Below are 144179 nucleotides of genomic sequence, written 5' to 3'. Positions count from 1 at the left end.
CATACATACATCAATTGTGTAAAGCACATTTGTACATTCATTGACCTCACCGTTCTCAAAACATTTCCTCTCCACTTAAGCCCCTGGCATCAGCTCCTCATTTTCCCCTCCCTCCCTGCTCCCCCCTCCCTCATAAACCCTTGATAATTTATAAATGATCATTTTGTCATATCTTGCACTGTCTGATGTCTCCCTTCACCCACTTTTCTGTAGTCCGTCCTACAGTGAGGAGGTAATCAAATTTGTAATCGGTCTGAGTTTCTTTTTACCTGTTGGTCACCCAGGCCCCATATTATGGGTTACCTGGACTTTATAGATCTTGTCTTCTCAAGGCTTGCAACAAAGGCTACCTCAGAAGGCTCTCAGTTGGAAAACTCACTTAGTGACCCGAATTTTATGTTAAACACACCTGCTGCAGATTAAGGGAACTGATAGACTCCTTTGGACTTACGCCATAATGCCCTAGTGGGTGGAGACGAGGAGGACTGCTACCCAATGCCATGGATTTGGAAGTCGTTGGATTCTGCTCAAACCTCTTGCTTTTGAGGTTGCCCAGTCATAGGCAAATTAAGACTATCATGCATTTGCCATTTTTGTATTTTCTTATTTTTAAGACATCTCTTAGTTCTGCAGACTTAGTTCTGCAACAGTAAATGACTGTTATTGGATTTTCCTGCCCTTTGTCAAACTCTCATTGTTTTCTTAAACAAGGTTCAGTCACTTTAGTTATTAAATATGTATATCATATATATTAATATCTCATGTATTTTAGCCTAAAAAGTTTTCCCATAGATCTCAGTTGTATTTTAAATTCTGTAACATTGACTAATTTAACAATACTATTATTAGAATTGAGGAAACTCTGGTGGTGTACTGGTTGTATGTTGGGCTGTGATCCACATAGATGGGAGCTTGAAACCAACAGCCATTCTGAGAAAGACAGGGCTTTCTACTTGGGCCAACAGTTAGTCTCAGAAACCCACAGGGGGTCGCTGAGCCAGTATTCACTTGATGGAAGTGAGTTTGGTTTTTGGTGTTATTAAAATTGCCAAAGGCCCGTTGAGGTTATATTATCTCTCAAAAAGTTGATAATGTCGCCACTAAAGTAGAAGAGGGATATGCATGTAAACCTTAGACATTAGAATTAAATTTGAGTTGTGTTTAACTGTAAGCTTGAACCTAAAAACAATCAGTGCTGATGATGTGACCTACTCGAGACTTACCCTCACGAAGGGAGAGCAGGGATACGTGTACTACCGGAAAGGGTGTGAGGAAATCAGATGATGCTCTGCTCAGCTCAGAATGAATAGTGTCTGCGGTCTTAAAGGGTTTACTTAAAACAAGAAGCCATCTAAGCCAGGCGTCAGCTAAATCCACACGCAAGCAGCAGAGCAGCCTAGTTATATAACGACTGCAAACCATAAAGATCAGAGGAGAGAGCTGCATTTGAGCTTGAATTCTGAGCACCTGATTTGCAGAGCTTACGGATGACAATTATAGCCCCAAATTTGCAGTTTTTCCACAGGTATTAAATCTCCATCGAATTCCCTCAGCTTTGTGGAAAGCACTGCCCTCAGACAAAGTGAATAAGACAGTGAATTGATGCAGATATCTTGAGGTTCACTTTTAGCATCTTATCATTTGTTTTCTCGTGTGGCCCATTTTAAATTAGCCCTAGTTTTATTTCCTCCTACTTTTTGTTTTGAGGATTTCTTGTGTTTTATTTTATTATATAGTTGGAGGGTTTTTGTTTTGTTATTTTTTTGAAGAAAATGTTCTAAAATGTATTGGGGATGATGATTGCATATTTTTCTCAACACCATTTTATTGGGAGTTAATACAGAGATCATATCATCCCATAGTTTAATCACATCAAACAGTATTGTACAATTGCTATCATAATCAGTTACAAAACATTCTTTTCCTTCCTGAACTCCTTGACATCAGCTCCCGTTTACATCCACCTCCACCACCACTACTGTATCCTCCCCAGAAACTCTTATTCTACTTGCTGTCCCTATAGGTTCACAATCCTGGGTTTCATATACTGAGAAACAGAAACATGTATAACAAAAATTCAAGAGGGTGACCCTCAATGACACAACACATCTGAGATAGACCCACAATATGAACAAACAACAACTGCAGATAATGTTAAAAACCAGATCAGGGTCTGTCTGAATAGGACAGGCTAGATGAACTATCTGGAGGAAAAACAACAGGACCGACAGTTCCAGGGGGACTTGAGGTGGGGGAGGGGGAGGGGGTAAGGAAGTGATGTTAACAAACACAGGGACAAGGGAACAACATGGGACCCAAAATGGTAGTGAGGGGGGAGTGGCCGGCCTGGTAGGGGATGATCAAGGGTAAGGTTGCATAGAGAAGAGGTATAGCTGTAGCCCAGGTGGGAACGGAGCATGGTAGTGGGGCAGGAGGAAAGTCAAGGGAGATGGAGGAAGGAGCTGGGAGTCAAGGGGCATTTATGGAGGTCTAGACAAAGACATGTACATGCAAATATATATGAGGATGGGGAAATTGATCTATGTGTCTAGATTTATAGGTTTAGTATTAAGGTGGCAGAAGGACCTTGGGCCTCTACTCAAGCACTCCCTCAATGCATGAATACTTTCTTTTATTAAATTTGTACTCTATGATGCTCACTCTCCCGACAGAGCTGCTGAAGCCAAAGCGGGTGAACAAGTAAATGTAGTGAAGAAAGCTGATGGTGCCCAGCTATCAAACGAGATAGTGACTGGGGTCTTAAAGGTTTGAAGATAAACAAACGGCCATCTAGCTCAGAAGCAACAAAGCCCACATGGAAGAACACACCAACCTGTGTGATCGAGTGGTCCCAAAGGGATCAGTTATCAGGCATCAAAGAACAAAAAGTCATACCATTGGCTGCACACCTCCATGATACAATTGCCGAAGACAAATGGGTGCATAAGCAAATGTGACGAAGAAAGCTGATGGTGCCTGGCTATCAAAAGAGATAGTGTCTGGGGTCTTAAAGGCTTGAAGGTGAACAGCGGTCATCTAGCTCAGAAACAATAAAGCCCACATGGAGGAAGTACACCAGCCTGTGTGATCACGAGGTGCCAAAGGGACCAGGTATAAGGCATCATGAAAAAAAAAAGAATATATATATGTGTGTGTGTATATGTATGTGCATATATATATATATATATACCATGTATATATATATCATAGTGAATGAAGTGCAGAGTGGAGACCCAAGGCCCAAGTGTCGACCACTGGAGATCCCCTCACAGAGGTGTTTAGGAGAGGAGACGGGTCAGTCAGGGTGCGATGTAGTACCGATGAAGAACACAGCTTTCCCCCAGATCCTGGATGCTTCCTCCCCCCAACTACCATGATCTGAATTCTACCTTGCAGGGCTGCATAGGGCAAAGGTTGTACACTGGTGCATATGGGAGCTGGAGGCACAGGGAATCCAGGGTGGACGATACCTTCAGGACCAGGGGTGTGAGGGGCGATGCTGGGACAGTGAAGGGTGAGTGAGTTGGAAAGGGGGAACTGATTACAAGGATCCACATGTGACCTCCTCCCTGGGAGATGGACGGCAGAGAAGGGCGGGGGGGAAGGGAGACTCCGGATAGGGCAAGATATGACAAAATAACAATTTGTGGATTATCAAGAGCTCATGAGGGAGGGGGGAGTGGGGAGGGAGGGGGAAAAAAAAGAGGACCTGATGCAGAGGGCTTAAGTGGATAGCAAATGCTTTGAGAATGACTAGGGCAAAGAATGTACGGATGTGCTTTATACAATTGATGTATGTATATGTATGGATTGTGATAAGAGTTGTATGAGCCCTTAATAAAATGTAAAAAAAGAAAAAAAAAACAAAAAACCCAGATCAGATCTAACGTACATCATTGAGATCAGGGTTCTGTCTATGAAATCCAGGATAGGTCAATCTATAGCAACCGTAACTGAATTAGCAGTTCAATCAAGCTGTGGCACGGAAGATTGGGGGAAAGTGAGGAACTAATAAGTCCAAGAATGAAGACAATGCTCTAAAGTTGATTGTGGTGATTATTGTACAACTGTTTTTAATATGCTTAAACAATTGTATGATGTGACATGCGTCAACAAAATTGTTAAAATTTTTAAAACGTTAATACATTCCAGAAACAATAATTAATTAATTAATTTTAAAGTGAAGGAAATGTTTTAAAATTGATTGGGGTGATGATGGCAAACTCTTTTTAAAAAATATATTAAAACCATTGAGTTGCAAAAACATATAAGCTTGGCCAAAAAAGATCAACTTTTAAAATTTGTTTTAAATGAAAGTAAAAATTCTCCTTGTCAGCATATAAAGTAATTGGTAAACTATTAAAAATATGATTTTAAAACCCTAATTTCACTGCACAGAGCAGAACCACTATTAATATTTTAGATTACATACTTCCAGGTGTTTCTCAACATATCACAAGACCAAACCCACTGTCACCAGATGGATTCTAATTAGCAGACAGCCCATAGGACAGAGTACAACTGCCCTGCAGATTGCCTTGGACTGTAAATCTTTAAGAGAGTCCAAGTCTCATCTTTCTCCCTCAGGTGAGATGGTTTCAAACTAGTGACCTTGCAGTTAACGTCCCAACATACAGCGCACTAGGACACCAAGGTTCCTTTCAAAATGTAGGCTTGTAGAATTAGAATATTCCTGTGGCTGTTGTACCATCAGCTATGATTTTGCAATCTACAGTGTGTTCTGTACACCTTTCCATGTCAAATATGGATCCTAGTAGCTATCTGTTTGGATGGTGACATAATATTCTATTACATGGCTAGCCTATGATTTATTGTAGAAATCCTTTTTTGATGAACCATTAAGTTGTTCTAATTTTTTTTGTTTCCTAGGCATCAAAGTTCATGTATCTGTAAAAATATTGCTGAGAAACAGTTTTACTGTGTTCTTGGGCTATATTATCAGTCATGTAATTATCAAAGAGCCCTGATGTCACAATGGCTAAGTACTCAGTCACTAGCTAAGAGACTGGTGGCTTGGAAACATCCGGCAGCTCCTTTGGAGAAAGAGTGACCTGCATCCTTAAAGATTATAGTCGATGGGGCAATTCTACAAGGTCACACCGGGTCACTGTGAGTCAAATCTATTTGACGACACGTAACAGCAGCAATAGCAACAAATATAATTATGTTAAAGCATTGGACTATTTTTTTTTTGGTTTGCACTATTTAAGAGGTTGCCAAACTTTGCTAAATCATCTGCCAAGAAATTTCCATCAACTGATACCTCTCTAAGCATTACAAAACATGTGCCTTTTCTTACTGTGGAGCAAAATATTACTTTTCCTCAAGTAATTTGGCATTTGCCTTTAGAGTCTGGGCTATAATCTAAACTTTTGGAACTTCCCGAGTATTTAAAATGCTTTTGTTAATGGGTGCCTACCCAAACGTGGTGTAGAAGGCTAATGGCGCCTGGCTATTAAAGATATAGCAACCGGGGTCTTAAAGGCTTGTAGTTAAACAAATGGCCATCTAGCAGGGAAGCAACAAAGTCCACGTGGAAGAAGCACGCCAGACTGTGTGATCATGAGGCGCTGACAGGAAGAGGTATCAGAAGTTCAAAAACAAGCAACCAAATCAATATGAAGGACCGTGGATGTTGTGGAGACCCCAAACCCACCTGTAAGAGAATTGAACTGTCCCTCTCAGAAGGGCCACAGGGAAGGGATGATAAAGCTAGGGTGCCGTGTAGCACTGATGAATCACGTAACTATCCTCTAGTTCTTTAATATTTCCTCCACTTACTCTTATGGTTTTATCTGTTTTACCTCATTAATCATGTTAGATTTGCCTATGTACATTTGTATATTTAAGATTGTTTGGTGCATGAAAGCCAAGATCGATAACCTTTCAGAAATAGTAGCAGGAGTAATGGGTCCCCGAGGGCATGGGAAGAGAGGGTGAGCACGGGGGGAACAGGGAGCAGATAACATTGATGACTGTATAACCCCACTCGATGGGGATAGAACAACAGAATCATATGTGAATGGATCTATTGGATTCTGTAATATATGGAAAACAAACACAATAACACCCCAGCTATTATAGGGGAAAAATAATAAGGGCTACTGGGTGGTAGGGTGGGGGAGGGAGGGAATAGAAGGGAGTTTATATCAAGGAGTTTAAGAAGAAAGAAATGTTCTGAAACTGATTATAGTAGCAAATGTACATTACTTCTTGATGTAACTGAGCTAAGGAATGTTATGATATCTGTAAGAGCTCCCAATAAAATGACTAATTAATAAAAAAAGGTGCACTGAACAAAATGCTTTTGTTATCTCATTTCTATTCCACACCTGAGTGTTTGTGCTAATAGCCTGATATCAGCTGACCACAGGGGAGAAAGAAGGGCTTGTCCAATCACTTGTGGCTGTGTAACAAAGTCCACGCGAGCTCTGGGCTTCCTGCTTGGGGAAGCCATTGATTGATATGAGGGTTGAAAGGCCTTTGAGACTGGGAAGCTTTGAGTTGGGAGTCTTCCCAGACTTCATACTGTGTGTCGCTCTGTGCCTTTAAAGCTGCAACCTAAGCATCGCACTTCTGATTATGAGTTCCAATAAATGATGGAGACACAAAGAGGAGGAGGAGTCAGCAGGTCAAGTGAGAAAACAAGAGCTTCTCAAGCTTGTGGCTGACATCCTGACAAGAGAGAGGGAAATCCTGGGTTTGCAGCCAGCAAGTCATAACTGACAGTCATGTGACTCCCAAACTTGTGGCTGCTATCTGCCTACTGGGCAGTTTGAAGGGTAGTGCTTTCAAACTGGTGAGTGGCTAAGAATGCTGTATGTGCGGGTGTGGGTTTTTATTTGTTTTATTTGAGATATCCATACAGTGCCCTTGTCAACTCACTAACATGGGCATTTGATGTTGTTATTGTTAGGTACCATCAAACAAGTTCCAACTCATAGCCACCTTGTGCACAGCAGAATGGAGCCTTGCCCCATCGTCTCAATTTTCCTATGCTTGAGCCCTTGTTGTAGCCACTGTGTCTGCATGGGTCTTCCCATGCATGTCCTGCAGGGTCTTCCTCTTTCCTTCTCCTTCTCCTTCTCCTCTTCCTCCTCCTCCTCCTCCTCCTTCTCCTCCTTCTCCCCTCCCTTCTTCATTTTATTTTGCTGCTTCTCTATTTTAGCACACATGTCCTTCTCCAGGGAGGGACTGATCTCTCCTGACAACTTGTCCACCACATGCAAGATGAAATCTAGCCATCCTTGCCTTATGTTTTAGTGATTATGCAAAGAAATTCAATTGTGTGGATCATAAAACACTATAGGTAATCTTGAAAAGAATTGAACTTCCAGAACACTTCATTGTGTTGCGGTGGAACTTGTACATGAATCAAATGAACAAGGGAACACGGAAAGGTTCAATATCAGGAAAGACAGCTTTGCGCAGTGGCAATATCATAGCCGAGGTGCAATATTGGTCATTGAAAAATCAGGAAAGGTACACACAAAGGTCAGAGGTATAGCCTCTCAGCACACTGAGTCCGTCTGTATGCCGAGCAGATCACCAGAGAAGCTGACTTACATGAAGAGAAATGTGGCATCAGTACTAGAGAAAGGCTCATGAACAGGGCATTTCACGGGATTAAAAACATACTGATGGGTAGAAAATGATGTTTCAATCTATCTACTTCTACTTACATTTCTTTAAATATTTCTAAAGTAATCATCTTTTCATTTGCCTGTTGGCCATTTGTAATGATTTTTCCCTGTGTTCGTGTTTCTCTCAGATAATATTGACTTAGTTGACCAGAAGATCCCATGACACTATGCAAAAGGAGTGTATGGAGCTTCTAGAGGTACTACGTTTATTTCACCCTTGTTCGGGAAGGCCAACAATTTCAGTCTTCTCCCAGGATGTGCAATAAAATCACTAAAATTCTAGCCTTTTAAAAATGCATATCACTAGGAAATATGATTCACCAGATTTTGTTCGCTGTTCTGTAAAGTAAGGTCAGATGACAAATACAGTAAAGATTTATTGGAACATAATTTCTAACATAATTTCAAATTCAGTTGTTTACTGGAACTGAAAATCAAGGTAAACCTAAGAACACAATAGTAATTTATATCTGCATAGACACTCTAAAGTCATGAGAACATGCCTACCCCCATATCACTTACAGAAACAAAACCAACATACTTTCTGAGTAAATTAATACAAGGGTGCTCTCTTTGTGAAAGTCATGTAGCCGCCTGGGTCCCTGGCTCTACTTTAATTAGGTAATCCCAATCATATTAAGGAAATTGTGCTATGCTAAATTAATGCTTTTCCATCGACTCGTGAGAAACATGGTAAATTTAGACATCTACTCAGCTACAGCTCCAGGTTTTCATTATTCTAGGGTCTGAATGGGAAGTACTGACAGAAGACGATCATCTTCATTCTCTCAGATTCCCCAAAGTAGGTAAGTCCCCCCTGCCAGGTTTGCAGAGGAGAGTCAAATAGATCAGAAGCAAAACATATGTCGGTTTATTGTCATTGTATCAATCTAGCTGTTGTTTTGCTTACATGGAGGAATCCCTGGTGGCACAGCCACGAAGTCAACAGTCTGAACCCCCAAGCACTCCAGGAAAACGAGAGAGAAATACAAACGCAAGTGCGCAACACAACTGATTCACAATGAAAAGACAGTGTCTTGGAAAAGATATTACAAGTTCTATTAAGAAGTCGGCAAGACAGGATTTATGTGAAACCAATTAAAACCATGTTTAGTGCTTTTGATAGCATGCAATCAATCACTGCCACTCCAAACAGGCCATTCTAGATTTTGCATAAAGGAACAATTGTTAAGCACTTGGCATCTAAACAGAAGGTCAGAGGTTAGAACCCACCAGTTGCTCCAAAAGTAAAGATTTGCCTGTCGGCCCCCATAGAAATTACAGCCTAGAAAATCCAGCTCTGTCTCATAATGCTCTGTCATTGAGTTGCTTCCAACTCATGGCAACCCTATAAGACAGAGCAAAACTGGCCCTGTGGGTTTTCACGGCTATAAATGCTCCCTGGAGTAGAAGCTCCGCATCTGTCTCTGCAGAGCAGGTAGTGGTTTTGAGCTGCTGACCCTGTGGTGACCAGCCCAACTAATAACCACTACACCATCAGAGTTCTCCTCTGTCCTCAATACCCCAAGCCAAGAACACATACTATTTGTACTGTGTGTTTGTGTGTGTATGCATGTGCGCACTCACTGTCATGATTAAAGATCCGCTTTAGCCCCAGTTGTGATAAATATTAAAGCGGAATAAAAACAGCATTATTTAACGGTTTTATTTACTCTCCGTAAAAGACTGTCATTGGACTCAATGCTATAGCCTCCCTGGAGCATCAGGGCTGTCACTCTCTTTATAACGACATCCTTGTACATTCAAAGGTACCAAGAGCTTATGTTCTTGAAGTAGAGGCACACACGTGCACACACAGTGATACATTTGGTCCTAACAAAACCAAACCAACCAACCCACTGCCATTGAATTGATTCCAACTTATATGCTTCTAGGACCTAGGTGACATTAAAGTGGTCAAAGGCATCTTGTGGCGTGCATTCTTAAAGAAGAGTTTCCTTTGGATGTTTATATAAATAACTAATAATTTGAAGTTTTCATAATGATTTGCATTGTCATTTTATATGGGCCTTTGATAATGAGTACAGACATGAAATGCTTTGTTAAATTGATGAGTCTTGGATTTTAAAAACCATTTTTCATACTTCCTTATTAGATTTCTAATTGAACATTAGCAGTAAGACTCATGTACCTCACATGAGAAAATAGGCTTTTGTTTGTGTTAAGAATTCTGGCTTCGCAAAATGTTTTACCTGCTATTGAAAGCTATTCATTGAAGGAATTTATGCATCTTTTATTCAAGATGATTTAAAAGTTGATGGTTTTAAAAAAACTCTTATAACCTGGGAAGGGAATGTTCATGGCATATTAAATGAAGAAACCAAATTGAAATAGTAGTATTTCTAGAATGGCACTAACATTTGAAAAAATGCTACAAACATACATAATTGACTCATGTAATAATGATTATACTATATTGTTATCAGTGATTCTTTAGCTAGAGGGATTATAAGGGTTAAGTTTTTTGTTTTTATTTTTCTACATGTTCTTAATTTCATACATCAAACTTGTATTTCATTTAAAGTTGGAGGGGGGGAAATATTTACAATAGAGTTCATATATAAAATAAGTTCCATTCAAATGCCTCTCAGGTGAAATCCATCCATTTGCCCACTGCATGTCAGGGCTTTCCTAAGAAAGAGACAGCACTGTTCCAGCTCCCCTTCCACTATGCCTTTCAGAAGATGATGGCCTTCAATGAGAGTCAGGGTCAAATACAAACCCAACCAGCTGACGGATTTTCTTAGCACTAGAAAATATAATTCACAGCCATTTAAATGCATCCATTATTTTGTGTTTTTCCTTATTTATTGTCCAATTTTCACATCTGTGGTAGTTATATAATCCATTGTAAATTTGAGAGGATTAGAAGTGAATGGGGGTGGAGTTTAGCCTGTCAGTCAAGTTGCAGCTTGATTACCTCATTTGGAGGCATAAGGAGATAAATAGCTCGCTGGAGGCAGGACGCAGGCTCACTCCCTTAGAGCTTCTCTTCTGACAAGACACAAGGATCCATGCTGATGGCAGCGAGAGCCCTGGACCTGGAGGAGCCACGTGGAGACTCACGCCAGTGCTGAAATGTTTCTACCATCACTGGGTCCACAAGACTTCCCACCCACTAACCTGTGATCTTCCTGCATTCTGTGTCATTACATGTGTTCCGTGGGTCTGAAGAGGACTTTATAGATTGGTGTCGGACATATGGGGTAATATCAGACTTATCGACTTGATCTGTACTGGGCTGGGATATTTTCTCATGCATATTAATGAATTTGTTTATGTCGTCTACCGGGACTAACACAACATCCTTCGCACTAGGTTAGTTAAAATACAATTTTCCTTGAAGGAGTTTAAAAATAGTGGATGTCATCACAGGACTTGTGAAGCCTAAATATCAAATATGAAAGAGGCTAATACCAGAAGAAAATATTAAATAGCCAGAAATATTATTTCTTCATAACCATGTATTTTGTTTCCTCACATTATAACGTGCTTTCTATGGGCATGACTCTCAAGATTTATTAAGCACATAATTTTGGAAGGATCCCATGTGGCATCTAAAAATAACTCATTTTCATTGGGACAGGGAACAAGTCTCATAGGGTGGAAACAAGGTGAGATAACTTGATAACTTGGTTATAGTGTAGTGGTTTGTGTTCCTGTGGTGCTGGGAGGTGTGGTATGGGTATTTCAAATATTAGCAGGGTCATCTATGGTGGACACGTTTCCAGACTAAGGTAGACTAGCAGGAATAAAGGGGCAGCCCACTACTGAGAGATCAGCTACTGAAAACCTTATGAACAGAAGCCGAACATTATCATGTATAATGCCAGGAGATGAGCCACTCATGTTAGAAGACACTCGACATACAAGCTCATCAAAGTAGAGTCAACCTCAATGGTTTAGATGTAGTAAAGCTTTTGGGCTCTTTGTTTGCGGATGTGTACAACTTAAAATCTGAATAAACAAATATTGTTAATGAAAAGAAGGTGCAATATGCAAAACATGACTCTAGGAAAATTGGAAGTTGTTAAAAATGAAAAGGAAAGCATCTCTCGGGCATTAGTGAACTGACATAGACTAGCATAGGGTATTAGAAAATCTTTTTTTTTTCAATTTTGTTTTGTTTTGTTTTCATGAGAAAATCTTACGGTTTTCTATGCCCAGAATGAAAATTGAAGAGGAATGATATCACATTCATCGTCAAAAAAGAATGTTTCCAGCTCTATCTTGAAGCATAAAGGTGTCAGTGATGGGATAATACCAATGTACTTTCACAGAGAACCAGTTAAGATAGTTATTATTTAAATGTATGCACCAACCACTAAAGTCAATGATGAAGAAATCGACCAATTTTACCAACTTCTTCCCTCTGAAATTGATCAAACATGCAATCAAGATGCATTGATAATTACTGGTGATTGAGTTGCTTAAGTTGGAAACAAAGAGAAAAGATAACTCACTTTCATCAAGTCAATCTAGACACATAGCAACCCTGTACGATAGAATAGACCTGTCCCTATAAATTTCTGAGACTCTTAATCTTTACAGGGGTAGAAAGCCTCATCGTTCTTCCATGAAACAGCTAGTTGTTTTGAACTGCTGACCTTGAGGTTAACAGCTCAACATACAACCCACGATGTCATCAGGGCTCCTGGGAGAGAAAGGTTAGGTTAGAGGAAAGTAAGACCTTTGTGCTAGAAACAAAGCTGAAGAACACATAATGGCATTTTGCAAGAGTACGTATTTCTTCATTGGAAATACTTTTTTAAACATGATGTATGACCATTATACTTCTGAATACACATGAATCAAACAAAGCATATGTGAAAGAGATATTAGAGAAGTTCAATGCCATCAGCCCAAACAACATCAGGAGTCACCCAGGGAACCATTAATTCCTCGTATGCAAATTCAGGCTGAAGTTGAAGAAAATTAAAAAAAAATCCACAAGAACCAAAATATGACCTGGAGTATACTCCACCAGAATTTAAAGACCATTTCAAGATCAGATTTAACACAGTGAACACTGATGGCAAGCGAACAGCTGAATTGTGGGATGACATGAAGAACATAGGAGAACAAAGCAAAAGACCTTTAAAAAGGTAGAAAAGAAAGAACGGGCCCTACAGACTCTAAAACTGGAGTGTGAGTATAGAGTATGGAATATGGAGTAGTTAAAGCCAGTGGGAGAAATAATGAAGTAAAAGCCGAACAGAAACTTTCAAAGATCAGATAGTGAATGTGCCGACCGGAAACGAGAAAGTCAAAGGGAAGAATGCATTCAGCATTTTTAAGCTGAAAGAACTAAAGAAAAATGCAAGCCTTGAGGTGCGATATTGAAGGATACAATGGGCAAAATATTGAATGATGCAGGAAGCATAAAAGAAGCTGAAAGGAATATACAGAATCACTGTATCAAAAAGAATTGTTCAATATTCAACCATTTCAGGAGATTAAGAACCAATGATATTGAAGGAAGAAGTACAAACATTGCTAAAAAACAAAACAAGACAAAACAACCCCAAGGCTCTAGGACTGGACAGAATACCAGCTGAATGTTTCAGGAAACTGAGGCAGCACTGGGAGAACTAACTAGCCAATGCCAAAAATTGGGGAGATAGCTACCTGGCTGATGAACTGAAAGAGATCTATATTTGTACCCATTCCAAAAAAAGATTATCCAACCAAATGCAAAATTATTGGATAATATCTTTAATATTACATGCAAGTAAAAATTGCTGAAGATAATTTAAAGATTATTGAGGGAGTACACTGATGAGGAGCTACTAGAAATTCAAGCAAGATTCAAAAGAGGACATGGAATGAAAGCTATCATTGCTGCTAGCAGATGGGTCTTGGCAGAAAGCAGAGATGTTCACTTGTGTTTTATTGGATATGCAAAGGAATTTAACTATGTGGATTATAACAAGTTGTGGATAACACTGAGAAGGATGATATTCTAGAAAAATTAATATTCTCGGGGGGAACCTGGACATAGACCAAGAGGCAGTTGTTTGAACAGAAACAAGGAGTACTACTGGTTTCAAAAAAGGAAAGGTGTTTATCAGGATATTTTCTTTCATCTAAAGGTGTTGGGAGGGGGGCACACCCAACCTCTACATCCCTGACTGCGGAAGAGCAATGTGGATTAGCAGGAGGTGCGCCTCTCGGTCACGGATGATGAGGAACAAAAGGGTCTAAGTGTTGTTATGTAAGTAGGTCATGATATATGGAATGCTAAAAGAAAAGGGGATTAGACTGATGGATTAAAACAGGTCCTGCTCACTATTTAACAGAGAGATACTCATCTACTCTGGGTCAGGATAACTGTTAGGCTTGGAATTATTTGTATGGTCTTTCTTTCTTTTTTATATTTTGGTGTCTGTCTTATAAGATAGGCAGGATAAGCAGTCCTAAGGGACCAAAGTTTCTTAGGGGACCTGGAAATGGGAGGGGAGGAGGGAGGGAAAGGGGAGGGAGGTAAGCAGAGAGCCAATAATGACAGGGACAGGGGAATAGCAAGGGATCTAAAATTGACGGTGAGGAGGGTGTAGCGTTCCTGGTCGTGTTTGATCAATTGAAATGTATCTGAGAGGAATTACTGAGAGGTGAGTGAATGATCGTAAACATGATAGTGGGGCAGGAGGCAATAAAAAAAGAAGGAAGACAAAAAAAGTAAAAATGACATATATGTTGGTATAAATATAGATATGTATATGTGTAAATATATAAAGATAGGTGCATTTGTCTATGTATGTATATATATGAAATACAACAAGGAAACAGATGGATTTTGGGTCTCTGCTTAAATCTTACCTCAGTACAAGAACACTGTGTTCTAATAAAGTGGCACTGTATGATATTCACCTTTCTGACATGATCGCTGAAGACAAAATGGGTGCATAAGCAAATGTGGTGAAGAAAGCTGATGATGCCAGGCTATTAAAGGACATAGTGTCAAGAGTCTTCAAGGCTTGTAGCTAAACAAGAGGCCATCTAGCAGAGAAGCAACAAAGCCCACATGAAAGAAGCACACTGGCCTGTGTGATCATGAGATGTTCACAGAAACAGGTATCAGAAGTTAAAAAACAAAAACAACAAAAAGAGAAGTTTAAAACAAGCCATCAAAGTGATGTGAAGGAGCATGGACAAAGTGGAGACCCAAAACCCACCTGTAAGATAACTGGACACTCCTTTCCAGAAGGGTCACACAGAAGGGATGATAAATCTAGTATTGATTAAACACATAACTATCCTCAAGTTCTTTAATATTTCTTCCCCTTAGTATAATGGCCTTAGTTTTACCTCTTTAATCTTGTTAGACCTGCACATGTTCATTTGTATAATTATGAGCATTTGATGCATAAAAGTCAAGATAGATAACCCTTGAGAAATAGTAATGGGAGTAATGATTCCCTGACAGTATGGGAAGAGGGTTGGTGGGGTGAGGGGAAAGAGGGAGCTGATAGCAATGATGACTATATAACCCACCAATGGGAAGAAATAATAAAACTGCAGGTGAATGGATAGATTGGATAGTGTAAGATCTGGCAAATAATAATTACATATAATATAATAATATGGGTTCCTGGGAGAAGGAGAGGATAAAAGGAGCTGATATCAAAGAATTCAAGAAGAAAGAAAATGTTTTGAAACTGTGGTAACAATTGTAAAATTATGCTTGGTCTACATAACTGAATTATTGATTATTATAATATCTGTAAGAGCTTCAAATAAAATGACTAATAAAAAAAGATATATGCTCTCATTGTTCTCTTCAATCTATCTGCTGAGAAGACAGTCCAAAGAGCTAGACTGTGAAGAACGAAGAATGCATTGGAGGAAGGCTCATTAACAACTTGTGAGCTGCAGACGATACCACCTTGGGCGCTGAATGGGAAGAGAACTTAAAGCATGTACTGACAAAGATAAAAAACAAACAAACCTGCTGCCTTCATGATGGATTGTAACTCAATATAAAGAAAACAAAATTCTCCCAACTTGGCCAATAGACAGCATCATGACAAATTGAGGAAAGATGGAAGTAATCGAAGTTTTTGTTTCACTTTGATGCACAGTCAACACTCATGGAAGCAGCAGTTCAGAAGCCAAGTCATACTGCATTTGCCTAAAACCCTGCACATGACCTCGTTAGATTATCAATGAGCACAGACGTCACTTTGAGACCTACGGCACACAAGACCCATGCCATGGCATTTTCAACTGCCCACGTGCACGTGAAAGCTAGGTAATGGTTGAGGAAGACTAGAGAAGATTTGACGCATTGGAAGTATGGTGCTGACAGAGAATATTCAACATACCACGGGCTTCCAGAAAGACTGGGAAAGTCTCTCTTGGGAGAAGGAAAGCTGGATATTCTTAGCAGCAATGATGGTAAGATATCAAGTATTTTGGATATATTAACTGTCAGGGACCAATTCCTGAAAAAGGACATCATGTTTGGTAAAATAGATGGTGGAAAAGAATATGATCACTAAAAAAAAAGGACAACCTGGTTGTTAACTGATCTCTGACAAAATGATTGTGAGGAGGGCACAGGGCTGGGCAGTGTTAAGTTCTGTGTTAAGTGTTAAGTTGATAGAACTGCCCAGATGACACCTAACAACATCAACAAGATGCTTCTATTATTTCTTCCCATTGTTAACCATTTTCCTATAGAGCGGCTGTTGAATTAAACCATAGATTTTGAAGTTACCAGTCTAAAACTTAACCCACCACGCCGCCAGGACTTCTTAATACCTTTGTCGACTCATTAACATTGAATTCATGGCCAACGGTGCTCTCATTCATGCTTGAAATTAACTTATCTTATGCATATGAGGGGGCTTCAAAAATGTGTGGAAATTTTTCATTATCTTTGAATTCTATTTTCCCTAAGCTTCTGAAAATCTGCTCGAATGCTGCAGAACCGGGTAGTGCTTCATTCTGGTGTGTGAATACACTGGAGGGCACTAGTAATAGCAAAGCCACCTATTTCCTCTGGAAAGTATATCACAAACTAGACAACACTTCAGCACTACATTTGGTGCCTAACTTAAACAACCAAGTCACGAACAAAGTGCAAAATAATGCAAAACAGGGAGGGGAAAAAGAGGAGGTGATACCAAGGGCTCAAGTAGAAAGTAAATGATTAAAAAATAATGATGGCAACATATGTACAAATATGTTTGATACAATTTATGGATGGAATGTTATAAGAGCTGCAAGACCCTCCGATGAAATGATCTTTAAAAAAATGCAGGAATGCCAATATCCATGGCAATCCCAAAGCTCTTCTCTTGATTTTGTTCATTTCTTCTTTCAGTATAAATTTACAGAAGAATCTCTCTTTGGATTTGAGTCTGTGGTCATGAAAGATTGAAATTGTCTCAAGAAAAAAAATCACATAAGTAGTGAGTTAAAATTCTAAACTGGATAATATCAAAATATTTTATATTTGTGTAACATAGGCCAGATCAAGTGTTTTCTGTTTCTAGTATTTTACATAAAAGAAGGCAGGCGGGTTTTTGCTTTGTCTAAACTAAAGATCAAAATGTTCTAAAAGTGATCATAGTGATGATGATACAAAATTTTAAAATATGACTGATAAATGAAGTATATGATTTGTGAATTTTATCTCAATAAAGTTATTTAAAATGCTGGGTAAAAATCCAAAACATGTGTCACTAACTCGACTGTGAAAATGACATCTGTTTAGACTATGAAAGCTGAAACACAGAGGCAGAGTGTCCCCTTGTTTGACGTCAGCTGAGAACATGGGCACTTCATGTCCATGAACGACCATGAAACTATTGTGAGGATTGATGTAGTGGTCATGAATTTCATTTAGTAGATAATTCATAACTACAGAATCAGTGACTAATACACAGCAACTACAGTTTGCTAGGCAAGGCTGGCAAGACTTGGTCTCACGTATTTTGGACCTGTTGTCAGGAAAGACCAGTCCCTGGAGAAGGACATCCTGCTTGGTGAAGTGGGGGGGCAGCGAAAGAGAGGAAGGGCCTCAATGAGATGTTTTGACATAGTGGCTTCAACAGCTGGCTCCAGCACAGGAATAATTGTTGGGAGGGGCCAGGACTGGCCAATGTTTCCTTCTGTTGTGAATAAGCTTGTTATGGGCTGCAGCCCACTCTCTGGCACCTAGTAACAGCATAGTTTGCTACATCCTATTGAATATATAATTCAACATCCCAGGCAACCACCAGTGAAAACCATACTAGATTCTGCTAAACTAAACATTGTCATTGATACTTATCCTCCATTCCCCCTTTCTCCCTTCCTGACTGGACCCTAACTTTCTTTCCCACTTTCCCACCTGATGTGTTTCAAGGCATGTTGGCTTCATCGCCAGTGTTGTGATGAGTCTTGGAAGGTACAGGGATGAAGGGACTCTCACCTCCTTGCAACAGTGACTGGTTTAGGAATTGGGCTGTGTCATTTATTAGCCACCAGCTTAGTTCAGGAAGGGATTAAGAGAGCAGGTCTGAGCTAACGAGCCTCCAGGGAACATTTGCAGGGGGCTGCTGGGAAAGAAATTTCCTTGCTGTTAAGCAAAATCCACCAGAGGAGACAGACATGCTTTCTTTTTCTGGAAATCAGTCTACAGCCTCTTCCCCGGGGAAGGGGGCTGGGCTGAGAAAGAAACAGCTCAGGAGGAGGGCATTACTCAGGGACAGCAGGTTCACCCTGCACTCTGAAACCCTTCCTACTTCCAAAGCTCTGCATGCATGTATTTCCTTGTGAAGCCAGTTAGGGGAAAATACATTTCTTGCATCTGAAAGTATTAATATTGGTAAGTATATACAATATTGAAGGATTCCTTACCATGTAGGTTTATCATCTTACTTACCACACCATGATTTCTGAACTGAGTTTTACTGCATAGATTGGAATGAACCTGAAAAAAAAATTACTTTTATCTCTAACTATTGATTTAAGTTGATCACCTTAAATATTAATTCTAAAAGTTTCCATTAAATACAGCACCATAATATGGTTGGGTTGTAAGCGAGGAGAGCTTTTAGCAATCACCTTTAAAATGCCAATGATCTCAGAACAAATCTCTATAATGGGATTTGTGCTTAAACTATGTTTTACCCACAATGTCCTTGAGATCTGATCTTAAAATATCAATGCTGATAAGAACTAATTAAAATACACTTCTTTGTGAATAATTTATATATTATATCATCAAGGTAAATAATTGCAGTGAAGAGAAATTTCAGTAACTATAATATAAATGGAAAAATAATCCTTATTCATGGCTTTTCAGATAATGTATCAATGCCTCTAAATGTGTTGACATATTTAAAAGATAGCAACATTACAACCATTAAAAATAAAGGCAGATGACTTTTTTACAAGTTGACTTCACTATTTTCCTCTTTGACGACATGATTTCATTCTCTACAGCTTGTGTGTCAAATCAGTAACTTTAGGTTATGAGGAGAAAGCAAGAGGATGAAAGTCATAAAAGGTATTTAAATTAGTTTGGGGGAGAAAAATGTAACTGCATTTAAAATATATGCTTTTGAAAATTCCTTAGATGCCAAAATAATTGTGTAAAATCTGTACTACATCTTGGTGGACAGTTTTCTGCTTTTCAAAAATGCTTATTTGGGGATATATGTTTTTTTCTCCATTAACTCAGCAGTACTTGAAGACTACAGATCCATAGGTACTTTATCATCCATCTTACATTACTTATATTTAATTTGCTAGATTCATGCATTCCTATATATTATAATAGCATGGGGCCCCAGAGGAAATAAAGCATTCAGGCTAGCTGAATATTGATTATTCAGGTTTAAATTGATTTTTATTTTGCTGACATGCAAAAGTAGGAAAAAGCAATAGCTGCACTAAAAGAGCACGCTCTTAAATTATGGGGCATGTATTAAATTAGCTGGAAGGCCTCTAACAAGCTTCTTCTTTGTTGGTGGAGGTTCATGAGGGAGATTTTAGAATGTAAGGTTACAGCTGATAAGGTTTAAAGAACTCTTCGGAGTTGATTTGTAGGTTCTGTTTCTAAAAACTTAAAAACATTTTAATTCTATATGCCTTTGTTTTAGGAACTCTAACAAATAAAATATGTATACGAATGAAATTTAAATTGAAATAAAGTACCAGGACATATTGTCTTTGAACATAACCATGGTTGATTGATCTGACAGGGTGGTGACTGAATGATTTACTCTCTTTACTGGGTATTAAATTAAAGTATGTTGTTTGATTTTAGTGGATTTGAAGTTAATGAATACAAGGAATTACTACAGAGGCCCACCTTTTCATATCACGATGGTAGCAGGAGGCACCTATACTCATGAGAACCAGGCTGGGCAGAGAGAACGTTACGTGATCTTGGCAGAAACACTGTAGGAGAAAGGATGTGAAGAAAAGAAACTGGCCAAGTGTGTAAGGGGAGAGCTCCCTACGCGCCCTTAGAGGTGTAAGTTGATTAACGATGGGACGATAATTGGGTCCTTTGTGGTGGATTTATTATACCACTTAATCCTTTTTAACCAAAGCTCTGAAATGTCTCCTTAGTTTTACTTTAATTTTAAAAAATCACTAAGAACTTGATTGAAAATAGATATACGATAAATTTATTCAAGCCCCTCTGGATAAATTCAGAGGTAAAATGTTCAAGATAGGCAGTGATACAGAGCAGGGTATTTGAAATTGGAAAAAACTCCTGGGAATCTTATGGTGCCTGATGGTTCTATTTTGGTCTAGTGAGGAAACAGGAGAAAGTCCTTGAAAACCTTGATTAGATTTTTTTTCCCAGAAAAAAACAATGAAGTCTAAAAGTTTGACAAAAGGAGCTACTTGTTAAATATAACAAAATAATATGATAACATCTCATTTTGAAATATTCAATATGATTAGAGAATTTGTAATATTTTGGTAAATTTGTTTTACAGTAGGGGTGTTTTTCAAATACTCTGACTTAGGTTTGGAGTTCATCTACGAGCTAAAATCCATTATAATTTGGCCCATTCACTCAACAAATATCTGTAGAATGTTTATTGTGTGCCAAACACTGTTCGAGTCCCTAGGGATAGAGAACTCAACAAACAAGGAACCTGTCTCATGGAAATTAATTGCTAAATTGCACTTAATTGGTACTTGTGCATAAGCATAATGATTTGTAATTTAAACAAAGATTTGTGATGTTTTGGATCAAAGAAATGATAACAAACAAGTACTAACATGTCTTTTAAATTTCACCCTTTCGAATAGACAGAATTTTAGTGTACTTGTATTCCTTGCTAGGGATCACGGCCTCGCCCAGCAGAATGTGTAAATTTCTGTGACTCGGGATCACATAAAATCAGCACTTGGCTTGGTTTAGCTGGTGAGATTGAGTTTCTCTCTTCCCACAGATGTAGTCGATTTGATTTTTGTATATCCATCAGGAGAAGTCCAAGTGTATATTGTTGGAAAAATAATTTTGCTATAAGAAGTCAGTGGTCCGAGCAAAACACTAAGGGTGTGCAACAGAACAGCAAGGGAAACAGAGCAACGAAGTCCCCAGGGAATACAAAAAATAGACTTTGGGGCCAGGGCTTGGTGCCCCAACAGACTCGACCAGAAAACACTCCTAAAGGCCAACAAACAGTCCTTGAACTAACTACAAGCTTTTCTTTCTTGTTGTATCTTGTTTTGTTCTTTGTCATTGGCTTGTTGGTGTTGTTTTATTTTGGTGCTTGGTTTTGCTCTGTCTTGTTTTTGTGCATGTTATTATCTTCACAGGTCTGTCTAAATAAGAGGCTGGATGAACAATCTTGAGGAAAAAACAAAGGGACCAACAGTTCCAGGGGGACGTGGGGAAGGGGAGGTGGGGGGAAAGGTAGTGGTGTTAACAAACAAGGGAATAAAAAGTGATCCAAATCGGTGGTGAAGGTGTAGGAGGCCTGGTAGGATGTGATCAAGGGTAATGTAACCCAGAGGAAGTACTGAAACCCAAATGAAGACTGAGCAAGAGAGGGGGACAAGAGGAAAGTAAAAGGAAGTAGAGGAAAGAGCTAGGAGGCAAAGGGCATTTATAGAGGTCTAAATAAAGGCATGTGCATATGTAAATATATTTATATATGAGGATGGAGAAATAGATCTATGTGCATATATTTATAGGTTTAGTATTAAGGTAGCAGATGGACATTAGGCCTCCACTCAAGTACACCTTCAATGCAAGAATACTTTATTGGATTAAACTGGCATTCCTTGATGCTCACCTTCCCAACATGATCACTGAAGACAAAGTGGTGCTTAAGCAAATGTTGTGAAGAAACCTGATGATGCCCAGCTATCAAAAGACATAGCATCTGGATTCTTAAAAGCTTGAAGGTAAACAAATCATCTAGCTGAGAAGCAACAAAGCCCACATGGAAGAATCACACCAGCCTTGTGTGATCACAAGGTGTCGAAGGGATCAGGTATCAGGCATCAAAGGACAAAAAAAAATCAAATCATTGTGAATGAGGGGGAGTGCAGATTGGGGACCCAACACCCATTTGTAGGCAACTGAACATCCCCTTGCAGAAGGGTTGCGGGGAGGAGATGAGCCAGTCAGGGTGCAGTGTAGCAACGATGAAACATACAACTTTCCTTTAGTTCCTAAATGCCTCCTCGCCCCCCACCCCACTCCATTATCATGATCCCAATTCTACCTTAAAAATCTGGCTAGACCACTGGTACAGATGGGAACTGGAGAAATAGGGAATCCGGGACAGATGATCCCTTCAGGACCAGTGCTGAGAGTGGCAATCCCGGGAGGGTGGAGGTATGGTAGGTTAGAAAGGGGGAACTGATCACAGAGATCTACATATAACCTCCTCCTTGGGGGGTGAACAGCAGAAGGGTGGGTGAAGGGAGACGTTTGACAGTGTAAGGCATGACAAAATAAAAATTTATAAATTATCAAGGGTTCATGAGGGAGGATGGAGTGGGGAGGAAGGGGGAGAAAATGAGGAGCTGATGCCAAGGGCTTAAGTGGAGAGCAAATGTTTTTAGAATGATGAGGGCAATTAATGTACAAATGTGCTTTACATAATTGAAGTATGTATGGATTGTGATAAGAGTTGTGTGAGCCCCTAATAAAATTATTTTTTAAAACCCACAACATTATCAAAGAATGTTGATATAATGTGAAAAATGTAGCCAATGTCATTGAACAATATGTATGGAAATTGTTTACTGTGATCCTAATTTTCTTTATGAACTCTCACCAAAAGATAATACTATATATATTTTTACAAAAATGAAATATCCTTTTTGATGAGAAATGCAATTCCTCCGGATTATTTCATTCCTGTCATAGAAAACCATATGCCTCTCTGATTCAACATGGTCGATACAAGTCCACTTATATACCGTATGACAAAGAGCACGTTTCAGAGTCTCTCCTGACATCCACTTCGAACTTTTCATTATGTATTTTAATGAAATTTTGTTTTCTTCAGGTATGATGTCTTTGATGTCACTTGACCAACACCCAGAATATCAATCTTTGTGCATTCCATTTTATTTTTAACAACTTCCAATTTTCCTAGTTTATCATTTTCCTAGACTCAGACGCTGTACCTTCCAAGGTCCAATCGATGTTTTCAGCTGTTTCTTCCCATTTTAAGCTGTGCCCATCAGCCAATGAAAGTCCCAAAGGTGTGGCTCCATCCATGTAATTTTTGCCAACTCCACTTTGAGGAGGCAGCTCTTCCACAGTCGTATTCTGAGGGTCTTCCAACTTGAGGGGCTCATCTTCTGGCATTCTCTCTGACAATGTTCTGCTTCTATTTATTAGGTTTTCCATAGTTGACACTATCTCAATGCTATTTATAGGATTTTCAGTGACCAATTCCTCCAAAGTGGACAGCCTATTTCTTCTATGCAGTCTTCATTACATTGAGATGACAACAAATATAATCTTTTCTAGTCCTAGAATTATATTTTCATAAGCACTGTATGCTGATATTTGTTGTTGTCACGGCCATCCAGTCATCTGTGCCCCACAGCGACCCTGTGCACAGCCGAATGAAACACTGTACGGTCCTGCACCATCCTCACACTTGTTCCTATGCCTGAGTCCATTGAGGTAGCCACTGTGTCAATGTATCTCATCAAGGACCTCTGCTTTTATGCCACCCCTTCACGTTACCAAGCATGATGTGCTTCTCCAGGAATTGGTCTCTCCTGACAATATGTCCAAAGTATGTGAGATCAAGTCTTGCTATTCTTGCCTATCAGGAGCACTCTGACCTTATTTCTTCCAATACGGATTGGTCTGTCCTTTTAACAGCCCAAGGACTTTCAGTATTCGTCTCCAGCGCCACAATCCAAGTGCCTCTTGTCTTCCTAATTCAATTGAATAGCTTTGAAGCACGCTAATATTTTACATATGCTGAAAAATTAGCATAGAGTGTTTACAAAACTAATTTGGAGGGTTGGCACAATTTGCACAGAATATATGGGTGTGTTGTTTAAGAAAACACATGGTACTTTCTTTAGACATTATATTTCTTCCATTGTTATTCCAAGAAACCTACAAGGTAATATGGTTCAAAAATATAAGTAGTGGGCTTCTCAACAGATCCACTACGTGTCCCCTTAACTGCAGAAGAAGATTACATGGATAGAGAGCTGAAGATGTTACCCCAAACAAAACTCTTCCAAGTATGCTTTTATACCTTTAAAAATCATGCAAAAATTGTATTACTTCCAGAGTAGTATCATGTTTGTTTTAATATGAAAATAATGCTTTAATTTCTTACCATTGACTCTCATTTTTGCTCCAGATTCTTATGTGCCAAATTTCTACTCCAGTTTCCTGGCACAGCTCCATGTTCCAGGGTGTCTGTGTAACCCCGGATGAAAATGCCTGGGTAGTAACACAAGCCATTAAGAGACCTGAGCTCTGGCTGCTATCAGTTTGTAGAAGAGATCCCAACTCAGATTTATTGTGTGTTAAAAGGTGGTCAACCTTCTGCTTTACCCACCATGGTATTGCTGCAAAGATCAGAAGAGTCAGTCTACACTGATTTATTCAACAACTTGAATTTAGGTCAAGGTGCAAATATGGAACTGTTCTAATGTCTCTGATTATTTATTTACATGGCGCTCCATTTCGTTCTTATTTCCCACCCTTGCAGTGATTGATACGTAAGTTTAGTCCAAATTAATCCAATTTAAAACTCCACCACTTATCTCTCTGCAATCTCTTCTCCTCCCGTCACCCAAGTTCCAGCAGTTTCCATCTTTTTTTTTTTATTTTGGAGGAGGTAGGATCAACTTTTCCAATCCTCATTTCCTTTGTGACCCCTTTCTTTTTCAGATTAATGTTTGAAAGACTCAAAGAGTGGAACACCCCTAATTTAACAGAGGCATGTGTCGCCCTATTATCTGTTGCTGTTTTCTGGCCATAATTAGTCTGTGTTTGGCTCCATCACTTCTGGGTGGCAGCCAGCTAAATATTGAGTTTCTCCTGGGACACATGCATGAGTTATTTCTAGGAGCAAAGTTGGCGGGAAGCTTCCCAGTGCAATATATTCTGCCCCAGGAGCCCTGTCTAACTCAGTTACACCTGATTCCTGCTCAGTTGCTTTTAAATCATCCCCAGGTGGGCTTCAGATTCTATAGTGCATTGCATCTTGGTGCTGTAGTCACCTCACCTGGAGCCATACCGACTCCTCTTGGAAGAGTGCTACCAAGATGGATGTCAATCGAAGTGACCTGTCATGACTGTGTACTCTTTAACCACATAATTTCTGACCAAAAAAGTGTACATTCAAGTTACAAATCAAAATTTCCCTCTCCCTTTCTCTTTTTTTCCCCACTCAGGTATCCACGAGGGGCTGAACATCCAGACCTCAATCCCTGTGAGAGATTCTCTTGGACCCACTCCCTTGCTTGGCTTTGGGTAGACAAGGAAAAGACCTCACTACCACCCTCCCTCACAGAGAGGATCTTGGGCCTTTCACTCACCAGTCATTGCCCGAATGTTTTAATACAGTGTGAAGAGGGCACTAACCCACCCAAGGGGAGTGTATTGTTTATATCTCCACAGGGAAAGAGGGACCAGATTTCAGCCCAGTGCTCCAAGATGTGAATTCAACATGCCGACATGAAGCAGGGAACCAGTGGAGAGGTCTGCGGGGCCGGCCCCAATCCCAACTATGTGGACAGATGCCCCTCCCCCCAGAAGTATTTATTTCAGAGGAGAGTACTGAATCTGCATCTCCGGGAGAGGAACATATCTGATCAGAACACATGGGAGCAAATGAAGGGGGAGGAAGAGAAAGTGGAGCACATTTTGGCCCACCAAGCCTTGAGAACGAATCCCCACTCAGAGCAGCCAATGCACACAGACAGCCATATGACCTGCCCCACTGAGACACTACATCCCTCACTGACCCATAGCCCTACAGGGGACAACACTGGAGACACAGTGTGGGAATTGTGCCCGATCTGATCCCACCATACCAAGGCAAAACACTAAGGGGTGCAACAGAACAGCAAGGAGAGCAGAGCAAGGAAGTCCCCAAGGATTACTAAAAATTGACTTTGGGGGCAGGGGATGGCATCCCATCAGACTTGACTAGAAAACACTCCTGAAGGTCATCAAACAGGCCTTGAACTATTTACAGGATTTTCTTTTCTTTTTTTTGTCATTGGTTTTTGTTGTTGTTTTGCTCTGTCTTGTTTTTGTGCATGTTATTATCTCTGCAGGTCTGTCTAAATAAGACAGGCTGGATAAACAATCTGGAGGAGAAAACAATGGGACCAATAGTTCCCGGGGGACATAGCAAAGAGGATATGGGGTGGAAAGGAAGTGGTGCTAATAAACCCAAGGACAAGGAAACAACAAGTGATCCAAATCGGTGGTGAAGGTGTAGGAGGCCTGGTAGGATGTGATCAAGGGTAATGTAACCAAGAGGAAGTACTGAAACCCAAATAAAGACTGAGCAAGATAGGGGGACAAGAGGAAAGTAAAAGGAAGTAGAGGAAAGAGCTAGGAGGCAAAGGGCATTTATAGAGGTCTAAATAAAGGCATGTGCATATGTAAATATATTTTTATATATGGATGGAGAAATAGATCTATGTGCATATATTTATAGGTTTAGTATTAAGGTAGCAGATGGACATTAGGCCTCCACTCAAGTACACCTTCAATGCAAGAATACTTTATTGGATTAAACTGGCATTCCTTGATGCTCACCTTCCCAACATGATCACTGAAGACAAAGTGGTGCTTAAGCAAATGTTGTGAAGAAACCTGATGATGCCCAGCTATCAAAAGACATAGCATCTGGATTCTTAAAAGCTTGAAGGTAAACAAATCATCTAGCTGAGAAGCAACAAAGCCCATATGGAAGAATCACACCAGCCTTGTGTGATCACAAGGTGTCGAAGGGATCAGGTACCAGGCATTAAATAACAAAAAATCATATCATTGTGAATGAGGGGGAGTGTGGGTGGGGACCCAAAGTCCAGCTGTAGGCAACTGGACATCCACTTACAGAAGGGTTGCAGGTAGGAGATGAGCCAGTCAGGGTGCAGTGTAGCAACAATGAAAATACAACTTTCCTCTAGTTCTTTAATCTTTCCTCCCCCATTCACTATGATGATCCCAATTCTACCTTACAAATCTAGCTAGACTAGCGGATGTACAGTGGTGCAGATAGGAACTGGAAATACAGGGAATCCAGGACAGAGAAACCATTCAGGACCAGTGGTGAGAGTGATGATACCAGGAGGGTGGAGGGAAGGTGGGGTAGAAAGGGGGAACTGATTACTAGGATCTACATATGGCCCTTTCCCTGGGGGATGGACAACAGAAAAGTGGGTGAAGGGAGACATTGGACAGTGTAAGACATGACATAATAATAATAGTAATTTATAAATTATCAAGGGTTCATGAGGGAAGGGGATCAGGGAGCGAGGGTAAAAAAATGAGCTGATACCAAGGGCTCAAGTTGAAAGCAAGTTTTGAGAATGATGAGGGCAACAAATGTACACATGTGCTTGACACAATGGATTATGGATTTTGATAAGAGTTGTATGACCCCCAATAAAATGATTAAAAAATAAACAGAATGAAGTGGGTAGTGAGTGGCAAAGCCTGTGTGGTCATCGCTTGCACACGTCTGGGAGAGGTGTCTTGGGCTTAGTTACCTTGGGTGCCCTGCAGTGGAAGAGGGGGCATAATGCCCCTCCGTTATCCTTCTGGCCAGGGTTCAAAATTCACTAACAGGAAAAACCCCCATTCAATGCCCTGCTCCATTTGCTAGAATTTACATGAGGTGTATACGTTTATGCAAACATAAGGTACTGTTTGGTAGTATAACCCCCTCAGGTAATTGGAGAAGGATAATACTGTGGTTTATGCATCCACTAAGGGATCCCAGCTTTGTTATTCCACCTGACAAACAGTCCAACAACGTTTGTTAGCTGGGCTCTGGGTGAGCTTCGTGTACTTAGGGATGTGAATAAGAAATCGAGAAACTTTTTTGATTTCTTAGAGCAGGCCATATGGTAAGAATCTGAATTCAAAGGAAGATACTGTATTACCTGTCATATTTTATTTCTATTGCTGTTACAACATAGAGGGATAATTTTATGCCGTTCAGGTGTAATTGTAATAGTCGCTTTAAAATAGAAGCCTCGTGCCAGAGGCCTGAGAGCACTGTGGAGTCTGTACTGTCATTTAGAGGGATCAGATGTCTGTGGGCCAAAACCCACTCCCAGGTGCCTGGGCAGTTTCTCCACCAGACTGCTGAGCAGGCGGGCACCAGCTCTTTCTCCATTATTGGCTTCAGTTTGTCCAAAGGAAGCGCTTTAGAGGATATGGACACACATCACCTATTGTGCACTTGGTGAATCCAAGTACCATGTACCATTCTGGGTTCCCCAATGTCCAGCTGTACCCGAGCACCCACCGGCTATTGGAGCTCTGTTTTTCTTCGCACTGCCATCGTGTCGATGCTGACTCCCAGGACAGGGTAGAACAGCCCCCCTGAGTTTCTGAGACTGTAACTCTTAAAAACAACCAACCAACCAAAGACGGTTTTATTTTATTTAATTTTTGTTTACATTTTATTAGGGGCTCATACAACTCTTATCACAATCCATACATATACATACATCAATTATATAAAGCACATCCGTACATTCTTTGCCCTAATCATTTTCAAAGCATTTGCTCTCCACTTAAGCCCTTTGCATCAGGTCCTCTTTTTTTCCCCCTCCCTCCTCGCTCCCCCCTCCCTCATGAGCCCTTGATAATTTATAGATTGTTATTTTGTCATATCTTACCTATCCAGAGTCTCCCTTCCCCGCCTTCTCTGCTGTCCGTCTCCCAGGGAGGAGGTCACATGTGGATCCTTGTAATCAGTTCCCTCTTTCCAACCCATTCACCCTCTACCCTCCCAGTATCGCCACTCACACCCCTGGTCCTGAAGGCATCATCCACTCCGGATTCCCCGTGTCTCCAGCTCTCACATGCACCAGTGCACAACCTCTGCCCCATGCAGTCCCGCAAGGTAGAATTCAGATCATAGTAGTTGGGGGGAGGAAGCATCCAGGATCTGGGGGAAAGCTGTGTTCTTCATCGGTACTACATCGCACCCTGACTGACCCATCTCCTCTCCTAAATCCCTCTATGAGGGGATCTCCAGTGGTTGACAAATGGGCTTTGAGTCTTCACTCTGCACTTCCCCCTTCATTCACTATTGTGTGTGTGTGTGTGTGTATACATACATATATATATATATATATATATATATATATATATATGTGTGTGTGTGTTTTGCATGATGCCTTATACCTGGTCCCCAAAGACGGTTTTATTGGCACTTCTTCCACATATACAATCCCATAGTTCAATCAGATCAAGAAGAGTTGTACAATTATTGCCAGTCAATTTTAGAACATTTTCGTTTTCTTTGTACTCTTTGTAACTTCTTTGTTATTAGTGTATTTTTTAAATATTGGCAAAAATATACACAACAACACATTCTGCAATCCAGTGACTTCTACACCTATAATTCAGTGCCATTGGTTATATTTTTTGTATTGTGCAACCATTATTTTCCAGATTTTTCCACCACCAGTAATGCAGAATCTCTTCCTCCTTCACCTGCGGTAACCATTGATCAATTTGGGTTTCTTTATTTAAAAGTTATTTTCTTGATATAATATTCAAATATCATAAACTTCCATAATTAAGACGCTTTAACATAGAGTTGGATATACGTCATCACTATCAGTTCTAGTGCTCCCTCCCCCTCCCGCATTCATTGGCTCCCTAATTACCCTCACCATCCCCATCCCCATCCCCTGATAAACCATTGCGTCCGTTCTTGTGAGAAAGCCTCTTCTTTTTTCCACTCGGTGGCTGGTGGTGGTTTCCAATCGCTGACATTGCAGTTAGCATCCCAATGTGCAACCACTGCGCCATCGGTTCTCATTCTGTCTCTATAGTGTGTTTCCTTCCCCCAAATTTCTATCCATCTGGAACCTGAGAATGGGACCTTGTCTGGAAACAGAGTCTTTGCAGATGTAATTAGTTAGGGGTCCGAAGATTAAATCCTCCAGTCAGTGGTGTCTGTATAAGAAAACTAGAGGACATAATGACTAAGAAGATGGAATGGAGATGGCGGAGATTAGAATAATGTGTGCTTACAGCCAAAGAACATAAAAGATTTCTGGGACCCCCAGAAGCGAGCGAGAGGCCTGGAATTATTACTCACTCAGACCCTCCGGAAGGAACAAACCCAGATGAGACTTTGATGTCAGACTTCGGGCTTCCTGAACTGTAGGAGGCTACATTGAAGTTGTTTCAGTTTGTGATCATCTGTCATCGAAGTCCTAAGAGATGGATACATTTCTCTGTCCCTAAAATGAAGCTCAAAAGTCTGCTGTCTCTGGTATGAGTTTACTTCACCAGCGACAGCCTTTCCCTAGACAGCCTGAGTGTAAAGCTCTTCCCAGGCTAAAGTAAGTTTGCAAAGAGGGTTGCCAGAATCGTTGCATTTCTTTATACCCTTAAATTCATGTCCAGCTTTCGTTGTATCAGGCAGCTGGAAATTCTGTGTCTGTCCATATTGGGTCCCCCTGCCTCCACTTGCGAAGTGTTGTACAGAGGTGCTGGGTTCTTACAAAATTGAAAATATTGGGGAAACTTGCCAGTGGGGACCTCTCTCTAGTCTGTATGGAAAGAGCCCTAATGGCACAGTGATTAAGTGCTCAGATACACACTGGAGGATTGCCTATTGGAAGCCACCAGCTGCTTCCCTCCCTGGAGGAAGATGCGGCCATCTGCTTCCATGTATATTCCAGTCTCAGAAACAAACTAGGCCAGAGAACCCTGTCTATATGGTCACTATCGACACTGGCAAAGGTTTTGGCTTTCTGGTTTTGGTCCCTGCTGAGCTGTCGGTAGTTCAACCCTATAGCGTCGTTTAGGTGTGGTTTGCTGATTCTGTGCCAAGTTAGGGGTATAAGAGTTTGTGCGAGAGATAAATTTGTGCCTTGGGTCTTTCTTCCCCAAAGCTCTACCAGAGTGGAGCACAGGCTCCCCCCACACTCAGGGCACCAACATCCCGTTGTGAACGTAGGCCGCAGTGAGGAAGGTGTGGCTGGCAGCTGTGTTTGGTTTCGCTCACATAGAGCTCACACAGTTTGTTTGTTTTTAACTGAAACTGGGCACTCTCGCTCACTGCCATTGAGTGGATGCTGACTCACAGTGACCCTATAGGACAGGGTAGAACTGTCCTGTGGGTTTCCACGACTGTATCTCTTTATGGGAGTAGAACGCCTCCTCTTTCTCCCGAGGAGCAGCAGGTGGTTTCTAACTGCTGACCTTGTGGTTACCAACCCAGTGCACAGTAGTATTCCAAAATGGAATGAAGTCACATATAATTTCTAATTCTAGCACCTCAAATTTTTTTGGAAAAGCTAGCATTTTACTGGATAACTACAATGAGCTGAAGCAGGGAAGGACACAAAGCCAGGCTGGTGGGGATGCGGCAGCCCTCTGTGACAGCTGTGGCACTTCCCTTCCACTGCTCCACTGTGCCTGCCTCACCTGCACAGGTCCTCAACTTTGGGATGGTGTGCCAGGATGTCTCAAGGGTTGGGAAGATGGTCTATTGGGGGTGGGGGTGGGGGAAATCTTACTTCTAGGCCGTAAATAAAGATCAAGATGAGGGAATATGAAAGGTTTGGTTCTGTTTGAAGAACCAGGAGAGGGAAGGAACCTGGAGAGTAAACATATCACAAAGTATCCCTTCACACACAGCATATATGGCTACGCAACAGAAATCTCACAATCGGCTATTCTCCTCGAGGAGCAATAATACCACTTAATCATCACACGGACATGTAAGAGGTAGAAGTGGCTTATCGGTTTTATAGAGGAGAAATGACTTGGCCAAATCACAAAGCTAGTAGTAAGTTGTGAAGTTGGGAGACCTATGTTTGTAGGACTTTTTGCTACTGGGTTACCCTGCCTTTCCTATGACATAGCATAGTGACCAATCTTTGATGGATGAAAGGACCCCAAGTAATTGCCAAGTTTAATAAGGTCAGATGTTGGCTTAAAGACTTCAAATAATCTTGGTACCATTGACAATTATCAGTTATTATAGGTGGACCCAAGAATGCCTGGTGGTGGAGTGCGTCACTTGCTGGGCTGCACACAATAAGGTCAGCAGTTTGAATCCACCAGCCACTTTGTGGGCAGAGCTTTGCGACTCCGTAAAAAGAGTTAGCAGTCTGGAGAACCCTCAGGGGCAGTTCTACTTTGTCCAATCAGGTCACTGTGAGACTCGATGGCCGTGAGAGAGAGGCAGCACATGAACGCGCGTGCGCGCGCGCGCACACACACACACACACACACACACACACACACACACACACACAGAGACACCTTTCCATTGGAGGCTACTTTCTAAGTTCTCATGAAGGTCAGAATCTAACTTCAGACTTTACAAGTAGCCGCTATTCAATAGGTAGGCTGTTTTGGTTGTTCTGAGGCTTGCCTTAAATTTTACTAAAGGTGTATTTATTTGTGTGTGTGATGGGGCGGGACCATGTGTGTATATGGGAGACATGAAGACAAAGGGGCCGAGGAGGAAGAAAGCCGCTCATGATCCCTCCTGCTGAAGTGGATCCCAGATCATTGAAGAGAGAAAAAAAAGTACATTAAAAAGAGAGAAATCCTACAAAGTACATTTTTATAACAATGTAAAATAGGTATAAAAGGAAAGCTTTAAGATGAATTTCCCATCAGCTAATAGACAAAATTACCTTATGAACATTTACTTATGTATTTTGTTTTGCTTTAATTTTTCATTCTTTGGTTAGATATTTCCAGAAATACAAAGCAAGCTAATATGACTACTAGGTTGACAAATTAATGAATTCTGAATAAAGCCTTTAATCCAACTAGCCAGCTCAAATTTGTACACTTATAATGTAATGAATTTCACATCGTCTAATAGACAAAATTGCCTTATTAACATTTACATATGTATTTTGAAACAGTAATTTGTACTTTATAAACTTATAACAAAATTTCCTCTCTTGAACTTAAACTAAATTAAAATGATTTAGGTTAGAACTAAAGTTAATATTGTTTAATGTCACATATTAAAAGTAATTAGATTGCAGAATAACAGATTAGGAACTATCAATGTGGTTGAATTATAATTTAATTTCTACATGGATAAAGCAGTTGGCTGCTAATTGAAAAGACAGTGGTTTGATATGACTGGTTTCTCTGTAGGAGAATGATGGGCAGTCTGCTCTCATAAAGATTTGTAGCCTTGGCCCAGTTCTACTCAGTCCTACGGTGTCTCCATGAGTTGGAATCGACTTGACTGCAATGGGTTTTGGGTTTGGAATGGAGAGAAAAGCAACAGACGCATTGGCACGCAGTTCTTTCACATCTACTAATTAAAGTCTGAGTCTGTTTGAATAAGAACATAATAATTAAAAAGTCATTTACTGTCCTTAAGGTTTGAACTATGGAATCATGTATAGCAATTACCATTTTATAGGTGGAACTGAGTCTCAAAAGAGGAAAAAGGTCACAGCTTAAGGTCACCAAGCATGCAAATGGCAAGGGGAGGGCTCAAACCTTTACATCTGAGACAATCATTCCATTCTGAATACATGCTCTACTGCTTTTGCTGCCCTCTAGAGTTTAATGCCTTCCTCTGCTAATAAAATTGTATTTGCCTTGTTGGTTTGTTATCTATTTTTCTTGGAGTATTGTAATCTAGACATATTTATAATACTTGTCCACAAAAGATATTTTAATGACCGTATTTGGCATTGCATCATCAAAATCCAACCGTGGTAAACACTAGTGGATAAATGACTAGTTTTTCTATAAAGACTTTCAAGGGGAAAAGTGGGAATAGGTACTTGTAAATTTAAAGAGACTGGAGACATACCTCCACATACATTGCATTACATTTGTTTGGATCCTGATTTGGACAAATTACTGAAAAAATTATTTAAAATAGAAAAATACAAACAATATATATTTAAAAGTTGCTTCTTAGTACTGTTTCCTCTGAGAAAATAATCACAGAAGCTGGATTATATGAAGAATGTAGCATCAAGATTAGAGGAAGGCTTATTAACAACCTGTGATATGCAGATCACCCAACTCTGCTCGCTGAAAAATGAGGAGGACTTGAAGTACTTGCTGATGAAGATCAAGGATTGTAGCCTTCAGTTTGCGACCCAAATCCTGAGACCTGGACCAATAGGTAACATCATAATAAATGGCGAAAAGGTTGAAGTTGTCAGGAATTTGTCTTGCGTTAGTCTATAATCAACACTCATGAAGCAGCAGTCAAGGGATCAAAGGACACATGGCATTGGGTAGGTCTGCTGCAGGAGAGCTCCTTAGAGGATTGAAATGCAAGGGAGTTGCTTTGAGGACCAAGAGGTGCCTGACCCAAACCATGGTGTTTTCTTCTTTTTCAAACAGCTCTATTGTCGTACAATTAACATATCATTCAATTCAAGAGTGCAATCATATTAAGAAGAGTTGTACAAACATCACCACATCAATTTTTATTTTACTGGGGGGCTCCTACAAATCTTGTGACAATCCATCATTCAATTGCATTGAGCATACTTGTACATGTGTTGCCATCAACATTTCTAAAACATATTCTTTCTACTCGAGCCCTTGGTATCAACTCCTCTTTTTCCCTTCCTTTTCCCTACTTTCTACCCTTGAGAACCCTTGGTATGTTATTGTTGTTATTTTGTGTCTTACATCGTCCATTGTCTCCCTTCACCCACAACCACAGTCAATTTTGGAAAATTTTCTTCTTTCTTTTACTCATTACTAGCTCCCCATTACCCCCAATCCTCCTTGCCATACCCCCCCCAAAATCATTATTCTAGTTACTCTTTCTACAGACTTATCTTAGATTTCATATACATAAACACACACCAAAAAACAAAACAACTAACAACCATAGGAAAAACAGAGAAAAACCTCATTCAAAAGGAAAGGAGAAAATATTAAAAATTAGACAAATTTAAAACGAGTCAAAAGGGAGATCAAATGATAAGGTGTTAAATTTTAATCTAACTGCATTTGCAATGATCTACTTTCCAATGCACGGCGCATGATAGCAAGGCTCTGCACATCCCTTGTCTATCTATGGTCAGCAAGGAGTCACTGGATGCTTAGTCCACGTGTATTTTCCTCATGGAAAAACATTTTTAAATGGAACCAACTTTAAAATGGGTCAGAGAGAGATACAATAAGTTATTGCATTTTAATCTAGCAACATCTGCCATGACCGACTTTGCAAAGCTCTCTGTCTGATAACAAGGCTGTTCAAATCCCTTGGCTTTGGTCAGAGGGAATTCACCGTGAGGCCACGGTATTTTCAATCGGCTCGTATGCATGTGAAAGTTGGAGATGGAATAATGAAGAATGAAGCAGAGCGGATGCATTTGCATTATGGTGCTGGCAGAGAATATTGAAAGTATTATGGACTCCCAAAGGAACAAACAAATATGTTCTGAAGACGTTGAGCCAGAATACTCCTTAGAAACCATGATGGCCAGAGAGCTCATTCATGTGCTTTTGATGTTATGTGCGAAGGCAGCTCCTGGAGAGGGACATCATGCTTGGTGACGTAGAGGGGCATTGAAAAATAGTAGGGCCCTCAACAAGCTGGACTGACACCATGGCTACAATTGGGCTTGAACATAACAATCGTCAGGATGTTGCAGGACCAGCGTGTTCTTCTGTGGTCCATAAGGTCACTTACTATGAGTCAGAACTGACTTGATGGCTAACAACAAAAACTTGCTGCTAAGTTTTAGATGTGATAATAAAATTGTGGTGGAATATTTAAACATTTTAAAAATATTTACCTTTTTGAAGTACATGTTGAAATAAATGGATTGCTATGACATGAGAGATTTCCTTTAGAATACTATATACGGTGGAATTGTGCAATAGGGGATACAGATGATGATTGGTCTTGAGTTGAAATGTTATTTCGAGATACAGAGACGTTCATTACAATATTGTGTCTACTTAGAGTATGTTTGACATATTTCCCAAAAGAATATACTCATATCATTCAACGATGAACCCAAAGTTGATCTCTCCTTTGATTTAATATGCAATAGTATCTCATTTCAGGAAGGAATTGAAGGAAACGGAAAGGGTTATAGAAGTAATCTAGTTCAATCTTCATACCCTCCACCTTTTCTTTGGAACATAAAGCAAGAAAACTAGCATCTGAAGTGCAGAGATGATACATGATTTGCTCTAAATGCAGCAACTTCTAAGTTGAGAGATAAGAAAGCAATGGGATTGGTTAGGCCCATGCCCGCTTGGTTGTGCTACTTCTCCCTGGTTAGGACCATCAGGTGATTTCCTAGCAACTCTATGCAACCCACTGACATTGTGTCTTATCACTAAGGCTGTATTTTCTAACTCTTGATCCTTATTTTTTATTTCCAACTTTTGCACTCCAATCACCAGTAATTACATTGTATCTTGATTGGTTTTTTGATTAATTTCAGACTGCATAAGTTGATAAAAATCTTGTTTGTTCATCTTTGTGCTGGTTATTGGCATGTAAATTTGAATAACAATGGTATAAACTGGTCTTCACGGAATGCATGTGAATATTATCTTATCATTGACAATATTGTAACTTCAGGATAAATTTTGAAATGTGTTTCTTTAATGATAGCTATGGTACCACTCTTCAGTTTGTCATTCACGCATAGTGGATCATGTGATTTGCTGATTCAAAACGGCCAGTACCAGTCCGTTTCAGCTCACGAATGCCTATGACATCCAAGCATCTCTTCATTGTTGACACTTTCACTTTTCCTTGATTCCTACAGTCCCCAGTCTCATTAGTAATGGATGCTTGCAGCTGTTTCTTCTCATGTTGAGTTATTTCTGCTGCTGATTTTCTCCAGGCTATATGTTATTTTGATTTGCTTTTGTTTTTCTTAAATATTTTGTGAACTGGTGAAGGTTTACAGAGCAGGTCATCAGTTTCACATTCAACAATTCATACATACCTATTTTTTCATCTCATTCATTGTAATATCACTCAATGTAATGTCACTTATCATATTTCTTTCCTATGTTTTGTGCTTCCAGACACCCTTCTTGGCTAACCTTTCGGAACATTGACCTTGGGAAAATGCTGCCCATTTGACCTCAAATGGTTGGTTATTCTAAGGTGTGCATACGCTCTAGTTTTATTCGCCCCCCGCCCCCACCCCCCGACCTGCCCGTGTTTAAGTGCACTCTGAGCCGCGTGGGGGGATTAATTTCCAGATGAGCACGGGAATGGATGGCCACAGTTTAAGAAGTTCAACAATGTCTGTCTGACCAGAAAGCCGGATCTTTTTTATGACTTTGGATTTTGTTTCGCTATTTACTCCTCTTCTATTTAGGACCATCTAATGCGATCCCTTTCGAGGATCCCTAGTGGATTAGTGGGTGTGCATTGGGCTGTTATCCTCAAGGTTGGCAGTTTAAAACCACCAGCTGATCTTTGAAAAAAGATGAGGCTTTCTACTCCCATGAAGCATTCCGCTCTTGGAAATCCCCAGGGGCCATTCTACCATGTCCATAGGGTCGTTATGAACTGGAGTCTGACTCCACGGCAGTGGGTTTATTATTATTATTTAATGTGAGCCCTTTCGGAGCAGTTGGTAGCCAGTCACCATTGCGTTTTTCTGGTCTCAGGGTTGTGGAAACGGATAGTCCTGTGGTCCATTAATCCCTTGGGCTCACTGTTTCTATGCACCGTTGATTTTCATCACTCTTCTTTCATCCAGATGGGGAGAGATCAACAGTTTGTACTTCAGAGGGCTGCTCATAAGCATTTGCAACCTCAGTCACTATTCACCAAATTAGGGTGCAGAACGTTTTCTTTGTGAACTATGGTATTCCAATGGACATCGGTGTCCCCTCAGACTATGGTCTTGAACCCTGGGTCCCAGAAACTCCTGACTTGCTTTTTATAAAGAAATAATTTTATTGGGGGCTTGTACAGCTTTTATCACAATCCATACATCGATTGAATCAGGCATGTTTGCACATATGTTGCATTATTTCTTTTCTAGACATTTGCTTTCTATTGAGTCCTTGATATCAGCTCCTCTTTTTTCCCTCTCCCTCCCCCACCCTCATAACCCCTGATAGATTGTACAGTTAATATTTTCATCTCTCACACAGACCACTGTCTCCCTTCCCCCATGTTTTCTGTTGTTCTCCCCCATTAGAGGGGTGTATGGTTATGTGTCGATCATTGTAATTGGTTCCCTCTTTCTCCCCTCCTCTCCCCTCTTCCTGCTATCCTTCTGGTATCGCTATTCCCACTCCTATTCCTGGATTCTATGTGTGGTGAGCTCCCATGTCTTATCTATACCTGTGTACATGTTTCAGTATAGTTTGAATTGGGAAGCAGCTCTGGGTCATGGTCGTGGGGGCTGAGGAAGCCTCAAGGAACCAGAGGAATATAGTGTGTTTCATCGGTGCTCTATTGCACCCTGGTGACTCATCCCTTCCCTGTGTCCCCTCTGTGGGAAGATTGTTCCACTGTCTACAGATTGGCTTTGGATCTCTGCTCCAGCCCCCCATTATTCTCCACAATATGCTTTTGTTTGTTATGTGTCTGCTGATGTGTATAACCCAGTCCCTATGACTCCTCATGATCCCACCAGTGGCGTGCTTCTTCCAGGTGGACTTGTTGCTTTACTGCTGAATGGTGGCTTATGTAACTTGAAGACTTTAAGACCCCAAACACTGTATCTTTTAATAGCTGGGGACCATCTGCCTTCTTTACCACATTTGCTTATGCTTTGTTTTTTGAAGTAGAATTATTAAATAAATTAATCTTTAAAAAGTCTACAGTGACCCCTAGTTTCTTTTGGCTCTCTCCCTTCCTATGTCAAGGTTGATAATCTTCTGAAGATTTCTACCTGCCCTAAAATAAAGGGTGCAACATGGATGGAAAGAACAGTATGATATGACAGTACCTGGCCGTGCTTTGTACTGGTGGAGTAGTTAAACATTGGGCTGCTAAACTCAGTTTGAAGCCACTAGTCTCTCCATGAGACTTTCTACTCCCCTAGTTGCTCAGAAAACCTCCAGAGGTAATTCTACCTTACCCTATTGGGTCAGGAAAGTGACTTTTCTTTGTTGTTTTTTTTTTTTAGCAGGGCTTTCCGAAGCCCTGGTGGGCTTTCTACTCCAGTAAAGTTACTCTCTTGGAAACTCACAGGACCAGTTCTACCCTGCCCTATAGGGTCCATAGAAGTCAGCATTGACGCAATGACAGTGAATTTGGTTTTTTAATTCATGGCAGTCGTGATCTCCGCAGTGAACTGCAAACGCTAGGTAAGTGGTTCAAACCCACCAGCCATTCTGTGGGAGAAAAATGAGGCAGTTTGCCTCGTAAAGACTTAAAAGTCTTGGAAACCCAGTTCGACTGCGTCCTATAGAATCGCTAGGCGCAGGAATAGACGTGTTGGCAAGGAGTTTGGCTTAGTTTTGGAGCAGGGCTTTGAACTATCCCCCCCCCCCCCCAGTGATAATTTGCATTTCCATCCCAAATAAGGCCGAAGCAATCTACCGCTTGACAGGCTGTCCAGGTGAATCTTCTGTGCAGTTAAGAATCACCTCAGAATCTTGTCAAAAAAGTGGATTCTGGTTCAGCTACCTGGGGTGGAAATGCAAATTATCATTCGCAGGGCGTCGGATCTACTGGGTTGGGAGTTCTGGCGTCTCTGCGGAATTCCACATTGGAGTCGGCTATGAGCGACTAGAGAGGCCAGGTTGGCCTCTCCGGGGGAGAAAGACGCGGCTTTCTTCCCACTTCCTTAGAGCGCTTCCACTCTGCCCCGTAGGCTCGCCAGCAGCGGGAATTGACTCGATGGCACCGAGTGTGGTTTGGTTTTTAGACTAGTTACTATGTGGTGTCTGTGGGGGGTGGGGTGGTGGAAGAACCTATGCCTTTAATTTTCCTGTCCACGTGATACTGTTTTTGTTTTAAGGTAATTTGTGAAGTACAGGAAATTCTGCGTTGCGTCCGTGCAGACAGCGACAGTGATTACCGTATTAACTTAAGGCTACTTGTTTTCAAAGCGCAGAAACGTAAGGTACCCGAGAACAATTGTGATTTTTTTTTAAACTTAAGTTTTTAAGAGGTCTTGCTATTGAGGATGTGAACGGAAACAGGCCTGCTTGTTTAAGAACCATTAATTTCCACTTACGCACTTTCTAGAGAGTCTGGAGCCGAAAGCAGAAGATACGCCCACAACCCTTAATGGGGTTACTCCACTTCCGGGAGCGTTTCCTCCCGTATTGCGCCTGCGCAGACGCCCCACTCCCCGCCCCTTCCAGTCGCCGGCTTTTCGCTCTCTCGCTAGCAGGGGGCGCTGTGCAGCAATGAACTGCTCTTCTCCCCGGGGACCTGGAACCGTGCGTAAAAGGGCGCCCGGCCCAGCGAGCTGCGGGGCGTTCTAGCCTCAACTGCCCTGGTCTCTATCGTTCTTTGTCATCCAACCTACCCTGGGCGGCGGGCCTGCGGGCCTGGTTGCTAGGCGGAAGCGGGGCGGCGGCTTTGGCCGCGGCGGCTGCCCGGGCGTTTGAAAAGCGGCAACGCCGGCGGCAAAAGGTCCTCGGGCGGCGGGCTCTCCTTTACCTGCTCGCAGACCCGGCGGCGGAGTAGCTTTGGCCTTGGGTCGGCCAGGTTCAGGGCGAAGCTGGCGGCCCGGGGCAGCGGGGCCGGGCGCGCTGCCGTGAGCGGCGGGACCCGGCCGCGGAGCGGGTTCCCGGCCTCTGGGGCCCGGGGTGGGCGGGCGATGGGGTCGCGGCCGAGAGCCCCGCCCGGGTCGGCCGGCTTCCCGCGACTCACGCGAGCCCCTCTTCCTCCAGCAGACCCCGCCTGCGGGCCGGAGGCCGCGACCATGGTCTCCAAGTCCGACCAACTGCTCATCGTTGTGTCCATCCTGGAAGGTGAGCGGCTCCGGGCCGGCTTTGCAGCTTCTGCTGCCTGGGGCTTCAAAAAGAGAGGCGCAGGACCGAGGCTTTGTCCACCTTAGAAGCCCTGCCAGCTTCGCTTTGGGGGACCCCCAGGACTTGATGGAACTTGTGCGTGGTGAGGTCGTCAGGCAATTGAGTTTTAAATCTCCCAGGGGAGTATGAGCGCTCATAGGGATAGGTGATCTTTAACTTGACTAGCCGCAGCCCCAGAGAAGCTGGGAAAAAACAGATTTCCAGCAGAAACAGCGTGCCGGGAGCGCCCAGGGTGCCCCGAAAGCCCGTTTTCTTCAGCGGTTGTCCTGTTGGTAAGAACTTCGCCTTTGACTTGCATACTTGCTGCTTGCAATTTCAGAAAGCCCGTGGCCTTTCCGCGCCTTATGGAGGACTGAGAATCTAAGTCTTAGATGAATGCCAAGGCCAGGCGGGCCTCGTAAGCCTATTTTGAAGTCCCTGTATGTTCACTGAGTGACATTCGTCTCCGGAGGACTGAGCCGGCCCAGTACTGGGCATATTCGAATAAAGACCTTGGTATTAAAAGCGAGGGTGTAGCTTGGGGAATGTGTCAACAAATAACTCACCAGGACCCGAGAGGAATGAGCACCTCCCTCTAGGGTAGTTGAGGATGTTTGAGCAGAAGAAGTGGCATTTTAGGAAGATATTAGAGGGGAAAGGATGAGCAGAAGTGTTGAGGGCTTGCTCTGAGACGGCTTAAATTCGTTGTGCTGGGGAGTAGATGGCAGGAAAGTGGAGGGCGTTGAACCTGATTGGTACCTTGAGGAAAGTTTATAAAAACCAGCAGTCTTCATTCTTGGCCAAGCCGGCGCAGGATCGGGCCTTTTTCTCTCGAAGGACACTGCATTCTGTGGAAGTTTGACCTTGTTTGGAGGAAGGCCCGAGGTGCGTGGGTGTTTTACATTGCTTTTAACCGAAAAAGTGGGTTGTTTGAACTCATTCAGGAGTGATGGGAAGAGAAACCCAGGGATCCGAAAAAATCTAGAGTGTGGCCAAGAACTTGGGGAGCAGCTGTACCCTGTAAGGAATGGGGTTTCCTTGAGCTAGAATTGACTCTAAGGCAATAGGTTTTTTGTATGCTTGCTTGACATGTTTTGTACAGGGAGGAAGATACATTGTATACACATTTTTTTGAGTTTTTGTAAACATTGGAACTTAAGGCCAGAAGCTGTAGAGAGTCAAGAAGGCAGGTATTTTAACTAATTGTTTTTTTAAACATGACCCTGGCAACTCCTTAGAATTTGATTAACAAACCTGTGGATTGGAATTGTGCCCCTTCCTATGAGGGAAGAGAAATATAAAACACTCTCTTCAAGAACCTAGAGAGTCTGTTCAGGGAGGTGAAATTGAAGTGCAGGAAGCAGTAGATTCTGATATTAGGTTGTCGTTGTCAGCTGCTACCCAGTTGGTTCTGACCCATAGTTACCCCATGTGCAACAGACCAAAACACCGCCTGGTCCTGTGCCATCCTCACGTTTTCATATGCCTGAGCCCATGTTGCAGCCACGGTGTCAATCTTGTGACGTCATACGGTATTAAAGTAGGAGCTTTGGACAGTAAACATAGGTTTTGGGGTAGAATGGAATTGGGGACTGAAGTGCCTTGTGTGATAGATAAGCTTCAGATAGGTGGGGACTGAAGGAAAGTCATTCCATCCATTGGGCATCTGAAGCCACTGTGGGAATGCGTACTGAGGCTGGAATAAGGAAGATGTCATGGAGCAGGGATGACCAGGGGAGAAATGAAAACGCCAAACTCACTGCATCAATTCAATTCCAACGGATAGCGACCCTAAAGGACAGAATAGAGTTGCTCCTGTGCATTTCTGAGGCTGTAAAATCATTACGGGAGCAGAAAGCTCATCTCTCCCCAGACAAGCAACTATAGACCTTGGTGGTGAGTTTGAACCACAGACCTTGAGTAGCAATCCAATGCATACCCAACTGTGGCCACCAGGGTTCCTTGATCAGGGGACAAGAGGGTGAATAGGATTATCGTGGCAAGAAATACAGTAAGCCTGTAGAGGCAGAGTAAGGAAGGAGCCCTGATGGTGTAGTGGTTAAGCTCTCCGCTGCAAACAAAACCAAAGGTCAGCTGTTCAAACCTACCAGCTGCTAGCTGAAGAAACACGTGGTAGTTTGTTGTGGCCTTGGCAATTCCCTAGGGAATTCTATTCTGTCACCTAGTGTCTGTGTATCAGAATCACCTTGACAGGTTTGTCTTGTGATTTGTTTGGGTTTCTTTTTTTTTGGCTAGAGTAAATAAGTCTTAGCTAGTCCAAGGAATTTAGACTTAATGTCTTGAGAAACAGTAAGGCAGCACTGAATTGTTGTTTTTGTTGGAACTAATTGGTTGGTTCTAACCCATACCGACCCTGTGCACAACAGAAAGAAACACTGCCCAGTCTTGCATTGTCCTCCCGGGTATTCCTATGCGTGAGCCCATTGTGTGCCCACTGTGGCAGGCCATGTCATTGAGGGCCGTCCACTCTACCACACATGATGTCGTTCTTGAGGGACTGGTCTCCTGACAACATATCCAAAGTCTGTAAGATCCTTGCCTGTAAGGAGTGCTGCAGCCTGACTTCTTCCAAGACACATTTGTTTGTCCTTTTCTTATTTGTCTGTGGTACTTTCAGTATTATTCTCCAGCTCCACAATTCTTTGGTTTTCTTTATTCAGTGTTCAACTTTCCCACGCGCAGGTGAGGGAAAATACCATGGGTTGGGTCAAATGCAATTCAAATTGGGGAGTATTACTTCACAAGGTTAGTTTACTAGTACTGTGTGCATGCCCCCCCCCCCAACCACCAAAAAAAATAGAGCTAGGACTGTCAGCTTGTTAGCATTAACAAACATTTAAAACGGGCATGTTGTTCCTTCAAACGGTTTATTTTCTAAGTTTGTATTTCTATTTATTGTAACTACTGATGCGACAAGCCAAGAGTATGGGAGTCAGTCTGCATTGTTTCTCCACCCTGTTTCCAATGGTCACCAAGTATTGGTAATTTTATTTTCTAAACAAAACCCACTGCTGATGAGTAATTCCGACCCTGAACCTAAAAGGACAGTATAAGTGACCCAAGAAGACTCCATGGCTGTAAGTGTTGATAGAAGCAGACTGCCATTTTTCTCCAGTGGAGTGACCAGTGGGTTCAAACTGCTGACCTTCCTCTTCGCAGCTAACTGCTTAACTTCTGTGCCACCAGGGCCCATTTTCTGAATAATGTTGTTAGGATCAATCTATTTGGTTCCGATTCTGAGTGATCCTATGTACAACAGAGTTAAACAGTTCTCTGTCTTGTGGCAACCTCACAATTGTCTCTACATTTAAGCCCATTGGTATAGGTTCATCTTGTCAATTCAACTCTTCCTCTTTTTCATTTGACTTTTACCAAGCCCCATGCCCTTCAGGGACCGGTCCCTCGGATAACATGCCCAAAATCTGGGAGATGAGGTCTCACTATACTCACTTTAAGGAGCATTCTGTCTCAGTGCTTCTTGGAACCTAAATTTGTTTGTTGTTCTGGCCTTGGTCTATTTAGTATTCCTTGCTAGCACCAAATTCAAAAGCATCTCTTTGTTTGTCTTCCTTATTCATTGGCCAGGATTTGTATGCATATGAGGCAGGCTTACCCTAGTCCTCAAAGCGTTATCTTTTTAAAGAAGCCCTTTGCCACGGGTTTACCCAATGCAGTGCATCTTTTGATTTCTTGACAGCTGCTTGTGGGTCAGAGTGAAATGAAGTTCTTTATAACTTCAGTCCTTTCTCTTTTTACAATTTGCTTTCTGGTGTAGTTGTGAATATTCTTGTTTCTTTATGTTGCGGTATACCAGGAACCCTGGTGGTCTAGTGATTATACATTGGGCTGCTAGCCACAAGGTCAACAGTTCGAAACCATCAAGCTGCTCTGGCAGAAAGATGGGGCGGGTCTGCCCTGTGCTATAGGGTCACTGTGAGTCAACATCCACTCAGTGGCAGTGAGTTTGAGTTTTGAGAAGTTGAGGAATAACATACTGAAGACTGCTCTTTCTTCATCTTCAGTGATCAGTGTTTCAAGGCCACTTTCAACGAGCAAGGTTTGTGTCATCTACATACTGCAGGTTGCTGTGAGTCTTCTCCAACCTGATTCTGCATTCTTCGTGTAGCCCAGTCTCTTGGAACATTTGCTAAGCATACATTTTGAATAAGTATGGTGAAAGAGTACAACTTGACACACCACTTTCCTGATCTTAAGCCACACAGTGCCGATATTCTCTGTGCAGTTTCTGCGTGAACTCAATGAAGTGTTCTGCAATTCCCAATCTTTGAAATATTACCTATAGTGTGTTATGATCCACACAGTCAAATGCTTTTTTATGGTCAATAAAACACAAGTAAACATCTTTCTGGTATTCCCTATTTTCAGCTAATTTCCATTTGATGTCAGTAATGACATCCTTTCTGCCAAGCCCTCTTCTAAACCCAGCTTGACTTTTTGGCAGTTCCCTGACTATGTTTGAATTATTTTCAGCAAAATTTTACCTGCTTGCGATACTAATGATATTATTCAATTTCTGCATCTGTTGGGTCACCTTTTTCTGAATAAGTACAAATATGAATCTTTTCCCATCATTTGGCCAGGTAGCTGTCTTACAAATTTCTTGGTAGAAACAAACAAGCACTTCTAGTGTTGTTTCCATTTGCGTGGGGGTGGGTGGGGGTGGGGGGGCTACAACCTTGAGTGCAAGTTGGACTCTTCCAGTCAGTACCAGTGGTTCTTAATCATAGGTTAACTCCCGAATTGTTTGAATATTAGCCAATTCATTTTGGTCCTCTGTGTATTTCTTTTTCTTATGATGCTTCCTGCATCTTTTACCATTTCCCCCCATGGAATTCTTCAGTATTGTAACTCTAGGATCGAGGTTGTTCATTTCACTTCTTTCAGCTAGAGGAATACTGAGTGCGTTCTTCCAGTTTGGTTTTCTGACTTAAAAGATCTTGCTATACTTCACTAGAATACTTAACTTTTCTTATCTATTGCTCAATTCTTTTACTCATCATGTCTCCCTTTTGTGTGCAACAAATGACGTTTGGGCCATATGGTACCGTCTCTGGTTTCCCTGTTGCCACGAGGCAGGGCTCAACTTGCCTCCGTGCTCCATCCTTCTTTACCTGTTGCTCACATACCACTCTGCTCTACCAGAGTCGGTGATTTGCTGCAGTGGCCACACAGAACTCACCTATAATACCGTGAAGGGGGTTATTAGGGAAGTTAATAGGTTAGCACAAATCAGAATCAGCAAATAGTAAACATGCAGCATTGGTCCACAGCAATGCCTCTCCCCAGCCAGAAGCCAAGTTTCTCTGTCTTCAGCCTTTCATCCACGAAAGGAAGCCAGTATGTTGCTCTCCCTCATAGTCCTATAGCCTAAGGTGATGCTCCCCATGGTCTTGGTGCTGCTCTCTGAGTCTCCCGAATCAGTGCCTGCTGCATCTAACGACAGCAGCCTCCAGCCACTTTAGACAGAGATCTTAGACTTGTTCATACAAATGGTCCCGGTGCATTTCTGTGTCCCAGATGGCTCTTTTATACTGAGTAATGGCTTTCATGGGGGTGAAAGGATGATGTCTTAAGTCACACCCTCTAGTAAAGTAGTCATAAAGATGCCCCCATTGAAACCCCCAAGGAAACAGAGGGTCTCACACCCTTTAAGTCAGGTCTTTATCTCACCAGAATCCTGTTTACTAGCCAGAGCACTGGGGGCATAGTGCTTCATGAGTTGGGTTGCTAACAGCAAGGTCAGCAGTTCAAAAGCCCAGCTGCTCTGACGGAGGAAGCTGAGGCTTTGTCTTCCTGCAGAGTTACAGTCTTTAAGCAGTTTTGTTTGTATAGTTTGTTATAGTACAGAACATCCTCTAAGATGGGATTGCAGTCACGGGCATACAGGCCAGAATTAATACACCACAAGAGGAGCTCTGGCTAGAAGGGTCATATTAATTGACGACATCTCATGGTGTTAGCTATTTGATGTTCAAGAGTAAGATTCAGAATCTTCTCTGACATCCATTTTGACCTTTTTTCCCTTTGTGCCTTTTTAATGGCTTTCTTCATAAATGATGTTCTTGATGTCACCCCACAACTCCTCTGCTTTTCGGTCAATAGTGTTCAGGACAACAAATCTGTTACTGAGATGATCTCTTGAGTTTCAGGTGGGGGAGAGTCAAAGTCATACTTGGACGCGCATGGACTTTTTGATTTTCTTCAGCTTCCACCTGCATGTGCATTTGAGCAGTTGATGCTCTGTTTGCCTAATGATACTCTTCATCGTTTCTTTTTTTTTTTTTTGCCCTAATCATTTTTTTCTCTTTTCTTCTTTTACATTTTATTAGGGACTCATACAACTCTTACCACAATCCATACATATACATACATCAATTGTATAAAGCACATCCATACATTCTCTGCCCCAATCATTCTTCATCGTTTCTTCGACAGATATAGACAATTTGATTCCTGTACATTCCATCCGGTGAGGTACATATGTATAGTGGCCATTTATGTAGTTAAGAACAGTATTTATTATGGGAGTAGAAAGCCTGCATTTCTCCTGTGAAATTGTTGGTAGTTTCAAACTGCCAACCATGTGGTTCACAGCCCAATATAGAACCAGTATGCAAGTCACATTGAAATAGAATGCTGGAAACTGATTGTGGTAGAAAATGTACAGTTCTGCTGGATGTGATTGAACTCTTGAGACAGACCAGCACTAGCCACTGTAACACCATCTTGCTGACTGCTGAATGACCTGCCTCCTTCCCCCTCCCATCTCGGAAAGTCCCACTGGTGATTGACTTTAGAATGTTCTCTTATGTTATTGAAATCAGAACATTTTAATGAATAATATTGTTCCTTTTGATCTTGATATTACTATTTTAATTTTAATAACCAGGATGTTATAATCAATGCTTCACCCTGTAATGCTCACTAACTCTAAAGAATAATAACATTAATTTTGCTTTCCATGCTTGCTTAAGTCCTAGACAAATGATAAATGAGTTTTTGCCTTTAAAGATGAACTGAAATGTCCACTTGGTACTGCAATCAAAGAGTCACTTTTAGATTCTCACAGTCTGGTTATAACCGAATAAAAGACTCTTGTAAATGTCAAAAAAAAGAGCAGTATTTGCTATGAGAAGTTGTTGGTCTTAATAATTTCATCATCTCTCCAACTTCATTTCTGTCATCAAGGCCGTTATTTTCCAACTGCCGGACCTTCCACGTTGTTTCTATTTTTTGCATTCCAATGACCAGTAATTGTCAGTGTGTCTTGATTGCATGTTTGATTGGTTTCAGACAACAGAAGTTTGTAAAAATCATGCATGTCTTCATCTGACTGATGTGTAAATTTGGATTCTAGTAGTGTGTGTTTGGATAGCATGTAATGTAAAATAACTTAACCACCCTTAAAATGTCAAATTCAAAATCATGAAAGGTCTTAAAAATGTTGTAGGAAAATTCTGCTTTTGTTAGTCAGGGTTGACTAGAGAAACAATTCATAGGCACTCGTGTGTAAGAGAGAACTTTATATCAAGGAGCAATTGCACGTTAAGAAAACATCCCAGCCCAGTCCAGATAAAGAGCATAAGCCCTATATTACCCCATATGTCAATACTGGTCCATAAATTCCTCTTTAGACTCACACAACCAGGCAATGATGTTGAATGCAGGAGGATCACAGGCCAGTGGTTGGAAGATCTGTTGGATCCAGTGGTATTGGAAGCATCTCAGTATTGGCATGGGTCTTCATGTGGCCCCAAGCGGCCCCTCCAGTTCCAGGGCTCTGGCTACATCAGTGTGCCTCCATGTGAATTGTCAGCAGAAAGACAAAGCCAAGAGCATCTCCCACCTCCAGGGAGGAATACAGGAGTTCCCAGAATTCTCAGAAGGCCATGCCCACACGGAGGCCTTATTGACAGTGGCCTGATTGACAAGCTAGACTCTACTCCTTCACAAGTTAACAGAAGACTATGTAACTGCCACACGGCTGTATTTTAATTGCTTTTACACAAACTTTTTGAAGCCCCTCATTGAGTAAATAACCCCAGTAGACTCGGATGCAGCTCCAATGAACTTGTGTAGTTTTCTTCTTCCAGGTCGCCATTTCCCTAAACGTCCAAAGCATATGCTGGTAGTAGAAGCAAAGTTTGATGGCGAGCAGCTGGCTACCGATCCTGTGGACCATACTGACCAGCCAGAATTTGCTACTGAGTTGGCGTGGGAAATTGACAGAAAAGCGCTTCATCAGCACAGGTGACTGCTCTTCCCTTTGTGAATAATTTACTCTGTTTGGCTGAGCGTGTACACAGTAAAGACATCTGTCAATCCAAGTGTCTACATGGACATTTGGGGATGTTGATGGTAGGCTTCAGAGTTGTATGACCCTTCTCCACCTGATATAAAACAACAAATTTTTAAAATAAAACATCATTTTATTGGGGGCTCTTACAGCTCTTAAAACAATCCATACATGAGTTATATCAAGCACATTTGTACACATGTTTCCCTGATTATTTTTTAAGCATTTACTTTCCATCTGCGTCCTTGGTATCAGTCTTTTTCCCTCTCACCCTCGTGACTCCTGGATAAATTATAAATTGTTTATTTTCATATCTTACACTGACTGCTGTTTCCCTTCCCCCATGGTTTCTGTGATTTGTCCCCATGGGGGGTGGGGAGTGTCTCCACCTGATTTGCTGAGTTGTGTGACTATTATATTAAACTGGCATCTAGTTTAGCCTACCTTTTTTCAGATTGTTGTAAATTTTTGTATGTCTTACGACTTCAAAGTAATAATAATGAGGTTACTTTTTTAATATACTGGAAACTTTCCTAAACACTGTGCTTCAATAACTATTTCAAACTTCAGAACACATCCATGAAATGGATACTATTATTTTTCAGCAGAACAGATGAGGAAACTGAGGCATGTGGTCCTAGCTCCAAAGCCTACGATGCCTTTTCTTTTTGTGTCTGTGACTGATACTGTTTCTTTTATTGGTGGGTTTCAATCCTCTCCTTTTGTTCATATTGGTACTCAAGAATGGCTGACTTTTTTTATATATACTAATGCATGGACGGATACATTTTCTAAGTACTATGGGAATGCCTACTTAATATTAAATATACATTGGAGTTTACTCTAGTTTCTACAGATTCACTTTTGGTATACTTTACCTAGTTTGTCAAGGCAAGATACAAAGATATCTATGAAAGGTTATAAAATTATAAAAAATGAGTATATTAGAATTTTAAAATCATATATATAGTTTTAAATAGTTCAACACTTTATCAGTAGGTGAAACAGGTTTCAGGCTATAGCATTTTATTTTTTCTTGAACTCTTGTGACAAGAAATCAGTATTGATAACCTTTCATTTTAAAAAGTTAAGAAAATATATTTCTTTCATGGGAAACATGTAAATCACGTCCATACTTAAACTTTTCCAGCAGCAAACATAAAAATCGAGATTTTTTTTTTTTTTTGAAAGCAGTTGGATAAGTTCATGAAAGGATATTGCATTCTTAGAGAAGCAGACATGTGGTCTTTCTTTCTGGGACATTCAGAAAGAGCACCCAGAGTGCTGCTATGCGCGGGCAGTGTCTACACTGGGGGGGGGGGTGCTTACACTTACGCTTACACCAGTGCCAAGAGGAGCCACTGGCTTGTTGTAGACTTGGAGAGCAACATAGATGGTCGACTCTGATGGTTTGTGTCAGCGCAGGGCTCCTGGAACTCCAGCAGAAAACTGATGGGAGGCTCCAATGGGTTCACCGTGTTGTAAACCACCACCGAGTCCCAAACTGAAAAAGAGCCTGTGCTAAACCAGTCACTAGCGTGCTTATGAAACACTGTCACCTGGTACAGTAAATGATTGCTAGCTTAAACTAATCATTTGTAATCTCCTGATACTTAATTCCCAAGTCTGTCTTGGTTTTAGAGCTGTACAAGGAGCTCTGCGTGCTGTGTGTGCACTTGCGGTTTTATATGTTGGTAGCAGTATAAGACAAGCGCTCTGGTGGCTGAGTGGGTTAGTTACAAATTGGACTGCTAATTACAGGGCCAGTATTTCCAAACCACCATCCACACCGAAAGACGAGACTTTCTGTTCCTATGATGAGTTTCCGCCTTGGAAAGCCACGAGGGCTAGTCTGCCTTGTCTTGTAGAGTCGTCATGAGTGGGAATTGACTCGATGGCAATGGGTGTTAGTTGCGTTTGGACAGTGTAAGAATACCTATTTAAATTCAGTTCCCACGGCTCAGGATAGATTTCGTCTTTAAGGGGTTCTGTGCATTACAGGCGGTTGAGAAGCATTACCCTTCATGATAGAGCCTCCTATACAAGAGTGATTAAATGTTTGCATGCTGTATTTTTTCCTCAATGGTTGTGTAGCATTTATAGTTCCTCCTGTGAAGAGTTTTTCAGAAAATGTAGAGTGAAAATAGCTTATCTAACAGAATGACAATCAACTTGATAGTAGCAGGCACTTGAAAAGGCTAATGGAAAGCCAATTCAATAATAAGCAATATCAAAATTCACTAATAAAAAGAGTAAATCTATTTAATACCTCTCAATATTTTGTTACAGGTTACAACGTACTCCTATCAAACTCCAGTGTTTTGCCTTGGATCCATTATCTTCAGCCAAGGAAACCATAGGTTACATTGTTCTGGATTTAAGAACTGCTCAAGAAACAAAGCAGGTATTGCCCGTTAAGGCATTTTGCTAATGACTGCTAGTTGATTGTTTTCAGGAGAGATCAGATTTTTGAGAACAAGCTAACATGGAATACTGGATGTGATGGATCATGGGCTTGAGTTCAAAAGGCAGTTCGGTGTTGAGTTGAAAACATCCACACTGTTTACTCATTCCTCTGATCTCGACGTATGCTCCCGAGAGGGAGCCCTGGTGGTCCTGTTGTGGAGGCGTGGACTGCTAACCACAGGTGGAGCCGACTGTTTCTGTTGAAAGTTACCAGACTTCGGAAATGCTCTGTAGGGTTGCTATTAGGCGTCATCAGCTCATGGGCAGTTCGTTTGGTTTTTTGGATCGTTCTCAAAGAAAATTCTCTCTAATCTTACACCTGTGTTCATGCTGCTGTTGCTTCAAGTTCAACATGTTCAATTCCTGAGGGTTTCTTTCAGAAGAGAGGCGCATTCCCTTTGCTGCATGGTCACTACTGTTCTTCCAGTTCCATAAGCCAGAAATAGGGAACTCCTCCTTGAAACCTCCCTTTCCTACTGTCTGGTTGATTTAGTTCTTCTGACCGCTTACTTCTCTGCGTTTTCACTGCTCCCTCCCCTCCTAAATCATCTCTACCATGCCTATCCCTGTAGCCATCTAACTGGTCCCTTGCTTTTGCTTTTCCAATTCCTAACATAAGAAGTTAAAGTGAGTTTACTGATGCCCATTTGTTCTGTGTACGTATTTCTTCATCCTCAACAAAAGAAAACCACATTCTCCTGAATGTCTTCCTGTTACCCCAGAGATGAAAATAAAGTTTTCGCCCTGGCCTATCCAGTCTGATCTGGCTTGCGTCTGCTAGCCAACAGTGTCATGGTACTTCATTCTCTGAGGGACTCTTTATGTTCTCAGATCAATCAAGTGCATGTTATTACCCAAAACTACCATGAGACCTTTCCTTTAATATTTTGTTACTATTTACTACAACTAAGCTCTACGCATTTTTGACATACATCAGAACAAGTTGGAAATGTATTGGGCAGGAAAAGTAAGGATTGGGGAAAGTAAAAATTGGTGAATTTTTGTTGTTAGCCAAGGAATGAAGTGAGATTGAAGATTTAGGCCAAAGGTAGAAATAAATATATTTAAGTTTTCCTTTAATTGTGTACCTGTTGAAGCATAGAAATGTAAGCAAGGAAGATAATATGAATTTATATTAAGTTTTTTCAAAGGGAAATTAAATTGAAGACTGCCTAAGCAAGATTAATGTGTTTGCGGGAAATGGGGGCTTGGTGGGGGGTGGGGTGTTGGTGTTGATAATTTAAAAGAGAAGAAAGTACTAAGCAGTGATAGGAAATGTATAGGAGCTATTTCCGAATTTTTCCCTTTATTAACTACTAAAGTATGTTGTTTTTTTCTAGGCACCGAAATGGTACCAGCTGCTGAGTAACAAATACACCAAGTTCAAGTCTGAAATACAGATAAGCATTTCTTTGGAGACAGACACAAAGGCACCTGGTGATGCTTTCAAGGCAAAGGGAGCACCCCCTCGAGATGGGAAAGGTTTGTGCATCTCCTCCAAGTGCTTCAGCTGTGGAGTTTCATGTTTCAACCAGAGCTCTAGGAAGCAGGGTACTGTGGGAGTCAATGCTTACTCGACTCTGGGCATCAGAGAAATAGTGTGACTTTGTTATACATGTAAAACTGGTTGCCCTTAGTCCTTCTTTGCATCTTAGAAGCAGGAGTGTTTCTCTAAATTCATAAAATGAAGAATAATTCTATTTTGTTTTAAAAAATTGATACTTAGGAACATTTTTGTCTCAAAATGCGTATAGCAAAGTCTAACATCTTTAGACTATTCGTTGTTTATTAACTGTAGCTTTAACACAACCTGTGTACTCTTTTTAAAATTTTTTGTCTTCCAAATTTCATTTGGCTACAATGAGGAAATAGGATGGGATAGTCTCTCGTCCTGTCCCACTGGACTATGTTAGGGTTACACCTCCTGTACCACCTGGGAACATTGCTTTTTTGCGGAGAAGATGCATTTCTTTTAGAAATCAAAAGCATCCTTAGATAGGAGGAAATATTGAAATTTAAATGATAATATTGGTACTATGCTACATTTTTGTTTAATTTAAAGTAATGTCCTATAATTAGATGTAAAATTTATAGTGCTCATTCTACATTGGGCATAATGGAAAAGGCTTCAAAAAGTTCAAAGGAAATGGAATTAAAAGGTAATGGAATTTTTCCACAAACTTTTTGAAGTCCTTTGAATATTCTTAGATCAGAATGTAAATTTATAAAGTCTGTGTCTTATGCTTTTTAATAGTAAATTGAAAATTGCCTTTTAGAGTGAGATCATAGAAATGATAGCTCAGAATTTTAACAGAAGCTGTTTTTCCTCCAACTTCTCTGGCTAACTTTTAAGTATCAAGGGGTGTTCATCTTCTTCCATTCTGTATTGTGCTCCCAGGGATATTATCTATTTCCTTAACTTCCATCTGCTCGTGTTGCTAAAGACTCGGCCTTCCCATGCAGCCATCCATCTGCTTCTTGGGCACCTTCAATTGACTGTCTTGTAAAAGCTAAAACCAAAGTCACTGGCCTGGGATCACTTCTGAGTCATAGGGATCCTACAGGGAAGAGTAGAACTGTCCTTGTGGCTTTCCAAGGCTGTCAGTCTTTATAGGACCAGAAAGCCTCATCTTGTCCCCATGGAACTCAGTGTGTGACCCGCTGTGCCCCCAGAGTTAACCACACACTGAAGAGACGGGAAATCTGAATATCTGGGGGTATGTTTTGCCAAGATGTGATAAGTAAGAACTTCAAAATCACATTCCAGAGCCTTTGTTATTTTGTTGTTGTTAAAAATTTTTCCTTTTGTGAAATACCCTCCAATGTATTATGAAGTTGGAAGTATAAAAGATTATTTCCCCCGTGCCATTTGAGATTAATTTGTCTTCCTAAAATACTTTGAGAGGGCGTTGGTACTCCGGTGCTAGAACTGTTACCTCCCGTGAGGAGAAACCCAAAAGAGCGAGTTTACAATGAGATAGAACATTTCATTTTCTTGCCTCTAGATTTTCTGTCAGCCTGAAACCATCGCTCTGTCTTTTCAGTAGTTCCAAGCCACTCGGAGAAAGTTCCAAATCCGCAGGAGAAGGATGAAGCTTTCTGTTCCCTTAAAGAGTCGCAGACTCAGAAACTAAACAGGGGCTGTTTTACCCTCACCGATAGGGTTGCTATGAGTCGGCGTGACTCAGTGGCAGTGAATTCGGTTTTATTGATGTACTTACTGAATCAGATAGTGTGGTCAGTACTTTACTTTCATGATTTAATTTAATCCCAGCAGCCCTGTAAGCAGTCCTGTAGAAGACAAACTAGAGGGGAACGGAGGCTGTGTAATTGCCCTGTTCCGCTAGTGAATGACAGGTGTGTGTTTGGAACTTAGGTCTCTGCCACAGCAGTCTGTGGTCCCCCACTGCAGTGTTTTCAGGAATGCTCCAGTTAGCGTGTTACTTGTTTTAGAGTACTTCCCGGAAGCGGGCTAGCTTGGTTTTAGGATCTGCTGTATTAGTCCGTACTTACCAATGGGGGAATGACTTCTCAACACTGGACAGGTCTCTTGTTTTAGTTGTGTACATGTGAGTGTGCTTGGCCGATTTGAACAACCTTTGTCCCTCAGTGTTTTCACTCTAAGCTTACTTGGTTATATTGATTTCTCAAAATTGTTTTATGATCTTCTCTTATTAGAAAACTATCAAAATGTTTCAACCCGAAATTCTAAACTAACCATTCGGATCAGACCTTGGTGATCTCCCATCCTCGTGTCTTCTTATGCATCCACCCTCCGGGCACACCTGTCTATTTTGGTTCTCTAGCCACATGGTGTGCTTTTGTGCTTATTAAATGCTTCTTTTATGTCGTTTATTAAGTTTCAATATAAATTTGTTCTAGAATTCCACTCTGGCATAAAAAGAAAACATTGATTAGATAGGCGTGCTTTGGAGAATGTGAAGACATTAAAGGACACCTTACTAAGATGACTCCAAACTCAAATGACATGGAATTGATTCCCTCTCAGCAATTCTAGGACAGAATAGAGTCGTGCCTGCGGGTTTGCAGCACGGCCAGGCTCTGTGGGAGTAGAAAGCGTCCTTGCTTTCCCGCAGAGCAGCTGGTAGTTTCCAACTGCTGACCAAATGTGTGACCGACTATGCCACCCCGGCTCCTTCAGATGATAATTGTATCCCTGAAAACGGCTAAGCAAATGGAAATGTATGATTAGCTTTTAAAAAACTCTTTTTGACATATTATTATAACAAAATAATAATTTACAAATTATCAAGAGTTCAGAGGGGATGGGGAAGCAGGGAGGGAGGGGAAAAATGAGCTGATACCAAGGGTTCAAGTAGAAAGCAGGTGTTTTGAGAATGATGATGGCACCATATGTACAGATGTGCTTGACACAATGGATGTATGTATGGATTGTGATAAGAGTTGTATGAGCCCCTAATAAAATGATAAAGAAAACCTCTTGTGATGGATTATGTTAAAGTACACGAGTTAAATTATGTTTTATTGTGTTAAGTACCTTCTAGCCTGTCTGGATTCGACCCCAAGGACCTTGTGGCAGTGCTGAATGAGGAGGGGGGCTACCATCAGATTGGACCAGCAGAGTATTGTACTGACTCCTTCATTATGTCAGTGACCATAGCATTTGCTACCCAGCTGGAGCAGGTGAGACATTCACTTCTTAATGATTTATGAAGAATTTGAAAATGATTGTTTTTTTTTAAGTTTCCTTTGAAACATTAAAAAGATTAGTTAGCAGCCCTTTTCACTTTTTCAAAATGTTTTGTCTGTTTTTCATACCAGAAAGCAGTTTTATTTAGGTGAGACAAAGAACCGAAAAACATATTTGGATGATTTAGATGAAATAGTAGTTATAGAGTAAATAAAATCTATTAGCATGTAGAGGAATGACTGCCAGTTAAGTGATGTTGTCTGTGGAATCGTGAGTACTGACACAAAAGGGGATTGGTTTTTAAAGAGTCTTGAATAATTAACTTTTGGAGAAATTTACACTGTTGGGAGCATGCTATCCAGGTGATCACTTTAATGGTCGTGGCCCTGGGATTAGGTTTTTACCTTATTGATAAGCTAACAAGGTTGCCTGTTATTATTTCGTGAACACTAGCAAAAAAGGTAACATTCTTGGGTTAGAGACAGAGAGTGCTATTACTCGTGGTAAAGAAAGAGTAATAGAAATTTCCTTCAATTCTCCTTAAAATCCAAGTCCCTTGGGGGTTACACAGAGGCACCCCATGGCTGCTTATATGTAGTAGGCATGTTGCATCTGTGGAACACAGGACTGGGGGAGTCCAACACCTTTATTGTAAGCAGTAAGCAGGCCTGGTCTTTGTCTTGGAGGACATGTTACCAGCTGCTCAAAACTGTGGGGAATGACCTGGATAAAAGGAAAGCGTGGGCCTCACAGTCTTGGCCCACTCAGCAAGAATGTGCAGGGAAGCCCATGGCCCACAGTGATTCATTAATCCATCGCCCACAAGTCAGTGCCAACTCTGCGTGACACCATAGGGCTGAGTACCACCGCCACAGGGTTTCCGAGGCAGAAATCTTGACCGCAGCAGCCTGCCTCATCCTTTTCCTGGGGTAGTTTCGAACCACTGGCCTTTCAGCTAGCAGCCGACCATTTAGCTGCGCATCAGGGCTGGTTTGGCAGATAATTAGGGACCTCAATTTTACTTGACTTGCCAGATTTATTTCTTACAGAATCTTCTCAGGAAATGTTAACTTACTCTGCTAAATTCACGCCTCCCAGCAAGAGCAGTTTTTAAATGTGTGCTTTTTGAACAGATTTGCTCTCCTCCTTTTAAACTTGGTATTATTATTCCCTTATTGCACTTGATATGTGGACTCGATGGCGGTGAGTGTGGTTTCTGCATGCGCCCTCAGTTTTTGTCCATCGATGACCTATTTCCTTCTCTTCACTGAGTCCTGTCGGAGAACTCGTACCTTAATATGCCATTTGATTTATTTATTAACCACAGCTGAACACTGCCATCTACACTTCTGCCAATGAAGTAATCCTGTTTTGTTTTTTTAATGTACTTTTAACATGCTTACAAAATATTTTAAATTGCTGTTTTGTTTTAAATATTTTTTGTCTCCCAGGAAGAGGAGTGGCATAATTATTAATATGTTGCTGTCACTCACTGGGTTTTTGTGCGATAGGCTTGGTGCTAAATACTTAGCATATGTGACATTTCGTCCTATAGCAACTTTAGGGGATTGTTGCTTCTATTTAGAGATGAAGAAAGTGAGCCCTAGAGAGGATCATGTTCCACACTAGCGACTCTTCCCTTATGCTCCATTGCCTCTTGTGTTTAGAATAAGATAGATTTGAGTTGGAATCTCATTTCAATACTTACTACCCCTTTAAACTTGACATTTCCCTTAACCATTTCAAGGTTTGATTTTTTTGTCTCTGTTGATACTGCTGACTTTGCAGATGTGAATGGGGAATGAGATAACATAAGTAAGGCATCCAATTTTTAGCTTCTATGCGAAAAATTAAGGAGCCCTGGCAGCCTATTGAGTCATTCATTGGGAACCACTAGCTGTCCCATGGACAAAAGAAGAGGCTTTCTACTCCCATAACCTATAAAGAGTTACAGTCTCAGAAACCCACAGGGGCAGTTTCAGTTTTCCCGAACTCTGGTGATATAGTGGTTACAAGTTGGGCTGCCCAGCATAAAGTTGAAATCACCTGCCCTCTGCAGGAGAGAAGAGGGCACAACCTCGCAAACTCACAGGAGCAGTTCTACCCTGCCCTAGACTCGCTTTGAAGTGGCATCAACTCAGTGGCAGTGAGCTTGGTGTTTTCTAGAGCTACTGTGAGTCAACTCCATGGCAGTGAGGTGGAAGAGGCACGGGGGTGGTTGTTATGTGAGACATTACACTTGTGTGGCCAACGTTTATTATGACAATTGACCTATTGGGTTTTAATTCAAATGAATACTGTATTGACTAATACAGGGTGACTTGTTGGGATATATTTTCGTGGTACACGTTTTGCTGTCTTCATTAAAAATTAAAGTACGTGGGCCATCTGTCTCTTGATACTGCTTATTACTTCTTATTTGCTGTTTTCAATTCTTTACAGACAAGCCAAGGATTTTTTTAAAAAATTCTCCATTTAGTTTTTATTCTCAGTCAAGTCAGAGGCAGTGTGGGAAAACATCTATAATAAGTAAGCAAACGAAAGACACACATCTTCCAATGCAAAGTACTGACTGGTGGCATACTTTGAACGTGTAGCGTGGAGGAGTGAGTTTGAAGTAAGACGGTGTAGTAACAATCCTGATTTCTCTCTAATATTGAGAAGGAAGGTTAAAGGCCCTGAGTCTCAGGATTATATGATTATTAAAAGAATTATATCCAATAATGGGACTTATTTATATTAAATATAGTATGAGATCCATAAAGTTATCTTTATTTCTTGAAACATTTATTGTTTATCTTATTGTGGAAGAAAATAAAGTGAAATCCTTTTGAATTACTCTCTTCAGAAGTAATACCGAACAGCTAATAAACTTTTTTGTATGGATTTAGCTATTACTAAGTGCCCACGCTAAGATTTAACAAAACAAAGTACCCTTTTTCTCATCTATGTAGAAAAGCCTGTGATGGTGGTGTAAGAATTAGGTGAAAGACGAGGGAACAACAAGTAGTTCATAGAAAAATGGAGTAAAAAATAAGAGAATTGTTCCATTATCTTTTTGAAGTACTCTTGGAAGAATATGAAAATTAAAAAAGCAGAATTTAAAATGTTTGACTGGTTTCTTTCCTAAAACACTTAATCATATTAATGATTGATTGAAGAAAATAAAAACTTTTAAAAGACAAATTTTAAAAATTAGTTGAACTAGTACTTTGGTGTTAACTGGAGATTGGGAAGTTTTATTGCAGTATTAATTTTAAGAACTTGACTCTAAAAACTCATAAAAATTTTAGCAAATATTAATGGAGTGCCTCATATACTGTTAGTGATTAAGAAAATATGCTTTTCTTGCCCTTAAATCTTTAGTTAATTCCATGCACCATGAAACTTCCAGAAAGACAACCTGAGTTTTTTTTTTACTATTCTTTATTGGGAAATGATGTCACAAACGAACCCTTCAATGATTTGATCAACCCAAACTTTGAGCCTGAGAGAGCATCTGTCCGCATACGCAGCAGCGTAGAAGTGCTTCGTGTTTACCTGGTTCTCCAGTCTAAAATACAGGTGAGTACTGCAGCAATTAAGAAAAAATGAAACATTAGTTTTTAAATGTTCTGGAAGTACTTTGGTGTGTTTGAATTGTGGTGCTGGAGAAGAATATTGAGAGTACCCCGATTCCCCACAAATCTACAAATTTACCATAAATCCCGCCCCCCTAAAAGAACAAACTGGCCTGTCTTGGAAAAAGCAAGGCCAGCGTTCTCTTTGGAAGCAAGGAGGGAGAGACTTGGTCTTACATGCTTTGAGCATCTTGTCAGGAGAGATCAGTCCCTGGAGAGAGACATCATGTTTAATAAGTTAGAGAGACAGCAAAGGAGAGGAACGCACTTGATAGGACGGCCTGACCCAGTGTCTCAAACACTGGAACAGTTGTGAGGCTGACCCAAACGGGACAGTATTTTGTTTCGTTGTGCTGTGGATTGGAACTGACTCAATGGCACCTAACTAACAACAGGGAACACTCAAAGTCTCTTCTACTTAGTAGTGATAGTCATCTCAACACCGTATCTTAGTTATTTACAGATTTTTATGACTCTATGAAGTCATCGGCATGATAGTTAAGTTAGGGTTTAGGGAAATATGCTTTCCCAGTTATTGAGAAAAAGGATCATGAGTACCAGTCTTTGACAACATTGTGCCTTGGTTGTGGGCACAGCTGAGATTTCATTAGTGCTGGAGAAACAAGCCAGAGGCACAGCGAGCATACGTTAGATTCTTAGATTTATACCCTTTATCAGCAAAAAGATAAGACAACTCTAAAACTTGTGCTTGGGTGAAAACAAGCTATTTTTAGACTGGACACGATTTTAAAAGTAAACCTTTGCAGTGAATATTACTGTTCTGTCTTTTGTGAAGATTGATTTAACTAATATTAAAATGCTACAGCACCTACAAAGCACACAACATTCCTCTAGTTCTTTAATGCACGTTCCCCCCAGCCCCAGCACTATCCTGACCCCAGTTCTACCTTACAAACCAGGCTAGATTAGAGCATGTACACTGGTACAAACACGAGCTCTCGACACACGGACTCCGGGACAGGTAAACCCCTCAGGACCAACAATGGGAGGAGCGGCACGATGAGGGCAGGGGGACCGTGCGGAAGAAAGGGGGAACCCATCGCAATGATTGACATAGAACACCTCCCCCCAAACATAGCCCCGGGGACGACAGAAACGTGGGGGAAGGGAGACAGTGGATGGTGTAATATTTGAAAGTAATAATTTATAATTTATCAAGGGATTAAGAGGGTGGGAGGGTAGGGGAAGAAGTGGGAAAAGAGGAGCTGATACCAAGGGCTCAAGTAGAAAGCAAATGTTTTAAAAATGATGGCAACAAATGTACAAAGGTGCTTGACAAAATGGATGGATGGATTGTGATGAGTTGTACAAGCCCCCAATAAAATGATTTTTAAAAATCGCTAGAAAGGTCACATTATAGTGCACAATTAGGAAAGTTTTCTTTGAACTGAGACTTGAATGAGGAGCCAAGAAAGTCTAGGGAAGAGCATTCCAGATAAAAAAGAAGTGCAAAGGCTTGGTTTTAGGGAGGGAGGAAGAACTAGTGGAGATCTTTGAGAAGCATCAGATGGTTCAGTTTGGCAGAATCCTGTCCGTATGAGGAAATAGTGCAAGAGGAGGTCAGAGAAGTAGCCAGAGCCTGTTTGTGAAGGCCCTTGGTCAAAACAAAGGCTCGAGCTATTGTTCTGTGAATGGAAAGCTATTGTTTTTGTTTTTTAAAAGCAGGACATTATAGGATCTGATTTTTTTTAATGAATATCTGCTATGTGAAGAATGGGCTAAAGAGTTGTACCCCAATTGACATTAAGATTGGCTATCAGACTGTCCGGGTAGACTAGAGAAACAAATCCATGGACACACGTGTATAAGAAAGAGATTTATATACAAAAGCAATTGAACATTGAGAAAACATTCCAGCCCAGTCCAGATCAAATTCACAAGTCCAATATTGGTCCATATGTCTGACAGCAATCTATAAAATCCTCTTCAGGCTCATGAAAGACATAGAAAATCACAGGCCAGTGAGTAGAAAGTCTTTGGATCCAGTGCCATTGGAAACATCTCAGTGCCAGCAGGGGTCTCTGCATGGCTTCTCCAGCACCCAGGGCTGCATCAGGGTGGGTTCATGTGTCTTGTCAGCTGTTATGTCTCCTAGGGTGTGAGCAGAGTCTTGTACCTCCAAGGAGGAAATACCAGAATTCCCAGAATCCTTAGGGGAAGGCTATGCCCACACAAAAGCCTCATTGGCTATGACCTGATTGACAGGCTAGACTCCACCCCTACGTGCTTAATCCTTAAATTGACAATTATATAACTACCACACAGACTACTAGAGAAAAATAAAGTACAATTTTAATGTGCAAAGATCTGACTGTATTTGGGATTATTAGATGATAATAATAAAGGAATTGGTTGGCTTTAAAAAAACAAAGAGAAAACGATTGTGGCAACATACGTACAAATGTGCTTGATACAATTGATGTATGGATTGTTATAAAAGCTGTAAGAGTGCCACTAAAATAATTTATTAAATAAATTTTTTTAATGAAATAAGTGAAATACAGACCTAACATAGTCATTGGTAGTATAAAAACTAGACTCTATACATTGAGGACACATGGTGGAAATAGGAGGTAAAAGTTTTAGTAAAAAACAAAACTCTTGAGTAAACTTAATAAACTAAGACTACACTGATGAAAAGCAGGACTTATGCAGTTTGAATTATTTCTATGTGCAACACATCAATTCTTAACCTGAAGGATTGACTTTCCTAATGTGGTGGTGTTAGTGTTAGCTGCTGTCCAGTCGATTCCAACTCATAGCAACCCAGTGTACGACAGAATAAAACATTGTCCAGTTCTGAGCCGTTTTCACAGTAGTTGTTAGGTTTGACCCCGTTATTGCAGTCTATGTGTCAATTCATCTTATTGAGGATCTTCCTCTTTTTCTTTGACCCTCTATTTAACCAAGCATGATGTTCTTCTCCTGATAACATGCCCAGAGCATGTGAGACAAAGTCTCACCCACCACACTCGAATCTACGGAGCAATCTGGTTGGACTTCCTCTTAAGACAAAGGCAGATGTGTTCCTTCTGGAAGTTCATGTTACATTCAATATTCTTTACCAACACTGTAATTGAAAGGCAACAATTCTTCAAATTTCCTTACTCACTGTCAAACTTTTGCATGCATATGAAGTAATTGGAAATGCTGCCTTTTCTTTTTTAAAGCTTTAAGGAAGGATTTTCCAGCGGATTTGCCTAATCTATTGAATTGTTTGATTTCTTGACTCTTGCTTCCATGAGCGTTGGTTGTTGATCCAAGTAAATGAAATGCTTGACAACTTCAGTCTTCTCTACATTTATTATGATGTTGATTAGTTTCATACCCTTAGTTACTAGTTTCATTCTAGTGTACATTTAAGTAATGAAAATACTTTCTCTTCAGCTCATTAGAAATATACATCTTATGTTGTGGTATTTACCACAAACCTGTTACAGGTTTTCCTTAACCCAGGCACTGCTTTCTTTAGAGCTAAAAATATGTTGTAGCTGATTATTTATTGCTTATATAAATTCAGAGTTTGCCGACTTTCTCGCAGCTATGTTTTGTGTGAGATGACCTCCAGTTCCATCTCTTGCGTTTCCCCCAGGTGAGTGCTCTAACCCGGTCATCTTTCCCTTTGACGACATCTCAGTCTGCCATTTATAGCCTTCAGTGTAGTAAAATAGACTTTCCTAACCACGTTTGCTGATATAGAAAGATTCATTGATGCATTATTTTATTACATAATTTGTATGTGTATGGTGGTAGAGCAAGATAATAAAACCATAGCTCACAAAATGGCCAGAAGAGAAAAAGTTAACATGAGTGTACGAGGGGCTACCCCCAAAACAGGAATTTTTAACAAAACTATTATATATTGTTTACAAACAACCTTATCACCTTCACAGTACTCTCATTGCACTTTATACATTTGTCAAACCTGTGATTTCATTCTTTTAAAAATTTTTTTTAAAAAAATCTTTATTGGGGCTCATAAGGCTCTTATCACAATCTGTACATACATCAATTGAGCAAAGCACCCTTATACATTCGTTGCACTCTTCATTCTCATAATTCACCTTCTACTTGGGTTCCTGGAATCAGCTCAGTTTCCCTTTTTTTCCCCCGTCCCCCTCCCTCCCCGATCCCACCCCTGGTACCTTGATAGTTTATAAATAATTATTATATCTCCTTGATAGTTTATAAATAATTATTATATCTCCCTTCACCCGCCTCCCCATTGCCCATCTCCCAGAGAGGAGGTTACACATAGATCTCCGAGATAGGTTCTCTCTTTCTACACCCCCTTCCATCCTGGTGTCGCCACTCCCACCGCTGGTGTTGAGGGGTTCATCTGTCCTAGATTCCCTGTGCCTCCAGATCCCCACTGCACCGCTGTGCATCCTCTGGTATAACCAGGTCTGCAAGGTAGAATTGGGGTCATGATAATTGGGAGGGAAGGAATCGTTCAGGAACTAGAGGAAGGTTTTGAGTTTCATTGTTGCTACACTGAACCCTGAGTGACTCATCTCCTCCCCACTACCCCTCTGGAAGGACTGTCCAGCTGTCTACAGATGGGCATTGGGTACCCATCATGTACTCCCCCTCTTTCACGGTGATGTGATTCTCACCAGCACCCCACCTTTGTTGTTTGAGACCTGGTCTCCTCTGCCCTTCACGATCACCTATGTTGGTGTGCTGCTTCCGTGTGGGCTTGGTTGCTTCTGGGCTAGATGGCCACTTGTTTGCTTTCAAGCCTTTAAGTCCCCAGACGCTATATCTCTCAGTAGCCGGGCACCATCAGCCTTCTTCACCACACTTGCTTATGCACAATTTCGTCTTTAGCGATTATGTGAGGAAGGTGATCACACAATGATTGTTTTTGTTCCTTGGTGTCTGCTACATGGTCCATTCAACACCTTGTATTCGTTTAGGCCGTGTGCTTCTTCTCTGTGGGCTTTGTTGCTTCTGAGCTAGATGGCCGCTTATTTGCCTTCAAGCCTTTAAGACCCCAGACGCTATATCTTTTTGATAGCCGGGCACCATCAGCTTTCTTCACCACGTTTGCTTACACACACGTCTGTCTTCAGTGATCATGTCGGGAAGGTGGGTATCCTGCAATGACTGTTTAGCAGGGCGAGGTGCTAATGTATTGGGGGATTATGCATGAGGAGGCCCAATGTCCATCTGCTACCCTACTACTTAACCTATAAATATATGCACATAAGTCTGTTTCCCCCATAATCATAAATATATTTACATATGCACATGTCTGTATTTAGGCTTCTCTGTATGCACTTTGCCTCCTACTCCTTTCCTCTATTTCCTTTCGCTTTCCTCCCGTCCCTTTACCATGTTTAGCCTTCATTCTGGTTTCAGTAATTCCTCTCAGTTACCTTGCTCTTGGTCACTCCCTACCAGTCCTCCCCTCCCCTCCCTCCTCTGGTTTTGAACCACTCGCTGTTCCCTTGTCCCTGTGTTGGGTGACACCTCCTCCCTTCCCCTACCTCCCACGCTCTCATGTCCCTCCAGGACCGTTGGTCCTGTTGTTTTCTTCTCTCATTATTTGTCCAACCTATCTTGTCTAGGTGGACCTGCTGACATAGTAATGTGTGCATACTAATGCAGATGACTTTGATAGTGCCCAAGTGGCACATAAGAACATGGCTTTGACAGAAGCAACATCGACACGCTGATAAGCAGAAAAGCCACTAACATGCAAAATTTACAAGGTAAAAAACAAAACAAATAAAAAAAAGACAAAAGAAAAAGATAGCAAATATTAAAAGAAAAATTGCTAGTAGTTCAAGGTCAGTTCATTGGACTTTAGGAGTGTTTTCTAGATGTAGCTTGTGAGGTGCCACATCCTGGCCCGGAAGTCCATCCTTTATACTCCCTTGGGGTCCCTTTGCTCTGCTTCTTCCGCTGCTCCATTGCATGCCCCCAGTGTTTGCCTCAGTGTGGCGGGGTCAGCTCAGTCACACATCCCCCACTATGTCTCAGGTGCTGTCCCGTGTAGTGCCATGTGTTGGTGCAGGATGTCGCATCTCGTGGTGTGGTCAGCTGAATGGTCCTCTCTGTATGATGGGCCCTTCTAGCTGGTCTATCGACTTTGGGCTTGGTGGACCCAGGTGTACTCCACTACGTCCTTTCTCCTTCTTTTGTTTCAGCTTCCTTCTGGATGTGGTGTGGTGGGTCAGTTCCTTTCCCACTCCAGATGATCTATTTTTGTTTTCTGTGGTATTCCCTTCGAGTGTGGGGGTCGGCCTAATTCTGGTTTGGGCCAGCTTGTCGTCCAGCCTCTTTGTGTAGACCTCTGTACTTTGCATTGCCCTCCTTGTTTGGTGTGTCGTGTTGGGGTCCGTATGCGTGTTCTAGATCTGTGGGGACACAACCGATAACTCTCCCCCGGGTGGGTTAGTATCCTGCCCCCCCCATACCATCCACTCGGATTCTCCCCCTCCCGGTTCTCCCTCTCCCTACCCCACTACTCCTTCTTTATGCTGGGCTCTCATGTACCTCCCTAGGTGTGGCCTGCCCTCCCTCCAACTATCTATGCTTCCTCCCGTTTATTGTGGGATGGATGTTTATTCTTCTATTTCTGTCATGCTGATTGTACTTACCTGAGGGGACTCATGTTGTACCTGTCCCTTTGGGTCTGGCTTACTTCGCTTAACATAATTCCTTCTAGCTCTTCCCATGAAATAATGTGTTTCATGTGCTCATCGGTGCTTTTCAGTGCTGCATAGTACTCCATTGTGTGTATGTGCCAAATTTTGATAATCCACTCGTCTATCGATGGAAACTTAGGCTGTTTCCAAGTCTTTGCTATTGTGAATTGTGCTGCAATAAACATTGGAGCGCATATGACTGGTCGTGTTTTATTTGCTGCCTCAACCGAGTATATGCCCAGTAGAGAGATGGCTGGGTCATAAGGTAGATCAATTTCCATTTTAAGTATCGCCAGATTGCTGTCCACAGTGGCTGTACAAATCTGCACGACCACCAGCAGTGGAGGAGGGTTCCTACTTCACCACAGCCCCTCCAACACTTGTTGCTCTCTGATTTACTGATCTGGGCTAGCCTCAGGGGTGTTAGGTGGTATCTCATGGTTGTTTTGATTTGCATTTCTCTTATGGCAAGGGACTTTGAGCACTTTCTCATATGTTTATTGGCCATATGGATCTCCTCTCTAGTGAAAGTTCTTCTCAGTTCTTTTGCCCACTTCCTTAGGGGGTTAACTGTTTTCCTCTTTTTGCAGGTCACGATGGTGTTGTAGATTTTAGTAATGAGCCCTTTGTCTGATGTGTCATTACTAAAAATCTTCTCCCAGTCTGTGGGTTGCCTTGTCACCCTCTTGGCGAAGTCTTTTGAGGTGCACAGGTGTTTTATTCTTATAAGATCCCATTTGTCGATTTCCAGTTCACCTGTGTGTGTACCCTTCCCTGTTGCAGTGAGCCTATGAGCTCCCTGGGCCAGTGCTCTGAGATTAGTCCCGATTCCCTCCTTATGGTTTGGGGTTTGACTTCTAGATCTGTGATCCACCTTGGGTGTATTCTTCTTCATGGGGTGAGGTAAACGTCTTGTTTCATCTTTCTACATGTGGATATCCATTGTTTCCAGCACCACTTATTAAAGAGGGCATCTGCTTCCCACTTGACGTTTTTGGGACCCTTGTCGAAGATCAGTTGTCTATATGCTGATGATTTTACTCCTGGGCTTTCTATTCTTTTCCACTGGTCTGAGTGTCTATCATTGTGCCAGGACCATGCTGTTTTGACCTCTAGCTGTGTAGTAGGCATTAAAATCAGGTAGGGCGAGTCCTCCAATTGTGTCCTTCTTCTTGTGGAGTTCTCTGCTAATTCCTGGTTTCTTCCCTCTCCATATGAAGTTGGTGGTCAGTTTTTCCAATTCTTCGAAGAAGGTTGATGGTAATTGGATTGGTATAGCATTGAACTTGTAGAATGCTTTAGGAAGAACTGTCATCTTTACTATGTTCAGCCTACCTAACCATGAGCAGGGGAGGGTCATCCATTTGTGGAGGTCACTTTTGGTTTCCTGTAATAGGGTTTTATAATTATGCTTATAAAGGTCTTTAGTATTTTTTGTTAAATATATTCCTAGGTATTTCAGTTTGTTCTTGGCTACTGTGAAGGGTACTTCCCTCTTAATCGCCTCTTCCCTGGCCCTGTCCGATGTGTATAGAAACCCTACCGACTTCTGTTTATTGATCTTGTATCCTGCTACTCTTCCGTATTCCTCTATTGCTGTAAGTACTCCAACTGTGGAGTTTTGGGGGTCTTCAATGTATAGGATCATGTCATCTGCAAATAGCGATAGTTTCACCTCCTCCTCTCCCAACTGGATCCCTTTGATGTCCTTCTGCTGTCTTATGTTGTTAGCCAGAACCTCCAAAACGATATTGAATAGAAGAGGGCACAGAGGGCATCCTTGTCTTGTACCCTTTTTCAGTGGGATTGTTCTTGTCTTTTCTCCATTGACTATGATGTTGGCTGTTGGTCTTTCATAGACAGCTTGTATGAGCTCGAGGAACTTACCTTCCAATCATATCTTCATGAGTGTTTTGATTAGGAATGCGTGCTGGATGTTGTCAAATGCTTTTTCTGCATCTATGGATATTATCATATGGTTTTTATCCTTTTTCTTCTCGATGTGGTGTATGATATTGATGGATTTTCGGATGTTAAACCATCCCCGCATCCCTTGGATGAATCCTACCTGGTCGTGGTGGATGATGTTTTATGTACCTTTGTATTCTATTGGCCAATATTTTGTTAAGGATTTTTGCATCTATGTTCATTAGAGATATTGGTCTATAATTGTCTACACCTGTGGGGTCTTTTCCCTGTTTGGGTATCAAAGTAATGCTGGCTTCGTAAAATGAGTTTGGGAGCTTGCCGTTCTTTTCTATGTTATTGGAATACTTTGTGGAGGATCGGTGTCAGCTCTTCCCTGAATGTTTGGTAAAATTCTGCTGTGTAGCCATCTGGTCCTGGGGCCTTTTTCCTTGGTAGGTTTTTGATGACACTCTATTTCTTCCTTCGCTATGGGTTGTTGAGGTTCTTGATCTCTGTCTCAGATAATCTAGGGATAGATTGTTTTTCTAAATATTTATCCATGTCTTCCAGGTTTCTGAATTCATTGTAATACAAACCTTCATAGTACTTTGTGATTATCCTTTTTATCTCATTGGGGTCTGTTTTTATTGCCCCCGATTCATCCCTCATCCTGGCTGTTGATGTTTGCTCCTTTCTATCTTTGGTAAGCTTTGCCAGAGGAGTGTCAATTTTATTAATTCGTTCATAAAACCAGCTTCTAGTTGCGTTAATCCTTTGCATTGTTCTTTTGTCTTCCCACTGGTTTAACTCCGCCCTGATTTTTATTATTTCTTTTCTCTTGCTATTGGAGGGGTAGTTCTGTTGACTCTGTTCTAGTTGTTGGAGGTTTTGTGTTAACATATCTGTCATACGCCTTTCTTCTTTTTTCATATATGCATTCAGTGATATCAAGCTACCTCTGATAACTGCCTTTGCAGTGTCCCATGTTTTGATATGTTGTATGCTCATTCTCATTAGTATCTAGAAACTTCCTAATATCCTCTCTGATCTGAACCTGAACCCATTCATGTCGCAGGAGATCGTTGTTTATTCTCCAATTGGTTGCCCTTGCTTTTCTGGATGTCCTCTTATTAATCTCCAGCTTTATGGCATGGCGGTCTGAGAAAGACATCTGGATAATATCTATGTGTTTGAATTTACTCAGGCTGGCCTTGTGTCCCAGCAATAGTTTGTTTGACGAAATTTGCCGCGCCATTATTAGGTGCGTAAATATTCAGTATGCTAAGTTCTTCCTGGTTTACTGAACCTTTGAGCATTATGTAGTGTCCCTCTTTGTCTCTTTTTATGTTTTGGATCTTGAAATCCATTTTGTCGGAGATTAAGATAGCCACTCCTGCCTTCTTGGAGTTACCATTTGCTTGGTAAACTTTCTGCCAGCCCTTTATTCTTAGCATATGCTTGTCTGCTCGCTTAAGATGTGTCTCTTGCAGACAGCAGTTTGATGGGTTATGTTTTCTAATCCAGTCCTCCAGCCTCTTTCTTTTAATGTACGAATTGAACCCATTGGTATTCAGAGTGATTATTACTTTCTCTGGCTTCATGGTTGCCATATTCTGTTTTATGATTTGGGTCTTTGCCTATCTTCCTTCATTTCAGTGTGCTGCGTTTGATTGGAGAGTTTCTATCATGTCCTCTTTTCCATCTGAGACCCTGTTGTCCTGGTACTTGTTGCTGGCATGTTGGCTTCTAGATGGAGATGGGCTATATGGTGGTCTCCTGATGGTTCTAGTTGGAGCTTGATCTTCTGGCCATAGTGAGTCAGCCAGTATGTTCTGCAGGGTCGGGTGACTTGCAGCATATCTTTTGAGTTCTTCCTTGTCCTGAAAGACCCTTATCTTACCGTCTATCTTAATGGATAACTTGGCAGGGTATAGGATTCTGGGGTAGGCACTTTTATCTTTCCGTTTTTGGAAGATGTTGCTCCATTCTCTCCTCCTTTCATGGTTTCTGCTGATAAGTCTGAGCATATTCTTACCTGCGCTCCTTTGTATGTCTCTGTCTTCCTTTCTCTTGATGCTCGTAGAATTTTCTCTTTTTCCTCTAAGTTGGATAATTTTACAATTATATGTCTTGGCATGTTCTTCTTGGTGTGTAGCTTAGCCAGTGTCCTCTCTGCTTCCTGTATGAGAGTCTGATTCTCCTTTGTTAGGTTGGGAAAATTTTCTTCCAGAAATTCCTTTGCTATCTTGGCTGTCGATTTGTGTGTTATGTTGTGTTCCGGTAGACTGATTATTCGAATATTATTCCTCTTCATGGCATCTGTCATTGATCTCAGGCTGTCTTCTGTTTCTTTAATTTTCCTATCTGATTGTTTTTCTCGCTTCTTTCGGTTTGAGTGTCCTCGAGTTCACTAATATGGTTCTCAGCCTCCTCAAGCCTTGATGTAGCTTCTGTGACCTTTTGTGTGGCCTCTGCTACCTCCTCTGTTAGTTTCTGCAGTTCCTTTTGGTGGGTAGAATTCATCCCCTCTATTGTGGACTTCATCCCCTCTATTGTGCATTTCATCCCCTCTATTGTTGAATCCTTATTTTGGTTTGCTTCTCTTAGCTCCTGTATAACTGCAAGCAGAGTTCTGAAGATATCCTTTTGTGGCTGATCTATATCTGTTTCTTCTATGAGTGACGTTAGGTCTGTTAAAGTGCCTCATTTCTCTGATTTTTTTGTTGGGAGTGATGTGGTCTGTTGATTTTTCCTTGATTCTTTCATAGGCCCCATGCTTCTGGGAGACTGGGGTAACCTTATCTATGTTATTGTTAAGGATTCTTTCAGGCGATTGCCTATGACCTACTGTAAGGGTGGGTCAGACTGCTGTGTAGACCAAGTTCCTTGTCGGGTTGGTGACCCGCAGTGCCGAGATGTTTCAGCAGCTGGATTGAGGGCTGGAGCCTCAGTGAGTGCCTTCAGGCTGCTTTGACCAGGTGTGACAAGGTACCCTTAACAGCCCCCTTTATGGGGAGGGGAGGTTAGTAATAAAAAGGATTTAAAAGGTTAACAATTTAAAAATAGTTTTTAACAAAATATTGGGCAGAGGAAGAAAAAATTGGAGAGAGAGGGAAGAGAATCTATAATAGAAGAGGGACAAGCTGTGATACTAGTAGAGGTGGAAGGAGAAGAAAAAAAAGAGAGAGAAGGAGAATCTATAGAAAAGGGGCAGAAGAGAAGTACAAGCATTAATGAAAAAGTAGGAAGGAAGGAGAGAGAATACAGCACAGAAAGTAAGAGAAAGGGAAGAAGGAATAAAAAACAAAACAAGCGAACAAAAAAGCCAAAGAAAAAAACAAAACAAAAAAAAAAAACCTATGCTAGATGGAGGATGTGTAGATGTGTATATCTGAAAATTTCCCCCCTTCCCTCTAAGAGCTGGTGATGCCTAATAGAGCGCAGAGGTGGGTGAGTTCGTGTTGTCCCACGATGTGGTGCTGATCTATGTGTTGGTGGGAATGCTCTTCAGCTCAGCAAGCCCTCCCAGGCCCGACCGCTCCCCGCTGGCGGTCCTCGTGCTTTAGCTGGGGCGTGCTAGGGCAGCTAAGGGTACTGTGTGGAGGCACAGGCCACCGTGCCCGTCTCCTGTGGTGGCTGGGGAGGACTGCGGCAGGCTTAAGGCTGGCACTGGGGACCCCACAGGGACCCCAGGTGGTGAGAGCCGGCTGGAGCTCACCGATGGCTCCGCAGGGACAGCAAAGCCCTGTCCCAGGCTCAGAGCCCAGAGCTGCGCGGACAGCGGTGGCTTGGCGCGAAACCGCAGGGGGCAATGGTGCCCGTCCTCCGCCCCGGCTCAGAGCCCAGAGTTGCGCGGGAGTGGAGCGCACTAGGCTGCCAGGGGTGGGCAGCCGGCACACGGACGGCCGGTGGAGAGGCAGCGGTGCGGGTGGATGATCCCCCGTGGGGGTCGCCAGACAACCCGCGGGTCCGCTCCCCGGAGCTTGGATGAATGGAGGGAGGGACGTGGCCGAGGGCAGATCGCTGCCCTGCCGGGAGAGGGGAACCGCAGGGAGAGGAAAGCTTCTCTCCCAGTGGGGATCCGCGAGTGGGCCGCTGGTTTAGGGGAGCGTGACCTGCTGCGCCTGTCTAGGCAGGGCAGGCAAGCGACTGGGCTGGGGTCCGGTTTGGGGATGGAGTCTAGGCCAGTTGCCAGTGAGCTCGCAGCAGCTTAGTGACCAGAGATGTCCCACGAGTCCAGTCCTGTTTCACCTAGACCCCTGCTCAGGACAAATGCGTGGGGTGGGACTGGGGTGCTGTCCCAGGAGGATATTTCACTCACCAGACTCCTACCATTCAGCTACCTGGTCACCATACCCGCTTTGTTTGGAGGAGCTCTCAAGAGTATGCGGGTGTCCCAGTCGGCCATTTTTAAAAACCAATTTCATTCTTGAAAACATTTTTGAAACTCCTCTGTTTGGGTGGCCGACAGCACTTCCCCTTGTTGTTTTTTCTTCAGCTCTTCTATGTTGTCAAATCGCTGTCCTTTCATGTCCCTCTGTATTCTGGGAAACAAAGAGAAACCTCCTGGAGCGAGGTCAGGTGAGAAAAGTGAGTGGGACAAGAGAGGCATGCTGGGGATTTTTTTGTGGCCCCAAACTGGTGCACTGAGATGGCGTGAGCAGGTGCATTGTCATCATGGCAAAACCAAATCAGGCCTTTTTAAATCATACATGGTTACACAGTCTTTTCAGAACCTCTAAATAGAAAGCTAGATTAAAACAGTCTGAATTGGCGCAAGGAACTCCAAATGCATTATCCCCCACACATCAGGTTTTGGTTTTTGGTACCCCCTCATATTGTAAAGACGAATAGAAAAAAGGTAATCATTATTGAGACGGTAATAAACTTTGCTTTACTTGATTATTTGTGCAGTTACTGAGGTACTCTGCACTATTGTTTTTTTTCCTACTTGTTAAACATTTTATAACTTTATTAACTCTTCATATTTACGAGAGAGAAGAAGATAACAAGGTCCAATTTTAATTTTTTTCCCCTGTCATTTTAGATCCATCTCTGTTGTGGAGACCAATCACTTGGAAGCACCGAAATACCATTAACTGGCTTACTTAAGAAGGGCAGTACAGAAATCAACCACCACCCGGTCACAGTTGAGGGCGCTTTTACCCTTGACCCCCCAAATCGAGCCAAACAGAAGCTTGCACCTATTCCTGTGGAGCTGGCCCCCACTGTGGGCGTGTCTGTTGCTCTGCAGAGAGAAGGCATCGATAGCCAGGCAAGTAGCCACCCTCCTTCCCTCTGCTACCCCGCCTTCTCTGTGTGGCTCGTGCTTACTCAGGAAGGTTGAACTAGCAAAAGTCGGTGTGTGTTTCTGTTAATGACTGCCCTAATGTATAGGATCCGTTCTTTTCGGAAAGGAGGCGCTCCTGTGGCGGAGTGGTTAACAGTTCTTTCTGATGGACATGCCGTGAGTGAAGATCAGGTTTTGGTTCCTTAGTGCCTTATTGTCTGTGCTCCATCGCTCGGTTTTGTGAAGGAGGAGCTGTAGCAGTTAAAGCACTTGCTGCGAGCCCAACGGTCAGTGCTTTGAGCCCACCAGCTGCTCTGGAAGAAAGGTGTGGCCATTGGCTTCCATCAAGATTGAACTTGGGAGCCCGGAGGACAGTTGCACTCTGTCCTACTGGACACCTCCCAGGAGGGAATCAACATGACATTCGTGGGTTGGGCTTGGTGGGTTTTTCTAAAAGGTCTTTTTGAACAGTGCTGTGGTTCAGCTCTTGCATTTTTATTGATGGTTATATTCAGAGTCTGTTTGACCTTTTGAGACAGTCTCCACGTAGTAGAAACCATTTCCCCTCATTTTCAGGGATTGCGACAGAAGAACAGTTCTTGTGAAATGGGACATTTTTTTGACCCAGTTACTGGGAATCTGAGTTCATGGCATCTTCCTGACTCATATGATTTAAGGTTTTTGGTTCATTAGTGCTTCAGTACTGTACTCATATTCTGTAGCCAGTTTTTGTAACTGTGATGGGTAATTACAATTTTTGATTAGCTGTCAGTAAAAATATATTCCACCCCCTTTTCTATCTCCTGAATAAAGTTGAGTGCCCTATTCTTTCAAAGAACTTCTATTTATGTAGGTTGTGAATTAAATGTACAAAAAAATGAAGTGAGATTTTAAAAGGTATAGGCATGTACTTTCACAAAGCAGTGGAACAAATGTGAGAAAGAACTGAATGTTAGACATCTGTTTTGTTTTTTTAATAGAATAAATGTGCACTTCTATTATACTGTCCTGGTAGGAAAGATCAGTCTAGGGACACAAATAGCCGACTTATTTTGTGGAATATCCTTTTTAAGTATTAGGATACATTTTAGTACTTAGCTCTGAATACCATGTATTCTTCCTGTTCATCTCCCCTTTTCTGGTCCTAGATGATATAAGGAAATTTGCAATTTATGAAGAAAAATAGACTTAAGATTATCCAGACTGGAAAGCAAGCTTATATATGTATTTTTAAAAAGCAACACCAATTTTTTTGCTTAATTATGAAGGAAAGTTCTTTACAAATTGTCCTTTATTTTAAAATTTTTTTAGTCTTTAATTGAATTAAGTACCCAGAAGGACTATGAACCAGAGCATTCAAAGAAGAGAGCTTTGACCCCCATAAAGGAGAGGACGCCTACTGTGCCCAAATCACCAAATGTGTCCCCTGCTCTGCCTCGCACCCAGTCTCCGCCAACCAAAGAGGACGCCACGGAAAGTGAAGTGGAGAGCTTGCAGTTTGACAAGGACACAAAAGCCAACCCGAAAGGTGAGGCGTTGCTCGTATGCATCTGTCAGGGCTAGATTTGCAGCCATTGCTACAGACTCAGTCAAGATTGTGTTTTAAAGAACCATTAATGTGTGATGTTAGAAAAAATTTTAATTTAAAGTGCTTGTAATCTGCTAGACTTCATAATAGAATCTGCTTTTAAAAGGTAAGGGTCTTTTTCATTTCACTTACACTCTGGAAATAGCTTACTCAAAGGAAATTTAACAGTGTAGCCTTTCCATGGATTTCCCCCCAGATATCTTGAATTCATTGGAATTTTTAGAGACAAGAGCTACTAGCTGCCTCTTAAAATGAAATCATTATCATTTTTGATCCTGATAGGAGAGAATTCATATTTAACCTGATTTATAAAAATTCCATCCTTTGCCTTGAATTCTACAGATATATCCAGTAATTCGATCAGTGGTAGACTGGGAGTTAGAAGTCCTAGGTGTAAGTCCTGCTTCTGCCACTGAGAAGCTATACTCTGAGCACCCCTGGTTCATAACATGAAAGACTTTGAAAAGATATTTGGATTTTCAAGTTTCAGTACATGCCTAAAATAGCCAAAGCTACTTAAAAAAAATTCATGTTTGTATTTTAATAAACCTCAAATATATCCTTTGGATGCTAGTTTATTTGCTGCTGTCTCCCAAAAGCAAGCTAGTGCCCACCAGGCTGCAGTCAAATGTCATTGCATCAATACTGAAGGTTTTACAGTGTGTGTTCAAAGTAAACACACTTCTAGAATTGGAATTAAAGTCTAGGTTGTTCAGTTATCCTGAAATATGTAATTTTGTATTGAATTATGTATTCAACTATATAATCAACATACTAATTATGTAATCAACGAGGTAATTTTGACAAATCATTCATTAAAAGATGCTTATACTTCAATTTGTATGCTCATTAAACCAACTAGTCAAATTTCTTCTTGAAGGTAAATGAGATAACTTTAAATTTTTGACTAATTTAAGAGAAACTGTTAACAATTTTCCATTATTTTCAAATTTTTTTTTAGCTATGAATTCTGAATCTGCACTGGCCCAGCCTGTGATGACATCCCAGGCTTCAGAAGCCACTTCAGGGCAGAAGATAGCTGTTCCGGCAGCATCGCACCACTTCTGCTTTTCCATAGACCTAAGGAGTATTCATGACTTGGAAGTTGGTTTCCCAATCAACTGTATATTAAGGTGTGATTTGATTATGTCTTAAGGTACTATTTTCTAAGCAGAAATGCCTTTTTTCTGTTTTACATTAAAAAAATCAATGACGTTAAAACATTTGTTATATCTGTGAAGTAGTAGGGTATAGGGCTGCATCTTAATGACCTTGAACTTAAAGGAGACTAGCACTGGTGATGAAAGAGGTAAAGTAGTCTTGCTTGGTCTGACATAATTATAGGTAGGTATTTAAAATAATTTGTTGGTTTTTTTGTGGTGTCAAGTTGATTTCAACTCATAACAATCCAGTGTGACTGCAAAGAAGGCCCCGCAAAGCGTGACCTGGGCTGTACGGTTTGCAGAGCAAATCACCTGCTCTTTCCTCTCTCTTAGTACAGGCCGGCTCCTATCACCTCTGCTTCAATTGGCAACTGAGTGCTTGGCCATTGTGACACCAATGTCACAGTGACACCAGAGTCATGTTTCTTGGTCTCCTTGCTTCAGCCTCTGGCCTTGGCCTGGCTCCTTTGCTCTGCCCCATGGTCTCCATGCCCCAGCCTGTTGCCTCTGGTCTCAGCATCCACTACTTCAGACAGACGTCTCAAATGTGCCCCTCTGGCAGCTCTCCTTCCTTTATGGTCCCGGGCTTTCTCTGTGTGTTCGTGCTTCTGAGATTGCTCATTCTTCTTCTTCTTTTTTTTTTTCAGCAAAAGTCTGCAGTAATAGTCCAGTCACTATTGTATACAATGTTCAGTTATGATAGAGTCCCAGAGTTTCTCTTAGACAGCGTCAGCAATGGAAGAAATATCTCAGCAGTCAGCAATCGCCATTCTCAGGAATCTGCCAGGTCTTGACGTTTTGGATAACTTCAGCAACAGGACAGGGTCAGATCACACATCAGCTTCCCTGCTTTCTTCTGGGCCTTGCTGGCAGAAGAGAAACCCACCTATCTCCATTGCTGTGAAAATATAAACAAATAGCCCCTCTCTTCAGGGTGTCATTAACCTGAAAAAGGAATTATGATTAATATTGGGTGGCTTCTCCATCTCTTCCTTGTCCATCTTTCTCCAAACATGGTTGCGTCCTTCTAAGGAGAGTTCATCAGTTTTATTCTGTAAAAACATAAATGCATAACCCTTTCTCCAGGTGTATGGACCTGGATCCCAAACGAGGTTTCCATCATCTTCGGATTTCTTAGGATCAATTTTCTCTGTAGAATTGAAAACGTGTTTATCTTCCCTAATTTTATTACAAGCTTTTAGTAAGGAGAAAAATTTTTTGGTTAAAATGACTAAATGAACTTTGTCACACATAAGATTCCTCTTCTCACCCTTCTGTTTTAACAATTCAGATTTTAAAGTGCTGCTGGCAATCTTAGTTAACTTGCTAGGCATTGACTCAGTATAAGGACTAGTTAGATAGCCTTCATTAGTAAGTAAATTTTGGCTTCCAGCTCTCAGGGAATGAAGAGAGCTAAATTGTGAGAACTTCTTACCATACTTTGAAAGACTGAAAAAATTCTTAATAAATTTGTTCATCTGTTCTTTAAGTAACTTACCAAACAGACATTTTTTTCTCCAAGCTTACTGATAAGGTTACAGGCTCAATTAAGCCACTTTGCCCTTCAGGCTTCTTACACTGGATGATTTTACAATCTTGCAATAGTCTTTCTTGGTTAACTTCACTCATTCCTTCCATGCTGGATTTAGGGGAAGTTAATGGGAGGGTTTTAGGCCCTCCTGAATGCCCTAAAGCAATGACCCTACATCCAAAGTTTAAAAACCTTTTCTCTTCAACTTCTAATTCCATGTGGGGGCGCTGTCCTTTCCCCACAACAGCATTCCCAAAGACCCCTTGATTTAAAGAGTGGTCAGACTTCTCAAGTACTCTTTCCTGATAGAAATACATTTTTACTCTAGGAATGCAAGGAAGCAAAAATTGGCTTAAGCGATCTTCTTTTATAAACCATGATATATCAGAATTCATCACTGCCTTAACTTTTTCATAATCTCGTTCAATAATTCCAGCAACAATCAGAACACCTTGAGAATTTACATTAGACTTTCCTAATAAACATCCCATAGTTCTTTTAGGTAGCAAATCCCAACCGCCGCTCTTAATTTCTGATTCAATCACAGCTTTTGACTTTACTTCACAACTCTGATCAACTCCAGTAGTAACTTTAATTTCTTGAGTACTTAGGTTAAAACTTCCTGATAACAACTGTATTACTCTTTCAATAAAAGGCTCCTGTTCTTTAGAATCAGCAAACTGCTGTAAGGGCTTCTGAGCCATCTCTTGGTTACTCAAACCAACTGCAGCGAGAACAGAGGCTGGGCTTTTGCCTGTTTGGCTAGGTCTGGTCTCCTGCTGTGCGGCTGGGAGATACCTGCCATTTCTGCCATTCACAGGCTTGGTCAGAGGCCTTGCCTTCTGCTCTCTGTTGGGCGGGACTTGGATCAAGCTCCTTCCTCTATTTTCCCGCTGGGGAGCCTTTTCTAATGGCAACCCTTCACTGTTGAACTTTGAATGACATTGGCTCGCCCAAAGAGTTCCCTTCCTACAGCGGGGGCAGAGTTCAGGTTCTTTTAAACCGCAATTAGGTGGCCCTGGCCCATGCTCTGGCGCAGCCCCCCCCCCCCCCCCCCGCAGGCTGATTGGCCTGTGCTGTCTGTACTCTCTTTGAAGATGACCCGTCTTTCCACAACTAAAGCACTCTTTCCTAGGTCTGATATAATTTGCCAAGGCCACTGCCATGATGTCTGCCTTATGTTCCTCTGCCTCTACACTCCTGCATATCCTAAGATAATCCAGCAACGTGCCCTGTTCCCTGTAGGGACGCAAGGCATTTTTACAGTGCGTATTAGAGAAATCTTAAGATAGCTTATGCACTAGGTCTCTTACTGCCTGGACATTCTTCACACATTTGGAAATAGCATCTTCCAGTCGGGACACAAAGTCAGTATAAGGCTCATCATTCCGCTGTCTTATAGCCGTGTAACTCGGTTTTCTCTCTTCTGATGGAATTATCTTTTCCCAGGCCCTTAAGCAAACTTCACGTATCTGTCCTATTGTCCGTTCAGTAAACTGTAGTTGAGACTCAACTGTGATATAATTCACATCCCCTAGCAATTGATGAACCCCTATATCTATCCCATCCTCAGCATTCTTGCGTGCTTGTGCAAGGGCTGCTTCCTTCCACAGCATTTGATATTGCAAGGATTCTGAAGAGGAAGGGCAAGTTTTCACTACAACTCTCCAGTCTGTAGGCGTCCAGCTCTCGGACTCTGCTAAGGCCCTTACCATGCTGATTACAACATATGAGTCTGGGCCATAATCGTTGACTGCCTGCTTAAGATCTTTCAGTAGCTTAAAGGGAAAGGCAGTATGTCGCCTTTCTTGACTCCCTTCGGGGTGCTGCTCGTCGGGCTCCCTGTCTATAATTCTAATGGGATAAGCTATTCTGAATTCTAAGTCTGCTTCTTGAGCTATACTCTTCTCCACCGGTGAGAGCAAAGGTGCTTTGCCTCTCACTTTCCCTGCCTCACTTGCTAGGTTAAATCTCTCTATTTGCATTCCTTTGGATCTAATCTCTTCTCCTCCAGCACTGGCTGGCTTGATAGTATTGTAATTCCCTGAGCTATACTCTGGTGGGGCAGATGCTTCTACTTTGGTATCTCCTGATTCGAACTTTGCCTTCTCAGCTACATCTAAAATTTTCTCATCTGCCTGAAACTCATTCTGTCGGCTTCTTACCTGATTTGAGTATGCGTAGCTTAGAGGTTTCTCACTACTCTGCTGGTCTTGATTCTTCGCTCTCTCACCCTGCAGTGGCTCCAACACTGCTTTAATCTGCACTCACAGGTCCCAGGTCTCCATGGGTATGCTCTGTCCTTCCCTGGGAGCTTTTCTTAAATTAATGGCTACCTTTTCCCAGATCTCCATATGGAAGGTTCCTGACTAGGAAAAGAAGGGTTAAATTTCTTTACCAATTGAAGAAACTCTTTCATTCTCTTATTTGTTACCCTTACATTTTGTTTCTTCAAGAGGTGGCAAAGAGTGATACCACACTCTGTATCCTTGCTCTTTGCCTGACCCATATCTCACTTGGACTAAAACACACTTAAAAAAAACCTGAAAAAATGTCCCGATTCACCCTCACTGTCCGTGAGGCCGTACAATGGTTACACAGGATATAACTCAAAAGAGTTCTTTTCCCACAAGTCCCCATGTAATGGGCGCCATCTGTCAGGGGAAGCCAGCCCCTAACACATCATTACGGGTCCGGTAGGCGCAATTGTACAGCGATAATAAGTAAAGATCATCATAAAGTTATAGAGAGCATGAGAGATAGAAGAGAAGTATTGAAATAAATGGAGTCAGACACAATTCATGGTAGCATGCTCACCTCAGCCCCACATGATGGACCATGTGGAGGGAGAGCGCTCATTCTTCTATGGAGGTGTTTTTTGCCTTTCAGCAAGTCATATATATCCCCAAGGATATAAAAGATGGTAACTTAGAAGCGATCTCACCGTAATTTTTTTGTTTTGTCTTGAATTTTTAAATGAAAGCAACATTGAAGTAATGATTCTCAGTGACTAACAACAGTATACACAGAAATAAAGCTCATAAGGAAAGTCATGCATTCCATGAATCATTAAACATTTTAAGACAAAACATACAAGTAACGGACCAAAACCAAAAAGCAAACTCACTGCACCGAGCCGAGTGCTGCAGGCATAGTGGTTAGAATTACGTCACAAAAGGGATTATGGCTAGGGCCATATGAATTCACTATATTCCAGCTGTCTAACTACCTTTGCATAAATTTACTTGGAACAAGCGTTACCAATTAGATACAGTTATTGGTGTTCCGGTGATTAAAGTGACAAAATATTCCATCTTGGGTTGCCATTTTCAGATGACTCAGCTGCTGTACCTTGTTCCAGCTTCTTTCATTCTACTTTTTCAGTCCTTTTAGTCCCTATCTTCTGTACCGGAAGTTTGGTGCCAATAATGATGAAAATCAAAAAACTAAGCAATGAGTTTGATCCTGAATTCATAGAGTGCTTGAATTTCCAAATCAGCTTTATTTCTGTGTATACTGTTGTTAGTGGTTGAGAATCATTTCTTCAATGCTGCTTTCATTTACAAATTTAAGACAAAGCTCCAAAGTTTTTTTACCTCACAAATACAGCTTTTCTTAAGGAGTTAAGCAGCAACTCTGCAAAACTGCTTTTAGAACTAGAAGTATTGTTACTTACTCTGTGCTGTCAAGAGCCCAGGTGGCATGTGGGTCAGACGCCGGCCTCTAACCACAGCCCCCAGCTGCTCAGCAGGAGAGGTGACATGGTGTGCTCTCATAAAGATTGATAATCTTGCCAATCTATATAAGGTCATTAGAATCGACTCTGGCAGTGTGTTTTAATTCTGTTTGAAGCCTTTTCTTTCTTCCCTGACTTATGATCTTTTCTGCCGCTTTTTCTTGAGAATCTGATTGTAGGGTACTTAGAGTATTACCCAGAAGCATAGAAACATAGGGAAGAAATCCCACGTTAGGTGCTGTGAAATGGAACCTTTATATAAGCTGACCTGGAAAACACTAATAATAGCATTTGTTTCTCCTTATCACCATAAAGACATTTTCTTTAATTGCCACTAATCTTTACTACATTATACCAGCAGTGGGCTCTGGTGGTGCTATCTGGTAAGCACTGGACTATTATCACCACGTCAAAGGTTCAAACCCACCAGCTGCTCTGCAGGAGAATGACAAGGCTTTACTCCTGTCAAGGTTTACAACCTTGGAAACTATAGAGAGTTGCTATGTGCAATGGGGTTAGTGGTGCCACATATTAAAGATATCTGGGCCATATAAATGCACAAAATCAGTATGTGAGGGAAACAGTAGTTCCCTAGACAAGGAAATGGGAAAAGAGGTAAAAAAGTTAGGATCCACTTGACTGCAGACTTCACTAGATGACAAAACTACTGTTGCTCTGATTTATTTAAGACAGTTTTAGAAATGCTGGCTATTTAACTTCCTCTCACTTTGACCATTTTTATGTAATTATGGCATGCCCGGGTATGAAATAGTGGCTTCCCTACAGAATGGAATTCATGAGGCATTGTTGATAATTGGATAAGTCTAATCTGTTGATAGCCTTGTATGTAATGTTTGCCCTCCCCCTTTTTGATGCCAGTAGATCCAATACTTCAGGGACGGGTTGAAAATCTGCACGAACAAAAGCTCTGAGATACTTGTGTCAATGGATGTGTAATGTTAATGGTGGTTCTTGTAGGAGAAGCAGTTTTTACCATTAATATTGAAATTATTAACTCAATAGTAATTTTTATCAATGAATAAGATACAGGCTGAGATTTTAAGTGAACAGTTCAAAGATCTTTATAGTTGGCTTTGACAGTTCAAAAAAAGTTCAGCAGCAGTCAGGCATTCTTCGGTTTAATCTGGTGTGATTTTTATGATGAAAGGAAGCCGTAGCCTTATGCCACACTTTGATTCACCACTCGTACATTGAGTTGCCTCCATCTTTAACTTTCTTTTCAAAGACAGGTGGCCCTGTTTGTGTCATTGTGGAATTGACTAAGGGCTTTTTAGCCCATAAAAGATCAGTACACTGTTTACAGAGGAAACTAGGCATATAGGTCAAATTCAGCAAGCGTGTCCCCCCCCAGCAATTTCATTTACAGGTAACTTAAATATCATATAATTCAGTAGTTCGATAATTCAGTTAGATCACAGAGAATTGTACAATCACCACCACATCGATTTTAGAGCATTCCCCTGCCCCACTGGTGAAATCGCCTTTCATCACTCATGCAACCACTCTATTGCTCCCTTTCACCTCCCGTCTTCCTGAGTTACTCCTGAAATCCCCTTTCCGCTCTAACTCAGCCGCACCCCTGTGTTCCCTGTATCCCCTTGTATCCGTAATTATCATTATACATTCACTCCGGTGCGTCACAGCTGGGAGGCCCAGCAGAAACAAAACTAGGCTAAGGTGGTAAGGGTGAAACATAGCAGAACACAGACAAAAAGAGTGCCAATGCGGGAGAAGGAAAAAACCCCAACAGTAATCCAAAAGCCAGGGCAGAAATGGGTCGTGGAACCAGGATGAGATACTTGGACATAGAACAGATACAGGTTTTTCTTGTCTATAGATAGCGTGGTCAACTGGCCAAGTGTTGAGTTCCATCCAGCATAATCAAGATTACCATGGTCTGTCTGATAGTAGGCTGTTCAACACTTCCCTGGGGAAGAGCAGCTCTGCCATGGCTCAGTCTGACCACATACTCTGCAGATGGGTTTTGGGCTCTCACCGGCCACATAGCCCTCGACAAATTGGGTGTTCATAATTTTTGCTCTGATACTGTTCTCCTCACCATATTCGAGATTTGTAATTGTCGTCTTTGGATCAGCCAATCAGCAAGTATTTCATGAGTATTTATTGTAGGTCAGAACCTTTGTTCCTGGAGGGCAAAGGTGAAAAAATAGTCATGTCCTTTAGAGAGTCAAATAATCTTGGCTTGTTTTCCAACAACTCAGGTCAGTTTTACATTTATAGTTTTGCTTTATTAATTATAATTGCTTTGTTACTAATATTATTAATATAGAGTGAAATGAGACTGTGTCTTTCCAATCTGATATCACTGCATTCCTAATTGCAGAATTCTCCTTTTCTCTGAGGACTATTCAAAGTTTATATCTGCAATTTTTCTTTATATAATTTATGCAAATCGCACTGTATTTCTTGTTTAATATTTTTAGCATACCAAATTTCGGACATTCCAAAAAACTTCAATGTTAGCACTGAAAATATTTGTATAATTGGAAAGCAGATGATCATAGTAAAATCCTACGGTTTTAGAATAGTTAAAATATCTACTATTTTTAAAATGGAATTTGATCTGCGAGGATCCCTGATGGCTTAGCTGCTGACCAAGAGATTGGTGGTTAGCACCTACCAGCCTTTCCAAGGGAGAACGACATGGTAGTCTCCCATACAGGTTACAGCTTCTGCTCGGTCCAGTGGGGTTGCTGAGTTGCAATCAACTCTGGCAATGGGTTTGGTTTTTTTTTTTTGGTTTTGGTGTTTGCCCTTCATGTTCAGCTTTTCCTTATTTTTTAAATACAAAGCTACAAATAGCAGACGGGAACCACAGTAAGCCTTTGTTTCCCTTACATTTTAGGTACTCCTATCCATTCTTTGGAAGTGCAGCACCCATTATGACCAACCCTCCTGTAGAAGTACGAAAAAACATGGAAGTGTTTCTACCCCAGTCTTACTGTGCATTTGATTTTGCAACTATGCCTCATCAGCTGCAAGATACCTTCTTAAGGTATGTACCAATATACTGTTTATGAAATGAATTATTTTCTTGAGTAGCAGCTCTTGAAATTCATGTATACAAAAAAAGAGGAATTTTTACAGGTTTAAACCAAAACAGTTTATGTATTTGAGATCCAGAAACAAATTTGCTAGTAAAGTTGATGACCTTTCTTTTGCTGTAGTTTTGTGTGATTATAAACCATCTTTTCAGATTTGCTTAGCTTATCATTTGCCTGTATTTTAACTTTAAAAAAAATAGAATTTATGAGTAAGAATTCTGGTTTTATGTAATGAATATATAAAGGTAAATGACTAGGAACAAATATAATTGCTATTCCAATGAATGTTGCAAGTCAATAAGCATTCATGCATGTGCTAGTTCCAGTTCATCCATGCACTGGTTTATTTCAAACAAAACCTATGTCTGCAATCCGTGACTGACTATGGACAGGTCCTGTCAGTAGTATTCTTCTCCTAGTCTTGTTAAACTGAAAGAACCAAACCCACTGCCATCAAGTCAATTCTGACTCCTAGAGACCCTATAGGAGAGAGTAGAACTGCTCCTGAGAGTTTCTGAGCCTGTAATTCTTTATGGGAATAGATAGCCTCATCTTTCTCTTGTGGAGCATCTGGTGGTTTCCAACTGCTGACCTTGGGCCTAGCAGCCCGACATGTAACCCACTATGCTACCAGGCTCCTACTCTCGTTAGGGCCCAATCTAAAAGGGCCCAATCTAAATAGAGGCTTCCAAGAGGATCTGCCCAAAGTGCCGTAAATTGAAGAGCACTGGCCTTCAGGAAGGAATTAGGCGAAAACACTGCCTTTAGAGTCCTCCAGCAGATGTAGTCAAGGCTTTCTGCTCCCGTAAAGGGTTAGTCTCCAAAGCCCACAGGAGCAAGTAAGTCTACCCTGTCTTCTAGGGTCAGTGTGAGTCCGAATTGACTCAGTAAACAATAGAGATGTCAAGAAATGATAGCCTCAGATTTTGCTATTTTTTGTTTAATAAAGATTTTTCTGATTTGTAGCAATACTTTTTTATTTACCCCAGTATTTGTGTTTTCCCTTTTATTCATCTACACACTGGAAGTTTTAAAGTCTTAATCTATTTTCTGACACGGGTTTGGGAATAAAAACGAAATCTATGAATATGTTTTTCCCCAGTATCATAATTCAAAATTTTTATGTTATTTTTAAAAGAACTGGTGGTGTAGCTGGTTAGAGGTTTAGCTACTAACAGAAAGGTCCACAGTTCAAGCTTACTAGCTACTCCTCGAAGAAAGGTGAGGCTTTCTGCTCCTGTAATGGTCTACAGCCTTGAAAACCCAAAGGGCAGTTTGCTCTCATCCTATAGGGTCACTGTGTCAGGATCGCCACTATGACAGTAGACTGGGTTACATTTACATATTAAAAGAAAAAATGAATGATTATGACAAGTGATTTATCCTCTTATGAGAATCAGTTTTTGAAAGTTTTCCTTTGTTGAATGAGAAGAGGTCTAGAAAATACAGTTACCTGTGTAATAGAGTCTTAATAATTGTGTGTTAGATGACATTCCTTGCTGCTAACAAAGCCATGTTTGAGTGCATTAAGATTATTCAAAGATGTTACATCAGGACAGAACTGAGTTCAGAGTTGATAGTTCTAATCATGTGTTTTTCTCTCCCTTAGGATTCCACTGCTGGTGGAGTTATGGCACAAGGATAAAATGAGTAAAGATTTACTTTTGGGCATTGCAAGAATCCAGCTTTCTAACATCTTATCCTCAGAAAAAACCCGCTTTTTAGGTGCTAATGGTGAACAGTGCTGGCGACAGACGTACAGTGAAAGTGTGCCTGTGGTAGCTGCACAAGGGTAATTCAGTTTGCTTTGCTTTTTAGTCACCTACTGATTCTGCTTAGCTAACCACAGCCATTAATCATCCTTTTGTCTTCTGCCTAATCCTCTTCTGTGACCTACTGGTGTTACATTTGAGTTTGCTCTCTCATGTTCTAATGCTCATTTTACCTAGTGTTTCCTTTTGCTTTGTTTCTTCTAATATCTGAAATTAGGAGAAAAAAACGTGAAAGTTAGTTAAATCTGAGTTCCGTTGTTTTGGGAACTTCCTATTTTGATTTGCACAAGTTTTTTTCCCCTCAGATTTTATTTGCTCTTAATATTTTTGGCTTGTTTTTGTTATTTAATGGTCAATATTGTATGTGGTTAATGGTATAGAGCTTTTATGTTAAAAGTAACATATAACTCTCCTAAGAATTACCATGAGATAATGTCCATATCTAGTAAAAGAATCATATACAAATATATCCATTCCACCCAATTAAAAAATGTAGGCTAACCTATGGAATCAAGGGTAGAAGAATTATATTTATTGTTAAGCGCCAGCAAGTCAGTTCTGACTAATGGCTGCCCTGGGAAGGCTTAGTCTTCTGCCATCCTCACTCTTGTTGCTACGGTTGAACCTTTTTCCGCAGCCACCGTGTCATTTCATCTTGTGGAAGGGCTTCCTTTGTGAAGCAGAAGCTCTGCTTTACTCAGCTTGATGTTCTCCAGGGATTAGGCCTTCCTTCCCGGCACAGTGTCCAAAGTAAGTAAGGTGAAGTCAGGCCATTCTTGTTTTAAGGAGCACTCTGGATGCATTTCTTCCAAGATGGATTTGTTTGTTTCTAGCAGACCAGGGTACTTTCATTATTCTTTATCAGCTCCATCATGAAAATGCATCAATTTTCTGGTCTTTCTCATTAATTGTCCAGCTTTCTGCATATGAGGCAATTGAAAATGCAGTGGCAAAAAGAAAGAAAGAAAGAAAATGCAGTGTCTTAGACCAGGTGCACTGTAGTTTTCAAGGTGGCATTTGAGCTTTATAATACTTGGGAGGTCTTTTGTAGTAGATTGTCCATGCAATATGTCATTTGATTTGTTTTTGCGGGGCGTGGGGGGCTTGGGATTTTGTAGTTTACAGTTTTCTATCCAGTAATTCTTGCCCATTGAAATCCCCACAATGTAAAAGCAGTCATTCCATTTCCTGTGTGTCTCTTTGCCATTGGCCCTTAACTTACTATCCCTTGCTGCCCCTAAACTTTGTGTCTGGGCCGGTGCTGCCTTCTTGGTCTCTTAAGGAGAGCATATCTTTTGGTGCTATTTTTCACCTTGGAGACCTGTGTTGTTTGGCTAAAAGTTGAGCCACAGTGATGAGTTCAGTTCCAGGGTTGAAGGTTGACCCAAGACCGTAGTCTCCGGGTTTCCACCAATCTCTTTCCAACCAGTACACCTAGCCTTTATGATTTTGAGTTGTGTTCCATACTTTTCTCTTACTTCATACAAGACCTTCTAACATGATCCCTTTCAGAGCAGTTAGTGGTAGCTAGGTACCATCTAGTTCTTGTCTAAGTCATTAGATTTCTTGGGTGGTGCCTCTTCGTTTTCTGATTATTTATCCAAGTAAAATGAAATCTTTGACAACTTCAACTTTAATTTATTATGATGTTACTTATTGGTCCAGTTTCAAAGATTGTTGCTTTCTTTTATGTTGCTATGTAACTCACACCGAAGGCCTTCGCCTTTCTCGCTCAGTGAGTGCTTCAGTCCCCTGTGTTTTCAGCAAGCAGGGTTGTTTCATCTGCACATCCAAGGTTGTTCAGGAGTCTTCCTCTAAGCCTGATGGCAGCTTCATTTTATGGCAGCCTAGTTTCTCAGATTATTGGCTCAGTGTGCAGATTGATAAGTATGTTGAAAGGATACAAGTCTGAGGTAATTTTAAGCCACGAAATACCTTGCTCTCTGTAAACAACTGCCTCTTGGTCTGTCTACCTGTTTTACATCAGCCCAATTAAGTGTTTAGGAATTCCCATTCTTCTTATTGTTATCCATAATTTGTTATAATCCACACCATCAAATGTCTTTGAATTGTCAATAAAACATGTATTGTCTGCTACTATGCTTCAGCCAAGATCTGACATCAGTTATGATACCCTATTCCACATCCTCTTCTGTGTTCAGTTGGAATTTTTATCTTTTAACATGAGAAGCTCCTTCTAATATTAGTAAGAAGAAAGGTAAAATGGTATTATCTTAACATGTAGGTGCATTCTCACTGCCATCAAGTTGATTCCAACTCACAGTGACCCTATAGGACAGAGTGGAATCACCTGTGTGGGCTTCGAAGACTGTAACTTCTGTTTGGAGGTCCTAGCAGGGGAGTGCAGCTACTCATATACCCTTGACTGAAGGACGGTTCTCCTTTTATTGGGGAAGGTCTTCCTCGTCAACCGAGCGCACAGTTTCGGGAGGGACGCACATGGGTACACCCGCCTAGCCAGCCAGATCGCCCTTGCATCCTACAACGGTAACTTTTCATGAATGTGAGAAGCCTCATCTTTCTCCAGAGTGACTGGAAGTTTCAAACTGCTAACCTTGCATTGAGCAGCCCAGTTTACAATCCATTATACCCTCTGGGCTCAGGGGGGGTGGTGTGTGTGTGTGTGTGTGTGTGTGTGTGTGTGTGTGTGTGTAAAACAAACAAAAATGTTAGCAGTGATGACCATGGGAGGAGATATTTTAAGTACAAGCAATGCATTGGGGAACTAACATGTGAAAAATGTTTCCATTGATTTTTAAAATTTCATTTTTAGGTCAAGTAACAAAATAGTAGAAATTTCTTACACAGTGACTCTAGAAGATTATGGACTAGTAAAAATGCGTGAGGTGTTTGTCTCTGAGTCATCTCAGGTAAGTGTAATTGGATAATACTAACTTCTTTTAAAGGAAATCTAATGGGTGCATATGAGAATGCCTATTTAACAATGCTTATAATTCATCCTTTCCTAGGGTTTCTCTGCTGTGACCCAGAAGCCATCTTCTGTGCCTCCAGCACTGTGTCCTGCAGAAATCCAGACAGAGCCTCGCGAAACCTTAGAATACAAAGCAGCACTTGAGCTAGAAATGTGGAAAGAAATGCAAGAAGATATTTTTGAAAATCAGGTTACTTTTTAAATGTTACTGAAAAATTTTTTCCAGAGCAGACTTTCTTTGTTCCATGGCTACATTATCTAGTGCATTGTATGTTAAGAATGCCTTATTCTAAAAAATTTTGAACACAACAGAAAATTAAAATTCAACAACTTGGCAGAGGCCATGTAGAAGGATTCCCTCAGACTTTGTCCATGATTCTTGAGCAGAATTCAGAGGTTAAAAACTTGATTTCTTTCTCTCTTTAAAAGGATGCTGCTATCGAAGCTGTACAGCAAAACATTGCATTCAATAATGTATCCATGTATAGTTTAGTGGTTTGAGTACATTCTTGGGTTGTGTAACCATTCACACCCTTCTCCCCATAAAGATAAACTCACTGTCCCTTCTAACCTTTTGAGTTGCTGTCATCACTTTGATCCCATACAGCTAATTCTTAAAGGAGTATACGCTCAAGGTTGCTGTTTTTCACTAGGTAAACTAAACTATTGTTTGCATCTAAGATGACTTCAGGAGATACTTTTGGTTGATGGTTTAAATATTATCTCAAGGAAATAGTTTTAGGTGTTCACCCATGCTCCATCACTACAACGAATTTAGAATCTCTGGGAATTTGAAATTCTGCTCTGTATTTACCCCCTTTTGTTCAGAATTCTTTGTGAAGTGTTCATTCAAAAGTTCAGTCGTGGTAGATGGGCACACTCCAGTTCATCTGATCTCATGGCAGGAGGCAATTAGTTACACATTTTATATTTTCTTCTGTTCCTCACTTTCCTTCTTCTGTTGCTTCAGCAAATAGAGACCAGTTCTTTTGCCTTGGGTGGCCCTTGAGAGCTAATAATGTTCCTAAGCACGCAACATTGAACTGAGTACAACAGAAGTAATACCTGCATTATTAGGCCATTTAGCTGGGATGCTCCATGAAACCTTGCTCCTACACCTCCAAAGCAAGGAACCAATCTCATGAGATGTGTGCTTGTGTCTAAACTGCCATAGCAGTTCTGTTGTGTTTAGCTCTTTTCTCATTGCTGTAAATATATCAACCATACATTGCCAATTAAAATTTTAAAAAATCATTTTATTGGGGCGGGGTCTTACAGTTCTTATCACAATCCATAAATAGATCCATTGTGTCAAGCACATTTGTTATGTTGCCATCATCATTTTCAAAACATTTTCTATTTAAGTCCTTGGTATTAGCTCATTTTCTCTCTTCCCCTACCCTCCCTTCTCGTGAACCCTTGATAATTTATAAATTATTATTTTCTTCATGTCTTACACCGACCACTGTCTTCCTTCACCCACCCCTCTGTTGTTTGTCCCCTGTGTGTGTGTGTGTGTGTGTGTGTGTGTGTGTGTGTGTGTGTGTGTGTGTTGATCATTGTGATCAGTTGCCCCTTTCTCGCCACCACTTTCCCCTACCTTTCTGATAATGCTCCTTGCATTAATGGTTCTGAGGGGCTTATCTGTCCAGGATTCTCTGTGTTTCCAGCTCTTATCTGTACCTGTGTACATGCTCTGGTGTAGTCAGATTTGTAAGGTAGAATTGGGGGTAATGATAGTGTGGGGGAGGAAGCATTAAAGAACTAAAGGAAATTTGTGTGTTTTATTGGTGCTATATTGAACCCTGACTGGCTTATATCTTCCTTCTGACACATCTGTGAGAGGAGGCCCATTTGCCTACCGATGGACTTTGAGTTTCCACTCAGCCCTCCCCCTCATTCATATCGATGTGATTTTTTGTTCTGAGTCTTTGATGCCTGATACGTGATCCCATTGACACCTCATGGTCACACGGGCTGGTGTGCTTCCATGTGGAACTTTTTTGCTTCTCAGCTTGATGGCCGCTCGTTTATCTTCCAGCCTTTAAGACCCGAGACAGTATGTCTTTAATATCCGGGCTTTCTTCCCTACATTTGCTTATGCACCCATTTTGTCTTCAGTGATCATGTCAAGGAAGGTGAGCATCATAGACGCCCGGGTTATTAAAACCAAGTGTTCTTGCCTTGAGGGAGTACTTGAGTAGAGGCCCAATGTCTGTCTGCTACCTTAATACTTAACATATAAATATATTCATACATAGATCTACTTCCCTATCATATATAAAAATATTTACATATGTACATGCCTGTATTTAAACCTCTGTTCCTTTCCTCACTTCTCCCTCTCCTGTGTCCCCCTGGAACCATCATTCTCATTGCTTTCCTCTCTGATTGTAAACAGTCTGTCTTTTCTACATACACATGCAAAAACAATGGTAAACAAAAAACAAAACAAAGCAAAAAAAACCCCAACAACAAAATAGAAGCCTATAAATAATTCCAGGTCTGTTTGTTGACCTTTATGAGTATTTTCCAGTTGAGTATGATGGGGTGCTATGCCCTGCCCTGAAGTTTATTTTTGGGATTCCTTGGGAACTTCATGCCTTGCTCCCCTTGCTGCTCTGTTGCATGCTTTTGGTGTTTCGCCCCTGTGTGTTGTCGTCAGATCAGGCCTAATTCCCATACTGTATCTCCAGAGTTGTCCCCCATAGTGCTATGGGTCAGTGAGGGATGTTGTGTCTCGTGGTGGGGCCGGCCCTATGGTCCTCTCTGTACATTGGCAGCCCCGAGCAGGAATAGCGTCCTTGGGGTTTGGTGGGCCAGGATGTGTTCTACTCTCTTTCTCCTCTCATCTTCATTTGCTCCTATGTGCGCTGATCAGACATGTCCCCCTCCCCCCGAGCTATAGCTTCATTGCTGTCCTCAGTAGTGCATTCTTCTGGGGTAGGATGGGAAGTCCACGCAGCTTGGATTGGGGCCGGGCAGTAGACCTCTATTGGTTCTCTGCTTCATGCCAGTATGTTGCATTCACGTCTTGGTGCACTGATTGAGGTCTGGTCCTTCCTTCACCCTCTTCTGTGGAGATGTAAACAATACCCTGCTTTTGGGTGGATTAGTCCCTCTTCCCCCAGTACCCATTTTTTGTTGTTGCTGTTTTCTTTCTCTTCACTTCCTTTTGTGTTGGCTGCCATATGTATCCCTGGATTGGGTCTGGCCACTGCCATAGTACCTGGACGTCTCCCCAGGAATGTATGCATATAGAAGCTTTACCTCTCTCCTCCTCTTGCATTTTTAAGCTTACCTCATGTACTTGAACTTTTGTGCTTGGCTTACTTCACTTAGCATAATTTCCTCCAATTCTTCCCATGTGGTGATGTGCTTCAGGCTTTCATCACTGCTCTTTAGGGATGCTTAGTATTCCATTGTATGTATGTACCATAGTTTTTTAATCCATTTGTCCGTTGATGGAATTTTAGGACTTTTTTCCAGCTCCATGTGATTGTGAACTGTGCTGTGATAATTACTGGAGCACAGATGTCTGGCCGTGGTTTGTTTCTTGCCTCTTCTGGGCATATGCCCAGTTGCGGGATGGCTGGATCATATGGTAACTCGATTTCCATCTCCTTTAGATATCGCCAGATCGATTTCCTAGTGGCTGTACATACCTACAGGTCCATAAGCAGTGGATGAGAGTTCCTATCTCCCCACAGCCCCTCCAACACTTGTTGCTTTCTGATTTTTTGAATTGGGTTATCTTTGAGATTGTTAGGTGATATCTCATAGTTGTTTTAATTCACATTTCTCTTATGGTTAATTAATGATTAGGAACATTTTCTCATATGTTTATTGTCCATTTGGATTTCTGCCCTTAAGAAACGTTTGTTCAGGTTCTTTGCTCACCTCTTCAGTGGGCAATTAGTTGGTTTTTTTTTTTCTTATTGTAAGCTAGCAGAATATTATAGATTTTAGTAATAAGGCCTTTGCTGATGTATCATAGCTAAGAATGTTTTCCTAGTCGTGGGCTCTCTTACTACTCTCTTGGTGAATTCTTTTGATGTACACAGGTGTGTCCTCAGTATGTCCCACTGGTCAGTTTGTGTCTTCTCTGTATTTTTGTCCTTCCTTGTTTCTAATAGTCTATGTATTCCCTGTGCCAAAGTTCTCAGGCTTGTTCCAATTCCCTCATTGATGGCCCTAATAGTTTGGGGTTTTACCTCAAGGTCTGTAATCCACCTTGAGTTTATTCTTGTGCATGGAGTGAGGTTAGGGTCTGTTAGGGTCTCGTCCAGCGAGACCCTCACACGGTGACCCGGAGGGGCAATGAATCTGGATGGGAAAAAGAAACAGAGACATGGGGCAAGACAAGTGCTGATCAAGCCCGTTTATTTTGCCAAAACTCTGGGTATATATTCACAACAGAGAAGGAAGTGGGAGGTACATATTCCAATGAAGCACATTGTGTAACAACCGCATACTGTACAACAACCAATCAGCCACATGTTCCTAATAAGGTACAAAGGGTGCGCAACAGTACTCAAAGACGTCTGTGGTGACGTCCGCATGCAAATCAAGGCTTACCGGGTGAACTTATCACTATGTTCCTAATATGGTATATCTGCAGTTCAATGGGTGCTCAGTTCTTTGACTAATGGCAACAAGGTCAATTATCGGAACTGCCCATGCTACAGTAGTTTGGAATGTGGGGGCGAAGTTGGGCAGGAAACAAAGCCTTGCTGTTAGAAAGCGGCCAAGTTTCTGCTATGTGTCTGAGGCCAGGGTCTTAATGGCTATCGGCTCCCAACAAGGGTGGCTTCACTTTTCTGCAGGTAGATAACCAGTTTTTTTCAGCACCACTTGTTGAAGAGGGCATCTGCTTCCCATTGGATAATTTGGGGGCCCTGATCAAAGATCAGTTACCTGTATGCAGATGATTTGATTTCTAGTTTTCAGTTCTTTTCTATTGCTCTGAGTACCTGTCATTGTACCACACTCTTTGACCACTGTGGTTGTATAATAGGTGCTGCAGTCAGATAGAGCAAGCCCTCCCACTTTGTCCTTCTTCTTGAGGAGTTCTCTGCTAATTCTGGGCTTCTTCCCTCTCCATTTGAAGTTGGTAATCAGTTTTTCCAATGCTTTGAAGAAAGATGATGGTATTTATATTGGAATAGCATTAGATTTATATAGTGCCTTGGGCAGACATTTTTACTATATTGAGTCTTCTGAGTCTTCACAAGCATGGGATATTCTTCCATTTGTGGAGGTCACTCTTGATTTCTTGTAATAGTGTTCTGTAGTTTTCCTTGTACAAATCTTCTGGTATTTTTTGTCAGGTATATCCCTGGATGCCAAATCAACTTAAAAAAAATCACTTTATTGGGGGCTCATACAACTCTTATCACAATCCATACATGCATCAATTGTGTAAAGCACATTTGTACATTCATTACCCTCATCATTCTCAAAATATTTGCTCTCAAAATATTTGCCCTTGGTATCAGCACCTCATTTTCCCCCTCCCTCTCTACTATCCCCTCCCTCCTGAACCCTTGATAAATTATACATTATTATTTTGTCATGTGTTATACTGTCCGACGCCTCCCTTCACCCACTCTTCTGTTGTCCGTCCCCTAGGGAGGAGGTTATATGTAGATCCTTGAGGTTCCCCCTTTCTACCTCACCTTCCCTCCACCCTCCGCTCTCAGCCCTGATCCTGAAGGGATCATCTGTCCTGGATTCCCTGTGTTTCCAGTTCTTATCTGTACCCGGGTCTAGCCAGAATTGTAAGGTAGAATTGGATCATGATAGTGTCGGGAAGGAAGCATTTAAGAACTAGAGGAAAGTTGTATGTTTCATCATTGCTACACTGCACACGACCCTTCTGTAAGGGGGTGTGCTGTTACCTACAGATGGGTCTTGAGTCTCCACTCTGCATTCCTCATTTACAATGATAAGATTTTTGTTCTTTGATGCCTGATACCTTATGCCTTCGACACATTGTGGTCACACAGGCTGGTGTGCTTCTTCCGTGTGGGTTTTGTTGCTTCTCAGCTTAATGGCCGCTTGTTTGCCTGCAAGCCTTTAAGATCCCAGACACTATATCTTTTGATAACGGGTAACCATCAGCTTTCTTCACCACATTTGCTTACGCACCCATTTGTCTTCAGTGATCATGTCGGGAAGGTTTGCATCATGGCCAATTCAATGTTTTCTACAAGTATTTAATTTGATACTCCAAATTCACTCCAACAAGTCAATGCCAACTCTCCTCAACGCTATAGGGAAGGGTAGAACTGCCCCTGTGAGTTTCAAGCCTGTTTGTGGGAGCAGGAAACACTGTCTTTCTTCTATGGACTGGTGGTTTCAAACTGCTGACCTTGTGGTTAGCAGCCCAATGCCTCCGGACTGCATGACCAGAGCTTACTGATAGCAGTACAGTAACGGCTGTGCAACCATACTTGTATTGTGTGGTTTTCCCATAGCTCTTACCCTTCTTTTCATGTTTGGCGGCCATTTTAATGTCTTCTTTTGTAAGCTACGAGGCTTCTTTTCACCTGAGGTCTTCAGATTTCCCGGAATGTGGCATCATCCGTTCCCAAATAAGAGAGAACTCACTTTTAACCCTCTGCTTTTCCTGAGTTATACTCATATCCCGTAGCACCTCCATTTCTTTCTAAAGGAGCAAGATGAAATGTCTGGAAGAACAAAGCCATTGTCAGTATCACTTAAGAGCTAAACAGTTTATTTGAAACAGCAGATATTTAAAATAACCGAGTTTTAATGTGACATTCTTTTGTAGCTAAAGCAGAAAGAACTGGCGCATATGCAAGCCCTTGCAGAGGAATGGAAGAAAAGGGACCGGGAAAGAGAGTCATTGGTAAAGAAAAAGGTAATATCTTATATAGAAATTGAAAGGGGGAATGAAGAACATTCACAATAGTATGGTTTTTGAATTAAATGTCTGGAAGCCTAAACAAGCTAATAATTATTGTGGTTAAATTTCAGGAAAGAGGAAATGAATAAGTCAGGGTGGTCAGAGGTTTTTCACTGTAAGCTGTTTTGTGAACCATGTAGATAAATTACCTATGCACTAATAGATAAATATGAAAAATGAATATTTTCAAGAAAAAGCAAGCTTCTGTATGATAAAATAGTGCAATCTATAAATCCATAATAACAGAAAAACTTTGAAAGAGAGAGTTAGGTTATACAATAAGCCACATCTTTTAAAAGGAAAATATTTGGAGCCCTGGTGGTTCAATGGGTAATCACTTGGCTGCTAACCAAAAATTGGTGCTTTGAGCCTGCACAGCAGTTCCACAGCAGACCAGAAAGGCCTGCCGATATGCTCCTGCACATAACTCCGCCTAGGAAACCCTATGGGCCAGTTCTTCTCTCGGCCTGAGTTTGCTCTAATTGATTCAGCAACACCCAACAGCAAGCCATGCTTAAAAAAAAATCATTTCACTGGGAGCTCATAAAAGTCTTATCACAATCAACATACATCCATTGTGTCAAGCACATTTGTACGTTTGTTGCCACCATCATTCTCAAAACATTTGCTTTCTACTTGTGCCCTTGGTATCAGCTCCTCATTTTACCCCCTCCCCTCCCTTCCCACTCATGAACCCTTGATAATTTATAAATTATTATTATTGTGTCATGTCTTACACTGTCCGACGTCTCCCTTCATCCAGGGAGGAGGTTATATGTAGATCCTTGTGACTGGTTTCCCCATTTCCACTCCACCCTCCCGGTATCGCCACTCTCAGCACTGGTGCTGAAGGGATCATTTGTCCTGGATTCCTTGTGTTTAAAGTTCCTATCTGGACCAGTGTGCATCCTCTGGTCTAGCTAGATTTATAAGGTAGACTTGGGATCATGATAGTTGCTGACTGGCTTGTCGCCTCCCCATGGCCTTTCTGTAAGAGGATGTCCAGTTGTCTACAGATGGGTCTTGGGTCCCGAGTCTGCACTCCCCCTCATTCACAATGATTTGATTTTTTTGTTCTTTGTTGCCTGATCCTTTTGACACCTCGTGACCCACAGGCTGATATGCTTCTTCTATGTGGGCTTTGTTGCTTCTGAGCTAGATGGCTGCTTGTTTGCCTTTAAGCTTTTAAGACCCCAGAAGCTGTATCTTTTGATAGCCGGGCACCAATAGCTTTCTTCACCACTTTAGCTGATGTACCCATTTGTCTTCAGTGACTGTATCGGGGTGGTGAGCACACATTGGATGACTTTTTGTTCTTTGATGTCTGATACCTGATCCCTTTGACACCTCATGATCACACAGGCTGGTATGCATCTTTTATGTGGGCTTTATCCCTTCTGAGCTAGATGGTCGCTTGTTTACCTTCAAACCTTTAAGACCCCAGATGACAAGCCACCATTAAAACAGAAAAACAAAACAAAAAAGCCCACTAAAATGATGAAAGTTATTTGCTATTATTACAGAAAGTCTATAATGCTTTATATTTTTTCCTGAAGGTGAGCCTCTATATGAATATACGTGTTTGTTTTACTTTCTCTCCTTCCTGGTTTTATAATTTCTTCTTTATCAGTGGTTTTCAGCAACATAACTGGTGTGCTTTGTGTGTGCATGGGAATGCATGTGTTCTCCTTGTGGTTGGATTTTTGTTTCCTGGGTCTGGGGTTTTATAATTTTCATAAACTTTGGCACACTTTAGGCTCTTATTTCTTCTAATTTTTTTTCTGTCCTTTTTCCTTTTCTCCCTAGATGGCAGCTTATATGTGTAGTACATCACTTGATATTGTCCCGTAGTTAGGTGTCCTTTTTTCAGAATTATTTTCTCACTGTACTTTATTGTGCATAGTTTCTTTTACTGTAACTGCATACTTCATGTTTGTTGATCTTTTTCTCTAAAGGGTCTAATTTGTTATTAATTCCATCTAGCTTTGTTTTTTTATTTTAGTTTCTTAGGTTTTTTTACTCTAGCAGTTTTACTTGGATCTATTTTTATTTTTCAAAAAAATATCTGTCACATTCTTTTTTACATGTTTCATATCCTGCATTCTTGAGTATCTAGAATATGTTTAGAATACCTTATCTGAAAATTCTCTTATCTTTGTCACCTTGGGTCTACTTCTAAGGTTCCATGGTAGTATATTGATAAAGTGTTAGACTGCTAACCATGGTGATGATGTCAAACCTACTGGTCCCTTTGTGGGAGAACTAGGCATCTGTCTGCTTCTATGAAGAAAGATTTACAATCCTGGAAGCCCAATGAAGTAGTTCTACACTGTTCTGTAGGGTCACTGTGAGTCTGAATCAACCTGCCAGCAATGGGTTGCTTACAGATTTTTCCCTGGTCCCAACACAGACCAAAATCACTTTCATTGAGTCATTTCTGACTCACAGCTTCTCTATAGGAGAGAGTATAATGGTTCCTCTGGGTTTCCAAGGCTGTACATCTTCATGGGAGCAGAAAGCCTCACCTTTTGTTTTCTGTGTCCCAGCTGGTGGTTTTGAATTGCTGGCCTTGGGGTTGCAGCCTAATGTATGTAACCCATCATAATTTTTTTTTACCTCTTTGCATGCCTGATAACTTTCTATTAAATGCCAGATATGTTAGGCAGGGTTCTCTAGGGCAAAGAAACTAGGACACTTAGGAATATGTGAGATTATCTATCTCTCTACCTATCTATAGGTTTGTATAGCAAGAAGGACTATAAAGGCTAATTAGCCCACACAGCACAGAGGGTTCAGTTCAACTCAACTTCCGCGAACAGTAAATGTACTAGAATTCTTTCAACTCCAGTGGGCTGCCGGGTCCAAGGTCAAGGAAGCAGACAGCAGAGTCCTCCCTCTGGCAATGCAAGCAAGTCTGCCTGCAGGCAGCAAACAGTAGGGTGGGTCACCAGCAGTCAGTAGGTCAGGAGCTTAGCAATGCAAGGTGATAGGATCCACCACCCTCAAGCTCAAGGGATGTGCTCACCAGCAGCATGGTGAAGCAGGTCTCAAAGGAACCTCAAGCTTTAGCGTCAGGATCCACAGGTAGGCCTGGCCCACATGTAGTGTAGCTCACAGGTTGAGGCAGAGAACTAGCTAAAGCAACAGCATGCTCCAGCATGTTCCAATCACCAGAAAGCAATAGAGGAGGAAATGGGCCTTTCAGAGCCATTTACCACTTTGCCCTACAATCGAACTGCGACCTGATTAATCCCACATGTTCATATTGGCCAGGTTGGCACAATAAACCTAACACCAGACATGGTGAATTTTGCGTTGTTGATTGCTAGATTTTTTTATATTCCTAAAAGAACATTGGGTTTCGTTCTGGTATGCAGTAAGTTGCTTGGGATGAGTTTGATTGTTTTAAGCGTAGTTAGGGTGGATCTAGGGCATCCTTTAGCCTTAGACTATGTAGCAATACTCTGATTGGAGGAAATGGGGAACAATTTCAGCCCTGTGTGAGCTCTGGGAATCACTCAGTCTACTGGTTTTTAGTAGTAACTTCTCCCTTTTCCTGTTTTTTACTCAGGCACACATAATCAGCATTCAGCTTAATATCTATGGATTTCCATTACTACCCCTCTGCATTCCTTCCTCTCCACACAGATTTTGCTGCCTCAGCCTCTCTAATCTCTGGTTTGCTCATTTCCTTTTATTTTAACCAACAGAAAATAAAACTATGGAACAGTGTACCACAATGTTTTCAGTCCCATGAAAGTTGAAAATTACTCAATTACTTATATCTGCTGCTCTGCACAAAACAATGCATGATAAACAAATGGAATGTTTCCTACTTATTATATAATGGAAGGAAGTTCGCGAAGTATTTTTTCTAGAAAATCAGTTCATTGTAAATCCTCTGGAGATACAGCTCTACTCTGACACAGAGGGGCGCCCTGAGCCACAGAAACTGGCTTCGTATTTTACTTTTTACTATTATGTCTTCAAACTAAAGATGACCACATTACTAGCTCCTCAGTTCAAAATAAACGGTGTTAGACTAGTCATGCCCTTGCCATCAATTCTAACTCATAGATACATCATATAGAGTTTCTAAGGCTTTTGGAAATCTTTACAGGAGCACACAGCCTCATCTCTTTCCTAAAGAGTGGCTGGTGGGTTTGAACCACTGACTATGATCAGTAGTCCAGTGTTTAGGACAGCACTGCCAGGGCTCCTTGTAGAGTAGATAGATTGTGTCTAGTAGTTGTTGTATTCTACCAAGTTGATTGAAAATCATAGTCTTTTGACAGGGTAGAACTGCCCCATCGGGTTTCCTAAGTGGTAATCTTTATGGGAACAGCTTGGCAGATCTTCTGTGGAGCCTCTGGTGAATTTCAAAGGCTATTCTTTTGGGTCACAGCCAAGTTGTTAATCATTGAGCCACCAGGCCTCCTTGTATCAATTTAGAACCAATTATGAGGTGTTTCAAAAGTTTGTGGAATAGGGTTAGGGTTAAAAGGAAAAAACAAGTTTGTGGAAAACTTCTGTTATCTTTTCATTTCATTTTTCATGGACTTCTTGAAGCTTTTCTTATATATTAATATTCTTAATAAATACAGTAATGTTTAACATGTGATTTGAACTTTTTTATTTGAACTTAAAAATGGTTATTGTAGTTGATTTGGTTTTTGTAAGCCATCATTTACCCTTTTTTGAGACTGTTGTGGAAGAATTTTTTTGATACTTGAAAAAGAGCCAAGTGTTTCTCTAGAGGTTCTTAAAATTAATAAAGTGATGCATCCTCCTGAGTACATAAACATTTTATGCAAATAAATGAAGCTTAGATAACCTTGAAGGAGATACCATTAGCATTTATTTGTTTCCTTTGGGATAAAAGAAAATATTTGAAATTTATGCCAAACTTTTAGTTCTAGAAATCTGTGGGTAAGTTTTTTCCCTCATTTTTTAATTAGCCTTTTATAATGGCCTAGGTGTACAAATAAGTATGCTGAGCTAATCCTTTAACTAATGAACTTGCCTTAACTAGCATGTGATTACCACAGTCTAGTCGCTGTTCTGCCCTTTGGAGCCACGGAGAGACTGTTTCCTCACCTTCCTTGTGATGTCCATCAGAGAGCTGATGGTAGCTGTTAGACAGAGAAATGTGGCTTATCAATTCTGCATCAGGAAGTGCTTCATAGACAAGATCATGCTTTCATGTTGATGAAGACTGGCAGATGTTGCCAGACAGACCCGTGGAGCATTTTAAACAGAGAAGATTGAAATGCATAGGGTAATACAGTGGTTCTCAAGCTTTCTGATGCCACGACCCTTTAATACAGTTCTTCATGGTGTAGTGACCCCCAACCATAAAATTATTTTCGTTGCTACTTAATAACTGCAATTTTGGTACTGTTATGAATCATAATATAAATATCTGATATGCAGGGTGTGTTTTCATTGTTACAAATTGAGCATATTTAAACATAATTAAATCATAGTGATTAATCACAAAACAATCTGTAATTATATACTGTGAGATTTTTATGTTTTTTCCCATGGCTTAAGTGATCCCTGTGAAAGGGTCATTCGACCCCCAAAGGGGTCACAACCCACAGGTTGAGAACTGCTGGGACCATTTTGTGTGGATTGATATGGAAAGAGGAGAGGAGAAGGTGTGTCTCAAAAAATAATGCTGAGAGGTTAATGGGTTGGAAAGTAACGCATCTTGTATTTTATTTTGAGGCATTTTACACGTGATCCTGTAAACATTTTCAGCCCAGCTAGAGTTCCTTAAGAAATAATCCTTAATGAACTCACTGTTTGGAGTTGGTGCTGACTCCTGGAGACCCTGTAGGACAGGGTAGTAGAACTGCCCCTATGGGTGTCCACAACTGTAACTGTTGCCAGGTATCGAAAACCCTGTCGTTTGCCCTTAGAGCAGCTGGTGGTTTTTAAATGGCAGCTTTGTGGCTCGCAGCCCAACTTAAAAACCACTCGGCCAGCAGGGCTCCTTTAATGCCTTCAGGCATCTTTTACTTGTAATGGACTTACTTCTTTGCATCTAGAATGCTATAGGTTTTATACCAAATGGAGAAAATCATCACTCAGGTGATGAACACAGTCTCAGAAAGATAAAAATTTGAGGAATTTTTTAATGGATATTTTTTAGATAAAGGAATAAGGTAATCAGATTTTACTTTTACACAAATATTCTGATGCAAGTCTGGAGGATGGAATAAATGAGGGTGAAATTAAAGATGGGGAGGCTAGGTTGCCATGATCTGAGCAAAAGAAAATGAAAGCTCAAACTAACAGTCCCCTTAAGGCTAAGAAATCCGGAATCGGTATTAAAGTGATGTATGATATTAAAGAAGTTCACAGTCTCAAGCCTATAGCTCTCTCTAGTTAACTAATCTACTTTCTAGGCAATTAATTCATTCCTTTTCTCTTACCAAACAACTCTCGCTCATCCTCTCAGTTTGATTTCTCCCTTTCTAAAATCATTACTGTACATGCTCGTGGGGAAGCCGAGTGCCTCGGCACCTTTGCAACGCAGTTCTTGTGGTAAAGTGAGGTGCCTGGGCTGATACTCAGGTCAGCTCATGCTCGACTATCTGTGGCACTTAGCTTCCATCATTATATTCTCCTGGTCGGGACTCTCTTCAGTGAGCTCTCCTCAGCGTTCCTACTGGGCCCTCACCTCCATCCTCCCTCTAAATGCCGACTCTCTTGACCTCCATCCTCCCTCTAAATGCCGGCTCTCTTGGCTTGCCCAAGTGCCCAGTGTAGAGGGAGTGAGTGTGGTTTCTGTCTCCACAGTCTCCTTTGATCTCATCCCTCCCTCAGCACTATATACATCATTATATATGTAGTGTACATTGTACACTATCACATAATTTCTGTGTGCTGTACATATATGGACCCTAGAGAATGGAAATTTTGAATTAAAAATATATAAACTTTTTTCTCAGCATAAGCCCCATTAAGTTCAAGAGACTTGTGTGACTGACAACAGTCATTTAGTCCATCCCTAAGAACTGAACGTCATGGGTATTTACACCAATAACTGAAGGAAAGGGGAACCCTTTAAACCTTTTTTTTCCTTTTTGAAGATTATGAAACAAATGTTACAGGTGCCAAATCAGAACTATAGGGGGGATACTTAATGGCTCCCCATGGGGACTCCCACAGACTTGCTCTTTTGGATGAGAGGAATGAGCTAGAACATGGTGACCCTTTCCCGGGAATTTCCTGCTAATCGTTTGGATACCTTTTTCAAAATGCTAGCAAACATTGTTCGTTGGCTCTCCGGGAAGTCAACAAGCAAAATACATAAGCACCCTGAAAAACTATTGTCATTACCTTTGCTTTTGACTGACTGGTCTACTTTGACTGGATCGCTTCCACCTCTTGTTAGCCATTGCTTTGATTATGCTTTGCCGTTGGCATCATACTCATAAGGTCACACTTCATCTGTTGCAAACACCGGAAGAAATGCTTCAAGATCTTGATCCTTTTTTAAATTTCCACTGACAGCTTTGTTCTTGTCTGCTGCTGAACTGGTTGTATAGTTTTGGCACACTAACTGGGCTTTTACTCAACTTTTTTCACCTGCATTTTGTACACTCAACCAGTTGAGATTTCTGTGGTGTTGAATATTGTTGTTTTTGCTAATAATTGCTGGTATTCTTTAATTTGGACACAAATAAGATCGTTTCCTCCCAAGTCTGTGTGGCTGGTCTGCTGCTGCAGCCTTCATCTGCAATGCAGGCTCATCTTTTACAATTTTTTCATTTGTGAACTGCTGGGTTTTATGGGGCATTTTTCCCATAAAATTTTCACAAAGCATCAGTGAAATTTCACCATTCTTCGACCCAAACTTCACCATAAATGTTATATTTGTTATTGCCTCAATTTTAGTAGAATTCATTTTATTCCGATAGGGATTCTTTTCAAACTAATATCTTACTCTTCTTAATGCCTCAATCTAGATCCTGTTCAGACATGTATATAATATATATATATTAAGGACTAGATGTCCCGCTTTTGGTGGGACAGTCCTGGTTTTTAACAATTTGTCCTGTGTCCCGCAGCGTTTTTTAAAAAGTCCCGATTTTTGGAAAGAATGCACAACACGCTAGGGTATACGGTTTCTGGTTGCTGTGTGGCTATTTCGCCAGGATATGAGTTTTATCAATGGTGTCCCGCTTTACCAATGTGAAAATCTGGTCACCTTTACACACACACACACACACACACACACACACACACATACACATTAGTAGAAACATGTTAATCCACGCATAATATTTATTTTCCACGAACTTTTTGAAGAGCCCTTCAGACACACGTCAACACCCCCCCACACACACACACACACGTCTGTCTATCCCCAACATCTTCCTTGAACTTTGGTCTTGACTCTTTAGCTTCTAGCTTTACCCTGCCAATTAACTGTTTAATACACCTCTCCATCGTAGCTTATTCTAAAACCAGACTCTTTATACCCATACTTTCTAAATTTCCTCCTATTGATTTCTCATTTGTTTAGACTACAAGCTAAGTCATCTTTTGTTTCCTATCGTATTCCACCAAATCTTGTTTTCTAACCACAATATCAAAAGTATAAGATGTCCTGTAAACAAATCAGGCTCTACTTCCTCCATTGCTGCTTCCCTACTTTAAACCATGATCTCACTCTACAGTTGTTACAGTTAACTTCTAAACGTGATCTCCTTTCTTACATTCCTGGTCCCTGTAGCTTATTATGTCCGTACCAGCTAACAATGAAGTTAAAAAGAAATATTTAGGTTAGAATATGTCAATGTACTCCCTTGCCCTAAGTCTGTCATAATGCTCCTCCCTCTTAGATTAAAACCCAAAGTTCTTCTCAGGACCTGTAGGACTTTACATGATGTATTTCTGGGCTTCCTCTCTGATCTCGTCCTCTGTTAGCACTCCGGTCTCTGTTCGTGCCAACCGCACTCACTGACACTCACCGCCTTAGAGAGCAGTTCCTGAAGCATGCTAAGTCCGACTTCTTCAGGAACACTGCCGCCAGTGTTGTAATTTAAATAATGCCCGTGTAGCCTTCTGTGACCATCGTATCAAAATTAGTGCTTTCCTGCCCTCTCCCCCAGTTACCGTCTCCTTTACTGCTCATTATATCGTTTACATACTTCCTTATAGTCTTGCTTCCCTCATTATATAGGTTCTATAAACATGCTCCATAGACTGTGCAAACTAGTTATAAATATTTTCTGAAGAGGAGTTTGGTTTCAGTTTGTTTATTTGTTTACATTGCGGAGTTGGTGATGTATTTAGGAGAACATGTTCAGCAGATATTTGACTATACAGGTCTAAAACTTTGGAAACAGGTTGGACCTTTCAGTACATCCAAAGTCTAGGATAGATGATTCTAGAGGCAGATGAGATGAGATGAGGACAATGTGACAACTCTGGAGGCACAGAGGTTTTGGTTGCCAGAGGAACAACTTAGGACCTTTAACTGTTCATGGGGTTTTATAAGTGTTGCATTCAGAAATGAATACATTTTTATTAGTGATTTGCATAAGGATAGAAGGGATGCATATTAGCAGGTTTTCATATGAACTAAAAGTAGGAGGCAGATTTAACCAAATCAATATGCAAAATGATGCTGATAAGTTGGTATGCTGGGCTTAAATCACCAGGATGAAATTTAGCAAGGGTAACAGTTTGTTGACTAATTTAACAAATTGTACAAGGAGATTATGACAGTCATTTGGACAAATACACAAGGGCAGAGTTGTGCCAGCTTTAAAAACAAATACAAATGCCTTAGGAGGTTTTGTTTGTTTAGCTTTGCTGTTTAAGCTTTAACAAAAAGTATGACTAGACTTCCAAAATAGCAAAGGACATTTTGGGCTAATAGACACGTGGTATGCTAGTTTTGGGCAGTACATGTTCTTTGGTCTCTGAAGTAGTAAGATTACAGCTAGGTACCTTCTTTTTAAAAAGATTTAGTATAGAATCCAGATTCTAGATTAATCCAAGACCTTCAAGGATGTGGAAACTATAATGGATGAATAATCTTTCAAGAAACGAGATTTTCCAGGCTCAAAGATGAAGAGATAAATCAGTTGTTTTTTTATTGTTATTTGTTTTTTTGTTGAGCTAGGATAAAGGATGGCCTTTTAAGAGCAACAAACCTAGATGTACTGACAGTAGGAAAGGTGTGAGCTGGAGGCTAGTTGGTGAGGAGGGTAGGCAAGCTGGTATAGAAAGTCCTAGAAAAAGTGTTAAGTTTGAATGGCAAGGTTTTTGTTTCTAGTTCAGGCTGCGCAGCAAGTAGACCTCTTACTACTGAAGGAGGGCTCTGACCCAGAAATAGAGGCGCAGTGGGGTTTTGTTCTTGTTAGGTGCTGTCGAGTCAGTGGTGATTCATAGTGACCAAATGTACAACAGAATGAAACACCCCCCCACTCCCATTTGTTCTTCTGGTTAAGCTCAGTGTTGCAGCCACTGTGTAAAACGAGATTTTCCTCGTTTTTGCCACCCTTGTCCTTTAGAGAGGACAACTGGCAGCCCTGAAGAGGGGGATGTAATTCACCATTGCCTTACCCTCAGATCCTCTGTTTCAGGGACACTGCTTTTGATTTTGTGTATGTTTTGACTTTGGGGGAAAGGTAAGTTAACTTATCTTTGACTATGTTTCAGGTGGCTGAATATACTATTTTAGAAGGAAAACTTCAAAAAACCCTAATTGATCTTGAGAAGAGAGAGCAGCAACTTTCCAGTGCAGAATCAGAGGTACTTCCTATACCATTTATCTCTTTATTTGGAGGGTCTAATAAGTCCAAAGCAGCCCTGATAGTGCAGTGGGTTATGCATTGGGCTGCTAAATGCAAGGCCAGCAGTTTGAAATTGTGTGCTGCTTATTTATTTTCCATTATACTTCTGTAAAATTATTTCACAGAAATTGCCTTTTAGACAATTTGGAGAAAACTGCTCTTCATCTGTGCACAGCATGTTTACTTATGTTAGAATATGAAGAACAGATAGAAAAAGTGTGTGTTTATTTGGCTTGGCCTCCTTTTCAATGGAGCAATTTTTTGTTAACTTGCCCATTGTGTGGCATTGACTCCACGGCCTAAAATCATTATAGTGCTTTAAAGGAGAAGGGAATTTCCTCCATTGTCATCCAGGTGTGATCAGATGCCAAGTCAGGTGAGAACTTCACATCTGTTCTATGCCTAGTTAGCATTCTTATTAGGTCTTATTGAATTTTAAAACTCTTATAAAGGACATTTCAAAATAATTAGCATTTCTTCCAAATTAATTTTATATGCCTCATCCTCATTCAAAAGGTACTTAGAATGTTCTTGGTAAGTCACCCTAACCATGTCTTTGCAACTTATAAATTTAGATGTTTAAAATTAAATATTTATAAAATAATTTTGGCCTAATACTAAAACTCTTGTTACCTTCTATGTTTTTAGGTAGAGAGTAAGGAGTTTCTGAAAGCGAAGAAGAAATTTGGGCATATAAGCTTATGTAATTTAAAGTGTTTAAGGCCCTTTCATCTGAGTTTATATGGCTTTGTAGTTATACTTTGTATATTTGTATTAAATAATCGTTGAATATGTGTAATTTCACTGTACTTAACATCAAGTATAACTGAAAAGGAATCTGAAAACGATTTTGTGAATATTCTGAACATCTAACGATAATAAAATAATTGGACAGTGTAACTCAGCTGGTAATAGGCCAGTTTATTAATATGCATTTCTTTTAAGCTTCAAAGAGACAAAAAGGAACTGCAGTCAGAACGTGAAAGGAACCTCCAAGAACTTCAGGACTCTATCCGCAGGGCCAAAGAAGACTGTGTGCACCAAGTCGAACTAGAGAGATTGAAGGTCAAGCAGCTAGAGGAGGACAGACACCGACTGCAACAGAAGGTTGGACAGTGTCTGCCATCTTTTTGCCTCCATAGTTTATTTGCACTCAAGAAAAAGAGCTCACTAAAAATTGCTAAAAATCAGAGATTTGGACTACTGATCAGAATTATTGTACTGAGATTCAATTATACTTTCTTTCAGATTCCCCCCTCCCCCCAAGTCAATAGCAACAGACTATATTGGAATAAATTTTTATGACATTATATTTCAGGTGACTCCCAACTTAAAATCATCTTTCCATGCTTCACTGAATCAAATTCTGTAATGAATCAAATTTTATAAGAAAATTCTCTGTGCTGCTCCTCATTTCCTCATCTCACATCCACTCCTCAACCTACCTCACTTCACTTTCTGTCCCATCACTCTATCCAGCTGGCTATCCTGAAAGCCACCCGTGACTGAGGCCGTTTCCCTTTCTCCCCTTGGCAGCATTAGCACTGTTGCCGTTGCTTCTGTATCGTAGATACTGCCCTTGTTTCCCTCTGCTGCTCTGGCCACCGCTCAGGCTCTTCTGTAGGCTCCTTTATTCTGCCAGCAAATGTTGGGATTTTGTTCCGCTCAGAACTTATTTCTGAGAAATGGCGTAGGGGCTACGGCATCTGACTTCTGCTGGCCACGGAAGAGATAAAGAGTATACAACTCAGTATCTTCCCAAGGACGATTCCTATGGGGTAGCAGTCAGACATGCCTTCAACCCTCCCTTCTTCTTTATCCTATGTTGACACCAACCATCCCCCTCAAAGCACTGAAGTTCGCTACTGAGTTTCATAATCCCTTGCAATGGCCTCTCAGAACTCAGGCAGTACTCACCATCATGAGCTCTTTAGGGGAGTTAATGGGTTGCAAAATTTTAAGGATACAGTTGTGTAGGCTTATTCTCAACTCTGCTAACAGGCATGTCTCTCACTGATCCTTGGTCTCAGCCATATGATCCCTTGGCTTATTCCCTGTTAGGGCAAGTGTCACAAAGCTCCTTTAGCTCTCGTAAATGCCCAAAGGACATTCCACTCTGCAAGCCACTGCTCCTTGGCTCACAGCGTAGGCACTGCTGCTCTGCCCTTCTCCAGTCCAGGATCCATTGTGCTTCCTTCCTGATGCTTCTTACTTAGTGCTTGTGGATTCTCTGTGCTTATATCTGAGATGGCTCACTTTATACCCAGAGGAATGGCAGTAACTCAGCAGTCCCCTTCTGAGAGCCCTCTATACATTATTTGCATGTTTCCATCCAGCCATTGGATGTAGGTACAAAGATAATGGATAGGAGAGCCATGTCAAGTAGTTCAACTTCACCACATGTACTAAACAATTTTGCCCATGTCCTTATCTTCAGAACTAATCTGCACATCTGTGATGCACGCATTATATCCCAGACCTTTCCTTTGAACTCTAGACCTCAGTTGCCTTTTTGGTATTTCTAAATGATGGCTTAAAATCATCCTAAACCCGGCATGCCATACTGTCTTCTGCATTTTATTGTTCCTATCGTGGCATCTCACTGAAGATATGAAAGATAAGGTTTTAGAAGTGGGCAAATGTAATTAAGTTCATCAGCAATGCTTCTCTTTCCACTTAATCACATTCATCCTTCTAGGGGAAAAGTCCTTAAAATGCATTGCATAAGTGACACTGTTGAAAAGCATATGATGTCAAGACTTCATCCCGATTAAAATGATTAGCTTATATCTATGTAGGAGAAATCTGGACACTGATATTTTGTAAAAATTACTCAGGGTATCTCTCTGGGTTTGAACCCCTGGTCTAAAGCATAACCTAAAAGCAACGTGGAAAACTGCGTTGGGAACTGTTTACCTGGGGAAGTTCTTGGAATGTCCAGGTTGCAAATGCCCATGATTGTCTTGTGTCCTTCGAGAACATCTGTTAAGATTGCTGTCATCTTCTGAGCTGACCTTTCGGCCTCAAATATAACTGGCCCTGCAGATCCCCTTGGAAACCGCTGCTTTGATTGGACTTTGCTATCTGGGGTGTTTTGGCAGATGCAAAACGCATACCTGGTTGTGATACAGTCCATAATATTGTCTCCAGTAGCTCTGATCTTGCTTAGTAGGCTGATAGATCAGTTCTGTAGATAGTTGTTCTTCAAGCAGTGATTTTGCTTTGGCACAAAGAATATCTTTTATTTGATCATTTGAGAGAAAGACAAGTGAGTCTGTTACTGAGAGAACTTCTCTCCAGCCTCTCACTAATCACATAGACACGTTTAGCTCTATTTTCCTTGGAATACAACTCTGCATGTGTGAATTGGAGCTCCACTAGCAGTACTCATATAGGAACCCTTTATAGATTGTTGCTTTAAACCAGGTGATGAGAACTATACACACAATTCCAACTAGGAGAATGACAGACATACTAACGTAGGACTGAGACGGATAAAGTGTCTGTAGTCAGATATGTCCAGTAGTTACTAAAAGACAAACCATACTTACTGCCGTCAAGCCGATTCTGACTCTCATGGACCCTGTGGGACAGGGTTTCCGAGACTGCAACTCTGCAGAGGAGTAGAGAGCCTCGTGTGTCTGCCTTGCGAGTGGCTGATGGTTCCAAACAACTGAGCTTTCCACTGAGCAGCACACAGTACCACTCTGGCTCCTTGACTAAGGTACTGGAGCTCAAAAATCACTGTGGTTTCCCAGCTAGCAAGGAAAAGAGCCCACCAGGCCGGAGTTTACTTGCTCTACAACCTGGTGCACAAATCATTTGTATTAATGTCCTGAGTAATGGAGGATAGTAGATGCAATATTAAATTTGTTGCTTTTTCTTAAAAACAGGCAAGTTAGTGAGATACTTCAAGATTTTTAAAACTTTTAAAACAAAAAATTGAATTTTAACAGTAGTAAACATAAATCATGTAAAAAATGTTTAATGTATAGAGCACCTCATTACCTTACGATGCTAGATTAAATTCTCATCAGAATTGTTTGCATGTTGGCATGAAACAATATGCTTATTAACAATTTGCAGTTCTCTTTTTGCCACAGATTTTGACAGTACTCAAATTTGGTTAATTCTGATGTCTTAGGAAAGTGATAATTAGTTTAATGATGAACTTAAACACAAAAACAAAAACCTCACGGCCGTCTAGTCTTTGCTTACTCATAGTGACCCCATACAGGGGAGATGGTGCTCTGTGAGTTTCTGAGACGAATTCTTTACCCCGTCTTTCCCCCGAGGAGCCACTGGTGGCTGTACACTGCTGCCCCTACTGCGAGCAGCCTGGGCTCCTCATGATGGGAAATTACGTCGGTGTATTAGTTAAGATGTTTTAAGAACGCGTCTTAAATAGTGCTCATTTGCCAGACAAAAATTCTGATTTAAGAGAACATCATTATGCCCGCATTTTAGAAAGAAAAATCTACAATGCTTCTAAGGAAAATTGTAGACTATTTAGTGTAGGCAGCCTTTCTCCTTTTTTTTCTTTGTCTTTCTTTCTGTATGTTTTTATTAATACATATCCTACTATCTAGTTATTTGACATTGCCTCAATTATTTTGCCTTTGACCCTCAATTTTCCTATATACAAATATGAAGATACTGGACCAAATCACAGTATTTGAATCTATGACATTTATACAGTATCAAATTATAAGAATAATTGCATTATAATTATTTTTATAGATGACAAACAAGTTGACATATCTGTAATGCTCAGTCTTCTCTTAGAATGTGACATCTTCAAAAATGTAAAGACAAGATCAGTATTTCTCTATGGTTTTTCCAGCTAAAGTGTAACAAAAACATTTTCATAATACTAGTAATTAAATGTTTTACCAGTAAAAATGCTTTGTATATTGTTAATAAACTGAACCCCCCCATTTTCTGATGTGAACATATTTTAGAATGAAAGGCAGTGGAATTAATATCTGTAACATTAAACTTGCCCTTTTTGTTTAAAAAAACCAAAAAGTATTTATACGACTATAAATGCTACTATTTTTCTTTTAAATGCAGCTTAATGAAGCTGAAAATAAGTATAAGAATTTGGAAAAAGAGTTCCAACATTTCAAGGACCAGCAGAGCAACAAACCAGAAATGCGTCTCCAGTCTGAAATAAGTCTTCTCACCTTGGAAAAGGTACCATGTCTTTTTGCGACTGCTCAACTATTCCCGGTGATCAGTTTAAAAATCAATAAATAATGTTTGTATCCAAAATGCAATAATGTTCCAATATAGACTGATATGAAAGAAGAACGTTAAACAATTCAAGTCACTCGGCATTGTCAGCACTTAAGTGCCTTGGCTTATATTAGATATAAACACCAAAGACTGTGGTTGTTAAGTTGATGCCAATTCATACTGACCTTATAGGACAGGCTGGAACAGCCCCATCGATTTCCTAGAACTATAATTCCTAAGTAATCCGATGATTTCGCCTGCAGAACTAACTACTTGGGAGCTCCCAACTGCTGACCTCTCAGTAAAAAGCCCAATGTTTAAGCATCTGGGCTTCACATCATTATTGCTTACACTAATTAAACAAGTTCTTATTTGCAAGCAACAGAAACTAATTAAGGAATTCATAAAACAATCAGGAAAGCTGAAGAACTACCATATATACTTATATATAAGCCAAGTTTTTCAGCACAAAAATGTGCTGAAAAACTGGGGTTCAGCTTATACACAGGTCAGTGGTACCCCAGTGAGGTGTAATGCCCGTTATCTCGCAGGTGATTGCGCTAACACTGCAGGGCTGTGAATATTTGTTTACTCACATCTTACCAATCAGAGCCGTCCTATGACGTATATCTTTGAATAAGCCTTTTCAAGACCGTGTGCAAAGGCTGTGGCATGAATGGATGTCATCTGGTCAAGCCCGACTAACAAAAGGAGGAAATCTCATGAAGCCAGACATAGAGTTAATAGCAAAGTGGGTTTGAGATGCATGGGAAGACATTCCAGAAGACATGGTGCGACGTGCCTTCCAGAAATGTAGTATTAGTAATGCTGTGGATGGCAGGGAAGACTGCGCTTTGTATGAAAGTGACAGCAGTGATGGTGATGATGGCGATCTCAGTGAGGACAAGCGTCTATGACGACCTCACACCAGCTGAAGCTCTTCACTGGGATATGGATGATGATGAGGAATCCAGTTTTGAAGGATTTTAACTCTTTACATTTTAGCTTGGTTGCTGATTGAGCTCGGGGAATAGTACTCTTAAGGGATCATTGTTGATACCTTATTGTTTTTGTTGAACCTATTTTCCACTTAGTGTGCTGGTTTACTAATGTTAAATGACTTGTCCTTTTATTTATGTTTTTATTTAAAATAAATATTTAAATACATTATCCCACGGATGTCTCAATTTCTAGTACTTTTATTTTTATTTGTTTTGATTGTTGAAACTCACCAATAGCTTCTGCATTTTCCACCCTAGGCTTATACTCAAGTCAGTCAGTTTTTCTGGTTTCCCAGGTAATAATTAGGTGCCTCGGCTTATACTCGAGTCGGCTTATATTCGAGTATATACGGTAGTTTCAGAAAATAGGCAGCAACTAGAGAAGGAAGCAATATAGAACCAGAAAATAGTCTGCCTGAAAACCATCTAGCTAGGATGTTGGTGTTGTGCCCTGTCTTTGGATAGTGTGTCCTTTAATTCTGGTGTCAGGCGATGGAACTCATAGTGCTGCTGTATTCATGGTGAATGTCTTCACTCTCGCTATCCTCAATCTCTGTGTCCTCTAGATTTAGAAGTGGAAGTAAAGTTAAGGGCTTGAATATGGAAATGATTTATAAGTATAATGAAAGCCTTATAATTATAATATCCTAGAGAGACCAGTATTTAGAATATTTAGCATCTGATTTATTAAATGGGTCAGGAAAAGGTCAAAGGACCCAAAAGATCATTGTCCCTGAGGGTGAGTCAAATAGAGGGTTTAAGTTTGAGGGAGGAACTAGGGTTTTAAGGTCTTGGAAAAGGTTTGGCTATGTGATAGGAGATTAGAGGTTGCTGAAATATAAAGTCAGAACTAAACCCACTGCTAATGCTATCAAGTTGATTCCAAGTTATCATAAGGTTATAGAGGGTTTCTCAAACTATAACTCTTAAGCCTCATCTCTCTCCTGTGGAGCAGCTGATGGGTTTGAACCTCTGACCTTGAAGTTAGCAGTCCGATGTTCTGCAGTAGCACCAAAGCTCCTTATTGAACATGTTAAGAACCGTAAATATAGGGCATTCTGTGAAATGAGCTAAATAATGGGGGAATAGTCACATATCCCTAGCACTAACAGTGTAAATGGGAGTATGTTAAGAGTGGTCTTTGCAGACAACGTGTCTGAACTTGGGTCGATCCACTGTGGGGCATAGGAGTGACAGATTTGTTAGTAGATCCACTTCATTCAGAGCAGCTCTGTGTTCATTGGTCTAAGTTTCAAATTATTCACCCCATCCTGGACTTTGTAGAAATAAACATTTGTTTTCAGTGGAAACAGTATGCCCTTTGCTGCTTAAAATTTTTGATGATTCATTCAGCAGGAGTTTGCAGGTGGCGAGTATGTTGTGTGTGCATGTCTTCTTTTGCACAAACCAGTTTGGGCATGGTTATCTACTGTCAATCACTCTGTCAACTATTTATCGAGTGCCCTCTATGTTCCTAAGACAAGCAGCTTCTCATTTTAGAGGAGCGAGTAAACAAATCCATGAGGAAGCCGGTTTTTACTTGTGCTTAGTGTCATGAAATGGGAGCCTTGGTGATGCAGAGGTTAAGGGGAAGGGCTCACCTGCAGTGGACCCGTGTCCTGCTCCCTGGGAGAAGCAGATGGCACTCTGCTTCCAGAAGGATTTGCAGTCCTGGAAACCCTATGAGGCAGTAGTTCTAACCTGTTTTCAAGGGTCAGTGAGTAGTCATTGGCTTAACAGTAGGCTTTTGGAATTTTTGGTAAGCTATGGCAAGAAGTTTAGGCTTTATGCTTGGAGTTGCAGTATGACCATAGTTAACAGCAGGGCCTTTGGAGTCAGAGCATCTTGATTCAAATCCTGGCTGGTCCACTCAGAATCTAGGTCACCTTGACCAAATTACTTTTACTTCTCTGCTCCTATTTCTGAATCTTCTCAATGAGGATAAATAAAGGCTGGTAAAATGACCAAATGAGTTTATGTTTGTAAAGTGCTTATTTAGCACAAACCTGGGGCATTATAAGCATAACATAGATGTTAAATAAAATAGAGTTTAAATAAGTCGTGGAATACAATTAGAGGGTTTTGAACATCATTCACTTAGTATGTAGAAAGTCTGTTCTGGAGGACCTGACTGAAAGCTGTGTCCATCTTCCCACCTAACTAAACACCCCTTTCTTGAAGATCATAGAGCAGCATGTTTCCATGTCTTTAGTTCCAAGACCCCTTTATTTTTGCAGCCTGTCAACTGTCCAGTTACCTTGGGTTCCCTTCCTTACCGCTTTATCTACTGAATCACAGCATCTTACTGATCTTACTTAATGCATATTTGGATTGTCTAGTCAGGATTTTTTTTTTAGCCAATTTTCAGTTTTCTCCCAGTGTACTTATGTCCAGTGTGATGTTTCTCACCCTTCCTTTATTAAAACCAATTCTGAAAGTATATCTGTGTTTCTAAGTATGACTCTGCAGTACCTACTAGAAATATTTGAAGTACTCTTTAGACTATCTCATCTGTGAAATAGTATTTAATTTTACTTGGGGGAAAATAGACCAGATACCAAAATTATAACAGAAGCATTAGCTCATTCATCTCCAAAGATAATAAATTTTAAGCGATTTTTAGAATTTCTTCTAAAATAATAAAAGTCTTTAATCAAATGTCATACTGAAAGGCATGTGTAATTCAGCTGCCTCAATACTAGACCTAATGAATTCATCCAACATGTTTAAGTGCCGGGTATAACAAAGTTTCTCAGATTTCTTAAGAAACTCTTTGTAAATCTTCTTGAAGCCAGAAGAGGGCAGAATATTATTTTGTAAGTGGTAATAAATAAAAGCTCTGAAAGAAAGACTTAAGTTAAAAAAAATATCTGATGTACTGTAGAATTTCTGGTTTTGAGAACTTTATTTGTAATACCCATATTCTGAGGGATAACAGAAGTATTTCCATTTTCAGTAAAACAGCCTAAAAGTAAATTATCATTAAGATACCATTTATTGAGTATATTTTTTATTATGTAAGATGTGAATAACTGATTATGATTACTTTTATTTCAAGACGTCTTTTTTTAAAACATTTTATTAGGGGCTCATACAACTCTTATCACAGTCCATATTATATGGCTTGAAAAAATTAAAATAAAAAATGAATTATGGGGGAAGCATTATAATTTAGTGAGCATACAGAGTTTGAAAGGGCTGATAATAGAATTTCAAAAAATGGAAATTTTAAATAAAAAAATGAATCCATTAAAGAACATTTGGAAATTATCAACCCTGTTTTGGGGGAATGGGAAAGACGAGGGAAGAGAAAAGCACGTTATCTTTTGGGGCTCTCACACTTAGTTTGTAATGAGAGATGTGACTCAGCAACAAACAAGCATCTATCCTGAAGTACCAAGGTATGTGATAGAAAGTCCTTTGCAATTAAGTCAAAGAGGAGAAATCGTTTGGTGTTCAGAATATAATAGTTTTAAGACAGCTTCATGTAGAGGTAGAATTAGGCAAAATTTACCTTTAAGGTGTAGGTAATCAGAGAAGAAAACATGACAGGTTCAGGAATCAATTGGGTAAGGAAGGAGTCTCGTGGCGCTTAGGGACGCACGCCTGGTTGAAGTAGACTGTTTCTTGCAGACTGGAAGGAAATGAAATTGTAGAGTGCCTGGAAACCTAGGCAGGAAGGTGGGTTCCATATTGTAGCCAGCTAGTAGCCATAGTGGATTGTTGAGCAGAGAGAATTCTCCTCATCTTCTCTGCATATGTACGCTTTGAGATGGGAGGAGGAAATTTGAGGTTGGCGAGACAAGAGAACTTTTTATAGTTAAGGTGAGATGAGAGATGAGCCCAGGCTAATTAAGTGCTGGTAGGAATATAAAGGAATAAAGTTGAGAAATTTTTTAAGGAAGAAAATCTAGGTTGTTGTTTTGTGTGTGTGTGTGTGAAGTAGAGTCCAAGACAAATGCCATATTTCTAATAGAGACCCAGAATCCTGGGCATATTCATGATAGAAATCGAGAACCCATAAACACGAGTGTGCTTTCTGTTTTCCCTGGCTTCATAAGTGACTCAAGTCTGGAGTTAGGTTTTCCCTTCTGGCGGTCTATCCTTTGGCTTTACCGTATATTAATTCAGTTATAGAAAAAAACTAAAGTATAATTGCATAGGTTTACAGAATTCCAAAGTCTGCTTAAAATAAGTACTCCTAACTTGAGGTCTTTTAATGTCCTGAAATTATATGAACATTTGGGCTGTGAAAATTTTTCTGAGAATTGGCCTCATTAATTTCTGTAGAATCTCAGAAGCATCTGTAGCCTTAGGAAAATGAAGAACCATTGATTTGGTTTTAGGAATAAATCAGAAGAATAAGATTGTGTCTCGAATGTGTATCTACTGTTTCTTCATTTCTTAAGAATGAAAAAATAGTATGTATGAGATTATTTTAATAATTATGGTAAAACGTACCCTGATGGAGTAGGCCCATTAGATATAAAGAGCCCTTCCCCACCCACCATCCACCCCCTCAATTTAGATAGCCTACCTCCCTCTTTTCAGCGATAAAATTACCCAGTCTCTCCCTGGCAATTAAAAACTTTTGTATTATAGCCTATAATCTAGGATTAAGCGTAGGAACCCACTTTTGCAGCCCCCACGCCCCAAATTACCCCAACACCCTCTAGGGTATCGCACTTTTTGGGAAACACTACTTTAGATTAATCCGTGCCCTAGTCCTCATCCTTGGGCCCTTCAGGTTGGTAGACCTTCATCAGACCCATGGCCTAGTCTCTTTTGTAATTGTTACTACTCTTTCATCCACGAAGATGTTTGCTAGTCCTCAGAGATGTGCCCTATTGGTATATTGCCAAGTAACATGTATAAGTCATTGGAGCATAAGTGGGAGAGATCATTTTCAATAATCTAGCAGTATTATTCAGTTTAAGAGTGCTTGAACCTAGTTGTGCAATGTTAACACATTTAAACCCAAGCAGTCGGGATCTGTGAGCAGAGAAGTCCTGGACTCCGTGTAGTTAGATGAATGCGGAGGATAATCTGACCTCAGGTGAAGAGACTCTGGCAATCTGCTTCTCCTTTCGCTTTAGTTTGACGTGCGTTTGCTGGTGTTTGAGTGTCTTTGTTTTTATTTTCTAGTAAAACATTAGGAATTGTGTATGGTGGAGGTGGTGGTGGTAATTAGACTTGACATAAAATTTAGACTAGTTGAGAGTAACAGTATTTTTACTGTTGTTAAGGCTGATTATTACGTTATCACGTAACTAGTAAAACTGTCAGTTGACTACATGAATTTGTTCGGTACTTGGTCTGAAAACACTGAGAGAGCACATTACAAGAAAACATAGCCAAGTTGGCTTCAATTCATGCACAACAGGCTGCCTGCTGCAAATATAAATAACTATGTTTTAAAATTCTAACCATGCGAGTGTTGCTCTTTATATATTTGAAGGAAAACAGAAACTGAAAGTGCTGTGTGTATTATTAAAGAACATTGTTTTTTGTTACTTTTGGGTTTATTTCAACATTCTGAAAATATTTTTTTGACTTTTCTTTCTTAGTGAACTGCTTTCTGTTTTGCAGTGTTCTTCTGTGTTTTTGCCAGAATATAGTTACAAAAGTATCTCTACTAGCTCTCTTCATTATATATAAAATGAATTCCATAAAATGAAGGCATCCAAGAAGAATAATTTGATTTCTAACATTCAAAGTGCCAGCTTAACTGGAATGCTAGCAGACTGCTTTTTATAGAAAAATGATTGTATTTTTTACTCTGTGGATAAACTTTATACCATATCCATGTTTTAAATACATTTATAGTAATTGTCTAGAGGTTACGACTTACTCAGTTCTTTTTAGTACAGGCTGTTGAGCAATAAAAATAAGACTATATTTTAAACAAGAAAATGTTCATGTGCCATAATATTTATAGTAAATTATATAACAGTTTTAGATGATGTCGTATGTTACACTACATAAACTCTTTTCTTAAGCCAGACTCTTTGTATATATTATCTTTCAGTGATTGTACACAGTGGTATAGTGTTTCACTTGATATGATTTTAATCACTGTTAGGTTGAACTTGAAAGAAAGTTGGAATCTTCAACTAAGTCCAAACTGCATTACAAGCAGCAATGGGGAAGAGCTTTGAAAGAACTTGCCAGACTTAAACAGGTATGTAGTTTATAGCTGATGATGGATTATTCTTTTTATGTCTTCTGTTATGTTCAAATGTTTGCATTTGAGGCTCCAGTGCTATTTTTGAGATTAGGGGATTTTTTCCCCCTCTTTCCATATATATAAAATCTTCCTTTACTTCCTAAAACTAGTACAAGTTTAGATCCTTTATCATCTAATATCTAATTATCCTCTTTCCTAGAAGAAATTGGGAATATCTTGTATTTTCAATTTTCCTCCATAGTATTAATTTTCTTTCTCACTACTGGAAGAGTCCTGTGGTGGCTGGGAGAGACTTAAGGATAACTTTTTAAGAACATATCTTAAAGGTTTCTCTTAAAGCATAGAAATTTATTCAATTCAGACGTGGATACACTAGAAATTAAAAAAATTTTTTAAAGAATTAAAACACCTCAATAGTAGTTTTCTCAATTTTCTTGCAGTATACATTTTTTTCCCTTCTGATACTAGGTAAACAATGCTATGACTTTTCATGAGAAATCAAGTCTAATTGCGGGAACATTTCTTCAAATGATAATGAGCAAATAACATAGGGAGGTTTTTATTCTGAGTCTAATCATATGATTTAAAACTTAAAAGATTAATAATAGCTAGTTTTTGAAATTAAAAAAAATTTTAATGTACCCATTTTTTTTCTGAATAAAATTTGTTGCAGAGAGCCTTTCAGATTTGTGTATCCCCTAATGTGTCTTCATAGCCATCAAATGCTACTAGTACTTTTTGGTTTTATTCTAACGGTTAGTCACCTTCATAAAACTGTACATAATCGACTAAAACGTAATAGATAGCATGCTCTAACATAGCTATATTAGTCTGGGTACTTTAGAGAAACAAATCCACAGAAACTCGTGTATAAGAGAGTTTTGTATAAAGGTTAAGTGCACATCAAGAAAACATCCTAACCCAGTGCCGTCCAAGCCCACAAGTCCAACATTAACCCATTTGACCGACACCAATCCATAAAGTTCTCCGCCATCTCACAAAACACAAATTGACGCTGATTGCAGAAGGAAAGCCAAATCAGCCTCTCAGTGCTGGCAGGGGTATCCACACAGGTGCTCCAGCACCCAGGGTTGCTTCAGAGTAGGTCCATGTAGCTTCTCCTTGAGTATATCTTGCAGGAAGTGAGCCTTGCAAGCTGAAGCTGGGAACTGCTCAGGCAGCAGCACCCTGGTCTGACTATCAGAAAGCAAGAGACCCGAGAACTTACCGAGCCATTGACATCCTTCAATTAACCCCACATGTGTTTATCGGCCAGGTTGGCACAATAAACTACCGCAGTAGCTTGTAGACCTGTTGAAATTGTAACCGTTACACATGAATCCAGGTAGCTATATATGACTAACTATAAATCATATTATACAAGGTAGTAATAGAAATGTTCACAGGACTAAGGACAGATAAGTAAAAAGAAAACCTCAAGTTTACTACAGCCGACCTCCTGTGTTCAGGTCACTTCCATCAATGTACAGATATAAGATACACACCTTTCCCTCAGGGAGCTTATGATTCAATAATAAGAAAAAACAATGACAAATACAGCATTTCCTGCCTAGTTGTTAGGGTTCGGTAAAGAATCACACAATGTACAGAAGTAAAAAACACATCTATTTGATAGGACTTAAGAAAGGTGTTGTAAAAGAAGTGTTTGTGATAGACATATGGAAATGTTTGAGTGGATTTTAATGGACTTGGTTGTATTAAAATCATATTGAGGAAAGTGTTTTGATCTGAAGAATAAGATATGTAACACTGCAATGAGGTGGGAAATCATAGGTTATGTTTGTAGAATTAGAGGAAGGCCAAGAGACCATCACAAGTTCAGAGGATCTGAATTGCTCGCAGTGGAAACATGACAAGGAGATTGGTGTAAGAAACGTGCTTTTGGTCAATTCTGTAACACAGTGCACCTAAGTGGAGAAGTAAAACGTAGCAGATGAAGCCATGGCCTGAAGCCTTGGGGACCTGGAAAGAGCGCCTCCCGTATGGAATGTGGTTATGAAGATAGGAACTGGTTGGAGAGTGGGAAGGAAATAACCCCAACCAAGCTCCCTGCCACTGAGTGGAGTATGGCTCAGCGACCTGCGGGACAGGGCAGGGCTGACCCTGTGGGGCTCCAAGACCGTAACGCTTCCCAGGGTCAGAAAGCCTCATCTCTCCCCCACCGGTTGGAACTGCTATCCCGTGGTCGGCAGCTAAAAATGCATAACCCACTACACCACCTGGGCTTTGGGAAGGAAATTTGGACCCATAAATTTGGACACTTTAATTTCACAAAGCAATTCAGCAAGCATCTAGAAATAGGGATCTGATTTTGTGGGAAAGAATGGACTCAAAAATAGACATGAAAGAATTCTTTTGTGAGGTCATCCTTGAAGCTGTGGCAGAGGGCAGATAGAACTTGAAATCCTCATGTTTAAGAAGAAAGGAAAGTTAATAAATGAAGTAACACCCAAAGAAAAAGAATGACGATAATGATACTGATAGGGCAGTCAACATTTATTGGGGCTTTATTAATGCCAGATGCTGTGCCAGGTACTATATTTTCTATTTAATCCTAACCAAGGTCCCTGTAGAGTAGGTAATATTGAAGGAGAGACGAGAGATGCTACCTAAGTTGCGCATGATCACACATGTTCTACACATAGGTGGGGCTAGAATTGGAGCCAAGACCAGCGTCAGTTCAGGCTCAGGCTCATTCCTCTTCACTGTTAGGGTTTGATTCCATTGAAGCCAAAGAATGAAAGAATTAGAAGAAGAACGGTGAACCACGTGAGACTTGATTTGTGAAAGGGAATCTCTGTCTGACAGTTCCTGAGCAGAAGTCCTGTCTTGCCACATTCCTGGCAAGGAAAATGACATCTTGGACAATTTGAGAAGCTCGCTCTGTTGATGAATATTATAGTGACTCAGACAGAAGGTACACTAATAAAATAAGCATGGTGCCAGTGTATTTAAATGCCAAGCTATTTGTACATACAACCCACTAGGAAGTGCCCGTGGGTTTGGGGTCAAAGAGGTACTATGAGGGTAGCATCATTCACAGTAGAGGACATCGCTTTGGAGTCCAGAGACTTGGGTTGTTTTACCTCTTGCTACCTACTTCTTCAACCTTACTGATGTAATCTCTGAGTACAGCGAGAAAACTTTCACACAGGTTGTTCTAAGAATTAATGAGAGAATGTAAAGCATTTGATACTGTTTGGTATAGAAAATGCTATCAGGGGTGGCCAATCTTTGAAGAAAGGTTATCCTGCTTGGTAAAGTAGAGGATCAGTGTAAAGAGGAAGACCCTTCATGGGAATGGATTTACACAATGGCTAGAACAGTGGATGCATACAGGACAATTGTGAAGGTAGTGTAAGGCCAGGCAGTGTTTCATCCTATTATTGTCCACGAGGCTGCCGTGACTGGGAATACCTAACCACATGCACTCAGACATGGTGCCTGCTCTTCAACAGAGGTGAGCCATAAAGCCATTGTGTAGTGTTCTAGGTTTCAGTCACTGAGGACCTAATTGGAGGGTAGATTCCAATGTGGGTAAACAGATGGTTGGAGCACTGACTAGCTGAAGAAATAGTAGGCATCAACAGTAATTTAAATATGTTAAGTCTGGAGAATAGAAAACTGTGAGACACTAATAGCAGTAGGGAAGTAGGACAAAATACAATTTGAATGTTAATAGTAGTTTCAATAGATGTTCTTTAAAAACTGTACTGAAGGAAAAACACATAAGAGGTAAACACTGCTGATACGTGTCAGTACATTAACTTCTCAAATTTTGGCACCTAAGGGGATGTGAGTGCATTGAGTCATGAAAAACAAAGTTCACTAATCTATTCTTTCTTCCAGCCAGTGTTGATTGAGAGCCTATTAGATGGCTTTTACAGTGTGATATGCTTTGGAAAACTTAGCCTTTTTCCCTGTGTGGAACTTAAAGTTTAGTATGGAGAACTGACACTTAGCACAAATATAGCACAGTGGTGAGAAATGCAATTGAAGTCAGTAAACATAATAAACGTGACCCAATACTTATAGAAAATATGTATTAGAAAAGTGACATCGGGCATCAGCGGGACAATTGTGCATTTGTCAACCAAAGCTACAGGAGTGGAAATAATGTTTTAAGTAACACTGTGAGATTTGAAATTATTTTCAAACTTTAAAATAAAGTGCAAATGGAATGAAGTAGAATTTAGACCTGAAGTTGAGGAAGCTGAGTCGTGAAGGATAAGAGAATAATGCATTAGTAATTGATGACAGGACATTACCAAAATCCCCCGAAAGAGGGAAAAATATGCTAGTGTTAAGGTGTTTTCTTTGGGAAAATTAATAATAATGAATTTTTGAAACAACAATTACTTTGTAATGCATATTTCATATAAGGATTCAAGTAAGAATTTACTTTCACTTCATGTTTATATCATGTTCATACATGTATAATTATAGATTATATTTTTAATTTTTTTCACCTTTTGAAGATATGTAAAATAAAAGGAAGTAGTGATTTGTAGGATGGAATGTCGTGGTTCCTTTGTGAAGTTCACACAGGGATGTTGAGGTTGTTCCTTAAACCATACATACACTTTTACTGGCTTCTGGATCTTTCCAATTAAGTGCTTATTTACCACCTACTCTTTCTTCTATATCGTTTTCTGCCTTCTTATTCAAAAAGCCCTGACGGTAAGGTTAGCTAATTGTTTCTGATGACAAGGGACATCACAGGACGTTCCGGTGCCCTCTTTCTCTTGGCGTCCTATGGAGTGTATTAAAACATCTTGTGAAATTACTTTTTCAACTTTGAGATTTCTCCACAAAAGTTAGAAAACTAAGTAGTCTCATTCTTTCAGTGATATGATCATCATTGCTTTCTTATTATGGTCCAGTTTTATTCCTATCCCACAAACTTTCTGCTTTAGAAATTATACTGTAAACAGCTTTCAAGGTCACTAGGCATCACTGATGTTCTGCAGACGGCATTTGAGATACAACACTCTTAAGAAAAAATGTAATGGAGCTATGAGTGTGGTAGTGAATTGTGATCTGCCCCTAACTGTTTTTGGATGATTAAAATTGTAACTTCATCAAGTTGGCACATTTCATGCATGTGAAAATTACTTAAAAATTTTTCCTCAAAACATTTTATTCAAAACACATTTATTGTGTTTGAATATAAAATTGGAATCTTGTACTGCTTTTGTTCAGAGTGTTTGTGCAAGTTCTTGTTTACATTGGATTAGTACCATGTTAAGTTTACATCGCCTCTGGTGAATAGCCACGGGGCTATAATCTTTGCCAGTAGTTTGTCACATCAAAACCCTCTGGAGGGCCATAGAAAACATTTGTGTAGTGCGGATTATACAGTGAAAGCCATATCTTAGATTGTTAATAAATGTTAATGACAAAACCCAGCTGGTAAAACTTGGAAATAAGATCTAATACTTCGTGCCCCTTGCCAAAAGAATGTTTAAACAGAGATTTCCATTACTCAAAGGTGACCTAGTATAGTCATTTTGTGAATTAAAAAAACATAATCTTCTAATTATTTAGAAAAAGTTCTGATTCGCAACCATAAAAGTCCGTGTTCCCAAATTGTAATCTTTTTGTTCTTCGGGAACTTAAGTAGCAGAGCAACAGCTCTGACTGAGACGGGAAGTAGGTCCTCCTTTGGACACACAGCGTCACCCGGGCAGTCTGGGTGTAATTTCTTGAGACAGCATAACACTGGCTCTAGAATCTTTAACTTTCTTGACATTTTTGTCACAGTTTATTTTATTTCTTTCTCTTCTCCATGATGATAAACACTACAGAAATATTTAAAACCAAAACAAATACTTGAATTAAAATCTGTCTACAAGTGGACTTTCAACTTAAGGTTGTCTGTTTACTCCATGTCATCTGAATAACATTTGCATAATGACTTGAAAGCGTGTAGTTGTGCATGAAGACTAAAGGCCACTATTTTAGAAAGAGAAATAAAAGAATTGCTGTTAATGAGGTATGAAAATCTGTTGTTGAAAATTTAACATTTTTACTATGTCATATGTATTTAAACTAGGTGTATTGGTCCCCCAAACAGAAAAGAGAACCAAGGGTTTGAGTGGGATGTAGGCCCCTTACCATATTTGTGCACAGTAGATCTGTTTAAAACCAAGCTGATATATTTAGTTAAAATAACACAGACTTCATTGGCTGACATCAGCACTATCTTGTCCAGCCTCCTGCTTATCCACTCAGAGTAATTAATTTGATTAATTTATAAGTAATTTAACCAAGGATGGGATGTAAATCTTTGTTTAAGAAAAACAGTTGGAGGTCCAAGTCTTGGTTAAAAACTGTGTCTTGAAACCATCCAGCCCTCCTACTGACTTGTCAGCTCTGGGTTATTTTCAGAAAACTTTACTTGAGTTCCTTAGCCTCGCTGTAAGTTTTTTCCCACAGACTTACATGGTATGTGTGAGTGGGAGAGTAAGTAGTGGCCACTTTCTAGCCGCTGTTTAGTCTAGTGTATGTATGTTTACATCTCCTCTCTGGATTTATAGGCAGCCAAGGCAAAATAAAGATTATACGCACTTGATTGAGGAGCCCTTGACCAAGAGCACCTGGCAGCAGGGAGGATTTCTTTCACTAAACGAATGTGTGTGTGTGTGTGTGTGTGTGTGTGTGTGTCTGTAGAGTTGATTAAATTAATGCAGTATATGTGATTAAAAATGCTAGGCATTTAAAAATCTCTTTAATTAAAGTGAAACAAAGTTTTATTTTAAAAGTTGGAATTTTACCAAGTAACCCAAATAAAATAATATCTAGTTGTTTTTATTTTCCTTTCTGTTTTCAACTTGCATACTCAATGTAAAAAAAAAATTGACGCAAAAAGAAAATCACCAGTAGTCTCATCCCCGACTCGACCAGCAAAAACAATTTGGTGTATTTTTGTCTTTTTAAATAAAATTGTCACTTCTTAAATGAAATATATTTTACATTGCAGAGAAGATAAGAAACTATATATGTAATTTAAAACATGACGTGTCTTTTCTCAGCTGCGTCCTATTTAGCTCCAGTACATGTCTTGAATTTGGTGTTTATTCCTCTTGGGGCTCCTAGGGTTTTTCTCTTTCATCTATAATATGAAGGATGCAAATGCATTCGCTAACGTGGGACAAACTTGAATTCCTGAGTTAAGCCTAACAATAAAAATTTTTTTTCTAAATTAGTAGGTTAATTTTCTAACACGTTTTATAGGATCTCTAAATATATGGCCAGGGTAAAATGTCCCCCGAGTGTTCCTTTCTCATATTTTTCCACTGGTCTCAATAGTGAGGTTAAAATGAGCATTTTCTCTTTTTAATGAGCTTCTTTCCTTTTTGCACAAAATTTTCATTACTTATTCCATGACAATTATAGTAGCTTTTATTACCTTTTTAGCTTTGTATTTTCTTTCTTAATTATTGATAAAATTTCTTTAATTATAAAAATAGTAACATTTCTTATTTCCCCCTTATTTCATATAATTAGTAGCTTTATAGGGATGTGTCAATATAGCTTTTAATTTGAGAAATTGATTAAAGATTTTTATTAGTTGCTACCGCTGTATTTTCTTTCTCCTAAGCCAGTGGTTCTCACCTGTGGGTCATGACCCCTTTGGGGTCGAACGGCCCTTTCACAGGGTTCACCTGATTCATAACAGTAGCAAACTTATAGTGATGAAGTAGCAACGAAAATCATCTTATGGTTGGGGATCTTGACCACATGAGGGACTGTATGAAAGGGTTGCAGCATTAGCAAGGTTTGCTTGCGTGTTTACTTGTGTACTTCTTTACTTGCCTTGTTGTGCCAAGCATGCGTATGTTCATTTTATTATCATATGCAAATAACACTAGGCTTTTAGGCTTTTCCCTCTGCTTTTGTAGACATTTAAAAAACTTTTATATTTAATTTTGAACTGTGATCTTTTAAATACAAATACATAAAGTGATTAATTGCCTTCAGGATATCATTTCAGTAGCATCCCATAGGCTTGGCTGTGAATTTTTGTTGTTTTTCTTTCTTTTTTTACTTCATAATTTAGATATAGGAGCCCTGATGGCATAGAGATTATGCACTGAGCAGCTAACTGCAAGATCAGCAGTTTGAAACCACCAGCCACTGGTGGAGAGAAAAATGGGGCTTTCTACTCTCGTAAAGAGTTAGTCTCAGAAACCCATGGGGTCACTTAAACCCTGTCCTCTGGGACCCCTGTGTGTGGCTGTTAACTCAATGGCAGTGAGTTTGGGGTTTGTTTTTTGTTGTTGTTTAGAAATTTGTTCCTTAAAAAAAGAAAAATAGAAGTAGTGTTAAAAGCTATCCTTGTTTTAAATATACCGTATATACTCGAGTGAAAGGCGACCTGAATATCAGCTGAGGCACCTAATAATTTTACCACAAAAACTGCCTAAAATATGTTGAAAAATTGGGCTTATACTTGAGTATATAATATATATCTCCTTGTTATTCCCATTATCTAGTTTCAACTATTATCAAAATTTGACCGTTGTTATTTAATGTGTTCCTGCCCCCTTTTCAGTTTCTGGAGTATTTCACGTAAATCATTTTTACCTGTACACGGGTCTTTCAGGCATTTGTGTGAGCATTCTGTTGTCTTTCATTTCGCCTCCCCGCACTGTGAAGCAGCCCTTGGGCACACGCCTGCCTACTGCTCTTCCCTCGCAGACCAAGGCTTTCCATGCTAGCTGTGCCACCTTCCGACTCACACAGTCCACAGTCGCTCCTCCAGAACACTTCTAATCCATGTTTACATTGGTCAGTTACCGCAAATTACTTTTGGGGTTTCATTGTGATTCTTGTTCGTATGTTTTAATTAACCTGCTTCTTGCAGTGAACTTTGTTAAGACTGATTCGTTTCGTTTAATAGTTTATTTTATTTTATCATTGAGATTATACACAGCACAACTATACACAAATTCATCAGATTCTGTGTATACAATTCAGTGACATTAAGTACGTTTAAATGGGCCAGCCATTCTCATCCTCCCTTTCTGAATTTTTCTTCCCCCATTAATAAGATCTCTGCCTCCTAAAGTTCTTATCTAAACTCTTGGTTGCTGTTGCTGGATTGATTCCATGTAGATCTTAAAAGGGAATAATGTTCAAGTAGACATCCTTTACCAGTTGGGTAGTTTCAACAGGCTTTCAGGGGATATTTTTGGCTTAAGGTTTAAAACCATAGGCAACAATTTGGGGGATTCATCCAGCCTCCATGGCTCCTTAAAGTTTGACATTCAAGAGAACTTGAAATTACGTTTTGTATTTCTCCCTCTTTGGATCAAGATTATTCTGTAGAATATTTGATCAAAATACTCATTAAGAGTAGTCAGACACCATCCAGTATCTCTCAATTTATGGTACAAAAGGCAAATCATGGAGGCAGGTAGCCATATATTTCATTTCCTCTGCCTGTACCTGACTACTACTCCCCTTTTGTTCCAAGCAAAAAGAGATCAGTCTTGCCTTGCATACCATTGTAAGCTTTTACCACCACAGCCACAATGCCATGAAGTAGAAAGGAGACTGATTTCGTGGCCTTACAGGAGTCATCTCCCCCCCCCTTAAATATATAACAGGACATGTACTTGAAAATAACGTATAGCCTCCAATTTGGGCATATGTTATTCTGTAAATAGTCACATGGCCAAGCTTGTTAAAGACATTGTTCACATCTTCTTTATCATTCCTAACACTTTGTCTGTTTTAGCTAATATATACAGAGCTGAGGGGCAAAACGTCCCATTGTGAAGGTCAGTGGGTCCATTTTCCCTATTGATGTGTTCTGGTTGTGTTTAGGAGTGTTACTGAGATGAGGAGGGTAGCGGTCATGCAATTCAGTACTGAGGTCATATTAAGGAGGGTGGTGCATTCATCACCACACTAGCTTTGGAGCATTTTCGTCTTGTACCCATTGCTGCTGATTCCCTATACCCCCATGTCCCTTCCATGCTCCCAGGTAAGTTTCAGTCCTGTTGCTTCTTTGTACATCTACCCATCCTGATTTCCATGTGCAGAAAAAACAAAGACAAAAAAAAGAACTCCGCAACAGAGAACAAGTAAAGCAAAAACCTCAATCAAAACAAAAGCAGAAAAATCTCTTTAAAACAGATTACGTTCAAAGTGTGTCATAAGGAAAGTCTAATGACAGAGGTTAACCTGCAGCCTAACTCTAGCTGCTAAAAAAATCCATTTCATATTGTTCTTTGACATTAAAGTAATTCACACCCCAGGCTGTGGTCAGTGGGAATTCATCAGACGCAGTCCATGAAGGATCCCTGCAAATTAATGTCGGGCTTCCAGTATTAAATGAGGAACGTTCCACAAACTGGGTGTTTAGAATTTATTATGTACAATCTTTGGATCACAGAGGCTGGTCTGCCCCTTCCATGTGCACTTAGCTGACGCCGCACTTTGATGGCTGCTTGCTGAGAGACAAGTCTTTAAGACCCAGACACTATTTTTCCTGATGTACAGGCATGTTCCGATTTCTTCCCCACACTGTGCTGTAGCACTAATATCTTCAGTGATCTCCCCTTGACATCCAGTACCAGTCAGGCCCACATCACAAGAACTCATCGTTCTCCCATTAGAGATCAAACACCCTTCACATATCTGGTTTATATCAGCCCCTGGTTCACTTTAGAGATATCGTAAGTCATCCTCAGGAGGCGTGGAGGGTACTATCATCATTTGGGTCAAAGATAACCTTTGTTTCTTTATAGAACCTCTAACTACATTATCATTAGAATATTTTCCTATTGGGCTGAGTTTTAATTATTACGTAGTTCACTTAGACTTCAGTAATATTCCTTTAACGTTTGTTTAGCCTTAAGCCATCCTAATAGTTCATGCTCTGTTTGGGTTAGCGTTTGCTTTCTATTCTTGTCCTCATGTATTAGGTATGCCATTCATGGATAGCATATAACTGGCTACTTAACTTTTCAATCTTTTATATAAAGTTTTCATTCCTTTTACATGTATTGCAATTTTGATATGTTTCAATTTATGTTTACCGCCTGATTCTCTGACCGCCCTACTTTTTCTCCGTGTTATTTTCTCTTTGCTTACTTTTGGATTGATTAATATTGTTGTTCTTCTCATTGTATTTTTCACCTTTATAGATTTTAAATGATTACTCTTATTTCTGTTCCTTTTTAATCATTGCCTTAGGGATTTTAGCATCTGTATTTAATTTAATGAAATCCAAAAATAATATCTTTGGAGACCCAATGTCCATCTGTAGACAATTGGACATCCCCTCACAGAAGGGTCGCAAGGAAGACATGAGCCAGTCAGGGTGCCGTATAGCACCGATGAAACACACAACTTTCCTCTAGTTCTTTGGTGCTTCCTTCCTCCCACTATCATAACCTCAAATAAGATTAGACCAGAGCATATACACTGCTTCAGATAAGAGCCTACAACACAGGGGATCCAGGATAGAGAAAGCCTTCTGGGCCAGCAATAAGAGTAGAGCTACTAGGAGGATTAGGAGAGGGTGGGAGGAGAAAGGCAGAATCCATCACAAGAATTGACTTATAACCCCACTCCCAGGGGGATGGACAGCTGAAAAGTGAGTGAGAGGTGACGGAGGATGATGTAAGGTATGAAAATAATGATCTATAACTTATCAAGAATTAGTGAGGGCGGGGGGGGAGGAGGAAGAAACAGGGAACTGATATCAGGGGCTCAGGTGGGAAGAAAATGCTTTGAAAATGACGATGGTGGCATATGTGCAAAAGTGCGTGACACACTGGATCAATGTATGGACTGTGATAGGAGATGTAAGAGCCCCCAATGAAAGTATTTGACAATAAAAAAGTTAATATAAGAATGGAACAGTAATTTTATTGCAGTCGCTCGCCTTACAGTTTACCTGTAATACGGTATTTTAGTTTTGTCATCTCATTTTTAACTCCGTAAACTAGATGCTGTTACTGGTTTATACCAGTGGTTCTCAGCCCCCTTTGGGGGTTGAACGACCCTTTCACAGGGGTTGCCTAAGACCATTGGAAAACAAATATTTCTGATGGTTGGGAGTCACCACAACATGAGGAACTGAATTAAAGGGTTGCAGCATTAGGAAGGTTGAGAACAACTGGGTTATACAGTATCTATTTAGATCTACTCACATGCTTACTATTTTTCTTTACTTGTCATGCCTTTTCAGATGTCTAGAGAACGTCTTGCTATGGTGTTTCTTTTTTAAAGGAGAGTCACTAGTGGTAAATGGTTTCTGTCCAAAAATGTGTTTTACCCATGCCCTTGAAACATAGTTTTTCTCAATACACTAGTAGTCCCTCTTGAGAATTTTCTCTTAGTACTCTGAAGATATATTTTTTGTAACTTTTCCTGGCTTTCACTTTTTCTCTTGTGGTTTGTAACTATCAAAATGATGTCATTCTTTAGTAAATAATTTGTCTTTTGGTTTGGATGGTTTTAAAGTCTTCTCTATGTCTTTGATATTCTATAAGAATTATCATGAATAGCAGCTCTTTCATTCTGTACAGTTTCTTTTATTGTTGGTAATATACATAACAAAATTTATACCAATTCAACAATTTCTATGTGAATAATTCAAGGACATTGATGACACTGAGTTGAACAACCATTCCCACCATCCGTTCCTGAGTTGGTCCTCTCCACTTAAGATAAAGTTTATAGCTACTTCCAGAGGTAACTATCCAAAGTTTTACTGCTATTGAGTCTAATTAATTCTCTTATCAAACAAAAAAACTCTCACTGCCATCAAGTCTATTCCGACTAATACTGCCCTTATAGATAGGCCATAAAAGAGTAATACATTAATCTATTAGGTTTCAAATGGAACACTGGTGGTGTAGTGGCCACATGTTGGGCCTTGAATCCATGGTCCACTGTTCAAAAATCATCAGCAGCTCCTTGGAGAAAGACTGAGCTTTCTACTTCTATAACCATACAGTCTTGGAATCCCTGTGGGGGTCACTATGACTCAAAGGCCAGGAGTTTATTTGGTTGTAACATTTCAGGGATATTTGAGATTACTGCTTAAAGATTGTCTCAGGGCAGTTATTTGGGGGTAGGATAGCTCTGGTTTTTATCAGTGTCTTTCAGTAGCTGTTTGTCTCTTAACATCTCCTTCATATTTTTCTCTTTTCGTCTCTAATTTGAATAATTAAATAGATAATTCATCTGATGAAAATTCTGGGTTGTCTCCCTGGAAAAATACATATACTCTAAAGTGTATATATAATTTTAGGGTATTCTCCCTTGAAATCTACTCATAAACCAATAGTTTAAGAATGTCTGTTGAATGAGAAAACTCTAAAATCTTAGTAAAGAATATTACGGATGAGTGAAGAAATGTTATTCTTGATGGACACATAATGTAGACCCCAACTCCAAAATTATTTTATATATATATATATATTTATTTAACAATATTCTAATGAAAATTAATTAGAAAAGGAAAAAGTACAGTGTATGCTGTGGAGAGGAAAGATAATTTGCCTTGGTAGATTTGTACTAGATACTTTGTTTATCTATCCATGAGGTTCCATACTGAAAAAGAAAAGTGATGAACCTAAAGAAATATGGAGAGGGATTTGTGAACTAACTGTGTATTCTTACATAATTGTTTTAGTGTCACATCGGATTAGTGCCAAACTGTCTGTCATTGAGTGATTCATCCAATCTAAGGCATATTACATGCTTATTTTAAGGAGATATTTAATCTACTAACCTGGAGGAATTATAAAGTTTAATAAAACAAAATTAGTTCCATTTTACTCAAAATATATACATCTGTGCACACATTGGGATGAGCCTGGAAAAAAAGGTTTAGAAAGGCATGTTATTTGAGGTAGGAGTAGAACTGATGGTTTATGTAAACAAGAGTATTAAGTTTTTCTTTGTATTTTTTTTTTGGTAATTAAATATTTCTTGGATCTTTCTCTCACCATTGATCCTTATAGAATCTCGTTGTATTGACAATGGCCTCTTTTGTTTTCAACTTGTATTACATGGTACTCACCTAGCCTAAATCAGTGATTGGATACAGATAATGATGACTTACCATAGGAGGAGGAGAGCATTCCGAGAGGATCTGAGTGTTTCTAGATGTTACGTGACTCATAGGATTGGCAGTACATGCCTAGATCACAAAATAGAATTATAATCACACATCACATATGAAATATGTTTGTTCCTAATACTAGGGATCTGGTTTCTTTCTTCCTTTCAAGCGTGAACAAGAAAGTCAAATGGCTCGTCTTAAAAAACAGCAGGAAGAGTTGGAACAGATGAGATTACGTTACCTGGCTGCTGAAGAAAAGGATACAGTAAAAACTGAGCGGCAAGAATTATTGGATATAAGAAATGAATTGAACAGGTATAACTTAAAGACTGCTTTTCGCCCCATCAAACCAAAAGTTTTAGTAGAACAACCTTTACTTGGTCAGGGGTGTGGGAAGTTAGGAATAGTCATGGTCTAAGGTAGTGCTGCACGCTCACTGTGTACTCATGAAGCATGAAACAGCATGTGCTATTCCCATTTTGTCAGCAGATCCATTTATTTGATATGTGTGTTGGAGACAAGGTATTAGAAAATAATTATAACACTCTTAAGAACTTCCTGTAATGTATAGTCCTTTATTATTGTATTTCAACAAATAATGTATTAAACCCCAGCTGTTTGCTAAGCATTGTTTTGATGACTTAAGTGAAAATAGTCATTTTGCCTGTCAAATTTGGAGATGATACAAAATTGAACTACCGTATATACTCGAATATAAGCTGACTCGAGTATAAGCTGAGGCACCTAATTATTACCTGGGAAACCAGAAAAACTGATTGACGTGAGTATAAGTCTAGGTGGGAAATGCAGGATGTGAATTAACACAGAGACCAGAGGGGAGAGATGGACCACAGCCACAGAGACATCCTTATCAGTTCAGCTGCCAGTGTAAGTGAATCACTACGGGTGCTTCTGTGAATTGGAGCCGTCCACATCATAGGACGGCTCTGATTGGTTAGATGTGAGTAAACAAACATTCAAAGCCCTGCAGTGTCAGCAGCGCTTTGAATGAACAGCGGAGGAATGTCAATCACCTGCGAGATGTTACACCTTGCTGGGGTACCACTGACCTGTGTATAAGCCGAACCCCAGTTTTTCACCACATTTTTTAAAACCTCGGCTATACATGAGTATACACGGTATATCACTAGTGTCTTCTCAAGGCAGGGTTCTGAATGCATGGAAGCTAACAAGAATAGATGTATCAGAGACAGAAGCAAAGTCCTCTGTTCAAGTTACATGAAAAATGTGATGTTCTAGACATAATAATAGGAGAAAGATGAGACTTTCTGTTCTCGGAAAGATCAGCTCCTCAGAAACCCACAGGAGCAGTCCTGCTCGGTCCTATGAGGTTGCTGTGAGTCAGAATTGAACCATTGGCAGTGAGTTGAGACTTGATAGAACAGAGGGAAACCCAAGAGGATTTACGTAGCCCTTAGTACTGCATGTAACCAACTGGCGACAGGAAATGCTTTTAATTCACAACACTTGCTAACTTTTTTTTTTATAGATAGGATGACTTCAAATTTCGAATTAAGCATTTTTGTGTGGCCAGTTACTCAGGAGTACAAAATTCTGTCGTGTTAAAACATTAACTGTACATTCAAAACTACAAGGGAGTACCCTCCCCCCCAAATTGGTACAAAGCTCTGCTCAGCAGAGCCTTCATAGTATGCATTTTTCCTGCTAGACCAGCATCCAGCAACTTGCTCTGAGCCAGTGCACCCAGGGGCGTCACCTGGGAACTTTCTCTCTGGTCACAGTGAATTTTTTCATAAAAGCAGTTTTGCTCAAACCTAGTTTTTGTGACAGCTGATTGGAGAGAACAGTGTCCAGCCATGAAATTTTGTTTCCTGCTCGGAGAGAAAAATGCAGCAGAAACAGTTGTGATGTTGAACACAGCTTACAAGGACAGCGCTGTGGGAAAAACTCAAGTGTACGAGTGGTTTTCTCGTTTCCAAAAAGGTGCATTGTTGATCGATGACAAACCTTGTTCTGGATGTCTGTCAGCTTCCCGAATGGATGAAAATGTTGACTCGTGGTGCATTTGGAGTTCATGCCACCAGGTTAGACTGTGAATCAAGCTTTCTGTTTAGAGGTTCTGAAAAGATTGCATAGCAGTGTGTGACTAAAAAGGCCTGGTTTGTGGCAGACGGGACTAATTTTAGCACCACACCAATGTATCTGCTCACCTAGCCATCTACAAACAAGGAAGAGGAAGATGCTGCATCCAAACAGATGAGTTGGAAGAGTTTCAAAGAAAGGAATAGTAGATTTGACAAATGTATTAAGTCTCATGGAGAGTACTTTGAAGGTGATATAAGATTGTCTTATAAAAAATTTAAATATATAGCTTTGAAAAAAAGTTGGGTTTTTTTTGGGGGGGTACTCTTTAGTATGTAACACATACTCTAAATCCAGTAAATATTATTATCACTTAGTAAGTACACTAAGCATTATTGGTACCTATCCATTTTTAAGGTAGCATCATCAACAATAAGGAGCCCTGGTTGCATCTAATTGTTGCACGAATTGGGTTGCTAACTTCAAGGTCAGCAGTTCAAAACCACCAGCCGCACCCTGGGAGGAACTCAGCCTTTCTTTTCCTGTAAAGCAGTGGTTCTCAAGTTGTGGGTTGCGACCTCTTTGGGGGTTGAGCGACCCTTTCACAGGGATCACCTGATTCATAACAGTAGCAAAATTACAGTTATGAAGTAGCAACGAAAATAATTTATGGTTGGGAGGTCACCACAACATGAGGAACTGTATTAAAGGGTCGCAGCATTAGAAAGGTTGGGAATCACTGCAAAGAGGTACAGTCTCAGAAATTCACGGGTCATTCTCTCCTGCCCTATGGGGCCACATTGAGTTGGCATCAGCTTGATGGCATGGATTGGGTTTTTGGTATGATCAACAGTATTCTATTGGCAGTATCCACATTTCAGACTGGTGCCTGCTACTACTCTTTTTCTATCTCCTATCTAGATGCGATCACCACAACTGTGACTTGCAGATACACACACAAAGCCTTAAAACACAAGGCATTCACATTTATGTCTGCTGTAGAACTAGGATAGAGAATTTTTAATTCCCTACAGTATCCTAAATCCTAGAGTGAGCACAAATAAATATTTGTTGCAAAAAGATTAGGAAAATTTCATGTTCAAAACATTAACAACAAAAGTTTTACAGAGCCTAGAGATGAATAATGAGGAATGGTTAATGTTGAATCCAAATGCTAGAACATCACAAAGCCATTTAGGAAAACGGTAACTCAGTAAATGTTTACTGTACACATATGTGGAAAGGTAATATGTGGCACATTGTATACATAGTGTTAATTTTTGTAGGAAAAATATGTATTTAAACTACATGTACTTTTTTCAAATTATATTTAATTGCAAAGCTATATATATATGGAAATGTTAACTCAGCTATCTCTGGTTAGTAATATTACATATGTTTTTTATTATTTTTTCTTTGTATACTTCTAGAATTTCTACAACTTTCATGTGTTACTTTAAAATGAGAAAGATACTGATTTTAAGACTACCTTTTACAATTAATGTAAACTCGGACTAGCCAAATAGAAGATTGGTTTCTGTTTGTCTTCTTCCTGAAAATAGAACTGAAACTTCATTTTGTCATTGGGTTATTTTTTTTTTCAATTATGACGTTATGAAAACCAAAACAATGTTTGTTGCCCGCTAATGACATTGGCCTTTTCTTCGCAGGTTAAGGCAACAAGACCTAAAACAGAATCAGGATTCCAGAGAAATTGCAAATGGAAAAATGGATAGCTCACATGGCAAAGCCTTGGAAGAAGGTTTGGATGATTATTTGACTCGCTTAATAGAAGAACGGGATACCTTGATGAGAACGGGTGTGTATAATCATGAGGATCGAATAATAAGCGAACTGGACCGACAGATCAGAGAGGTTTTAGCAAAACACAATGCCAGTAATGAATAGCATGTGGAAATCCTTATGAAGACCCTCCAAAGAGAGAGAAATTGATTTTTAAATGCTATTTTCAATTTTTTATCAACAGAACTTTGTATGGTATTGTATAGTATTTATTTGATTTTATTAACTGTATGCTACCTCTCCCATGATGGTTTTATTGTAATTGTTTTTTACATACTCATTTAAAATAATTTTTCAGTGTTTCTCATCATTTATAATTTGATGACTAAATTTCAAAACAGCCTTTCACTAAATTTGTCATAGAAAACTGACTGCACTAATTTTCACTCATAGAATTTTGTATGTTGAGCCAAAAAAACATGTGTTGCACTTTAACAGTACTGTATCTTCTGTTCCACTTTAATATATATACATATCTTAAAACTTGAGACCGATTGTAGATGTAACCAGTTTTACTTAACTTGATTTGGGTGACCTATCTTATTTTTTTCTTTGAACTTGTAATATTTGTAAGTGACCCGTTTGTAAGCATAAATCAAGACAGAGAAGCCATATGATATATTGAATGACAAATTAAGTCATTTTAAAATAAAATTAATGCATATTACACTTGCTTTAAGAGCTATTGAACTTTCAGATTTGCAGCATATTCTTTTAAGAATATGAAGCAATAGCTTAGTATAATTTGATGTTCTTGTGCTCAAGATTACATTGTTTTCTTTTATTGGAATTAGGGTTTTTTTCTTCCAACAATAGTAATATTAGTTGTTACTTCAAATCTTCTCTAAAATAATATGGAAACAGACATATAATCACATTAACTAAGAAAATCGGGTTAAAACTTCACTATTTTGTACTGCCCCTACTTAAATCAATCTTTTTCAAAATTTATGCTGTGCCATGTCCAAGTGGCTTTAAGGGTTCATATCGATCGTATCCTGCAGAGCCAATGTTTGTCCCTCCAGCAACACTTTCCCACCTCCTTCTATGGGGTACTATAAAAGGTTTATTAGTGGAGGCATAAATTATGTGAGTCTTATAAAATATTTGTAATTTAAAATTTCTGATTCCCAAAAGTAAAAGGTATACGTATATACTTAGGAAGTATATACTAATTTTCTGGTGACTTTCATAAAAGCAGAATAGGCTATTTGGAAACATTAAAGCGGATAATTTTCTGTTATCTTCCAGTGGGCTTGTTTCTTGTTTGTGAAATTCAAGTTCCTGCACACTTTATTAACAAATAACTCAGCAGTAATAACAGAAAAAGATTTACCTAATGAGAGACTAATGAATCTGAATCATAGTGGGAATCCAGGATATTAATGACGATTACGCATGATCTCTCATTGATTGGGGGGCACATGAATGGAACACAAGTGTTCTTTCTGCTTTGCAACATCTTGGGTAACATTGTGACCGTAGGTTCCCCGTTACCTTGTGAGCTGTGCATGACTGTTTGCCAACACTAGAGGGGGCCTTACATTTAAAGACACAAAAAAGGCTTTTTCAAAAAATGCGTGGTTTATTTTGCCCTCAGTAATATGATCTTTTGCTATGTAATTAAACAAATAAAATCATAATGGTATCCCTCTTTGAGTTCTTGAGCAGTGCATTACTTTTGTCTCCAAACAGCAAAGTGCTGGGCAAAGTGTTGGCGCTTCCCACTTCAGGTCACTTTTATCTTCATATGTCCCCCTTTTTCTCTTTAGTGCTTTCTTTGCAGGTCCTCCTAAAACTAAAAGTGTGGCATTGCAACATCTCAGCAATGTCCATTCCATTGTGACATTTCACATATTTAAGTTAATTGCTTTATTCTCTTTCAGTGTCATGAAATTATAGGGTATGATCACTTGTGGAAGAGTGTTTGGGAGAGTGACTAAATGAACACATTTCTTAATTCGTGCCCATAACAGCAGACATTTTATCAGTTGTTTTAATACGAAATAAAATGTGCATTTAAGATACTCCCTGGGGCATGTCTCCTCTAGCTAAAGCTAACACTAATTGCACTGAAGGACTGGGGCATCTCTGTCGGGCTCTTTGTTAGTAAATTGTATCTGGTCCTGACTTCTGCTGCTCTCACAGCAGTGGGACTCGATGTCTAACCTAAGAGCATATCGAGGCTCTGTTACTGGGAGAGACCAGTCCTGGAAGAAGGACTGCAGTGGAGTAGAGGGGCCGTGTGAAAGGAGGAGGAGCCTCAATGAGGTAGATGGACACTGCAGCTGCGACGCTAACACTGAGGCTGCCACAGGACTGGGCACCGTTTTGCTCTGTTATTCTCGGGAGCCACTCTGAATCAACTCAGCAACACCTCGTAACAACAACAGAGGTACAAACTCAGGTAAAGAGAATATAATTTGACCAGGTAAATCAATCTATTTTGTGTAGATTAGATGGTTTTTTAAAAGTTCTTTCCATATCCAGGTAATCTTTTAAAAATTGTTTTATAGGGGGCTCATACAACTCTTATCACAATCCGTACATATATCAATGGTATCAAGCACATTTATACATTCATTGCCCTCATCATTCTCAAAATATTTGCTCTCCACGTAAGCCCTTGGTATTAGCTCCTCATATTTTTAGTGAAACTCAATGTGTCCTTTTTAACTTGAACACTCAAGGTAAATTGGAGGATTCTTGGAATTTAAGACTATAATACCTTCGTGTTTTAAAAAAATTAAGATATGTTACCCTTTAGAAAAGATCAGTAAAAATGAAGCAAATAAAAACAACTGATTGTTCAACTTAGAAGATGGTCCAGACTATTATTTTTTTTCAGACTGTTATATTTTTGAAGAGGGTTGTTTTTTCTTTAATATGAATGTAGGAACCATTTATTTAAATTTCATTTAATTTTTCAAGATCATGGAAATTGAAAGAACTTTTAAAAAACCATCTAATCTATTACAAAATAGATTGGTCTATCTTTATTGAAAATTAAGAATTAAAAAATCTAAAAGTGGAGACTTTTTAAAAAGCTAGAACTTTCAGACAAGCAATACTAACTGAGCCTATTCTTGTAATGTTCAACCAATAGGTTAATAAAGAAGCAAATAAAAAATACAAATGACAAAAGTGAGAAACAAGAATGAAAGTATAAGAACAATTAAATTCTTTTTAAAAGAGAATACTTAAAGGAAATAACTAATAGACTTAGAACATGGATGATTGAAGTAAACATTTCATATGTTATATGCAGATAATTCCTTTATGTAAGAGCATTAGGACAAAGTTAAATTTTTTTAAATTTTAATTAAAAGATCATTTTTATTGGGGGCTCGTACTGCTCCAACCCCCCTCATTCTCAACAATATTTGTTTGTTGATATTGGGTGTTCTAGTACCCAGATTACCAGATCCTGTTACCAGATCCTGTCGACACCTCATGATTACACAGACTGGTGTGTGCTTCCATGTGGGCTTGTTGCTTCTGTCCTAGATGACTGCTTGTTTAACTTCCTTTAAGACCCCAGATGCTATATCTTTTATAGCCAGACACCATCTGCTTTCTTTACCACTTTTTTTGCTCATGCACCCAATTCGTGTCTAGCGATTGTGCGAGAGGGTGAACATCACAGAATGCCAGGTTGTTAGAACAGAGTGTTCTTGCATTGAGGGAGGGCATGAGCAGAGGCCTGACGTCTGTCCACTAGCTCAGTGTATTGCCTTATAAATATGTGCACGTCAGCCATTACTTCTATTCCTATGAATTAATGTATTTACATAGGTACACACCTATGCTTATACCTGTTTCCTCCGTTTCCTTTTACCTTCCTCCTGCCCCACCATCACGCTCGCTCTTCTTCCGCCTTTTAGTAATTCCCTCAGCTAGATTGCTGTTGCTCCAGCACCCCCAGGATCCCAACACCCCCAGGATCCCAACACTCCCAGGATCTCTACATCCTCCTCATTATTGATTTTAATCCTCAAGTTATTCCCATCTCTGGTGTTGTTTGCTCACCTCTCCCTCCACACCTCCTCACCCAAGTCCCTCCAGAACCATCGCTCTGTAGATTTCTCTACAAGCTTATTTCCCATGCCTATCTTATTTAAATAGGCAAAGCAACAATAACAGTGACCAAACAAAAAGAAAACAAAAGATTGAATAAAAGAGAAAAGAAAATAATAGCAAAAAGAAAAACACACATAGTACCAGGTGTGTGCGCTGACCTTTAAGACTATCTCCCCACTGGGCTTAGGGGGAATTCTGGGAGCTGCCTCTCTTAGCCTGAAATCTATTTTGGGGGCTTTGTGGCTTGCTTTGCTCCTGTTGCTAATCTATTATGTTCCCTTCTTGGTTCGCCCCACTGTGGGGTGTTCAGGCGCCTGTGTCCTCTGTAGTAGGGTGCTCCAGTGAGGGCACATCTTGAGCTGTTGTCAGTCCTGCAGTCCTCTCCGTGCCTTAGCAGCTCTGCGCAGGGACCTTGTCCTCTGGACTTGGTGGTGCTGATACGGATTCGAGACCCACACTCTTTTTCTTTCTTGGTTTGCTTCCATGTGGGCATGGATGCTGGCCCCTCACCCCAGCCTGTGGGTTTATTTAGTCTGGTCCTCTGTCGCACATTCTTCTACGGAGGGGGTCAGTTTGGCTCTGATTGGGGCCGGCCCTGTAGCCCACTGTGTTCATGTGTTGCTCCATGTGGCTTTGTTGCTGTCATGGTTTGGTGCACCGTGATGGGCTCTGCATGCACACGCCCAAATTCTGTGGAGATATAACCAGTACTCTCCCCTTGGATGGGTTAGTGCCCTGCAGGGAAGCCCCATTCCCCACCTCCCGCCACATTCCGTCATCTCATTTTTATGCCCTTTTTTTCTCCCTCCCCCCTCTGCCTTCGTTCCCCTTCATTGTGTTGGAATAACATGTACCTTCTTAGGTTTGGTCTGCCCCCCACCCAACTGCCTGTACTCAACCCATATACAGTAGAACCCCATATTCAACTGCATCAGTACGTGACAAGTAGATTTTGATGCAAAATGTCAAGAAAATTTTGCATTGGAGCTTGAACAAAACATTGGAATCCAACCCAATGCACGTGATATTTGAAAACAAAAATAATTTGTGTTTCGGTCACTTAGCCTTAATTGGCGTTAGTATGCATTGTTTAAAACCTTTTGCGGCTGTGTTCCAAGCATTTTTCAATAATTTTCTTAGTTTTTGTAGATTTTAGTACTGTTTTATATAAAGAAAACATGGGTCCTAACAAAGAGTCTTTTTTTGAAAAGAATCATAAGGAACTTGTTAACTATTATCAACATTTTTATGTAATTTAGTAAGCCCTTTTGCTTCCTCCCCCTCAACTATCATGATCCGAATTCTACTTTGCAAGTCTGGATAGAGCAGAGGATGTATACTGGTGCAGATAGGAGCTGGAGGCACAGGGAATCCAGGGTGGATGATACCTTCAGGACCAGGTGTGTCAGTGGCGATACTGGGAGGGTAGAGGGAAAGGGGGTTGGAAAGAGGGAACCGATTACAAGGATCTACGTGTGACCTCCTCCCTGGGGGACGGACAACAGAAAAGGGGGTGAAGGGAGACATCAGACAGGGCAAGATATGACAAAATAATAATTTATAAATTATCAAGGGCTTATGAGGGAGGGGGGAGTAGAGAGGGAGGGGGAAAAAAAGAGGACCTGATACCAAGGGCTTAAGTGGAAAGCAAATGTTTTGAAAATGATGAGGGCAAAGAATGTACAGATGTGCTTTACACAATTGTTGTATGTATGGATTGTGATAAGAGTTGTATGAATCCCTAATAAAATGTTTTTAATAATATATTTAAAAATTTTTAAAAAAGACAAGTTAAACAGCAGACCACATTAGATTTTTTTTTTTTTTTTGAGAGAGAAAGTGTGTTATTCTGGGTAGAC

The 144179-nt window shown here is 40.4% G+C and overlaps 1 protein-coding gene across 5 annotated transcripts; it reads left to right on the top strand.

The window, feature by feature from the left end:
• The first annotated feature begins 40747 nt into the window (after positions 1-40747).
• On the top strand, positions 40748-139899 carry CEP120 (centrosomal protein 120). Of its 5 annotated transcripts, none has more exons than XM_075541450.1 (21): positions 40748-40766; positions 41167-41244; positions 49419-49575; positions 51911-52025; positions 53428-53569; positions 56604-56752; positions 60126-60323; positions 74012-74239; positions 75566-75782; positions 76804-76975; positions 85160-85309; positions 86968-87150; positions 89925-90021; positions 90121-90273; positions 96880-96969; positions 107701-107793; positions 108780-108941; positions 112908-113030; positions 120156-120254; positions 134543-134688; positions 138108-139899. In XM_075541450.1, exons 2-21 carry the CDS (start codon positions 41196-41198, stop codon positions 138343-138345), a joined length of 2961 nt encoding a protein of 986 aa, XP_075397565.1. In that variant the 5' UTR covers positions 40748-40766; positions 41167-41195; the 3' UTR covers positions 138346-139899. The 5 variants fall into 5 exon arrangements, with proteins under 5 accessions (XP_075397565.1, XP_075397563.1, XP_075397564.1 ...); XM_075541448.1 differs by lacking the exon at positions 40748-40766 and adding an exon at positions 40780-40903; XM_075541449.1 differs by lacking the exon at positions 40748-40766 and adding an exon at positions 40840-40903 and having other exon boundaries at positions 41164-41244.
• The last annotated feature ends 4280 nt before the right edge of the window (positions 139900-144179 follow it).

This window comes from Tenrec ecaudatus, chromosome 2 (genome assembly GCF_050624435.1).
Source record: "Tenrec ecaudatus isolate mTenEca1 chromosome 2, mTenEca1.hap1, whole genome shotgun sequence".
NCBI classification, from domain to species: Eukaryota; Metazoa; Chordata; class Mammalia; order Afrosoricida; family Tenrecidae; genus Tenrec; species Tenrec ecaudatus.
The sequence above is the reverse complement of the archived record's forward strand: the minus strand, read 5'-3'. Positions and strand labels throughout refer to the sequence as shown.

Coding starts and splice junctions, on each gene's coding strand:
- CEP120 (XM_075541447.1), top strand. CDS start 41,091: ATGGGGTCGCGGCCGAGAGCCCCGCCCGGGTCGGCCGGCTTCCCGCGA. Junction 85,310..86,967: donor CTGCAAGATACCTTCTTAAG/GTATGTACCAAT, acceptor TCTCTCCCTTAG/GATTCCACTGCTGGTGGAGT. Junction 108,942..112,907: donor GACACCGACTGCAACAGAAG/GTTGGACAGTGT, acceptor TTTTAAATGCAG/CTTAATGAAGCTGAAAATAA.